Source organism: Pelobates fuscus, chromosome 10 (genome assembly GCF_036172605.1).
Source record: "Pelobates fuscus isolate aPelFus1 chromosome 10, aPelFus1.pri, whole genome shotgun sequence".
NCBI lineage: Eukaryota > Metazoa > Chordata > Amphibia > Anura > Pelobatidae > Pelobates > Pelobates fuscus.
The window spans coordinates 102,166,190-102,310,368 of NC_086326.1; the positions used below are offsets into that span (position 1 = coordinate 102,166,190).

At 43.2% G+C, this 144,179-nt stretch overlaps 1 protein-coding gene and 1 long non-coding RNA gene across 3 annotated transcripts; one reads left to right on the forward strand and one right to left on the reverse strand.

The window, feature by feature from the left end:
* Positions 1-21,673: 21,673 nt before the first annotated feature.
* On the reverse strand, positions 21,674-109,750 carry C10H10orf71 (chromosome 10 C10orf71 homolog). 2 transcript variants are annotated; one of them, XM_063434656.1, is made up of 3 exons: positions 109,325-109,750; positions 40,801-40,879; positions 21,674-28,146 (listed from the first exon to the last, which is right to left on the reverse strand). In XM_063434656.1, exon 3 carries the CDS (start codon positions 28,054-28,056, stop codon positions 23,557-23,559), a length of 4,500 nt encoding a protein of 1,499 aa, XP_063290726.1. In that variant the 5' UTR covers positions 28,057-28,146; positions 40,801-40,879; positions 109,325-109,750; the 3' UTR covers positions 21,674-23,556. The 2 variants fall into 2 exon arrangements, with proteins under 2 accessions (XP_063290726.1, XP_063290725.1); XM_063434655.1 differs by lacking the exon at positions 40,801-40,879.
* Positions 109,751-109,929: 179 nt separating this feature from the next.
* Positions 109,930-113,334, forward strand: LOC134574958 (uncharacterized). The gene is made up of 3 exons (XR_010085540.1): positions 109,930-110,026; positions 112,149-112,511; positions 113,101-113,334. It is a non-coding gene; the product is annotated as an uncharacterized LOC134574958 (long non-coding RNA).
* Positions 113,335-144,179: the final 30,845 nt, after the last annotated feature.

Sequence of the window (144,179 nt, forward strand, 5' to 3'; positions counted from 1 at the left end):
CAGTAGGGGTCACTGTCTGTGGAGAGAGGCAGGGATAGGAAGTTACACAGCATATCCCTGCCTCTCTTTTTACTACTCACTGATCCGTGGGGGAGCAGCAACACAGCACAGAGTCCAGACAACAGCTCAACAGCTCAGGTAAGTGAGGGATGGGGGAAAAGGCAGCAGGGACACTGAGACACATGGGGACACAGACACTGGGGACGCTGTGAGACATTGGGACACGGAGACACTATGTTCCCATGTCCCCCAGCCAGTGTCCCCAAGTCTCCCAGTGTCTGTGTCCCATGTCTCTCAGTATGCCTAGTGTCCCCATATGTCCCAGTGTCACCATGTCTATGTCCACAAGTGTCCGTCCCCTAGTCTCCCAGTGTCTGTGTCCCATGTCGCTGTGTCCCTAGTGTCTTAGTGTCCCCATGTCTCCCGGTGTCTGTGTCCCTAGTGTCTCAGTGTCCCCATTTCTCCCAGTTTCCCCAAATGTCTGTGTCCCCGGGGCTCCCAGTGTTCCCGGGTCTCTCTGTGTCCCCATGTCTCACTGTGTCCCCAGTATCCTAGTGACACACTGGGAGAAATGGGGACACTGAGACAATAGGAGACTAGGGGACTGGGCGACATGGGGACACTGACACTGTGATACATAGGGACACTGAGACACTGGGAGACAGGGAGACACTGGGAGCAATCCATCTATACAGCAGAATCAAACTGTGAGTAGTTTGTTGGTGATTTTACAGAATTTTCTCTGATATCACTCCTTGTGATTTACATCATGTGATGTCACGCATAACTAATTAATTATACAAATGATTAAGACTGGTATTTTTTTCCAAGAAAGGTGGCAACTCTAACTTCTCTTCACATACTCTTGCTTAAAGGAGCACTATAGGGTCAGGAACACAATCATGAATTTCTGACCCTATTATGTTAAAACCACCACCCTGGCCCCTTCTTGCATCCCTAAATATAGTAAAATATTACTTGTATTCAAGTCTGCAGCTGCTGGCTCTGCCTCTGAACTGACTGTCTGCTGACATCATCAGAAGTGGTGGTCTGAGCAAATTACAATACTTCCCCATAGGATTGGCTGAGACTGTCAACTAGGCACATCAGGGGCAGAGCCAGCACAAGTCCAACATAGCCCTGGCCAATCAGCATCTCCTCATAAAGATACATTGAATCAATGCATCTCTATGAGGAAAGTTCAGTGTCTGCATGCAGAGGGTGGAGACACTGAATGGCAGTGCTGCACACTAGGCAGTACTGCCCCCAGGAAGCACCTCTAGCAGCTATCTAAGGAGTGGCTAGTGGAGTTATTTTCTCTGAAAAGACAGTGTTTACTGCAAAAAGCCTGAATGCAATGATTCTACTTACCAGAACAAATACAATAAGCTGTAGTTGTTCTGATGACTATAGTGTCCCTTTAAGTTTGGAAGCTGTGTGGACTGGCTGACAATAAAATTAGTTTAGGTAATGCAGACGTTGGTCTCTCTAACACTGTGGCATGTCCCCTTTCTTCTACACTCACTACATACACCTTTTCTCTGTCTCAGACTATATACCAGGAACTTCTGCCTGCTAGTAAGAAGGTAAGGAGACAAGTGGAACAGCGAGTACTAGGGGACAGTCCTTAGAAAGCATGGAGTGAGCGCATCATTAGACGCATTTATGTCAAGCTCAGGGTGCTGCCTGCATAGTATGCCCTTAGTTGGACAGCCTGCATGATTAGCGGGCAGTCTGACATGCATTCATGCCAGGCTGGCCTTCCAATTCTTTGGACAGACATGCCCCCTTTTTGGGCATGTTCTTCCCTTTTGGCAGGTTACGTGATTCTAACCAGTGGCCCACCCTTTTACCCCCACCCATTGACTTCCTGCTTCACTGGACACTGCTGTTAGGGGTTATGGATTTACTTGACAGATGAAAACATAAATTAGAGAGTAGCATACAGTATGTGTTTTCTTATAACTGCATCCCATGAGTTTCCCTCCAGCACCATCTCCATCAGATACATGACGCTTGGGAGGTATGACTGTTTTAGAGGTTTTGGTCGATAAGATTCCGTAATTAGGCCCATCATAATTGTCAGGACCAGGCCCACTCTTAATCTGGCCCTGTCTCCATCTTGTGAGTGCAATTCAATCTGACGCATTATCATTATACATTTGCTGTATTACACTATTGTATTGTTTTGTTTTTCTGTAGACAGTCAGCTATACCGTCTATATCCTGTTTGGCAGTAACAGGACTGGTTTGGAATTATACCACCTACGCTATACATCTTGAGCGGCTTACCTGCTCCAAAAGTGTAAGTAGTTTTTTATTGTTGTCTTTTTACCCATATACTTACCTACAGGGCCGCCACCAGAATTTTAGGGCCCCTAATTCAGCTCAGGGTCTGGGCCCCCTGGGGCCCGCCTTCAATCCCGCCCACAGGGTCCGCCTCCAAATCCCGCCCAAAGGAATACACACACAGACACAAAAACACACACTGTTACAAAAGGACACAGACACACACACACACACACACACAAAGATACATACTAACAGACACACATACTGAAACATAAATACATGCATATAGGCATACGTACTAACACACACATACTGAGACATACACACATATACAGACACACAGGCATACATAGTGACAGATAGACACATACTAACATACATACAGACACACATGCATGAGAACTTACACATGCATACACATACCGACATTACATACATACACACAAACATACATTCATTCATACTGGCATACAGACATACAGACATACTGACATACACACTGACATACACACAGACATACTGACATACACACAGACATACTGACATACACACAGACATACTGACATACACACAGACATACTGACATACACACAGACATTCTGACATACACACAGACATTCTGACATACACACAGACATACTGACATGCACACAGACATTCTGACATACAGACAGACATACTGACATACAGACAGACATACTGACATACAGACAGACATTCTGACATACACACAGACATACTGACATGCACACAGACATACTGACATACAGACAGACATACTGACATACATACAGACATACTGACATACATACAGACATACTGACATACACACAGACATACTGACATACACACACACAGACATACATACAGACATACTGACATACACACAGACATTCTGACATACATACAGACATTCTGACATACAGACCGACATACTGACAGACATACAGACATACTGACATACACACAGACATTCTGACATATATACAGACATTCTGACATACAGACAGACATACTGACATACATACAGACATACAGACATACTGACATACACACAGACATACTGACATACATACAGACATACTGACATGCACACAGACATTCTGACATACATACAGACATTCTGACATTCATACAGACATACTGACATACACACAGACATACTGACATAAACACAGACATACTGACATACACACAGACATACTGACATACACACAGACATTCTGACATACACACAGACATACTGACATATAGACATACAGACATTCTGACATAGATACATACTAACATACACAAATACAGCAAATTTTTCTTACCTTTTTTTGCAGGTGGAAAGCTGTGGCTGCTGGGAGTCGGCGTGGCTCCAGCGGCGGTTGTCTTTCTTCCCTCCCGCGCGGCGCTGAGGGGAGGGGAGGGGAGGGAGCTGGGAGGAAGTGACGGCCACTTCCTCCCAGCAGTACTTTGCGGCTGAGATTTTTTTAAAGGGGCCCGGTCGCCATATTGCACTGCCGAAGCGCTGACCGAGCCCCTGAAGATAAAGGGCCCATCGGGTGACCCTAAGTGAGTGGGCCACCCGATGGGCCCCATTAGCGTGCGCTACACGTGGGGCCCGGGCGGCCGGGCCCCCCAGGGCCGCCGGGCCCGTGACAACTGTTATGGTTGTCACCCCCTGATGGCGGCCCTGCTTACCTATGGAAAGCACTATTGTAGTTCTTTTCTCTTCTGGATCATCCACATTTTCAGCATCCTGCTGTAAACAGAGATGCCGTATATATGCACATAACCTGCAAGTGGGGTTCCGTACCACTGCAAGCCGTCAATACTAGAGCTGGTCCTATCTCAAAAAAACGTGAGTTGGCAAATTGCTTACTTCTTTGTTGTCTGCTTCATTTAAAATGACATAATTCATTACTGGAGGTTTCCTTTGTCTTTGCTTTCCTCTACATATATATACGGATCCATATCTTGACAATAAGCTTTTTCTGATCCAACTGGTAATAAAAGGACACACTTCTGGACTCATTGTCACCTTTGATATATTTATTATATATTTTATTGTTATTTGTTTGTTGCCTTATTTCCCTGTACAACTTTTTGTGTGGTTATAAAGAGCTACCTTCTACCTATTGTCCAACACAAGCAGTTGTCTACTTGAAAGCCTTTTCAATTTATAAAATTGTCAATTTCTATTGAAATCTGCACTTTTTGTAAAATGAAAAAAAAGAAGACACACTTTTCACACATAAAACTTTTCAGCAAGCTAAAGTAAAGTTCAGCAAGCTAAAGGAGTTCAGAGTGCCCCCTTAAGATGTCCTTGCAAAATAATTAAAAGAATGACAGATATTATTACATGCTAATGCTCCAGCAATGAAGCCACGTAGCATGTTGTCCTGATTGTGGAAGTGTTCCTCCCCCTGTTGCTCACCTCTGTCAGTGATGGTGGTGATGAAGAGGAGATGAGTGGTCAGCACCACTTCCTTAAAGTGGGCTGCCTCTGTGTGATGCAATAGTTGCAATAGCTCTCTCCACTTCCCTTGAGTCAGACTACTGCATGGATGTTAAATTGGAGTGGGGAAAGCTGTCTGTCACATCACACAGGAATAGTCTGCTCTCTGAATAGTACTGCAGACCTCCAATCACCCACACCAGGACACCACCACTGAATGCCTGCAGCATCTGTGGACTTATAAACATAGCATAGTATAGTATCATCTGGGGTTGCTGTATCTCTCGTGCTGAGAGAACTTGATGGCATTTCGGATCTGGACTGCCCATTCGGGTGGTACCAGTCTGATATGTTTCAGATATGTTCTATCTGTAATGGCAGAAGTGAGCAAAAACTATTTTGAGACCTGAGCGGGGATGTACTGAAGAGATTATTGAGTCTGTCTAAGCTTTTGCCCCTTTTTTTCAGAGTTCTCATCCTTTCTTTTTGCTGTAATAATAATTAAACTGCAAAAGTGTATTCTGGGAAAACAAATTAGATCTTTTTATCTCTCCTGACTGAGATTAACTAGTGAGGGAGATAGATATTAACTTTTTAACTAGGCAACAATATGCAATGTCAATCGTCAGTTGCTAAGGCCAGGAAGGTAAGGTCATGTATAAATAGGGGCATTAATTCTCAGGATGAGTTGGGTAATAAAATTGACACACACAAAAACAACTATCCCTTTACGGAGATAGTGAGTGATACTCTAAAGTGCCTGAAATGAAAGCAGCTCAACACGAAAAGTGGAATACCCTCATCCACAATAAAGTGCAAATATTCAAAAAGGAGGTATAGACTATATACCAACAAGTGGAGCGCTATAGTTAATGTGAGTAATGTGGGGGTACACTCACCCCTCCAGTGCAATGACAGTCTTGGAAATATATGTCCAAAAGTACATACAAAACAAAATAACAAATACAGAATATAGTGCAGATGGTTACAAAGAAACAGTAAATATTGGTAAAAAATAGCTTAAACCACTCCCATGGGTTGGAGCCTATATAACATTGGCTCCGTAGATAACTCCTTTTTGCTTTTAAGGCAGCAACACACCCCTTGATCCCAAGCGGTATACCTCCAGGGATATAAAGCAGAAAAAGATAGGCCAAATGGGTAGTATTGTATGGAGGGTAGATGTAGTACAAAAGATAAAGATTGTGCTCACCTTAAACAGAGCCTTAGATTCCCGGCTCTGAGGTTGATTGGCAGTATGCTAGTTTAAATGGGATAGCATTCCCCACATAAAATTCCTGAAGGCTAGAAAGGACTCTTTGGACTGATATGTGTAGGTATAGCAAAAGATTAATTTATTGAAAATGAAAATAAAAGCAATGCTAGAATTTAAAAACACACATAAATAAAATGAAAAAGTCCAAGTGTAAAAGTCCAAAATCCAGCTAAACGCGTTTCACTCTTGTATGAGCTTCCTCAGTAGCTGTAAAGTAGCCTCAGGAGTCTTGCTCCAAACATCATATGGGACCCCCCTTTAAGGTCATTCAGTATGTAATTGTCCAATCAAGAAATTCAAACAGTTCGTTTTACCAAAACATCTGTGTTGAAGGAGTTCCTATTAGCTAAACCTCCTTTCACTCAAAGGAGAGGCTTAATTGAAAAAAATGTCATTGATTATTAAATGGTGTCATTATAAAGACTATCCAATCAGAGTGGTGGTTGGCGGAAGTGGCAGGTACTCAAAATGCCGACCGCCAAATCCACCCTCCACCGCCGGCTGAAAAAACCCCTTTTATAAATAAATAATCTAAATGTGTGTAAACGCCACGCTTAGCATAGCTAAGCGTCATGCAACCTATTTGTAAAAAGCCGGGTCGAAATGATTCCCATACTGTGGTTAGGTGACCGGCCGGGGGAAGTGAACTTCAATGACGTCACATATCGTGCGTCAGATTGAAAGTCCCCCCTCGGCACGTTAGACTCAACGGAACCCTTGTTGGATGTCAATTTATGCATGGGGGGGATAACAACGGTGCACCCATAGTGTGCTCTCTATCCGGTCGGGGAACGGCGGAAGTGGCGTAACGGGCTCACCCGCTCGCCAGGACCGCCCCCCACCGCCGGAATAAAGTGCATGTTTGGATTAGCACAAAATTAAGTGACCATCAGGAACCCACTATCCGGAAAATAATTAAAACATTATGAATAAAATTTTATATGTTTTAAAATAATTAGAAATAATTAAGAAAGGAGGAGTAGTCAAACTGAACTCCTCCTAAGAATATTGTGAAACTCCATTTTAAAAATGGGCAAAGAAAAAAAAAAAAAAACCTTAAATGTAGTACATATCTAAATGGGAAATGTATATATAAAGAAGTAAAAAAAAAAATATCAGAATAAAAATGTTAGAAAATAAAGAGTGGAAATTGTAAAATAATATGGAGATTCTCAGGAGGTACATTTGCAAGTATGATTATTAAAGAAAATGGCAAAGTTCAAAATCTATATTCAAACCATTGGGTTGTAAAGTCCCAAGGTTAAAAATCCATCTCATTTCATTTTGAGCCAAAATTTTATTAAAATCACCTCCTCTCCAATTTCCTAAACCTTGTTGTATACCCATAAACAAGAGACACTGAGGGTCACTATTATGTGCAATCTTAAAGTGATTTGACACACTATGTCCCACATACCCCTTTTTGATGTTCCTAGTGTGTTCCTCTATCCTGGTGTGCACAATTTGTTTTGTGCGACCCACATATTTAAGGCCACATGGGCATTTCAGCAAGTAAACTACATTAGTTGAATAACAGGTGATGAGACTTTTAATATCAAATTCTTCATTCTCATTACTACTCTTACCCAAAGAAACCCTGCCTGCTGTCAATTGGTTTTATATTACATTGTTTCCTAATATGATTTCTCACTAATAATTTTTTCATATTTGGAGCTCCTCTAAAAACCACCTTGGGTTTATCTGGCAGAATAGTAGACAGGACTGGGTCCTCCTTTAGGATTGACCAATATCTATCAATAATTGTTTTTAAATGACGATTTCCATGACTGTAGTTGCAAAAAATTGGTATGGCATTGTTAAAACTTATTTTATTATCATTATTCTTTCTATCCGTTAGTAAAGTCTCTCTCTTAATTGTCATTACTTGATTTAGATCATTAGTCAGATCCTCTTGTTTATATCCCTTTTCCAATAAGTTGACTTCTAATTTGTGACCGACCGTTCAATTAATTTTTTCTCTTCAGTACAGTTTCTTTTAATTCGGATAAATTGAGATTTGGGCATTCCCTTGAGCCAAGGTGCAAAATGACAGCTCGTAGTGTGAATGAAACTATTTTAAAATGGGTACTAGTTTTAATTTGGTTATCTTTAATAAAAACCATGGGAGTGGTTTAAGCTATTTTTTTTTACCAATATTTACTGTTTCTTTGTAACCATCTGCACTATATTCTGTATTTTTTATTTTGTTTTGTATGTACTTTTGGATATATATTTCCAAGACTGTCATTGCACTGGAGGGGTGAGTGTACCCCCACATTACTCACATTAACTATAGCGCTCCACTTGTTGGTATATAGTCTAAACTTCCTTTTTGAATGAGTTGGGTAATAGCTTCATTTTTTTTTTTTTTTTGGCAATTATTATTTTTTATTATTAGAAAGGTGTAAGAAAATGGACAAAAATAGGAGACATTAAAAGAACATATATACAGACAGACAAACATAGAAATATATGGCAAGTGCGTATGTGTAGGCAGTCACAAATGATTGATACGCAGAAGCTGCATGTCACAGTATAGACCATTGTGTCCAAACTGCATGCAAAGTTTCAACCTAAGTTCAGTTTAACAAAAAAGACTAATAGAGGCTTGATAACCTCTGGAGTACAGTAAAATCAGGGGGAAGTAGTTCATACAAGTTTAGATATTACACTTTTCAGTATTACAATCAATTATTTAAAATAGTTTTACAACTACACAACTATAATAAAACCCACCAGTACAAGAGTGTGTGTATAGGCAAATCTGTCATTCTACAAAACCTGTGCATCTAAACTAGGCTGGTCCAACTGTGGCTGTCTGGTGACTGGACAACAATTCCAGCAGCACGGACAGAATTCTGGGAACTGTAGTCTAAAAATGAAGACCTAGCAAATACGTGGTTTTGAGTCATAATCTACCTGCAACTAACAAAAGTAGTTTTTTTTTATTTTTTATAACAAGTTTTATAGCTGCCATATTTCTGGTTCAGATAGACTACATGCAATGTGGGTCACTCGGAAATCTGACATTTTTCGCAAGGGATTCGTACAATTTAAAATTAAATAAATAATACAAAAAAAAAGTTATGACATGTCATCATCTGAGTCTTCTACATATTTGATGGTTTTCTTTGCTCGCCCCGGTCGCACACGTGGAACAATGTCTCCTCCATCTGAATCTGACATAACGGGCACATTAAAGCTTTCGTCATCTGCAGGTTTTCGTTTCTTTAGTGCTGTGGATTTCTTCAAAGCCCCAAAATCAGAGTCTGAATCCTCTGTCTCTGAGGTCTTTCTCTTGCGGGGCTTTGTTGTTTTTGCTGCCTTCTTCACTGCTGGGAAGTCGTCATCTGAACCAGAGGTAATTTTCTTTGTTGCCGTGGATTTGGTTTTCTTTGGTTTCGAAAGTGCGTCCAAAATGGAGGGCTGATTATCTTTCTTAGATGCTGCAGGTCCTGCCTTCTTAACCAGTTTTTTGGGTGGGGGCTTCTCTGCAGCAGCAACCGGGGCGGACGGAACAGAAACAATGGGTTTGGGTGGCTCCTCGTCATCACTATCAATTGTTATCGTTGGAGCAACAGGTTGAGTTTTCTCAACCTGTTTTTTAGCCTTTTCAGCTTTCTTGGGGGCAGCTCTGGGTTTTCGAACAGGTTTGGCAATCACAAAGGAATCTTCTGAATCAGAGTGAGAGCTAACATGTAAAGCCTGCTCAAAATCGCTTTCATCCGACTTGTCACTTACATCCTCGTCAGAGAGACTGTATTTAACATTTGCAGCCGCACGACGTGGCTGGATTGCACGTGGCACTATCTCTTCATCTGTTCACTATCAGACTGTGACATTATTTTAGGTTCCTTCTTCATTGGCTTGAAGGGCAAGGTCGCCTGCTTCTTCCCCTTTGTTGCCATGGTACCTGGCTCCGCTTTGGTTTTCTTGGACAATCTCTCAGCCAGACTTAGACCTTCTGGGCTGTTTTCTGGAGAGTCCATAGTGTAACCTTCCTCATCGCCAAACTCAATTCTCTTTGCAATGTCTTCAGACTTTATTCACTTTTTAGTTTTCTTTGAGGCTTCGGCTTTCATTGCGGTTGTGATCCTTGGAATAACCCTTCTTCCATGAGGAGATGGGAGAACCTCCTCCAACTACATCTTTTTAACTTGGGTTCTTCCACTTTTGCCCTTTACCACTTTACTAGTTTTGGAAACTTGTTCATCTTCCCTTTCCTTGGCTTCAACAATATTCGGGTAATAGCTTCTTAATCCAAGGAGATATCTGACTGCTATTCTAGGGTCAAGAAGTATGTTTTTCCTAGTTTGTTGCACAACTGGAAGTGCTTCACAGTGTGGTTTTTGCCTTTTTTGGATCAACAGCAAATCATATGTGAGAAAGGCTGAAGTTGATGGACACATGTCTTTTTTCAGCTAGTAGCTATGTAACTCTGCCATATCCTATTTATATGTATTAAGGCCGTTTGGCCTGTATTTGTGGGAGGGGCTTAAATTAATTCACTCCCCTATAAAAGGGACACCCCTTACCTGACTCATATCGCTTGAGGTCAGCATCAGAATGATTTCCACTTCCGGGTCATCCAGACGCCATTTTACCTGATTACTCCATGAGGTTTTCTAAGCTGAGCTGTGTCAAGAATCCAGCCACAGGCTTTTCCGGCCTACCACCTTCTTTCTTCAATCCATCGCCGTGGATGGTGTCCAAGTGACTCACAAACCGTAAGTCGACCTACCCGTTACGCCAGGCATCAGTCCCACGGCACCATGCACGGGTCAGGTCCTCACTTTACGGCTGCATTTTGTCTAAGTCTGTTCTAAAACCATTGCATGTTCATGCATATCATTCGTTTAAACCCCCTACCGATCTTTGGGTGTACTACAGGCTTCTTAGACATTATCGCATTTCATGTACAAATCAACGAACCACTGCATTTGCGCCTACACACTGACCCCTACTGGTCATTCGGTGTACTACAGGCTTCTCAGACATTATTGCATTTCATGTACAAACCAACAAACCACTGCATTTTTCACCTACACACTGACCCCTATCAGTTATTTGGTGTACTACAGGTGTAAAAACTGGTTTGGAATCATCACAGTTAAATCTTCTCAATTTCTTCTTGTCTTCAGTTGATTGATATATAAACGTCTTTTGTATATATAGTCTTGGGCCAAATGCTCGCCACAATAATATATGTCTATATTATTGAAAAGTAATAATATGCAATCTGACTTACGGTTTCTTCAGGTTTATTCTTAGTTACGGATACATAATAAAACATCAAAGGATGTTACAGGATAATGGACATTCAACAGCAGATGGTAATTGCTGGACTTCTTTACATCCTTACATCTTTACATCCAGAGAGAACCAGAGAGATCCGAGAGAGAGAGACAAGAGCCAAGAGAGAAGAGAGAGAGACCTCGTGTCCCTCTGTTACTATATAGAAGTGCCCATACTGACGTCAGAGCATAACTCTTGCCATATAAGGACAAGACCCCCATAATCCACATTCCAGAGCTCTCAGACAAAGAAACCCTTGTGACTTATACCATCTGTTACTTATGTCAATCCACACATCCATATATATAATCAATAGAAACATAGAATATGCAATATTCTACAACAGGCTTCTTAGACATTTTTGCTTTTCATGTACAAAACAATAAACCACTGCATTTTCACCTACACACTGACCCCTACCGGTCATTCAGTGTACTACAGGCTTCTCAGACATTATTGCATTTCATGTACAAACCAACAAACCACTGCATTTGCGCCTACACACTGACCCCTACCGGTCATTCGGTGTACTACAGGCTTCTCAGACATTATTGCATTTCATGTACAAACCAACGAACCACGGCATTTTCGCCTACATGCTGACCCTACCGGTCAATCGGTATACTACAGGCTTCTCAGACTTTATTTCACTTCATAAGCAAACAAACTAACTACAGCATGTTCGCTTTTATACTGACTCCTATCTGTCAAACGGTAGGATTAAAGGGTATTTTTACCATACAATCAGCATTTCTGACCCCTACTGGTCAACAGCAAAACTGTCTTCACATGTCATATACAATTTACCAGCCAATATAAATTACACATAAGATTGTTTTAAACATAACCATAAACCATAAATTAAACTCCAGCACGGGCTCAAGTTCAGGTTTAATTCACAATAATTTACATTTCACATCAAGACAAACAGTGGTTCTATCAACACTGCCACTTACAGGGAGGGCCGGCTGCCTAGGTCGCCTTACAGGTGGCGCCGGATCCCTGTCCCCGCTGCGCCTCCTCATGCTGCGCCGCCTGAGCGCTTTTACAAGCCTCAGGCGGCGCAGCACTGCTGCATGGAGGGCGGCTGGGTTTGAGTGACCGGCAGGAGGGAAGCGCAGAGCGCTAACTCCTGCCGGTCTCTCCATGTAGCGTGGCCGAGCGGCGCGGGACAGGAACCTCTGTTTCCTGTACCCGGCCTCCGGCGGAATGACAGGAAGTGCTCTCTCAGTGAGCACTTCCTGTCATTCCGCCGGCGGCCGGGTACAGGAAACAGAGGTTCCTCTCCCGCGTTCCGCGCCGCCCGGCCACGCTACATGGGCAGGAGGGGAGGGTAAGGACCACTAGGGGAGGGGGGGGTATAAGGACCACGAGGGGGGGGTATAAGGACCACGAGGGGGGGGGGTATAAGGACCATGAGGGGGGGGTATAAGGACCACTATCAGCCTCTTGTCCTCATCTGGTGGTAAGTAGGCAATCCAATATATTATTAGTATCACTAATCTCTAATTTACGTCACATTAAATGGATACTATAGTCACCAGAAGCACTACAGCATAATGTAGTGGTTCTGGTGTCTATAGCCTGTGCCTGTAGGCTTTTTAATGTAAACACACTGTCTTTTCAGATAAAAGACACTTTGTGAAGACTGGTGTTGGCCGATATGGCAGAGCATATGGGCGGGGCATTGTGATGTCACATGGTGGGCAGGACATATGGGGGGGGGGGGCGGCAAAAATCCTTACACCGGCCCTGCCTACAGGTCTGTCAAGTACATTGACAATTTTCATGGGGTTTTACAAACAACAAAACACTGACACCTATAGGTCAATAGACAAACAACATTTCACATACCAATCAGTATCCAACTACACTGCCACCTATAGGGCACTCGGCAGATCTCCAGTGCACTTGCATTTTGCAACACCATATTCACTGACCCCTACCATTCAATAAGACATACAAAAATTCACATAGCAAGTACTATATCAAACATCTGGTATAAATACATATATTATTACACAGTAGCAGACACATCTGTAGATACGTAACTGGTAATATAGTTCACATACATTTTTCACAGCGCGCTGCTCACACAACAGACTTTCCCCTAGCAAGGGGACATACAGCATACAAGGTGGGGACAGACCACTTTTTCACTTTTACATACGGCACCTAATGGGTTAAGATTGATACATATTTAACCAGTATGGCTACGATGTTTAATATTTACACATCACGGCACTTAACTTTTTACATATACTGTACGTATTAAGATAAGCTTGGTCTATGCCATATTTCCTTATGCCATACGGTTTTATCCATTCAGGTTACAGTTACTACTAAAAAACCTATACGGATTGTCAGGTTCAATACCATACTACCAGGTACATACACCTGCTCACGTAGTTATCCATTTCTTACCTTCCTTGGAATAGTAATAGTGTACTGGCAATTAGGGTTCTAGGGCCCAATAGGTATTACCCCCCTTTCTCTCTGCATTATGCTTCGGTTAGTGGTCCCGCAAGGCCAACAACCCGCCTCACAGTTGGAGGCATACACCCCTCGGGCCACTCGTGAGCTAGCCGCCTCGCATTGTATCATAGAGAGGGCCTCATCTGTCACTCCCCTTCCTATTTTCTTGTTACTGTCACCGAGAGGCCAACATCCTGCCACAATGTTCGGTGGCCACACAAAATCCCCTCGCGCCAAGCATAGAGCCTCTCAAGCCACTTGGCAACTAGCGGGGCCTCACCAGTCACCAAAAAACACCAAGCCTAATCGTTTCACCTTACGGCTTAGTTAGCAAGCCAGTACCCCTGGGTACAAATAATAATTGCAATCTTTATTGTTATTTAAGTATTTCTCAAAAAGATGGTGAAGAATTACCTCTTCCTAGCACCCCGACTTATGACAGACTGGCAATCTCGAGTTGGTCACCACAGCCCTCACAAGGCTGGGCCTCACGCTACTGTACAACCAGCACCAACTGAAACTCGGTTACCTGGTACAATCAATTCTTATGACACACAAGACGTTAACCCTGCACGTATGATCCCAGCACATTGGGGAAGCAAGGCATACATATGTATGATGATCTATCTGTGATGGTCAGATCCAGGGATTCCAGGTAAATCGGGAACTGACCATCCCTTGGTTGGGTTGGCATTTGGAATATGTAGAGATGTTTATTTGTGCAGGTACCCATACAGAAGGGATTTTGTCCCAAACAAATGGACGAGCACTCTCAGGCTCTAGGTACCAGCACCTCTGAACTACCAGAGACAATTAATATGAGTAGTTGCATTGCATATAGACTGTTGCATATATGTTCAAATGGTTCAGGGCACATGACAAACCATGTGTCCCAATACAACTTACAAATAACGTACTCACCATCTGTACACACCAATGCATTTTCAACACTCCTGACTCATCATCCTTCCAGACTTGTAGTAGATTTACTAAAGCTCTGGAGCTTCAAAGGGCTCCCTTACAGGTATCATAAATACACCTTCAAGGAATATAGCATGCCCTCACTTACAGTCAGCACAACAGAACCATTGGCTGTAAACACACTCATAGCCAAGATTTGCAGAGGGGTCTTTCAATCTCCACCATTTACAGAATGGCACCAAACACAAACACATTGGTATTGTCACAAGGAAATCTTTCCTTAAACAAAGACTAACCATAGACTTATTGGCACCACACACCTCCGCTACCCCAAGTCTCAACTCCCTCATACCCTCCGAGGAGTTTCCTTACTATACAACACCATTGATCTACCTTTACAGCTATCACTCAAGCATGGGTTGAAGCTTGGTTAAGTAAGACCAATATCATCAACGCAGTAAACGGCTACCATCTACCCTACACACTGGCACTTACATGGCATAAAATGGGCAATCCTTTCCCCGCTCAACTTTAGGGCTACAGATTAGCCTACTATCGATATTCACAGATACTCTGTGCTGGTTTGATAACATATCCAGCGGCCTTACAGTCATACACTATCTAGAAGACTTCTTGTTGATCAAAGATAACATTTTTCGGGGGGCGGAGCCTGACCTTCAAGCGAGCCAGACGTGGAATGCCGGAGCTCCCGACTTTATCGCTGAATTAAGCACTCTAACCCAGCAGACACAGCTAACAAACGAAACCATACGGGTGACTAAGGTCAGGGGGACCCAGGGAAGCTCATAGACACCGCACCTGAGCGTCTCCACTACCGAGAACCTGGGATCCTTGTTGCGGCCTGCCTGAAACGGGGCTGAGGGGAAGCGGCCAATCCCCTTGTGCCTTGAGAAGGAGTTTGGATCCGTAACACTCCTTCCCTCCCCCCCCTCTGGACCGGCGGGGGTCATCCCGGTCCCCCCAGAGACTATCCTATGTACCCGCATTCACCAGTAATGGCGGACGTCAGTCACTCACGACCACGCGGTGAGGGTCCAATGCCAGGACAATCGCATGACTCCACAGCAGGCCCCCGGCTGGGGCTTGACAAAATCTTTCAGCGCTTCTGGCGGAAGCTGCAGCGACTATTCTCAGTGACCACAGCCAGTCCACAGCCGGGAGGCGGGAGAACCCAACCTCGACCGGGGAAAGAGCCTACTCAAAGCTATGCACAAGCCGGGAAACCTGCTCGCATTACGGTGTACCCAGCCTCAGAGCCGTTGCAAATTATGGGCCCCAGCAAGCGCCGCCAACCCACGACGAAAGCCATCAAACCCATCAGAACGACGACCTACGAAGCGCAAAGCGCAAAACCAGACCTACGCGACGGACCTACAGGACCCATCAGCCTCTCCCACTGGGCCCAAATCGGAGCCTCATCGGATCAAGAGTCCCCGTCGGGTGGGTACAGACTCTCTTAGAGGTGCACTGGCGGCCGAACACTGCCTTCCCCCGCAGGGGCATCGGATGACTTTGCAAAGGTCCCCCATTGGAATCCACGTTGCCCTACATGGGAGGCCTCCTGGGGACTATCTATTTTACGCAAGTTTGCCTTAATCAAAGCAATTTTTATAATTTCTCTTAGGCTACGCTAATCACAGGGCAATACTTATTATAGTATTTCACTTATAAGTTAATGACAAGACCTGTCTACTGTTTTGCCCTATTTTGCAGACAACCTACCATATATTGCCTAAACAAACACTATGTATGTCACCAAATCTAGTGGGAAATGTTAACATGATGTTCATATATGTGTTTAGCCCCCTCTACTACCGCTCCAACATAGCTGGCAACATCCAGGTGACACTCAGAGGTGATGCACCTTTAATTAAAAGACCAGTGCATTCTGAGAATCTAGCTACCCCATCTCCAGCTACCTTTAGCACTGTGTCGCACCCTGATTCATAGGAATTATATGCTATGCTTCTCCAGTTATAATTTAATTTAAAAATGTGCAATGACCTAGCCTGCCATACTACTGACTCATGTTACATGACACTGTATTGCTTGATGATGCTGTTGTGGCACTGTAAGATCAGATGTAATTCCCTGCACGCAAAAATAAAGAATAAAAAAAAAAAAAGGTAACATTTTTCACTAGAAGCCTCACGGCAGCTTAGTCTGGTTGACCACTTGGGCGTCCCAGTAAGTAATAAGAGACAGAAGGCCCAGACACTATCATCACATTACTGGGCACACGACTTGAGTCGGCATCCATACACGCAAGTTACCACAAGACAAATAGGGAACATCCTCAACTACATCAATCACTACCTCCTGCTTAGTACTTACAACTGCAAGGAAGTACAATCCCTTCCAGGTTCCTTAATTTTGCCACGCCAATCATACCACAAGACCACACTTTCACATCCAGAGTACTTTCCCCTTTTTTCCACACTTCCAACATGACAATCAGAGGATGTCCCTAGACACCCCAGCAACAGCAGACCTGCACATGGGGGGGAATTTCTTAACCACTTGGCATGGTAAAAGCATGTTCCTTTCAGGATTGTCTGACACTTGTCCAACCAGATGGTCAGACGCGGCATCTACCATGGGTTTGGCAGCGATCTACTGGGAACCATTACTTTGGAGCTGTTGGCCATGGCATCCAGGTTTGGAAATTTTTCCACCACCTCAGCCCCTTTGGGGAATCTACCCCATTGTAGTAGCTGCTGTGGCATGAGGTAAATCATGGTCAGGGTCATCAATCCGTTGTTACTCAGACAACTAAGCACATGTCATATCATCAACAAATGCCACTACTCATCTATAAGGTCATGATATTTCTGGGGAACTCACTTGGTTGGCAACTTATCACATTTCTTTTACTTTCATGTACCAGGCGGGGGTATACATCCCTGCCGACAATTGTCTCATTATATTCCAGGCATGTTCATCATACGCTTCCTACAGCCGTCCATACAGTCACGGCCACTCTTTCGTTCCAGAGACAAAATCATGGATTAGACATACTCATGCAGCATAGCATGCACTATCCCACCAAGCACTTTCGTCCCATACTTGTAGAACGCATAACACAGCTTTTCACCTGGCTTAAAGAATCTCATTGGAACACGACATAGCTCAACCTGTGTCATAACATTTCTCCTAGGTTTTGCTTCTTTTTGCCACCTTAAACTATCTCACACACCATTAATTATATATTTTACAGGCATTCAACAACACAGGATAACCTATGGCCAAAACTACCATAACTTCATGCTATCATACCAGACAAGAATATACTCAGAGGTTTTCAGGAATCCGTTCCCCCACGTTCCTCTCAGAGATTACCAATAGCCATCCAACTTTTCATCCTTATCGGACCTATTAGATTTACAACCATTCAATTATACTACCAAGTCGGCCATTAGCAGCCATGCACATTGCCTTTTATGCCTTTCTCAGGCCAGAGAATCCACTACCATCACCACCACTCAGACAGATCATTGTCTTTAACGATCCCACGTACGTAAACACATATATCATTACCTATTGGCTCTACCACATTCCGAAACCAGTCAACACGCACCAACAGTAGAGATAACATACTATCCTACCCACAACAAATGGTGTCCACTTTCGGTTCTAGATTCCTACCTTCAAAATCCTTCCAGGAATTAAATACTGTAATGCATTTAAGGAAATGTCTGGTTAATTTGTATATATTTGTTGACTGTATTAAATCTTTGATTATTCATTTTTGCCCTCTTTATTTACAGGCCTACCGTATCGTCGGTCTCGGCATACCACAACCGACTTGCTCCCTTTATACTATCCTACACTTATGCTGGATCCTTACTCCTTATACGGCTATTTGCCCCTTACACAAGTATTAAGGCCGTTTGGCCTGTATTTGTGGGAGGGGCTTAAATTAATTCACTCCCCCATATAAGGGACACCCCTTACCTGACTCATATAGCTTGAGATCAGCATCAGAATGACCCTTCCACCCACTCCTCATTTCAACACTTGCTCTTTTCTTTCCATTTACTTTACTTTCTTACTCCTTGGTGGGCCCTCTTTATTTACAGGCCTACCGTATCGTCGGTCTCGGCACACCACAACCGACTTGCTCACTTTATACTATCCTACACTTATGCTGGATCCTTACTCCATATACGGCTATTTGCCCCTTACACAAATATATATGTATATATATATTTGTAAAAAACTGATAAAATTTGTATCTTGTAATACCTTTTTTATTAGACTAACAACATTTTTTAATGACAAGCTTTCGGGAGAACCTCCCTTTCTCTCTCTCCCCCCTCACTCTGTGATCTTCACACAAGATATTTACGACCCTCTGCTGTAATGATGTCTATTTTCTAACAAACCTGTGTCTTATCTGCACTCATGTCACTTTAACCCCTGTATCGCAACTCAACTTTGAATTCTATGTGTCTTCTTACTCAGAAGTGCTTTAGATTTGAGAAAGGGAGGTTGTCCCGAAAGCTTGTCATTAAAAAATGATGTTAGTCCAATAAAAAAGGTATGACAAGATACACATTTTATCTGTTTTTTACATCTACATCACTGGACTGATATGGCTACAATCTCTACTTGAACACTATATTTATATTTTATATTTATACTTATTTATACACACACACACACACACACACACACACACATATATATATATATACATACATACATACATACATACATACATACATACATATATATAATATTATTAACCAATTCAGCTTATTTTACTTGTAATCAATATGAGGTGACAGTTTTCACTTAATTAAATTAGGTCTACTGTTACTGAATGTACATCAGATACCCAGATCTCTCAAGAGACTGGCACCTGACACATAACTATACTGCTGTACAGTGACAGGTGGATGCCTGATGAATATTTCCCACCCAGAGCTGACATCAGCAGAACCCAATGGATGATTGCCGACTGACCTCAGCTAAGAATGTGGGATCGGGAGCCGTAAAAGATAATTTTACATGAAGTAAGCTCTGCCAGAATCTCAATTTCCTATAGGTGGAATAGTAACCTCTGGTCCATTTAAAGGAAGAATGGAATTTAATTCATGCATTTTGGCAGAGAGCAAACAGAGCTTTTTCAAACTCACAAATACCTTAGTAAAAGGGTTAATTGTAATGCCAATTTAACGTCTTCTGTAAGGTTGTCTTACACTGTAGGCACCATAACTACTTCATCTACAGTTCTATAGCCCATTGGTGTTGTCCTTCCAATCAGCATTAAACCATTTTTAATACTAAAAAAGAGTCCCTAGCAATACATCCTCTTTGTGCTGCTCGGGCTGATGAGGAAGCATTAACCTGAGAAGCAATGGACAGCTGGGATTGGCTGAGAGTTATGAGAAGCTAGAGACCCTCATTCATTGGTAAACAGATAATAAATTACATAACACTGGAGGGACTACAAGCCTTATAACCAATTCAAAGATGATATGGTTATAGTGCCTACAGTGTCTCTTTTTCATATGAACTCTGTGAAATGTTTTGGCCTGGTTATAATGTAAGGTGGATCATGACTTTATTTACCTCTGAAAAAACAGTGGGCACAGGGCCAAAGGGGTAGGCTATCACGTAAGTAAGGGTGGTCTCAGCCAGAAAAGGAGTGAGCCCACAACAAAGTGGGTATGCCAGCTTGATTTGAGTGCACCCCAGGCTAACTGGCAACCTATCTGGCCAGACCCATTCAGCGCTAGCCATTCACAGATCGTTATTCTAGAGCTCAGCCCATGTCTAATGATTGTCATGGCCCGATCGAGCATCGATGCAAGACTCATCCCCAGGTGGCCTCTTACCATGCCCCAGATGCCACTCCGGTCTTCCTCCCATGCAGCCCCATCTCCTTGTACCATTTGGGTAAACGCCAGCTCCTTTCAAGCCCCGCCCCCTCTGATTAAGTTAGTGATGCAAATGTGCATGCACGTTTTAGCATCACAGGGCATTGCTGAACAATCTCTGACCTCCCAGGGCTTTTTAAACCCATTTTTGCTTTTCTTCTGTGCCCTGTCGTGGTTTCCATTTACTGGCTATCAGAGAGCATGATTATCTTGTATAAGTCTTTGGCTTTTCTGACCGTGGCTTGTTATTAACTATTCTTTTTATTATCCTTGACCTTTTGACCTGTCTTATTGTATTTGACTCATTCTGTATCCCCGATCTTGACTTGTCTCAGACTATTCTATTTTGAGTTAAGCCAGACTCTAAAACCTGGTAATAAGTATTTTCACCAGCATTTATTCACCTTCTGTCAATACTTAAGCACTGTGTGTTGGGTCATATCCTGTCAGGGATACACTCACGATACATTTACTGGGAGAATTCCTCGGTGTCCCCTAGTGCAGGACACCAGGAAATTAACCTCTACAGTGAGAAAGGAGTCCTAAACCAGGACTGTTCCAGACGATCTAGGAGACATGCATTATTTTTCACTTCTACCATTCCACTTTAGATATCAAGCATTTGGGCATGGTAGTGTCCTTGCTAATCAAGTCTTTTGTTATCCATTTAGTTAAAGGGACACTATAGTCACGAAAACAACTTTATCTTAATGAAGCAGTTTTGGTGTACAGATCATGTCCTGCAGGCTCAGTTCTCTGCCATTTAGGTGTTAATGGTGAAACAAGTCATTAACACATTATAGTGTCCTTTTAATGTATACTGTGCAGAGGATTTGTTGTCAGCATTTAAATAAATTATAATTATGGTACATTGTTACTTAGCTGACTACAGTACTAGTGAAACCTGCAGAGAGGGTGGATTATGGATCGTGGAGAGAGCACCACTCCAGAATGGTTTGATAGGAAATTGCTGGACAACTCTCCCGGCATCATAACCACTACAATGATCAAGAATTCTGATAAACACAGTCACTCTATAGATAAACACTGCTAGCACTTTAGTTTAAGACCTCTACTGTGCAGGGGAGGTCAATCCGGCCAATTGTAAAGGCACTTTATTAAAATATCATCAGGAAAAAAATCATAATACACAATTACACAATCTCACATTTCATTACATTGCTTAAAAGTCACAAAGGGTCATGAAGCCCCTCAAGGGTGCTTAATTTGGCAGTAGGAACGTGGCTTGTTCTGTCTGTATCATTGTAATACTTTTTCAGAAATGCTCAGAGCCAGTAGGATGAAACTGCCGGGGCTAGACATTGGAAACATCTCAGTGTGAACTTTCAGTCTTAATCACTGCTATAAACACTTTGTATACCATACCCTCACCTCAGGATCACCCAGTCCTGAAATGTAGGCTTTATATTCTTCTATGATTCGAGGCTACTCAATCAAATCAGTTAATGGCTTTCATGTACATTTTTTAGATGAAATCCCTCTTTTCGTTTTTTGGGTGCTTTATATCCAGTTTTGAGCTGATACCTAAAATGTGATAAATGTTTATGAATTTAATTTGTATGAACTTTTGAGAAAGACATCTCTGTCTGTGTCAGTAGGTATCTGTTTTACATTTACTACAATGTTGTATTGCTAGAGATTATGTAGGATATTACAAATGAAAATAATAATAATAATAATAATATTTTTAGAGGTGATGATAGGTTGGACAATTTCTACAAAGTAAAAAGGTGGACCCATCATTTGCCATTAAGGCTTGACTCACTCACTCGTTAAACCATTCACATGCAAGTGCATTTCAATATTTTTTTGTCATCTTTCCTGCCCCTCGTCTCATACACAGCAGTTTATATTAAACCTTTCCTGTCTGTGGCAATAGAAATACCACACGGACTCGCTTCTTACAAACCTGTCTTTAGTACAAGATGTTAATGTATTGCACACATTGTCCAAAAGAAACTGAAGACACTACACTTTTATCGCAAAACATAGCCGTTCAGAGACAATGTAAAAATTCTGTGTAAATCTGTTAAATACTATGTATCAAATGTGTGCTGACTCTATTTATTACGTATTAACATTTTAGTATATCCCTTAGAAATATGTATAGCTGATGCATGTTTCTATGTGAATTCTATTTATTGAACATAATGTTTGATGAGAGCCATAAGCCAATGGCCCATCTAGTCTGCCAATTTCTAATTTAAAAAGCAGCCTTGATTTTCTTTCCTTCTCTTTTCCTCCTCCTCTGAGTAGCAGTGTGTCTAGCTCAAGCTTCCTTGACCTCTCTAACATTGTATAACCTCTTCTGCTGGAAAGCCATTCATTGCATGTACATCCCTATCTGCAAAAGTGACTTGACCTTATATCCAATTTTTCTTTCCTCCACTTTCAGTCTGAAAATGAAAATAAGCTACTTATATTTTGAAAAATGAGCCATTTGGACACACTAGCCATTTAGGGTACTACCAAACACATTTTGATCCCTCAATATTCATAGAGGCTTATTATTAAGTTATAGATCTTTCCTTTCTTTGTGGGTGCCTCTGTCCATACTAGCAAGATATAACCATGTTCAATTCACTATGGAAGTTGCTTGCCTTTACCATAGGATTAACATTACAATATTTACAGGATGGTTTCCCAGCTTCCTTATTTCCATTTTGTTGGTAGTAGTGATTTGTGACCCATCTAAGCAGGTGCTAGGCAAAGTCTCTGGTCTGCAGTTTCATTAATACAAGTTGCAGAGTGTATCTGAGATAATAAAATGTTGTGCCTTTCTTTTAAAACCAATATTTTTTTAAATAGTGCAGCTGTAACATTGTCATTTTAGGCTACACAAAGTCTCTATGTCCTGCGCTCTGTGAGTTTATGTGCGTTTTTGCCTAGAATGATGTGGTTTATTTCCTGCCAAAATCAAAAACTCAGGAAATTGCCTCCATAGCAAAATCATCCAGATCCTTAATTGAAATAATGTCTGGACTTCTGGACCTGCTTCCAAATCTTTCCATACTGTGTGGAGTGCCAGTCATACTCTGGTCACAGGAATCACATATGGACTCAATATACTGTCGCTCTTTTGGGTATTCATCTTCTTCATGTCTTTCCTCCCAAGATTGTGTATGTTCACCTTTTTCTGGATCACCATGATCTAAGTGTTGTGATAAATCTTTCAGAGAAGATATTGATGATATGGGTACTGGAGGCAGTCCTGGGTACAATATAAATTGGTTGTTCAATGCTTCTATTGTTGGTGTTTCTCTTTCTGATGGAGGTAAGGAAACCTGCAAGTACTTTCCAGTTTCTGGATCATAAAATGTTTTAACTCGGAAATGAACAGGAATGTCCACAACAAAGTACTGTCCTGAGTCTGGGTCTTGGAGGAGTTTGCGTTGGGTGACTGGGAAGGATGGGGTTGAAGATGCACTTATAGATCCTTCTGGTTGTAGGACCTTGGGTATGCATGGAGCCAATTTGTGGTGTGATTGCAGTGTCAATGAGTTTGTAGTTAAATTCCCTGGTGATGGAACATCTAGGACAAGATCTGGTTCATACAACTCTCCATCCTGTGTTTTCTGAAGCACATCAGTTTTCCTTCTTTTCTTGGTAAGGCGCTGAGCTCGGCGCAATGCTTTTTCTGTTTTAGGTGGAACAGCTGGTGGTTTTCCAGTATGCATCTTCAAAGGTTCCATAGACTGAATTTGCTCTTTTAAATTAATGGAGTCTTCTGTTTTATCATTCTCTATAATTCCAGGAAGAGCAGGAATAGTTTTTTCAAGGGGTGGAAAAATAAATTTTCCATTCCTGGAACTAATACTTGAAGAAGTTGGGCTTGGATAATCTTCAAAACCAGAAAGTGCTGTTGTAAACCCTGAACTGTTCATTGACATTGGGCTGGCCACCATAGAGCATGTGACGCTCTCTGACATTGGGCTAGTAATGGTGGAACAGGCAATGTCTTCTAAAAGTGTTACTGCATCCTCATTGTGTATTAAGTTGCTGTCAAATGTAGGATAATTTGTGTTAGCATTGAGGAGAAGTGGACTTGCAAGTTCTCCATTCACCAAATCCGTTAACAATTCACTACCATTGTGCATCAATAAGGTGTTGCACTCTGGTGAAGGCCCTGTGACCTCAGAGATACAAGTCTCAACCGGGTGGAAAAAGGGCCCTTCATGCACATTTTCTGTAACCTTTGCTGCCTCAGATTTTTGTGCTTCAGTTTTTCTCCATTCCTCATTTAACAAGGACAGTTCCTTCCACAGATCCAAACTTTCTTGTTCCTTCTGTTTTTTCGTGTGATGATGTAAGCTGATTGCTTTCGGTATTTCCGATGAAGGACGCATGTTTAGCAGCTCATGAATTTTCCCTCTTCTACTCATCTCCATTTCTTCAGCAAAATCATTTATTGCTGTACATGAGTTTATCACTTTGTCTTCCAATAATTTTAGTTTTTCCTCACACACTTCAGCTTTATCCTCTGACTGACTGACCACTTCTTTTCTGTAAGCTAGTGAGTCTTCTGACATGCTTCTCAATAAGGGCAGCCTCACTGACTTGGTTACAGGAGAGGATTTAATTGTGTTGTCCTTAATTCGAAACAGATTTGGTTTGAACATTGTAATAGATGACGGTCTTTCAATTTCTTCAACACACGCAGTTTCCTCTATTTGCTTTTCACTTTCTTTCATCTCTTTAATTTCTGCCTTCTCATTCTTACTTTCTATACCACCACTTTGTCCACTTTCGTCTATTACACAGCTGCTTACTGCATAATACTGCAACTCATTTTTTATGTCATCTTGGCTTTCTACTCTTATTTCACCATCCCCACTTTCACTGATCTGTTGTATTTCCAACTCCTCACAGGGTGAAGACTGCACCTGGCAAGGTGGAATATTTTCACCTATGTCACTCTCTGATATTATGGTTCCATGGATGGCTGGAAGCTCTATATCTTCATTTAGGATCATGCTGAGTTCTGTCTCTTCTGTATTGTCTTCTTCAGGTAGATGTTGTTCATCTTCAATGTTAACCTGAACTAGTGTGTTGGCTCTATTTTCTTTGGCATGAAGTTCTGGAGATTTGTTTTCCTTGGGATAGAGATTTAAAGATGGGTAGTCTGCCCCCTTTCTGATATTGTATTCAGTATGGGGATGTCTAATATTTTCATCAGGTGTATTTGCCTCAGTCTGGATACTTTCGAGAATAGGATCTCTGTTCTCAGTGACTGTACATTCCATGGCCTGTTGTGGTGAACTCAAAGACAAATAATTATCAGCTGTACTCGCTAGGAGGCTACTTTTGCTCTCACTTCCTCCTGTTGCTCTAGGACTGTGGATGACTGGAGAGTGAGTATTGTTTTCCTTGTCCATTACCCATTTACTAATATCCATTAAAGCAATTCTGTGGTTTGACTGCCCTTGTGCTTTGATTTCTCCCATATGGTTATTATCATTCCCAGTTCTCAGTGAAGTTGCTGGACTGTATGTGCTCTTAACTCGTTTACGCATGTCTTTTAAGTTGAACAACAAGCTTGTAGCTTTGGATTTATAATCATCCCTGTTGCTGTTCACATTTATGTCGCGTGAATCCTGTTCCTTTGTTGATATTGTCTCAGCTGGCGGAGGAGTTGTCACCATAGGATGCTCCTCCAATGCATCTTTAATGTTTTTTCTTCTTATAACTGGTGTTAACAGACTGGTGATATTGAAAGAGCCAACAGTCTTTTCTAGGGGGACCTCTTCTTTATTTGAAGGCTTTTTCTCATGGTTTGGAGCCATGTCTCCAGAAATTATTTTTTCCTCAACTTCCATCTTATGACTTATTTTACTTCTTCTCCAGGGTGGGATATGAACACTACTATGAGGTGGGGGGTTTGAAGTTGGAGGTGCTGCAGCTGTTACAGCAGGTTTAGTTACTGCAATGTCCTCTTTTGGTAACTCTTTGATCTTGTTTTCTGATTCTAAAAGCCAAGGTACAACAACATCCTTAATTGTTTCTTTTTCCATTTGCTGTATTAATGTTTTTATTCTCCCCGGCGATGGAAGATGTTCCTTGACCAGATTGTCTTCTGTATATTTGATCTTGACCTCAGGCTTTTTTGCATGTTGCGGGGAAATCATCTTTTCCTCGACTTGATCTTTTACTACTGTGTGAGAGTGAGGTGCACTTAGCACTATTTCTGTCTCTTCAATTGATATTGTTTTCTGACTAGCCCCCTGTGGTGACTTTGATTTCTTAATGCCTTTCGGTATCCTAGTTGAGTCTGAGTTGTCTTTGGATAAAGCAGAGCTCACATCTACATGCATTTCATCTTCTTGCATGCGCACATCAACTGGAATCCTTGGTGCTCCTGGCCTGGGCCTGTGTTCTTTAGGTTGTCTTCCACCTTTTTTGGTAGGTAATGGGGGTACAGACCTTAACATTTGAACAGGGTCATAACTGCTTGACACAGAAGATGCGGGAGAGGCCCAGCCAACCTCCATTCCCGCTTCTCTTGCCCTTATTCCACATTTTGTCCGAGACAATAAAGGTGAACATGGAGTTGCACATCTCAGCACAGGAGATGTTCCAGTAAGAGAGTTTTCACTTTCATCTCCTCCAATTCTTTTGTTAATATCACTCCATGATTTAAATGCACTGTTTTCACTGTGAAGAAAGCTGGTCTTTCTCAAAGATTCTTTCTGTTTTGCAAGCTTTTTGGTAGAGTCACCAAGAGGTGATCCCAGGGAACTTGGTGACCCTGATATTCTCGAACTCCTCTCTGCCTGGGATTCTAAGAACACCTCTCTGGCGGTACGCCTGTGCAACTTGAGAATTTCATTTTGTGCAAGACTTCCTTGATTGGAACACTCAGGCAATTTTATCTCAGTGCTGACTTCTGAGACAGTATTAACAAGAAGTGCTTCTTCTGGGTTCCTTTCTCTCTGAGAGGTGACAGAAAGGGGCAACCCTGAGAGCTCAGATGGACTTCCGGGTATTTCATTTTCAATGTTATCAAATGTTTTTATCAAGGACGACACCTTGGACTGTTGCCTGTACCCTCTTGGCTCAGGAGCATAAATTTTATTGAAATTAGTATTTCCATCAATAATTCCATGTCTTGCACTGTTTAGTAATGGCTGGAATGTAGGTGCCCACTTCCCTCGCTGTCCTGGAAGTGTGGGTAACTGTGCTAAGGGCTGGGTTTTCCGGACTGAAAGATTAAATATTCCCAGGTGGTACTTGGTGGAAAGTGGCATTCCTCTGATGGGGGAGGGAATATGAGGAACATCATTGAATGGCTCCTCTTCTGCAACACACAAGCTACGGAAAGCGCGATCTGTGAAACTGCTTACTTCCCGGTCTGTATCATCCATGACACCAACACCACTTGTTCCCAGTCCATCAGCCAGCCTCTTATGCTTTTTATATCGAAGCATCTTCCCAGGTGACAGTTTTTCAAATAAACTTGAATGTACTCTGAAATGGAAACCTTGGCAACAGTGTCAAGAATACTCTCTGGATCAGTCCTGCAATAAGATAAGATACAAATTAACGTTTGTCACACAATGGAGCATCTAAATGTAAACATATATAGTTAAAAGCAATTAAACAAATTATTCATTTTTGTTATCCCTATATACTTTTGCAAAGAAGTAGATCAACAAATATACCTAGTGAGAGAGCCCAGCTAGATAAAGCTAAAGTGAAATTGTTGAAGATGATTCAGTGGCAAGTCTATGGGGGCACTACATAAATAACTGCCTTTAACTGGTGGTAGATGCTAGTAAGCCCACTTTTTCTCAGGACCTCAATTTCTTTTGTAGTTCTCTTGTATAAGTTAGCAGCACATTATTTATAGTCAATCATACATTTACTGTTTCTTAGGCTGCATTGTACGATGGTTGATGTAGGTAGAGCAGTCTTTATCACAGGACAACAGGGGCTACTGCCTAGTGCCCCATAGTTTACAGGGGCCCAGAGAATTTCTGTGCCCCTGGCAGAGACAGGCACAAAGGGGTACTGTGGCACCTCATTTGGCTAGCTGGCAGCACACCTTACAGAACAATCGCAGGTTTACTTCATGAACGTCCTCACGCTTTACATCAGGACGTCCAGCTTGTTGAAAATTCCCATAGGAAAGCATTGAGTCCAACTTCTACTTGCTCAACATTTGTATACCATACACTTGGGGGCCTGCATTACCGTGTATGAAGTCTGCATTAATAATGTCTGGTATGCCCGTACAGCAAAGCAGGGCGGAAATGTCTAAAAAGACACATCTATAACCATATTCTTTCGCTTTAGTTCCCCTTTATTTTCTCTCTCTTCTAATTCCTTCACCAGATCCCCTTCATACATTCATGCACTTCCCTCATCCTACATAACCTTTCTCCCATCCAATATATCAGTCCCCTTCTCTCCCACCACAAGAGAGATGGGAACAGTGACAGCAAGCAAGGGCTGCTGATCAAGGGGAACATTCGATTACTATTTATCTGTTGTGACATAAGCCTTGCACCTTCCTGAATGCATATAGATACAGGGAGTTATCTTGGTTTTTCAGCTTAATTAGTTCTAACATAGTATGTATCACTAGTAAGGAATAGGTTAACACTCATTGACTGGGAGAAGGTGCTCTTTGGTGGAAGAGTTTGTGTTCACGTGAGTTAATCTCTGTGTGTTTGGGTCAGTGTGTGTGCCAGTGAGTGTTTGTGTGGATGGGTCAGGGTTTAGGTCAGCATTTGTCTATATGAGTCACTGTGTGTCATTGTGTGTTTCTACATATGGGTCAGTCTGTGTGTGCATGGGTCAATATGTGTCTTTATTGGTGTGTGTGTGTGTGTGTTTAAGTGAGCATATGTCATTGTGCATTAGTGAATCTGTGTGTCAAGGAGTGCATCCATTCCTGAAATAGGTCCTTTAACCCCTTAAGGACACATGACATGTGTGACATGTCATGATTCCTTTTTATTCCAGAAGTTTGGTCCTTAAGGGGTTAATGTATTTATAAACGTTAATTAGTTTTACTTACTATATGCGGTTTCCTGAGATATATATGCACATGTATATTACTATATCTGTGTATTTTTAAGGGTAGTGAATGTATAGATTGGGAGAAAAAACAATTTTATTATAAAAATAGATCTTTCTCCCACCTGTATGTCAATTCTTTGGCATAGACTCTATGACGAGCCTGGCATTCTCCCAGGCGAAACGCGCGTCGGGCAAGACGCTGGAGAGATCCTACCTAAACGTTACCGTCTGACACCTGCTTTTGGGTGTCCAGACCTTTCGCCCCACTACTACAAAAGCTGGGCTTGTGTTATTTAAACACCTATCTTGATCGGATAAACCAATACCCGATCCCATACTAGCTAGCACTCACTCACAGTATTCTGTTGCCGACCAAGGCATAACATACAGTACTGTTGAGCACTACATGGGCACGATTGCTAAAGACTTAGGACACACTTTATCTGTGTCCTCCTGTTTCTCCTCTTTACTATACCGGGTACCCAAGAAGGTACCTTTCCTTTTCCTCCACTACTGATTTTTACACTTCACTACATGACGAGGAGGGATTTTGGCCCCTTATCACACCATTCACTACCATACATACGATACCCTAGCCCTTATTCCACATTATTCCGGGCTCATCATATGACTAAAGTAGTATGGTGTCGAGTGGAGGTGTAAAAACGGACACACTCTTCCCCACGGAGTGATCCTCGTCAGGTTGGCAGCAATCGGGAATTAGTTTAAAGACTGATATTTACTGACTAATCCCACTGCACGGAGTGTTACATTCTGTAGGATTGGTACAATGTATCCCCTGTAGTTCACAGACTCATTACTTTGTTATCCGCTCAGCCTACCCTTACATCTATCCCCCCTCTCTCTCTCGGCAAGAAACTTTACTGTTCCGAGGAGAACCGTGGGGACAACCGCAGTTACTGAGCTCACAGGCACCGTGTCAATCGCTCAGCCAACCTGTATAATATTCTTCTCCTTTCTCTCTCGGCAAGAATTTTATTGCTCCGAGGAGAATATTGGGGAAAACCGGAGCTATATCGCTCTAACGTATATTTCAGTTACTACTATTTTTACAAGCAATCCTGTGTAACTACCACTGTCTCACTCCGTTAGAATCACTGAAACCTAGGAGACTCAAAGGGTATCTGCAGCCAGGTTCCACTTATTGATGTATGCATTACTCTGATAGAGGTGATTTACTTTCTCTCTCTTGGCAAGAACCTATTGTACCGAGGAGGTATATTCATTTCATCATAGTGGTCCTGCATATAGCCGCTTACCCTGCCTAGTCACACGGTACTATTACTGTATCACTCGGCAAACCTCTCACGGTATTGAGGAGATCTAGAGGTGTGATTTCAGGTCAGGCACCTTGAGTGCACCACTGGTTTAAACACTCTCGTGTGCTCGGCCATCATAGTTTGCACGCAGCCCTCGTGCATAGTGTGTGGGTACCCCTTACAAGAGTAGCCCTTGCCTCTTTTGGAGTGCCCCAGCTAGCGGTTTCTATCATTTAAGAAACCCTCTGTATATATATATAGTTCTATTTCTATATATATATTTTTAACCACCCAGGTGCTTTCGCACCAGACATATTTCTGTCTCTCCCTTCCCCCTCTCTTTTGTACATAGTTCAGTTTTTGTGTTACTCAATAAAGTTATTATTATTCTTTTTCAACTGTTGCTTTGATATTGGTGTATGTATGCATACACGTGTGGACAGACTGTGTTCTTTTCTTTCAATTTCTTCACCATTTAGGGTTAACCCCTGGTCTGTCCTATAGGACCCACTGCCCTTTGGCCATTTCTCTTCCATACTAATAATGTCTGGTATGCCCGTACAGCAAAGCAGGGCGGAAATGTCTAAAAAGACACATCTATAACCATATTCTTTCGCTTTAGTTCCCCTTTATTTTCTCTCTCTTCTAATTCCTTCACCAGATCCCCTTCATACATTCATGCACTTCCCTCATTCACATAACCTTTCTCCCATCCAATATATCAGTCCCCTTCTCTCCCACCACAAGAGAAATGGGAACAGTGACAGCAAGCAAGGGCTGCTGAGCAAGGGGAACATTCGATTACTATTTATCTGTTGTGACATAAGCCTTGCACCTTCCTGAATGCATATAGATACAGGGAGTTATCTTGGTTTTTCAGCTTAATTAGTTCTAACATAGTATGTATCACTAGTAAGGAATAGGTTAACACTCATTGACTGGGAGAAGGTGCTCTTTGGTGGAAGAGTTTGTGTTCACGTGAGTTAATCTCTGTGTGTTTGGGTCAGTGTGTGTGCCAGTGAGTGTTTGTGTGGATGGGTCAGGGTTTAGGTCAGCATTTGTGTGTCATTGTGTGTTTCTACATATGGGTCAGTCTGTGTGTGCATGGGTCAATATGTGTCTTTATTGGTGTGTGTGTGTGTGTGTGTTTAAGTGAGCATATGTCATTGTGCATTAGTGAATCTGTGTGTCAAGGAGTGCATCCATTCCTGAAATAGGTCCTTTAACCCCTTAAGGACACATGACATGTGTGACATGTCATGATTCCTTTTTATTCCAGAAGTTTGGTCCTTAAGGGGTTAATGTATTTATAAACGTTAATTAGTTTTACTTACTATATGCGGTTTCCTGAGATATATATGCACATGTATATTACTATATCTGTGTATTTTTAAGGGTAGTGAATGTATAGATTGGGAGAAAAAACAATTTTATTATAAAAATAGATCTTTCTCCCACCTGTATGTCAATTCTTTGGCATAGACTCTATGCTGAAGTATTGACTGACAATAGAGAGAAGAGAAGACCTCCCACAGGCTGTCATAGTTACGTACATAGCTAAAAAGAGACTTGTGTCCATCAAGTTCAGCCTTCCTCACATATGTTTTTGCTGTTGATCCAAAAGAAGGCAAAAAACCTAGTTTAAAGCGGCCCAAAATAGCAGTCCGATGTCTCCTTGGATCAAGCAGCTATTACCCCACTAGAAATTACATCCCTGTATGTTTTTGCAAGTATTTATCCAATTGCAGTTTAAACATCTATAATGACTCTGGCAAAACCACCTCTTCAGGCAGAGAATTCCATATCCTTATTGCTCTTATGGTAAAAAAAAACAAAAAACTTTTCTTTGCCTTAGATGAAATCTCCTTTCTTCAAGCCTAAATGTGTGACCTCGTGTCCTATGTATAGCCCTGTTTATGAATAGATTTCCATATAAAGGTTTGTACTGGCCCCGAAGATATTTGTATAATGTTATCATATCCCCTCTCAGGCACCGTTTTTCCAAACTAAATAGATTTAATTTTTTTAACCTTTCTTTATAACTAAAATGCTCCATTGCTTTTAGCAATTTTGTAGCACATCTCTGCACTTTTTCTAGTACCATGATATCTTTCTTTAGAATAGGTGCCATTATGCTCTCTACATTCAAACACACATACCCTACACTCCTGCCTCTACACCGCATATACACACACATATGCCATACAAAGCTCCTATATTCAGTCAATCCCTTGTGTCAGAACAAAATGTCAGAAATGACATTTCGGGTGCAAAAGAATCAACAGATAAAAAAATAAACAGACAGATTTAGTGTCAACGATATTTTAAAACATTTCCCATAAAGTATCCCTGGAAATATTTTCAATATTTTCTAATATTTTCAAATGTTGGAAAGTATGCCAAAGGGAGCCATACTGTATTCACTGTGTGATAAATTACCTGAAAATGCTTTCAAAGCAGGCAGTCTGAACCCCACTCCCTGCCAAACGTTGATTGGTCAAAACACTATGTGGTGGATATCCATCTTTCTCTACTCACAAAGGATGGTGGTGAAGCTGGTGGTGGGCAGAGCCTGTATCCAGGCAGAGGGGATACAGGCTTGAATCAATGCCTCTCTATGCAGAGCATCCCCATGCAGAGCGTGGGGACACTGAACGGCAGAGCTGCTTACTGTGCAGCCCTGAGTCAGGAAGCCCCTCCAGTGGCCACTTGGAGGCAGGGCCGGACTGGGAATTAAAAGTAGCCCTGGAAAAAAATTATTTACCAGCCCCATAATGCGTCGCGCCAGCATAGTGTGCAAATACAGAGTTAGAAAAGATAATTTAAGATTAAAAATTATTACTCCAATGTGGAAAAAAAGCACATATAGGCTTAAAAAAAAACAAGAGTAACAGATTTATTTTAAGCAGACGTGCCTTTGCATATAACCAATGTTTCAGTCCAACTACCTTGGTAATGGGACTGAAATGGTGAATGTATGTAGGGCACAACTGTAAAAAATGACGGTATCTTGTTTATTTTGAAGTCCTGTGGGTGCGCTCTTCACTTTAAATATGTTATTGTGCTGGAGTATGCACCTAGCAACAAGACTGGGCCAATATCTGATCATTACATATGGTACATATCAATTACATTTCTCTGTGTATTACGTATATATATATTTACATAAATATATGTGTAAATATAATAGGCATAATTATATATATATATATATATATATAACTAATACACACATTAATATATATATATATATATACACACACACACACCAGTGGCGGATCCAGAGCCTGATCTCGGGATGGGCACTTATAGATTATTTAAAGAAATAATCCATGCACAATAACCACTACTGCTCTGTGTAGTGGTTATGGTGCCAGAAGTGCCGGGACCCGCTCCCAGAGTAAGTAGTCAAACTGAACAGTTTGACAAATTACCTGGGGTCTGCTGGGGTATTTTATTTATTTATTTATTTATAAAATATTTTACCAGGAAAGATACATTGAGATTTCTCTCGTTTTCAAGTATGTCCTGGGTATGGGGCTGTAGTAGGGTATAGGAGCAGTGGTGCAATGTGTGAGGGGTGCAGTTTGTGTGATAGGTTCAGTGTGTAGGGCAATGTGTGTTTGGGTGGCTGTGTGTGTGGGGCAATGTGTGTATGGGGGGTCTGTGTGTGTGTATGGGGCTAGAGTTCGCAGTGGTGAGAGTGAACTCTAGCCCGTAGCTCCAGCGCTATAGTTCACTCTCGCGAGAGCTGGAGCGTTGCCACTGTAACCGCGGCAACGCTCTGTACTCACGCAAGAAGGACCCAGAGGAGCTGCAGGCTGAGCTCCCCGGTCCTCTCTTCCTCCCTCCCCTGCCGGCTGCATGCATGGTGCCTCCAGATCTCCCCTCCGGTCCGTGAAGGCACATGGTGCTTGGACAGTGCCAGTCTTGCATTGGCCAGCAGGGGAGAGCATCTGGGGGGAAAGGGCAATTGCCCGTTGCCCCCCCTGGATCCACCATTCATATATATATGTTTCTTTCTACCCCTCACTGCTCCTCTGTGTCCATGTCTCCCCTCTCCTTCCCAGTCACTCTCTTCCCCCTCTGCCTCTTTCTCCCCCTCCCCTTGTGTATCTCTCTCTTCCCCTCTGTCTCTCTTTCCCCCTTTTCCCTGTCTCTCTCTCCCTCTTTTCCCTGTCTCTCTCTCCCTCTCTACCATCTCTCTATCCCCCTCTTTCTCCCCTTGTGTCTCACTCTCCCCCCCTCTGTCTCTTTCTCCCTCCTTTCCCTGTGGCACTCTCCCTCCCCCCCTGTCTCTCTCTATTCTCCCACTGTCTTTTTTTTTCCCTATCTCTGTTTTATTTTCCCCCCTCCCCTTGTGTCTCTATATTACCCCCCTCACCCCCATCCCCTCCATTTACCTGAGAGGAGTCAAAGGGGGCCGGCCGCGTTCCACGCTGGTGCTGCCGGGCCGGGTGGCAGCCTCGCCGGTCCGGCGGCACTTCTAATGCTGAGGACGGAGGAGCATGAAGGAGGAGGGAGGAGCATTGTTCTGGTGACTATAGTGTCCCTTTAAGGTTAAAAAAAAGAGGACACACTCTTCACATATTAAGCACTTCAGCAAACTAATCTGAAGTGTCTCTTTAAGCTACCTGATAATCATCATTTGACCTTAATTTGGATTACTTATTAGCTGTCACATTGTTATAGTATGTAATCATACTCATTAAAAAAAAAAAACACACTCAAAGCCCAGTCAAAAATGGGTCATAATTTATCATTTTATTAAGGGACACGGAGGCACCCCCCCCTCACCTCCCCGGGTCGGAACGAGTCTCTTAGCCGCCAGACGGTCGGCTATTACTCTGACCGCCACTCAGACCGCCCGCGCATGCGCAGTGCGCTCTCGCGCATCGCGGCGGCCATCTTGGGGTTGGCAAATTTGCAGCTCTTTTCACCCGCGGCTCGCGCCACTCTGTCAGGGAGGGGCGCGAACTGATTGGCTAGGGGAGTTGTTGGGCAGCTTACCGGTGCCCCCCAGGAGTCATTCCTGAGGGAACACTCGGTAAGCTACCATATTATTTGTGCCGTTTAGTGAATTTATGCCTCAATAGCTTGTGCCTTGCCCTAGCTGCCTGTATACTTGTATACAGTGTTCAGCCAATTATTTTGGGAATACATAAACCACTGCAGTGGTGTCAGTGTGCATCTGTCCACTGGTGACAGTTCTGCTGTTAGTACCTTTATTGTATAAACTTACTGTGACACATTCTGACCAGTATGCAGTCCCCTGCTGATAAACTGACTGTCACCCTCCCCCCCCCCCCCCCCCACACCTCTACTAAACCCAGCAAGCGTGATACAGCAGCCCGGTCTACAGACACTGCTGCCACTGGGGGATTTGGGGATGCATCCCAGGAGCACATAAACTCAGAGGAGTTCCAGGCGCTCCTGGATGCCACGATGAATAAGTCAGTGACACAGGCCATATATAACGCCATGGGGGTGATGTCGGATACCCTGTCCCACTCTATCTCCTCCGCTATCAGGGCATCCAGCCAACACCCGGGCTCTACACCCCCTATAGCCTCTGATAGCAAGCCAGTGGTCCCTAGCGGCCGCAAGGCTACTTGCAAATCGCACCATCTACCAGGTGCTGCCTCCAAAAACAGTAAGACGGACAGGTTGCGCCCTGTTGAGACTGATGACGTGGTGCTCCCACGGAAAAGAGCCCCCCGCCGGGCAAAAACGGTGCGGAGTTGGAAGAGGGCAAAAGCCCTACCTGATTCGTCCGACTCTGATTCGGACTCAGAGGAGGTATCAGATGGGTCCGATAACATCGACCCAGTCTACTCAGATGACTCGTCCCCCGAACGCGGCGAAGCCGCGCCACAAGCGCTAGACGCTGAACAAGAGACGGAGGAATCCGCCGTGTTAGACCCCCAAGGGGAACCCCTCTTTGACCCTGACACCTTGCACAATCCGCGCTCAGCGGACTGGTACCCCACAACTCATGTGGCTATTTACATAGCGACCAGGGTGAGGAAACCCCTCGACAAGGCCACAAGGAACAAACTGAGGGCGGAATGCCCACGCCCCACTGTCCCAGACATGGTGGATCCCAAGATCGCTCAGTTCCTGGGTAAGTCAGGATGGAGGGCCAAAAAGGGATTGGATTACTCCCTTAAGCATTGCCAGGACAAGATCCTGGACATACTCGGGCCTATAACTAAAATCTTTGACATGGTCGAAGCAGCCCTTACTGGGGGGACCCCAATAGATTTAATGGCCATCCGAGGATGGATTCAGAGAGGCATATGCCTGATTGGAAATGCCAACACCACGTTGGCCACAGAACGGCGTAAAGCCATATTAATGAAGATTGAGCCAAAACTAGTTACACCTGGCAATCTCCGAGCCTGGCACACAGGCAAAAGGTCTCTTATTCGGTGACGATTTTGTTAAAACCCTGGGCAATTACGTCAGCACCAGAGAGTATTCGTATAGGTGACAATTCCACAAAGAATTCCAGAGTGTACCTATAAATATAGAAATCTCTGATAGTGTGATAATGTATGTACTTTATGATTTTATGTTACTAAATAGTCAATACACTCACATTCTCCTGAGCTTAACACCTAAGCTCAGGGATAAACGCTAGTAGGTCCGTAGAGGCGACCTTCCCCTTCTTTGGATTATGCAGTCTTCTACCGTCTCTTCTATACCTTGAACAAAATGTATATATGGTGCAATATTGCCGATTACAAAATATTTGTGCACACTTGAATTAATATGTACTCACAAACGTAGAGCCTCTCCGTTCGGCTCTGTCACAGCACTGAGTGTAGTATAGGGACTACACGCCCATAAGCAGGAACCAACAGCCCAAAATAAGTAAAATTGTATAAAATATACACTTTATTAAATTAAAAGTGAAAAACAAATAAAATTAATACTTAAAATGTCTCTATAGGGCATATGGTCTTCACCGTAGTTCCAACGGCTTCCTCAGCTGGGTCCAAAAAATTTTTTTGGACCCAGCTGAGGAAGCCGTTGGAACTACGGTGAAACACGTTCTGGGGAAGCTCCAGTGAAGACCATATGCCCTATAGAGACATTTTAAGTATTAATTTTATTTGTTTTTCACTTTTAATTTAATAAAGTGTATATTTTATACAATTTTACTTATTTTGGGCTGTTGGTCGTGTCACACGACCAATTGCTCCATACTTCTGCGCATGGACAATATCTCAGCCGTTCGCTACATCAACCACCTGGGTGGCACGAGATCCGCAACACTCACAAATCTGGCGAAAGACTTTTGGTATTTCTGCCTGAGTCGCAACATATCAGTACAGGCGGAATACCTCCCAGGTCTCTCAAACACCGTAGCGGATTGGAACTCCAGACACCTAAGAGACAACAGCGCCTGGAGACTGAATCGCACAATATTCCAGAGGCTCCACCAACTCTGGGGACCTATGCACATCGACCTTTTTGCCTCCCGGCTGAATGCTCAACTTCCCTCATTCTTCAGCTGGAGACCGGATCCAGACGCCACGGCAGTGGATGCCTTCCTACAAAATTGGCCGAACAACAGGCTATATGCCTTTCCTCCTTTCTCACTCATAGCGCGAACTCTCCTACACCTACAGCGCTCCCGAACATCGTTGGTATTAATAACGCCATTCTGGACGGCACAGCCATGGTTCCCTTCACTCATGGAAATGTCGATCGACCTTCCCAGATTGATCCCTGGAGGCACGGAACTATTGTCAGACCCCGATGGGAACTCTCACCCACTTCTAGTGCAAGGCCATCTCAGACTCCTAACATGGCTCCTCTCAGGGGACCCTGGTCCATGCCGAACGTTTCACAAGCAACTTTGGACTTATTGGCAGGAGCTTGGGCCCCAGGGACAAGACGAGCCTATACTCATGTCTGGAACACATGGTATAGTTGGTGCGTGGAACACGTGGCTCCCATACGTGCTCCTGTAAATCAGGTGCTGGGTTTCTTGACTACCATATACGAACAAGGTTTGGCATACCGCACCATAAACGTGTACAGGTCGGCGATTTCAGCTGGACACAACGGTTGGGAAGGTTCCCCGGCCGGGAAACATTTATTGATTTGTCGCTTCCTACGAGGCATGAAATTTGCACGTCCACCACAACCCCGCTACACGGCATTATGGGATGTGAATATGGTCCTTCATCTGTTGCAAGACTGGCCTCCAAACTCAGACCTCACACTCAAACAAGTGTCTGCAAAATTAGCGATGCTCCTGTGCTTAATTTCCTGCAAGAGAGTATCAGACGTGCGGGCCCTGGATATCGATGCACGATCCTTCACCCCACATGGTGTTCTGTTTAATATAACCAGACGTACGAAGTCGAAAACCACTTCAGTCTTCTATCCCTCTTTTCCTCACAACGCTAACCTCTGCCCGGTGGCATGCCTGCGGGAATACGAACTGCGGACCCAGTCATTCCGGAACCCAACAACACCAGACCTGTTCTTGGCAGTGAGGAAACCTCATCACCCAGTATCCACAGGAACTCTGGCACGATGGGTGAAAGGGATAATGTCAGCTGCTAACATCGACACATCAGTTTACGGAGCACACTCTACTAGAGGCGCTATGGCCTCAAAAGCATTCTCCATTGGTTGTAGACTGGAAGACCTCCTCCGCACAGCTGATTGGTCCAGAGAATCGACGTTCAAGGAATATTACTTTCGTCCAACAGAACATATCTCGTCTATGGTCATCTCACAGCTTTAAACTAGCCTAATATGAGCCTCCGTGTCCCTTAATAAAATTACCAGATTTTACTAATTACATGACGTAAAGTCATGATTTTATTAAGGACACGGAGGCGAGTATTAGCCCGCCCAATGAAAGGTAAGCAATACATGTAATTTCCCACCCAATTGCTCATAAACAGGTTGGAGTGGTTGGCTGTTCAGATTCAAAGTTATATATAAGAATAATTATAATTTCAAATTGACAATCTAATGGAATGCTTCAGATATGAATGCTGTTTTTAAAAAATTGATATCGCTTATATGCATGACAACGATATTCGAACATATTTTACCATATCTCTCTCTGTCTCCTACAGCTTAACACTGTGATGAAACAACCAGGATCATCCGCTATCTCCTAATTTTATCGGAAGACTCACCGGAACCCTCTACCGGAGATTATCCAAGTTTGAGAAAAGTGTTCCCTGTTGATGTGTTCAGCTTCGGCACCAGTCAGAAAGAGGGAGTAGATTAGGTCACATGAGGGGACATAGTACAAGGACTGATCCTATTGGTTAATAGATATGGAATGTTACATGGTTAACCCTTAGGGGTATTTGTGTTTTTTTTGTTATTGCTATATTAAAAATATCAATATCCTTTCTTTGCTGCTGAGGAATAAAGAAAGAGATAAAGCCTACTACTCGCCTCTGTGTCCTTAATAAAATCATGACTTTACGTCATGTAATTAGTAAAATCTGGTAATTTCATGGGTATAATTTAGCAATGAAGCAAAGCCTCTTGCTGTGATTTTCTATAAATAAGCTACCTATGCATCTATCTGCCATTGGATTCCAGGGACAGCTATGTAACACATGGATGCCTTTATCATGGATGCCTCTGTAAATAACATTCCATTTGGTCTCTTCTAATATGTGTTTCTTTCCAAAATCAACAACATATGTTTTAACCATATAAGTCGCTGACAAGGCTTTGTTGATGGGCCATATACCTCGGAGGTTCTAGATTCAGAACAGAAGTTTGAAATTCTTTCCAGGATTCACCATACCACAACGTCTCCTAATAATCTTTTTGGAGACCGTTTCCGCCCTGCTTTGCTGTACGGGCATTATTTACCTGTTTTAACCTCTTGTCTCAAGATCTGGAGTGGGCAGGGGTCTGGTATGCTCCCATTCATCCTGCTTTTTCTTCCCATCTATAGTGAGGAGTTAATTTTAGTTCAGTAAAGCATTTCTGTGGAGAGAGCTGATTTCATGAGCTGCGACCTTCAGCTATTTCTACCCTGACACATACACGTAGAGGGAGGGGGTGAGCCGCAGCCTCTATTTATATGTTTTTTTTCCCGTGTGTTATTTAGTCTCTTCCTTCTAATGACTTACAAACCACACACCTGTGAACAATTCATTAAAGCTGGATTGTTGGTTTATTTTTACCACTTTATTACATATACTTGGTGTTCAATGTCTACATACATATTGGTGGAACAATATTGAAATCCTCAAACGTAGTATTGAAAATTGGTAAGCATGGCTTTTCTGAGATACCTTGAGTTTGTGCCAAGGTCTCTTGGGCCCGTTGGCTGTCTTTATTCCATTGTATTTTAATATTTTATTTATATTCTTTATCGTTTCTAATGGATAGATAGAGCTTTAATGCCTCTAATACCTTGTACGTATACATAACACAACATGTATGAATAAAATGTAAAAATAAAAATTAGAAAATAATGACCTCCCCCTCCCGGTTTTGCTTACAATAATTTCTACACAACTAGTGAAACTAAATAAAAAATCCTCAATATAGGCTTGACTGTTAAGTGCCCAATATATCTAAGATTTCAATAATTTGTTGGCATTTTTAGGATAAGTATTGCAAGAGTAAATTACAGGTTTAAAGATAGACATTTGCAAAATGTGTTATGCTAATACATCAACTTTAATAGTAGGCATAAGCGGGCACAGAGGCAGGTACACCCTAACGCAGCTGGAGTGCCGGCTTCAGCGCAAGTCAGAAGACCGGTCAAAGGAGCTCTCAGACTGGCCCTGCATTACTTCTTTTTCTATTGAGCATGGTGCCAATCATTTCCACCAGCGCCATGCAAACTATTTACTGTCCACAATGTATTGTTACTGGGAGACCTCCACCTGAGCACATCCCCTGCTAAACCACCAATGGTAGGGAGCAGTGCTTTCAATTGTAATAATGATATGTATAAAAACCCTGGACAGAGTTCCACAGTGATAAATCTTTTTTTATATGTGAAACACTCTGTCTTCATCTCCTCCTCTTGCACCCACCCTGTCACAATTCCCTCCCACAGTTCATCCTCCCATCCTACACCTCATCTCACTCCATCACTACCCATTACTTCCACCCATCTCTCCCTCACTACCCATCACTTCCAAACATCCCCTCATCTCTTCCACCTTTTCCTCGCTGAGTCTCCATCACTCCCTCTCTCCCCCTACTACTAACACTGTGACTAATTCCTCCTTTTCTCGCTATGCTTCTTTCACTCACAAACATCCCTGACTCTCAACATACTAATCATATCACTCCCACCCATCCCTTCCTATATTACCTAAGCCCCCTCACCCTCCTCCCCATAAAACAGAATTTCTCTCTACTGCACTGCATATCACTCTGATATACCCATACAGTCACACTCATATCACTCGCAGCTACCCACACATCACAAACAGCCAAAACATGCTGTAACGGATCACCTGGCACCCCGACTGGGTACCTCCGTTAATGGATGCTCCTAGTGCTTCCTGAGGACTCCAAGCACTCTGGCAGACACCACAATCACCGAATCCGAGAAACCTTTTAAATTCTCCCAAGCATATGAATGCTGTAGACCATTGAATAGGAACCATACGAATAGGCTTGTACTCCTAGCAGTCAACTGGAACAGCATGCAATAAATCCTTCCCCCCAATAATGAGACGACACATCACTTTGAGGGTAAAACAGGAACTCTGGACTGGCTCATCCAGCCTGGCCTTTATTTCCAACTCACACATACAGGCCACACCCAGGGGGAGGCATAAAAGAACCAATGACATAGATGTTACCTCCCACACATCCCCTCCCCTTAGTGTGACACATAATCCCATTATGCATACAGTGTAAAATATACTTTTACACAACTTTCATAACTTTAAAACCATACATCACATTCACATAAAAATACATATCCACAATCAATCCATTCAGGGGAACAACATATTAAAAAATGGCATGAATCCGACCAGGGGTTCAAAAGTTATTAAAAGTATCTTTTGTTCCTTTCTGGCTGGCAGAAAAACATCCCCACAATGCACTCTGGTTTCCTCCCTTCTGCCCTGGAGTTAATTGGAGAAGTAATCCAATTACCCAGGACTAAAGGCAGACTCCATTAACCACATGGTTGCAAAACGACATAAAACACTTTAAAATACATAAAGTCACATTTACACATAACACACAGACATTTCACCTATCCCCAGATAGCTGGGATCTGCACGCACAAAACTACCGAATAGCGCGCAGATCCTACTCACACAGTACAATTGCCATGGAGCTAAAGTCTTTCCCATAGTTTTTCATTATATGGATAGGCTCCATGGTATGGCTATCTGGGGTATCACATTCCCATAAAGTCTGGTCCATAGTCCAAAGGCAAGAGGCGGGCAATCAGCCCCCTCCAAGGACACGTGGCGAGGTCGGTTTCGCCACACATGCACAGCCACATACATCACACACACACACAGCTACAACACTTACAGCCACCCGCACCAACACAAAACATGGTTTCCCCAACCCCACTCACACACAGCCTTTGTTATTTACAATTTTAAAATTACTTAGGGAAATAATTCCAGACATCCCAACCATTAATTTCTATAGAACATTTACTATTTTAGTGCTTGGCCCCAATGTCCTAGATTGATTCCCTGTTGTCCCCCTCTATGGACAAAGTAAACTGTCTCCAGACAGCACAGGGTGAGTGCACAATTAGATACGCTTGCACTGAGGGCTCTACGACCTCACAGTAGGCACTTTAGCAGCACTTCCTGCTTGATTTGTGTGGGCCCAGCCAAGAGGTTGTCAGTCAACCTGGTGTGCATTTATGCCAGACTGACATGCTCCTTTGGTTGACATGCCTGCCACCTTTTTTGGGTAGACCCACCCATTCCAGGTATCACCAGTGATGTATGCCAATGATAGCAGTTACATTCACAATTGCAACACAAAGAAGATATTTGTAGAGAATAGGTCCCACAGGGTATTTGATTGTTAAATGACTTATATTTCTAGAGGCAATGGACATTGCACTTTACCCTGATAATGGCATACCATATGACAACAAACCTTGAATATTCAAAATATTTTTTACTGCTGGAGAAATGGAAACAGTAAACTGCTCATGTCCCTAGCCTCACCCAAGCTTTATAGGCACCATTTAGCCAAAATAATTGATACCCACGATTATTTCCAATATTATTGCCCAGACATTACAAATTTAAAGGGGTGTTCGAGTGGCTATATTGGCAACAATTGTGTCAATGTATTCTATTACATCAAATGATACTTTGCTTCTGAGTCTTGATGCTCACAAGACCTTTGACCAGATTTCCTGGTGTCACATGTTCCAAATCTCGAAATACCGGCTTTTTGGAATTTCATTTTTAAAACTTTTCGGGAATCTGTATAACACAACCTACCTTACCATTAATGACCTTGACTCACTTAACTCATCTTTCTTTAGACATCTTGCTTTATTTATTTAGGTGGCTGACTCGGGCGCCTATTTTAGAGGACTGGACAGAACCGCGAGCAGCAAGAAGGTATCAGAACCCACCGCGAGCAGCGGGCGGCAAAGTGAAGTCGCTGCGAGTGTGGCGCGGGTGCCAGAAGCCACTGCTTGCGGAGAGAGTTCAGGTGAGGATGCTGTGCGCGGTCAGCAGAAACCGCCACTCGCGGAAGCCTGGGCACCTGACAACTTTCATATGGAACCGATTTTGATAATTATGTTACATTGTGTTAAATAGCATTTTATTGAGGATAAGGCATGAAAACTCAGGGAAAAGATCTGAAGGTCACTTATATGTCAATGCAATAGCATGATAAGTCATGACCAGGGTCGGACTGGGGATTCCAAAGCAGCCCTGGAAAAAGAAATCTATGCCAGCCCCATAAGTCATTGCGCCATATATTGTCGCATGTAATATGTAAGGCTATGTCTTGCCACCCTAGATGATCGATAGATATATATCTATATATATTGCTTTTTCCAATATAAAATATTGGTCCTTTCAGAATAAAATTTATTCATTATACAGTAAGCATACTCACATGCAGGCACAGACAATCTCACTGACACAAGCTGATTGATACACAGCCTCATAGACAAACAATCTCACTGATATACATAAGGTCATTGACATAAAAACACAAGCTCACTCAGTAGCAGGCACACACACACATAGACACACACACAAGCAAGCCCACTCACAAGCAGGCGCGCACACACACACAACTTAATGTAGTGGTTCTGGTGTCTATAGCCAGTCCCTGCAGGCTTTTCAATGTAAACATTGCTTCCTAGTGACAGACACTCAGACGGTCACTAGAGGTGCTTCCTGTGTCAGTGCGGATTGGCTGAGATCATCAAGCTTGATGATCTCAGCCATAGAGGCAGGGCCAGTCGAGGGGAGACCAGCACGACGTGGGGGGGAAAAAGGGTGAGTAAAAACACACATACACACACACATACCATGACAGACACACACCATGACACAGACACACACACACACACCGTGACACAGACAGAAACACAGACACACCATGACAGACAGACACACACCATGACAGAGACACACACATACCATGACAGACACACACCTTAAAAAAGACACACACACACACCACGACACAGAGACTGTGACACAGACACACACACACACACCGTGACACAGACAGATACACATTACATGACACAGACAGACACACACACACACCATGACAAACACACACACCATGACACAGACAGGCCGTGACACAGACAGACACACATTACATGACAGACACACACACACAATGACACAGACACACATTGCATGACAGACAGACACACACCATGACAGACAGAGACACACACACACCATGACACAGACAGACACACACAATGACAGACACACACAATGACACAGACACACATTGCATGACACAGACAGACACACACACACACACACACCATGACACAGACAGAGATACACACACACACACACACCACGACACAGACAGACACACCATGATACAGACACACACACCATGACACAGAGACACACACACACACTATGACACAGACAGACACACCATGACAGACAGAGACACACACACAGTGACACAGACAGACACACACAATGACACAGACACACACACACCATGACAGACATAGACACACACACCATGACAGACAGAGACACACACACAATGACACAGAGACACACACAATGACACAGAGACACACACACCATGACACAGACAGACACACACACCATGACAGACAGAGACACACATACACACAATGACACAGAGACACACACACCATGACACAGACAGACACACACACCATGACAGACAGAGACACACACACACAATAACACAGACAGACACACACACACCATGACAGACAGAGACACACACACACACACACACACAATGACACAGAGACACACACAATGACACAGACAGACACACACACCATGACACACACAGACACAAACACATACACTCACACTGACACACATAATTTATATCTGTGTGCTGGCGGCCGTATGGGGAGCTCAGTCTGATGGCGGCCGCATGGGGTAGGTGGCTGTTCTGTCTCTGCTCCCCCGCCCCAGCGCGCAGCTTAACGAGACCGTGGCCGGAATATGACGTCATATTCCGGCCCCAGTCTCTATATAGCGCGCGAGGGCGGGCGAGCAGAGACAGAACAGCCACCTCCCCCATGCGGCCGCCATCAGACTGAGCTCCCCATGCGGCCGCCAAAAGAGCTCCCTCTGCAGCCGCAGGTGAGCCAGCTGCCTGCCCGGCCCCAGGTGCCGACGGCCCACCGGGAAATTTCCCGGTAGCCCAGTGGGCCAGTCCGACCCTGGTCATGACAGAGTAAAGACATGTGAATATAATATATTTGCCAAAAAGAACCCAAAAAATAAGTTTGGCTTACATTGAAGAGAAAAGACAACATAAAAATAACAGTGATGGTAATATATTAAAATAGAGTGGTCAATCAGACCTGCTATTACCAATCTATTAGGCCCTGGTTAAATCCTAGCAATTTACATTATAAAAATCGAGCTTATACTCAAAACATCAGTTCTAAAAATGAAAGCATGAGTCAGGTAAAAGGTTGCAATGAAGGAAAGGAAAGAGCAAGGAACAAACGAGTTTAGAAACAATGAAGGAATTAGGAGTGAAAAATATGGCGAAGAGAAAAGGGTGAAAGAAAAATAAGGGGGTAGGTGCATACAGGAGTAATGCAATAAGAGTTATAAAGAATCACATATAGCCTCTACTCATACCAAAGTGTTACTATATTGTTAGTTATGACCACGGACATCCAGGTCCCTCGCCCTCATGTTGAATGTTTGTTTAATTCTGTTATTGTTTGTTGTGTTTCTTTTAATGACTTTGACCTTGCCAGTGTTTCTTTGGTTGTTTGGTTATGTACTCCCAGTAGTTCCTATGTTCATTTTAATTTGTTTTAAAAAAAAAACTTAAAATGTTTAAAAACAAGAAAAAAAAAACATTAAACTAGGATTAGTTAATAGGCAACACTACAGCATGCCTCATTCCAATACTGTTGGACACCCTACATGACCATGCCCTAGCTTACTAGATATTCTACAGATAACTGGATCTTAGTCATTATTTAGATTTTCCCACTCCAAGTTTTACATTTATTTATCCACAAGAGTACATGGGACTTTAAGCACAATTTTATAACATGACAGTAGGCTTCCTATTTTGCATTAACTCACTTTACTAAACTCCACAGCAGTAAAGAAAAACGTAAAGAGTAACATTAAATCACTGAGCAGCATAGTATACAGGGAGTGCAGAATTATTAGGCAAGTTGTATTTTTGAGGATTAATTTTATTATTGAACAACAACCATGTTCTCAATGAACCCAAAAAACTCATTAATATCAAAGCTGAATATTTTTGGAAGTAGTTTTTAGTTTGTTTTTAGTTATAGCTATTTTAGGGGGATATCTGTGTGTGCAGGTGACTATTACTGTGCATAATTATTAGGCAACTTAACAAAACACAAATATATACCCATTTCAATTATTTATTTTTACCAGTGAAACCAATATAACATCTCAACATTCACAAATATACATTTCTGACATTCAAAAACATAACAAAAACAAATCAGTGACCAATATAGCCACCTTTCTTTGCAAGGACACTCAAAAGCCTGCCATCCATGGATTCTGTCAGTGTTTTGATCTGTTCACCATCAACATTGCGTGCAGCAGCAACCACAGCCTCCCAGACACTGTTCAGAGAGGTGTACTGTTTTCCCTCCTTGTAAATCTCACATTTGATGATGGACCACAGGTTCTCAATGGGGTTCAGATCAGGTGAACAAGGAGGCCATGTCATTAGATTTTCTTCTTTTATACCCTTTCTTGCCAGCCACGCTGTGGAGTACTTGGACGCGTGTGATGGAGCATTGTCCTGCATGAAAATCATGTTTTTCTTGAAGGATTCAGACTTCTTCCTGTACCACTGCTTGAAGAAGGTGTCTTCCAGAAACTGGCAGTAGGACTGGGAGTTGAGCTTGACTCCATCTTCAACCCGAAAAGGCCCCACAAGCTCATCTTTGATGATACCAGCCCAAACCAGTACTCCACCTCCACCTTGCTGGAGTCTGAGTCGGACTGGAGCTCTCTGCCCTTTACCAATCCATCCATCTGGCCCATCAATACTCACTCTCATTTCATCAGTCCATAAAACCTTAGAAAAATCAGTCTTGAGATATTTCTTGGCCCAGTCTTGACGTTTCAGCTTGTGTGTCTTGTTCAGTGGTGGTCGTCTTTCAGCCTTTCTTACCTTGGCCATGTCTCTGAGTATTGCACACCTTGTGCTTTTGGGCACTCCAGTGATGTTGCAGCTCTGAAATATGGCCAAACTGGTGGCAAGTGGCATCTTGGCAGCTGCACGCTTGACTTTTCTCAGTTCATGGGCAGTTATTTTGCGCCTTGGTTTCTCCACACGCTTCTTGCGACCCTGTTGACTATTTTGAATGAAACACTTGATTGTTCGATGATCACGCTTCAGAAGCTTTGCAATTTTAAGAGTGCTGCATCCCTCTGCAAGATATCTCACTATTTTTGACTTTTCTGAGCCTGTCAAGTCCTTCTTTTGACCCATTTTGCCAAAGGAAAGGAAGTTGCCTAATAATTATGCACACCTGCTATAGGGTGTTGATGTCATTAGACCACACCCCTTCTCATTACAGAGATGCACATCACCTAATATGCTTAATTGGTAGTAGGCTTTCGAGCCTATACAGCTTGGAGTAAGACAACATGCATAAAGAGGATGATGTGGTCAGAATACTCATTTGCCTAATAATTCTGCACTCCCTGTATATAAGGGTCATGCTGCCTGTACACTTCCTCTTTCTTTACTGCTCCATCGCAGACAGGTCAGACTATTTGGCTCCTCCAGAGCCTTATTCATTTATTATTATTAGTCTGTTTAGTTTAATTTCTCTATTATATATTTGTATTCTTGTAAATGTTCCTTGTTTATCTTTCTACCTTATTACTCTGGGCAGTGGGATTGGGTTAGCCCTTTAGGGTTCTCTCCTCTCCTCCTCTTTGCCCCTCTACCGGCCCTGGGACTCCCTGGGCTCCCCCCTTGAGCTTCCCTCAGGTCCCCTCCCTGGTCCTACTACCTTGGAGTGCCCTCCTGGGCTCCCTCCTCGCGGCCGGAAATGATCGCGGCCTTTTTCGCGCCGGCCTGCTTCCGCCCGCGGCCGGCCTCAAATTTAGTCCCCGGCTTACGGCCTACACTCGCGGCCGCCATTTTGGATCGCGAATACCGCGAGATTCACGCAGCCATCTTGTTTTACCGCGTGGATCTCATTGGAGACTCAGTGCTTGCAGTCTTAACTGTCTACCACCTGCATTCTGCTGGTTTTAATCCCTAGTGGGATTTTCATCCCTGTGAGTGCCAAGGATTATCTACTCAGCCTTTCACAAGACCTCCTACTGTACTCTACACTGCATCTCTGTACCTCTGTCTACTCCAACCAAACTACAGACTCCTATATTCTGTGGCTGGGTCAGTTAGGTCAGTGCTGCTGCCTGTTTAATATTGTGACCTGCACTTAAGGGTACCAACCCTGTGCAACCGGGGTGAGCCCCCACTTTAGTACTTTAGTACCACGCTGCTTATTGGGAGGCTAGCTGTTGCAGTTCTCTCTAACTGGGTGAGCCCCAGTTTTATAAGGTCACCAACTATACCCTGCTGGGGTTTATAACTGGGTGGTGTTGTTACCCACCACAACTACCACGTCAACTGACCCTACGCCTATACTTAAGACCTGGGTTCCCCCCATTTAATACTGTGCCTGTTAGTGACGTGTATCACAGCCTACCCTTGTCATGGAAGACTCCCAGAACGTCCGTGTGGACTTCCAAGCCATGATCAATGCAGCCGTCGCTGCCTCTGTGGAGAAGGCACTCTCCAAGGTACGGGCTACAGCTTCAGATGTACCCAAGCCTACCCGCAGGCGACCACGCCACGAGTCGGATTCTGATATGTCCGACCATCAGACCAGGGATGATTCCCGCCCTAAAAAACGCCACAAGAAAGGCAAAGACTATGCACCCAAACCACTCAAGGGTAAGGCATCTGCCAAATGCAAATCTGTCAAAGCGAGTACCCCGGCCCCACGTCAGGATTACTCTTTGGAGGAAGAGCAAGGTCCTTCCCATTCCATGTCAGTGCTAGACGAATGGCAAGCCGACGTTTCTGACTCAGACTACGACGCTTGGGGTTCGGATGAGAAATCTGTCTCCGCTTTCATGCAGAAGACCCTCCTGGGTGCGGCCCAGACAGGGGGTACTGAGGACACTGCGGACGCAGAGCCTCCTCTTGACTCGGACACCGTTTTAGACCCTTCGGGGCAGGCGATGTTCGATCCCCGCAACATACGGCACCCCAGGGAGACTGGTCACCCCCAGAACACCTCTCCAGGTTCATGCACCTCTGGCTCCGCAAGCCCCTAGAGAAAGAGGTCCGCAGCCGGCTTAGATCAGAATGCCCACGCCCTTCCCTGCCAGATAAAGTGGCTCAGACTCCTGAGTTTGACAAGGTTATGACAACCTTCATGATGCGCAGTGGAAGAGACCCTCGACGAGGGGTAGAGAAAGGCCTATTTGGCGCTCTGGATAACCTGCTGGATTCCGTTGGCCCCCTGGCCCGCATCATGTACCTGGCAGATGACGCCTATGCCAAAGCCGATTCCTTCTCTGCCGAAGACATCAGGGAATGGGCACACGATGTTCACGAGTGGGCACAACAGTGTTTTTGTTTCATTGGAAACACAAATGTTAAGCTCTCTTCGGAGAGACGGAAAGCAGCGTTATACCGTATTAACGGTAAATTGGCAGAGCTTGGCACAAAGGAGATTGGGCCCCAGGCACAAGGGAAACTGTTTGGTGAACCGTTCCTCAAGGAACTTAACAAACACGTGAACGTGTTCACTTCACTTAATAAAGCGCAGTCCTCAATGCGCAGAGTCTTTCGAAGCAACCCCACCAGAGGGATTTTTGGAAGGGCTGGCTGGCAACGGGTCCGTGCCGCCAGCCGATTCTGGCCTTCAGGCCCCCGCACCCAACCGACACCGTTTTACCCAACGAGAGATTACAGGCAGCAACCTTTCTCCAGAGGCTCGGACAGACGCCGTTGACCCCGCGGACGCGGACGTTCCCGCTTTGCTACAGGTAAGCGCCCATATTCCTCTGTTGTTACCATGCATCCGCTCTGCCAGCCGTATTTCCCTTTCTTTCCAGAATTGGGCCGCCCTGTCTTTAGACACGTGGATCCTACAAACAGTAAAGGGATATCATAGACCTAGTGCGGACCCCCATTCAGACACAACTTCCTCGCCCCATCCACATGTCGTCTTCCGACCACTACCTCGTCAACGCGGAACTACGCGAGCTTTGGGACAAAGGGGCTATCCAGCTGGCCCACGACTGGGGAGGTTACTTCAGCAATATCTTCCTGGTTCCGAAAACGATGGGAGAATACCGCCCCGTAAGCAATCTACGCGACCTCAACGCGTATGTGGTGTACCGCCACTTCAAGATGGAGGGCATCCACCTTCTGCGAGACCTCCTGCGAAGCAACGACTGGTTCACCAGGCTCGATCTAAAAGATGCATACCTGTCGGTCCCAGTGCATCCGGACTGTCGAACCCTCCTACGTTTCCTCTGGCACGACCGTCCTTGGCAATTCACCTGCCTCCCTTTCGGGCTCAGCTCGGCCCCATGGTGTTTCACCAAACTCCTGAAACCAGTAGTGGCCCACCTGAGATCCAAGGGCATCCGATGCATCATCTACCTGGACGACCTTCTCCTCTTTTGCTCCGACGAACGCAGACTGCGTCAACACACTTATCTCGCAGTGACACTACTGGAATCTCTGGGCTTTGTGGTAAACCAACAGAAATCGGAATTGACCCCTTCCCAGACGATACAATTCCTGGGCTTCGAGATCGACTCGACAACATGCACTCTGAGGCTACCAGCCTCGAAGATCTCGTCTATTCGCAAGGAGATTCGCAGAGTTCTCCGTCGCGACTCCATCCCACTACGCAACTTGGCCAGGATCGTAGGACTCCTCTCCACCTCCATTCAAGCCATATTTCCGGGTCCCTCCACTACAGAGCCATGCAACGCCTCAAGGCAAGATACCTACGCCGCAGGCCCACGTACGATCAACCCGTCCCGGTGACGGCGGAGGTTCGCGAAGAACTATCATGGTGGCTGGACAGCAGGGCCATATTCGGAGATACCCCAGACTTCATACTGGAGTCAGACGCCAGCTTGTGGGGCTGGGGTGCCACCAACGGAACCATCTCCACGGGGGGAACATGATCGGCACAGGAGCTCTCCATGCACATAAATTGCCTAGAACTCCTGGAGGGGTCTTTTGCGTTCCGCAGCCTGGCCTGGGAAAGATCCAACTGCTGCATCCTCCTACGCATAGACAACGTCCCCGCAGTCTGGTATATCAATCGCCTGGGGGCGCACACTCACGCCTGCTGTCGGACATCACGAGAGACATTTTAGACTATTGCCTACCCCGCAACATCGCACTTCAGGCCGAATACCTACCCGGAGAGGTCAACCTCACGGCCGACTGGTTCTCTCACCACCGGAGGGACGTCAGAGACTGGAGGCTGAACACAAGAGTCTTCAGGGCCCTGGCGACCCGGAGGGGTCCCTTTCACCTGGATCTGTTCGCTTCCCACAACAATCACCAGACCCCGGAGTTCTTCAGCTGGCTCCCGGACCCGGAGAGCAAGGCGACGGACGCATTTCTCCAACAATGGCCGACGACCGGGGCCTACGCTTTTCCCCCATTCGCCATGATTGCAAGAACATTACACCAGATACGGACGCAACAGGTCACACTGGTTCTCATAACACCCTTGTGGCAGAGCCAACCATGGTTCCCGGATCTCCTGGCCGCCTCTTGCAAGAACCCTCTACTCCTACCATCCTTTTCGGACCTGCTCACAGATCCCAAAGGGAATCTTCACCCACTTCTCTTGGAAGACCGCCTACCCCTGGTGGCTTGGACTCTTTCCGGGGTTCCTGGCAAGTCAGCGGACTATCACAGGCTACTAGGGACCTCTTATGGGATTCCTGGGCCCCCGGAACTAGATGCTGTTACTTTTCGGCTTGGGCCTCCTGGTCTACTTGGTGCGTGGAACGGGACTCAGATCCATTTGCAGCACCTATTCCCATGATTCTCAATTTTCTTTCATCCTTGTTTTTGTCGGGTCGCTCCTACCGTTCAGTTAACGTCGTTCGCTCCTAGATTTCGGCGGCCCACACCCCCGTCGGGGACCTTCCGGTCGGCAAAGACCCTCTCGTCTGCCGCCTGCTCCGTGGTATGCGGCTCCGCCGCCCTCCGGCCCCCAGGTACCCTCACCTATGGGATGTTGGACTGGTTCTCTGTTTTTTCAGGGATTGGCTTCCTAACGACCGTCTCTCCCTACGCCAATTATCAGCTAAGTGCGCCTTTCTTCTTTGTCTCGTGTCCTTTCGACGGGTATCGGATGTTCGAGCCTTCGACGTTGACGCCTTCGAGGTTGCCCCTGAAGGGGTCACATTCCACATTTCCCGTCGCACTAAGTCGGGTTCGACTTCGGTTTTCTACCCCTTTTTCCCCGACGACCCGCAGCTCTGTGTCGTGTCCACCCTTCGCAAATACGTTTCGGTTACCTCCTTACTCCGTAGCTCGGCGTCGGGTCAACTCCTAGTCTCCTATGTTCGCCCCCATACTCCGGTCTCGGCCACCACGCTGGCCCGATGGATTCGCTGGATCCTCTCTCTCGCCGGGATAGACCTCGCTTTCGGCGCCCACTCCGTTCGCGGAGTGGCGCTTCCTCAGCCTTCATAGCGGGGGTGTCCCTGCCAGACATTCTCCGAGCAGCGGATTGGTCTAAGGAATCTACTTTCCGTACCTTTAATTTCGCACTCCCTCTTCTGCTGGGACATCTCTACTTCAGCGTTAAAATTGCAAAATAGGAAGCCTCCTGTCATGTTATAAAATTAAAGATTATGCTAGCTTTAGTGTACTAATAATCTTAATTTTAATAAGGACAGGAGGCGAGTATTTTCCCTTTTTTCTGTTCCCTGCCCTGACTCCTCGGGGGAGTGGATCTCCAGGTAACGGATGTTTTGTTTTGACTAGTTAGTGGTTTCTCCTTTTCTTTGAGGTGTATGCTGTTTCTATCCCGACTCTCATTCTGGAAACACTGTCTTATGCAACCTGGTTTACGTTGTATCACATGCTTGCATTTAAGCATGTATTTAACTTTAACATTACGCACGCTAATCATGTATCTAATCATTTATGTTAACACACTCTGATGAGGCTCACCTGCGTGACCAGTTACGGTTCAGTACCTAACCTATTTCATACTCTCCTTTCAGTGTAATCCTCTTCAGGACCTCTACGGGATGTTGGTTCGGTTACCCTCACGACTCCGCTTGATGGGATAAAGACTTCGTTTCGTCTTGCCCCCAATCTCGTTTGCCAGGAGTCCCCTCAAAGTTCTGCTCACCAGAGACCGTTGTTTGCAGTTTCGTTGGCTTTTCTGGTCGTTTCGAGCTCAGTCTGGACTTGGATGTCGCTTCAAGAAAGAGGAAGTGTACAGGCAGCATGACCCTTATATATACTATGCTGCTCAGTGATTTAATGTTACTCTTTACGTTTTTCTTTACTGCTGTGGAGTTTAGTAAAGAGAGTTAATGCAAAATACTCGCCTCCTGTCCTTATTAAAATTAAGATTATTAGTACACTAAAGCTAGCATAATCTTCAATTCTAAGCAATGATCTAAAAAAATCTACAAACAATACTAAAACACAAATTATTTATATTGAGAATTGCACACATGAATCCGCCTGTACAAAATCTCAATACCTGTCTTCTAATAGCACAAAGTACTTTATGAGGTCTTGCCAGCCCATCTTTTTACAGAACAAAATGGAAAGAAAACAAATTACCATTTACAGTATCCCCTGGAAAATTCTGAAGCCTGTAAAACTGCTAAATATGCAAACATATTGCATATTTCTCAATCTGGGAACCCTTACGTCACACAATCCAGATCTGTGTTTTGTCAGACGTGTGCCATAACTGAATATAAAATATTAAGCTTTAAGAATAGGCAAACAAAATGTCACAGAAAAAAACAGTAAACCAAGTAAAGATCCTAGCAAGACACACCAAACACAATTCTGCTGTTCCACAATCCCATGCTGCAGATATGAAAGCAACTCCTGAGAATTGCTGAAAAAAAAATAATTATGAAGCAAATCTGTTCCTTCCCGTTACTCTGGTTAATTGACCGCACATCACATCCCCTTAAAATACACTCCAACACAATTTAAAGGGACACTCCAAGCACCCTCACAATTAAAGCTTTTAGTAGCAGTTAGTGTGCAAGGAGTTTATAGGTGAAGTCATCTAGTTCTTGTCAAACTGGTTTTCAATGGTTTGATTGGAGTTTTCTCTGGCACCCAAATCCCACCCCTTATGTTTGCATGTAATAAAGTCTAATGAATGCTAATTTATGGCAAGGTTTGGCAGACTCAAATTACTATTGACTCTTTTGGGATCATGCAATTAAAACAAGAAATGGTGACTGTGCCATGCTTTTGAGCCTGCAGTTGCGTTAGTTTACACCAATGTTTAGAGTCTAAGATTGTATGGTGCAAGAACACAGTACAAATATTTTTGTGAGCAAACAAGGAAGCAAGTTTCTTAATTTTGATGTCCCCTAGCAAAGGTAGTTGACTTTGCTGAGATCTGACCTCCCAGTTTGACAAAAACCAGATGGATTGTTCCCATCGACTTTTTATACCATTAGCTTTGCGATAAGCTCTGGTGGTCATAGCGACTGTAGAGTCACTTTTATTTACCAAGGCAATATTTTAATCCGGAGGACTCCCAGCACCCATTCTTTGGGAAACTGTTGATACAGTTTTACAAATAATTCTCAAAAGATGCTCCAATAGACTAAAATTAGGAAAGTACTTAACAATTATCTCCGGAAAATTTCTTAAGCTGCATAATAAAAACAAGATTTTTATGTGGAACTGAGGAGTGGATTCAGACCTTGGGGAAACAGCATAAGACTAATATTTACAGTAGAAATGTAAATTTCACATTCCCTCAACCAAGCAAGTGCTTAGAGCTTGCTAGGTTGAGTCATACTGCAGAGGTAATCATGGGCATCTGCATTAATTTTTCCGGGGGACGGGAGTGGGGGCATAATTGTAATGACATCCATGCTTGGCCCTTTTTTAGTGTCATGAAGGGGAGGGGCATAGCTATTATCACATAAAGCCAGGGTGACAAGATTTTGGAAATATAAAACCAGGACACCTATTAGGCAAGGTGATGGCGAGATCGTTGTGACGCTGAAAATAAGGTAAATATTATAAAGGGGGAGGCAGAATACATAAATAGTGTTTTCACAACATGTTTGTATTCCTGACACTATAGTGTTCCTTTAAGCAAATTAATCAAACATTCTGGTCACCATAACAACTTTTATATATATTAATGAAAATGCTATGATGCCAGGAGGCCCTGGGCGCTATCTTTCCTTTAAGGGGTTAAACAGCTCTCAAATGGTTCAACCCCAAAAGCTTCCACCAGCTCCAGATCTCCAGGTTGCTCAGTGGTATTCAGCTTCTGAAACTGAGTGTCAGGAAGTGCAGATTAACGTCAGGCATTGGTGCCGCTGATTGGCCAGAGTGGTCAGCTGACGCTCTAAGCCAATCGCTAGTTCCCCATTAATAAAAATTTTATTTTAGAGTGCCAGCTGACCGCTCTGGCCAATCACTGGCACCCCTACACAGCAGCACTCTATGCTTCCTGACACTCAGTAAATAAAAGTGAACACATTAACACTGATATTTATTTTACCTGGGAGATTAGAAGGTCCAACATTTCCCTGCCAGGCCCATGTACCAAAGCCTTATGATGTGGAGTCCAGAATAAAATGGAGGGAACACTTAATTTGTCCTTCCTGCTCCAATCTCCTTTTCTTATCCTTCATTTGACACAGTCTTCTTTTTCTTCTGACACTTACTTCTCTCCTACTTGGTTCCTTCTGCTCATTTACCTTTCTGCTTCTTTTGCGCCCTTCTGCTCCTTTCTCTTTCTGATCCCATTCTGCTATTTTTGCTCCCTTCTGCTCCTTCTGACCCTTTCTGCTCCTTGCAGACCCTTTCTGCACCTTGTTGACACTTTCTGCACCTTGTTGACCCTTCCTGCTCCTTGTTGACCCTTCGTGCTCCTTGCTGACCCTTCCTGCTCCTTTTCCTACTTAATCTTTCTGCTCCTTCTCCTACTTTACCTTTGTGCTCCTTCTGATTAATTCTGCTCCTTTACCTTTGTGCTCCTTCTGTCCCTTCCTACTCTTGCTGCCCCCTCCTGTAGGCCCCCCATCCCTCACATACCTGATCTGTAGGCAGTCTCTGCAGTCTGGGAGTTGCTGGCTGCACTCTGTGCTGCTCCCCTGCAGACTCAGTCAGGAGAGAGAAGCAGGGATAAGCTGTAGCTTCCTATCCATGCCTCTCTCCACCTACTGGCCAGCGCCGTTATTGCAGTTTATTCTCAATCACACCGGCACAAGTTGAAAAATCAAGGGGGGGGGGGGGGGGGGAGGAAAAAACCAATGGAGGTAAGTATTTTCCAAAGCAACACTTCTGTGCCCAGAGTGACTTCAAGACCCCATGATGCTCTGGGAACAATCCACACTCATGAGCACTCCATCTGAACAGAAATGTTGTCTGAGAGATCAGGCTGTGGTGTACACGTGCATACAGCACTGAGCTGTGTTAAATTAACATGCATGATATTTTTTGACTGTGCCAGGATTAATACTGTGTAAATTTAAAACAGCAAATAATAATAAGAATAAAATAAAAAATAACACAAACCATAGCTTACTTTATCCCTGCTGACATCCTGTAAACATAAAAAGTGAGAAATTTCAGTTTTGCATACTCTTTGGATTGCACTTTTTTCTGCATACAACTGATATCTTGTAGTCAATACCTCGAGTAGATTTCTCACGATTTACATCCAATAGGAAACTCCTTTAAAATAACTTATGTTGTTGGATTAGTTACTGCTCGAAAATTATTGTGCGTGTCAGCAGCCATTTTATTAAATCTCTGTTAGAGATTCACTCCAGCATAAAAAGCATTGAGGACTGAAGTTGCAATAGTGGAAGCAGTAGTAAAAGGAAGGAACATTTCAATAAAGCTGAGATGAAGGGTAATTTTTTGACAGACTTTTTGAAAGATATATTGCATAGCTGGGGCTAATGTGTGTTGAAAGTTACTTGGGAGTAGGGATGTGCATGGGCAAAATATTCAGTTCGGTTCGGCATTCCGAAATTCGGGACTTCGGCAATTCAGTCCGGCACTTCCGAAATTCGGGATTTCGGCCTTTCGGTTCAGTTCGGGACTTTGGAACTTCAACACTTCAGAAATTCGGATATGTTCTCTTGCAGCCGCTTAGTTGATAACTCCCTAATTCCCACAGTATTAGGGGGCTCACACCAAAAGGCTGAAAGACCTAAATTGGTCTTTCAGTCAAATTTACTAATGCTAAGTAAAGATTACTTAGTATTAGTAAATTCTGCTCCTACTTGCTATACCGCGAGTAGGGTCAGCCTGTGTCAAAAAGTGGGCAGCCTGTGGCAAAAAAACAACCAAAAAAAGTGTCCCCCCCTCCCGAGCCCCCACCCATGCCCTGAGCGTCGGGTGGCGGGCCTAAATTCAAATAAGGGGGGGACCTATTGTCCTCCCCCTGGCCCTCAACCCTGGGCGGTGGGTTGGGCCCCTAAATTAGAGTAAGGGTGGGACCTATTGTCTTCGCCCTGGCCCCCACCCCTAGAATAAGTTAATCTGAGTGCAGGTATAAATTAATTTAGAATAAATTAATCTGAGTGCAGGTATGTCGAAGACTACTGGGTGTAGATGGCTTGGGATAATGGATGTAGATGGATGGCTGCATAAACAAAGTGATTTAACTCCTAAATGGCAAATAATTGAGCAGTGATACTTTAGTGGTATGATCTAGCAACCAAAACCATTTAATTAAGCGGAAATTGTTTTAGTGCGAAGAGTTTCCCTTTATGCCTTTCACAACAGATAATCGGCCAGTACTGTATACGTAAAATGGTATTTGCATAACTAGCTGACATGAAAGAGTTAAAGGGGCACTCTAAGCACCAAAACCAATTAATATAATTGGCATTTATACAGCGCCAGTAAATGCTTTACAATATTAATAGGGGACTTTAACAATGAATGAGAGAAACTATTACATATTTCGACAGAAACAATAGGTGGACTCTGCTCGAAAGAACTTAAAATCTAGAGGTGGTGAGGTATAAACCCACAATAGGAAGGGCAGCATGAGAGATTTTGTAAGGCATGAATTGGAAGATGAAAGTAAAGTGGTGAGTGGACCCACTGATAAAGTTGAGAGGTAATGGCAGTTACCATTAGAGTCCAAAGGTTTTTAGGGACTTCTTAAAGGATTCTTAGGGGATAGCCTGATGTGGGGAGGGCAGACTGTTCATGGGAATGGAGCCACCCAGGAGAAGTCCTGCAATCACGAGTTAGAAGTTCGGTAAGATCAGCAGACAGGAGAATGTAGAGGTAGGGTAGAGTTGTTGATAGCTTTGTAGTTAATATTTTAAATTGAATCCTATAGGGCACAGGAAGCCAATGTAATGATTGACAGAGGTGTTATGTGTGAGAGGAGCGGGAGGAGAGAAAAATAGGCAGTATGGTGTCTGGAGAGACCAATTAGGAGAGAATTATACCAGTCAATGCAAGAAATTCAAAGAGCATGTGCTGACTCCTTGCTTAAGAAAGAGGCAGATGTGGGCAATGTTTTTAAGGAAGAATTGGCAGGATTTGGCAACAGACTGGATATGAGGCGCAAAGATGATGCCAGACTTAAAGGAACACTATAGGGTCAGGAACACATCCATGTATTAATAGTGTTAAACCTACCATTAAGGTGGCTTGCCCCCCCTCAGCCCCCTTAAAATGAATTAAAACTCACCTTATTTCCAGCGCTGCACAGGTCCAAAGAATTGGATTGGCTAAAATCAGCAAGGAGGCGATGCCAAACACCATTTTAGCCAATCAGCACTTCTTTATAGAGATGCATTGAATCAATGTATCTCTGTGAGGAAAATTTAGCATCCCCATGCAGAGTGGGGAGACGCTGAATGGCAGTGCTGCCTACTGTGCAGTGCTGCCCCAGGAAGTACCTCCAGTGGCCACTTGGATGTGTCCCTAAGGACAATGTAAACACTGCCTTTACTTTGAAAAGGCAGTGTTTGCATGAAAATGCCTGCATATAATGATTATACTCACCAGAACAACTACATTAAGCTGTAGTTGTTGTGGTGACTATAGTGTCCTTTTAACGATAACATCAAGGAAGCTAACTTGCAAGGGTGGGCTGATGTATGTACCATCAACATGCAGGGAGAGAGACAGAGGAGGATTATTATTAAAACATAAGAAGCTAAGTTTTACAAAACAGGAGGACATCCAGTCGAAGATGGAAGAAATGTAATAAAGTGATTTCAGTGCAATATAAAACATTGCCTATTCAGAGAAATAGCATGGCAATGTTTACATCTATCGTTACATTAACCCCTTAACGCTGCCGGGCATGCTATGTACACTAACTTTGGCTAGCAACAATCAATCTGGCAAAATTTAATGTGCAAAAACTGAACAGGGGAAAGCCTTATATTTGAACCTGTAACTTTCCAAAACACCATATGAGGGTTACTGTTGTACATGTGAGACATTACTAAACACAAATATGAGTGTGTTAGAGCAATAAAACATATAATGCTGATGATATCATCGGTGAAAGGGCACTTTATTTGTGAAAACTGCAACAACAAAAAAACAAATATGAACGCTAACTTTGGCCAGTGGCTATACCCCATTTTGAATATCCTGGGTGGTTTACTTTTTCAAACGGTAAGCCATGATATGGGTCATTTTCATTTCTGGGCAGTCTGTTGTAATCGTGAGACATTGCTGAACACAAATTATTGCAGTAAAAGCTAACAGTATTTTGACATTCACAGTTAAAATGCCATGCAGAACTAAGAAAATAATTTCTTAATTTCTCACACTTTTTTTTAGATTTTATTCATATTAAATTATGTTTCATATCTTAATATTTGATGTGTAATAAAAGCCCTGTTTCTCCTAAACAAAACAATATATAATAAGTGTGTGCGCATTTACTATGAAAGGTGAATTACGGTTGAAGAGACATATTGCGGATATTTAACCCCTTAAGGACACATGACGGAAATATTCCTTCATGATTCCCTTTTATTTCTGAAGTTGTGTCCTTAAGGGGTTAAGGTTTTGTTTATGTTTTATATTGATCAGACCTTGTACAATTGCCTCTGTCCTTAAGGGGTTAAAAATATACATATTTATTTTTATGTGACAGTCTTCATTTAATACTTGCTAATAGGTTCATCTATTGAAAAGACATAGATGAAACTTTTATGGAAGCTAATAAAATCCATAGTGTACCTTCTATTAATTTAAAAAATATATATTTTTTACACAAAATACAGATTGTATTTATAATACATTTAAAGTTTATTTTTCTTGCTTTGCATAAAACATGCTTTGCTTTGCATAAAGCTGTAAATTTGCAGTCAAGACTATTTTGGTTTTAGTACTCCATTTTGTTTGTTTTGCAGTTACTAGAAAGCATCTTCAACCCTAGGATTAAACCCTCTTGAAATTTACATTTGTGTGCATTTGCTCCACAGATTATTTTCAGTATATGACTTTTGTGTTTAACTTCAGATCATTTATTGATTGTAAGGTTTATTTTTTCATTTTTTTTTAATCAAACGTGAGATTTGGTGTTATAACCATCAACATATAAGCTTGGGCGTCAACATTTCTGAATAGACAGAAGATTTTAGAAAAAAGAAGACGTCAAATGGTAAGCTGAATTTTTCTTTACAGGTTAGTTATTTTATTCCCCCTTCACTATTTTTTAGGGTGAGGGGGGTAGGTAGGGGGTAACTTTTTTTGGGGTGGGGGCGTGGGTGACTAGGGGCTTGGGGACCCCTAGTCACCTTTGATTGGGAGGGGGGGATTTTTATTAAGGGCCCCCACCCACCACTCAGGGGTGGGGGCTGGGGGGGACTGTAGATCCCTCCCTTATTGTTTTTTTTAGGGCCCCCACCCACCGCGCAGTGGTGGGGGCGGGGGGAGGACAGTAGGTCCCCACCCCTCATTATTTTTATGGCCCCCACCCACCACACAGGGGTGGGGGCGGGGGGAGGACAGTAGGTCCCCCCACAGTGTGTATCAGGGTCCCTGAGGACAGGTGTCAATCCATATCTGCCAAGTGACCCTATGTATTCTGCTCTGTGTCAGTGTGTATCAGGGATCCTCAGGATAGGTGTCAATCCATATCTGCCAAGTGACCCTATGTAGGGGGAACAGTCCCTATTCTGCTCTGTGTCAGTGTGTATCAGGGATCCTTAGGATAGGTGTCAATCCATATCTGCCAAGTGACCCTATGTAGGAGGAACAGTCCCTAGTCTGCTCTGTGTCAGTGTGTATCAGGGATCCTTAGGATAGGTGTCAATCCATATATGCCAAGTGACCCTATGTAGGGGGAACAGTCCCTATTCTGCTCTGTGTCAGTGTGTATCAGGGTCTCTGAGGACAGGTGTCAATCCATATGTCAAGGTGTCAATATGTCATATGTCAGGTGTCAATCCATATCCATTGTGATTTAGGAATGTTAGGTGATTTATGCCCTTTATGGATTAAAACCAGACTCTGCATCAACTGTGTAATTTTCCATGGGAGTTTTGCCATGGATCCCCCTCCGGCATGCAACAGTCCAGGTGTTAGTCCCCTTGAAACAACTTTTCCATCACTTTTGTGGCCAGAAAGAGTCCCTGTGGGTTTTAAAATTTGCCTGCTCATTGAAGTCAATGGCAGTTCGCCCGGTTCGCCGGTTCGCGAACGTTTGCAGAAGTTCCCACTCGTCTCATTACTGCCCTTCTTTTTATTTAAATATTGTCTATGAGTGAATGTATTTAGATAATGCTGTGCCTCCACTAAAAAATATATATTTCTGTGGACACCCCTGCATACAATAAGTTAATCTTTATTATTATTATTATTATTATTATTATTATTATTATTATTATTTATGTATTTATTTAAATATTCCTATTGCTTTGGGGATTATTCAGTTAAAGGGAAGTTGTGGTTGAAGGGAAGTTGTGGTGAAGTAACATAATTAGCTGAGATATTTTGGTCTAAGCTTTGTGAGGGTTGTCACGTTACCACAGTAGATTTAGCCCAATGTGTCAAGTCTCAAGTTTATCAAATTTTCTGATGTTTTTATCTCATAAATATGTACAACATTTGTGAAGACATTTTCAAGACCTAATTACTAATGACAAACTTGTTTAATTGGCAAATGCATGTGTATGTGTGTATCCATCTACCTATATACACAGATATATACAGTGGCGGAACTACTGGAGGTGCAAAACTACCACTGGTGCAGCTGCATCAGGCCTACACAGTCAGGGGGCCTATCGGGTGGCCAATCGGTCGGCTGGGAGGAAGTGACAGGCAATCACTTCCCCTTAGCTTGAACTACAGCGCATTGCGTGGGAGGGAGGATGCAGCGGCAGCACAGACAAAATGGAGGCAGAGAAAGCATCATGCAGGGAGAGCAGCAAGATGTGGCTCGAGACCCCACACTCCCATTAACCTCAGCCAGGAAGATCGGGACCCCAAGAAAGCGACCATTCTGGACGTAAAAAGTATGCACAGGAGAGTGGCTGCAAACATTAGAATTATTACATTTATGTCTCTATGTGAGAGTGTGTGTGTGTGTGTGTGCATGTATCAGTGTGTGTACCAGTGTCAAGGTGTGTGTATTTATTTATTTATTTATTATTGCCATTTATATAGCGCCAACAGATTCCGTAGCGCTTTACAATATTATGAGAGGGGGATTTAACTATAAATAGGACAATTACAAATAAACTTACAGGAACAATAGGTTGAAGAGGACCCTGCTCAAACGAGCTTACATTCTATAGGAGGTGGGGTGTAAAACACATTAGGACAGGAATTTACAATCAAATAAGGTGGGCTGCCCTTTAGGAGAGGGCAAGAGACAGGTATGTGAGGTAAGGGTTAGTCTTGGAGGCCATAAGCTTTCCTAAAGAGATGGGTTTTAAGGCACTTCTTAAAAGATGCAAGACTAGGGGAGAGTCTGATGGCGGTAGGCAGGCTATTCCATAGGAAGGGAGCCGCCCGTGAGAAGTCCTGCAAGCGCGAGTTGGCCGTACGAGTGCGGACAACGGACAGGAGGTGGTCACTTCCCCTTAGCTTGAACTACAGCGCATTGCGTGGGAGGGAGGATGCAGCGGCAGCACAGACAAAATGGAGGCAGAGAAAGCATCATGCAGGGAGAGCAGCAAGATGTGGCTCGAGACCCCACACTCCCATTAAGCTCAGCCAATGTTTCAGTGTGTGTACCTGTGTCAAGGTGTGTGTGTATGTATGTCAGAGTGTGTGTCTATTTGTGTGTGTGCATCTGTGTGTCAGGGTGTACATGTGCCAGTAAGTGTATCTGTGTGTCAGTGTGTGCATATGTCAGTAAGTGTATCTGTGTGTCAGGGTGTGAACATGGTCCAACTTTCTAATCATCATCTTGAAGCTCTGGCCCAACTTTCTAATCATCATCTTGAAGCACTGGCCAACTTTCTAATCAGACCCACAACAGAAAACTATTGGCTGATCTAACAGAATGTCCAGGGTAAAATTCATAGGATCACACTACATGCTTTGGAACAGGACCTGATTAACAGATTTTAGATTTTTTGAATGTCTCCACACCTCGTGTACCTTTTTTGTACTTACTTCCCAAGATTTACAAGAATCTTTTGACCCCCCCGGGAAGACCGATAGTATCGGGATGTGGATATAGAAAAGAGGAAGGCTGACAGAAAGGGATTACAAAACAGGTCCTCCCAATCGTCAGTCTCAATACCCCTGAATAGAATAGTCCATAGTAGTGGCTAGGAGTTGCCGGTATGGGACATACATGCAAAATATGAAAAATAATAAATATTTATTAGTCCCTTCTAGGGAAGAAAAACACGATAAGGTATAAAGTGAAGGAAAATAAATTAAATTAAATTAAAAGTGTATATACAGTGTAAAAAGTGTATATACAGTTAGCAAGAAATGGCAGAGTAGGGATCCTCTATCGAGAGGTGACCTCACAGCAAACCTTGTTATCAAGAAATAAATGTGTAGATTGCAACAGTGTTTCAGACGCTATAAGTAGCTATTAATCTGTATCTAGGGAAAGACAGCGGTGTCACCCTAATGAAGTTGCAAAATAGCAGAGTCGCTAGAGAGGAATGACAACACAAACCTCCCCTTACAAGGTGTGCAAAGCAATAGGGTGTAGTACTTAGAGAAAATGTATGATTTAGACCAGCGTCCTAAAAACTGGCCCCAAATAATAGAGCTGATTAGCATAAAAAACCCTCAATTTCCTGGACCTGACTGTCTCGATTGAAAATCAATTTCTCCAAACTACACTTTTTAAAAAACCGACTGCCTCAAACAGTCTTCTATATTGGGACAGCTTTCACCCAAAACCCCTTAAACAAGGTATCCCCATAGGACAGTACCTGAGGGCACGCAGAAATTGCAGTACCTTGCAGGATTTTAAGACTCAGGCTGATGTCCTGAGATCACAGTTCAAGGAAAAAGGCTACCCCAATCGGTGCTTAAAGAGAGCCTATAGACGAGCTTTGGAGTCTGAGAGAGAGACTCTCTTGAGAGCTAGCCAACCTACACCACCCACTATCTCCAGCCCTCGCTTGATTGCAACCTACGATGCTGGGTGGGACAAAGTGAAATCCGGAATACAAAAATTCTGGCCACTTCTAACTGGGGATGTGCACCTTAAAAAGATTTTGGGTCCAAAAGTAGACATCACGGCACGTAGAGGCAAAAATTTAAGAGATCTCCTGGTCCCCAGCCACTTTCAACCAGTACGCTCGGGGATCAAAACATGGCTCCATAGACCCATCACTGGCACTTTCCAATGCGGGCGATGTGTCGCCTGCAAATATATTAAACGTGATTCTAAGAAAGTGACTGACAGTGACAACAAACAGACCTTTAACGTTGCATCTTTTTTTAATTGCAACACTTCAGGCCTAGTTTACCTACTCACTTGCGAATGCAATTGTAAATATGTAGGTAAAACCTTTCGCCCATTCAAAGAAAGGATAAAGGAACACGTTAGATCACCCAAATTAACTATTGAAACGCCAATTGCTCGTCACCTAAGGGAACAACATTCAGGCAAATCACATGGTCTGCGTTTCTGTGGCCTTGAATTGGTGAAACGAGATAAGAGGAAGGGTGACTACGATAGATTCCTTAGACAGCGTGAAAGCTTCTGGATATACAAGCTCAAGACTTTACAACCTAGGGGTCTAAATGAAGGTTTCTCTTTCGCACCATTTATATAAATATATCACGATAGCTTACGAGGGTCCCTCACATTAGAGAGGCTATAAAAAAAAAAAAAAAAAAAGGGGGGAAAAAAGAGGGAAAAAAGAATAATAATAAGTTATCCCTCCTTATCCCTATACCTATGATAGGGTGGTCAAACTGATTAAAATTACTCACCACTACATCAGTTAATGACCCCCCCATATAAGGTTCAATAAGGGAAAATTAAGGTCCTATTTTTACCTAATATGTACATGTATCACCGGCCCTTTGGAGATGCAGCAACCCTGAGGGTGCTGACACTCTTTGGGATATGTCTCCAATACATGTACTACACCCTCTATAACTCCCTGTCGTAATATCTTCTATTTATCCAGACAATCTATTAATTTCTTCTCTGCTTGCATGTACATATGTATACATATATATATATTTTTTTATTTTTTTTTATTTTTTTATATATTTATGTCTTCTCTGTACATTATTTATTATTATTTTTTTCCAATACATTTCATTCTATTTTCTGTTCAATTGTTCATTCTATTTAACATTAAGAGACTCTGCATCTCAAACTCTCAACAATACTTATTCATACGTTTGCCTGCAGTAATAGGCTCTAACTCTCTTCTGCAAAATGATAATTTTCACTATAGTCCCTACTGGGACTTCCTTTGGCATCTATCCAGCACTCTGGCAAACACAGGGTTAACTTCTCTGTTACCCCCCTGCCGGACGGCTGCACATGCCACTCAAACATTCACTCCCCGCCCACCGACCAATGCCGCTCGAATGTGATGATGACGTCGGCAGTCTGATGGGCGGGCTCATGCCCTTTAAAAATACGGCGGGCTTACTCATACCGGTAAGCTCTTGACAAAGGCGCAAGGTTAAGCGCCGAAACGCGCGTTGAGCGGATACCGGGACCACTTGGTCCGAGATTCTATTAGGGATCTATCTATTTACTACTAGCACTTGGAAGCTTTGTACCTCTCAATAATAATAGGAATCGATGTTTAGCTAGCATTAGCCAGTCCGGGGACCGTTGGGGTCCGAGCTTTGTTCAAACAGACGTGTGCAGTAGCTATAAGGGAATGTATGCCGCTTAAATATAGACTTTAGGGCTCAGCCAGCACTTGCTAACATAGCACCCAGACGGCCTACTGTAGCCCTTATCATATTTATTGTAGGCAGGGAGCTCCTTTATAGCTTTACTTGTTAATAGACCAGTCCTCTTAAGTATTTGCTTGGTTCCCTGATGGGCTGTTATCCATCGTTCTGTCCTTTAGACTTAGACTCTGTATTAGGATTTTTGTCTTTGTTCTGTGCGTTCTGAGCAACATACCTCTAGTGACGGGATACTAGGAGCCAACAATTTTTCTACAGGCTCTCGTCACTGCAGTATTACTGCATGGGATGCTAAGCTCTACCCTCTATTTACAGCTAGTGGACTATCCATATTAGGGGTCCACTGTCCGCTATTCTACATAGGAGGGACGTATGCTAATCAGCTCTATTATTTGGGGCCAGTTTTTAGGACGCTGGTCTAAATCATACATTTTCTCTAAGTACTACACCCTATTGCTTTGCACACCTTGTAAGGGGAGGTTTGTGTTGTCATTCCTCTCTAGCGACTCTGCTATTTTGCAACTTCATTAGGGTGACACCGCTGTCTTTCCCTAGATACAGATTAATAGCTACTTATAGCGTCTGAAACACTGTTGCAATCTACACATTTATTTCTTGATAACAAGGTTTGCTGTGAGGTCACCTCTCGATAGAGGATCCCTACTCTGCCATTTCTTGCTAACTGTATATACACTTTTTACACTGTATATACACTTTTAATTTAATTTAATTTATTTTCCTTCACTTTATACCTTATCGTGTTTTTCTTCCCTAGAAGGGACTAATAAATATTTATTATTTTTCATATTTTGCATGTATGTCCCATACCGGCAACTCCTAGCCACTACTATGGACTATTCTATTCAGGGGTATTGAGACTGACGATTGGGAGGACCTGTTTTGTAATCCCTTTCTGTCAGCCTTCCTCTTTTCTATATTTAAATCCCATGGGTTATGCCCTTATACCCTGCAACCCCTACCAACCCCAATGTAGGATTGTATCTATTTATTTATTTATTTTCTTCCATTGGCGGCTGTGTCTTTTCTCTAGTATCGGGATGTGGGTCGGTGTTACAACCATTGGCACAATATATTGATGCTTTCTTACAGATTTTTGTAGTACAAATGAAATCTTATATACATGACACTACAGATTTTTTGGGGAAATTAAAAGGATTGCAATTCTCTTATTTCAATACTGTGTTATGTACGATGGATATATGCAGTTTATATACATCCATTCCCCACATGGGTGGTATTGAGGTTGCAGTATTTTCACTAGCGACACTGGGAATTGATTCCAATTTATGTGAATTTGTCCTATCGTTGCTTGAACTAGTGTTGACATGCAATTTCTTCACATTTGGTAATGATTTCTTTTTACAAACACAGGGCACGGCAATGGGAGCCAATATGGATCCTTCTTATGTCAATCTATCCATGGCCAAGTTTGAGGAGGATTTTGTCTATTCACATTCTATGTTCAAACACGTTATCATCAGGCTTTATTATATTGACGACGTGTTCTTCCTTTGGAATGGCACAGAGGGGAATTTGCTTCAATTCAAATCGAAATTAGATCATTGTATCCCAAGTATCAAATTCACCTTGGATCACGATAGATCGAGTGTACACTTTTTGGATGTTTTGGTAAATAATACTGAAGACAGATTTTTCCTTTGCTTTGTTTAGGAAACCAACTGATAAGGTTGCATTTTTACAGGCCAATTCTTTCCATCCGGTCAACATGATTCAAAGCCTACCCTTTAGCCAGTTGCTACGTGTCCTTCGGATTGTATCCCAGGAGGAGAACTTCGATACCCAGGCACACAGGATGATAGATCATTTTCGATCCAGAGGGTATAATGAAATTTCCTTACACCAAGCATTTGAAAAAGTCAAGGACATCGAGAGGACAACCTTATTGCAACCACGGGGTAAGAAAAAAGCAACCAACTGAATTCCTTGTGTTACCACATATTCAAACAAATATGGCTTTGTTAGACATGTTATTCATAAGAACTGGCACATTGTACAGAGTGATCCATCCATATGTGATCTCTTTAGTGATAGTCCGATTATGGCATATTAAAAAGATCTAGAAATATCAAAGCATTGATATCTCCTTCTAAATCTACCACTCCTTCCATAGTATCCTCTTGGCTGGCACCGATCAGTGGAATGCACCGATGTGGCCATTGTAACAATGTGATATCAGGCCCTGCATTCTCACATCCCAGAACAGTCAAAAAATTTCCTATTCAGAATTTCTTGAATTGCCAGTCGGATCATGTTATTTACTTGGTTAAGTGCACATGTGGGCTTGGATATGTGGGTCAAACATCCAGAGCACTAAGCATACGTATTGGTGAACACAAAAGCACCATACGGACGAAGAAATTACACATATCTTTGGCCAAACACTTTATCGATTATGGGCATTCAGTGGCCCAACTTAGATTTCAGGTGCTCTCTTTCACATTCACTTAAACGGGAATGACTCCGCTGGTTCTATCGACTAGACACATTGTTTCCTCATGGATTGTATGAGGAATGTGATTTCAATCCCTTTAGGTAAATGGCTGTTTCTGGATTTACTCAGGATCAGCATTATTATCTGTACTATTGCTGTCATCAAGTGGTGAATTTCCAACTGATGACCTCTGCCTGTGAATTTTTATTCTTCATTTTGTCATTTATGTCTTTATTTTTCTTTTCACAGTTTTGTGGGATTCCTTCATGGATGTGGCCCTTCAATGTTTGGACTCCTCCATAATTATGGATATGGACATGGTTACAAACTGGTCTTTACATTATTGGAAGTTATGGTACTTTGTGACGAGTCCTGGATACCTTCAAGATCTTCTCCTTATTATGCTTCTAGTTTTTGTGTTCTTTATGCATTAGAGAGATGTCAAGATTGTATTGATTTGATATGGATTCAATATTGAGCACACTTGCTATGGCTTTTTATCATGGTGACCATTGGCCTATACTGGCATGCTCACACGATTTGGTAGAATTATGGCTAAGTTCAATCACAGTGGCTAGTTCCATGATTTTCATACTTTTATTCTCAATTTATTTTATTTAATGAATATTCATCATTTTTAAATTTTCTAATTATCTCTCATCATTTTTTGATTGTTGTTGTGGTGTTCCAACATGAGGACTAGATTGTTTATCATGTATATGCTCATTGATTAGAATAAGCATGACCATTAGAAGACGTAGCTCTACGTAATTTAGATTTGTCTGTTAGTTATTATTTATTATTTTTTCATCATTATTCTTTTCTCTTTTTGATCTCTTTTTCTCTTGCTTTTTTTTTTATTACTTTCATAATATTGTTGCGGCTCCCTGCCCGCCGCATGGCGCATCCGTGCCCGACCGGCACGACCTCGCTGATATAGCGAGCTTACCTGCTCGTCGGCGAGCCGGGAACCGCTCCTCCGCGTCTTCTCGGTAAATCAAAGATGGCGCTGACCACGTGGTCGCGCACATCACAAGCTCCGTCCCTCAAAATTATACATCAAGACATCAACACACGCGCATGTTCTGGGGTCAGAGGTCACCCTCTGACCAATCAGAGCCCAGAGAGGGATATTTAAATCCCTAATTCACTCCAGTTCCTTGCCCTGTCGTGGTTTCCTGTTCCTGGTTCCCGAGAGTGCGTTTATCCTTGTGATTTCGATTTCCTGGTATTCTGATCTTGTTTTTTCCTGGTTATTCCGATTTCTGGTTCCCCTGACTTTGGCTTGTTTAAACGGTATTTGAGTATTTCTGGCTTCCCTGACCTCGGCTTTCCCTTTAACCATTCACTATCTCTAGCGTATTAGTCCGCCCATTCTAAGGACCGGTTTACGCTCTGTCCTTTTATTTTTCCATTCTTTTTCTATGTATATGTTGGACCACACTAGCAATCGTGACAAATATTCACATTACTTCTATGAAGAATAGGGAGTGTGATTTTATCATACTCCCTATCCTTATTTCTTAATTAGGTTTGTTTCATATTTTTTCCCCCCCATATTTGATATTATGGCCCTCCATTCCTAGGGGGGGACTCCTATTATTTCATTATTTTCTTTATTTTTATTTTTTGCTTACTTTTTTTTATTTTGGACATATGACATTCGTTGGATTTATATTAACTACTTCACTGATATATTTATTATAATACATCCATCAGGAGTAATTTTTATTTCCTATGGTTTCATTTGCATAGCTGACCTCATTTGGCCTCATTTGGAACGCTTTGTGAGTTCCAGATACTGACTATATGGCTATTTTGCGGATGCATGTGCGTCTCACGTTCCTATCCCACTTCTGTCGGATGTACGTCAAGATGGGACCTGTTCTGGTTTACAATGTAAGGTTCCACTTACTAATCTTTTTTGGGCAATCTTATAGTGCGGACGCACGTGCGTCTCGCAATTATATTATATTTTATTTCTGCTGGATACTTGGGACATTAGGATACTTCCCCTGACCTTTAGCGGAACGCATATGCGTTCCACATGATATATGGATCATCTCTTGGACCTTAATCCATTTCTGACATCATTCTATATATTTCAGGTGACATAACTTCGTTATGGTATAAGCTCATATTATGTTTACATTTAATTACTTGTGAATAAGTTTGGACTTTTATATATATATATATATATATATAGTGTATATATGTGTTCATTTCCTGTTTATTGGTTACCTTGTCAACCATAGTCATGTGATTATGTTTGGGAGTACTCCAATCATTGTGGGTGGCCACCCATTTCACTCAGGTGTGATAAATGTTTTATTTATGTGTTGGTATATAAAGGGGTTGATCTTCTTTTCACAATATGCCCCCATGATAAAGGCTACACGCCGAAACGTTGGGGGGCTATTCTTTGACTTTAGCACCATCCTCTCATTCATTGTTATATTTTTATTTGTTTCTGGTATCTATTATTTGGTGGACATTCTTATTCTTATCCATTCTGTTTTGTATCTGGATTGGTACTATTTATTCTGCATATCCAGGATTAATTATGCTTATATTCTGATTTGGATATAGGTTTCATATTGATTGTATATGTATGGTCGTATCTATACTGAGATTTGCTGTTAGATATTGTGTGATACCTGGGATTTTTGTACCTGTATAATAAAGTGAATTTTATTTTAGTTGATTGTGCTACTCAGTCATTATTATAGGGTGTGAACATGTGTCAGTGTGTGCATCTATGTGTGTGTTTATGTCAATGTGTGTATCTGTGTGTCATTGTGTGTTCTGTGTCAGTGCGTGTATGTGTCGGTGTGTTTATCTATGTGTCAGTGTCAGTGGCGTACACACAACCCATGGGGCCCCGGTGCGAAAACTGATCCGTGGGCCCCCCCCCCGCGCTTACTCTGCGCGGGCTGGGGCCGCAACACATGGCGGCGGGCACCTGGTCGCAGGGCTGCGACCCGTGCGACCGCGGTATGTACGCTAGTGCATGCATAAACACATACACTTAAAGGACCACTAGAGGCACCCAGATCACATCAGCTCAATGAAGTGGTCTGGGTGCCAGGTCTCTCTAGTTTTAACCCTGCAGCTGAAAACATAGCAGATTCAGAGAAACTGCTATGTTTCACTGAGGGTGATCCAGCCTCTAGTGGCTGTCTCATTGACAGCCGCTAGAGGATTTTCTGCGATTCTCACTGTGAAAATCACAGTGAGAAGACGCTGAACGTCCATAGGAAAGCATTGAGTAATGCTTTCCTATATGGGCGGTTTGAATGCGCGCGTGGCTCTTGCCACGCATGTGCATTCGGAGCTGAGAGGCGGATCGGGACAGAGAGATCCCCAGCGCCAAGGGAGTCCGGCGCTGGAGAAAGGCAAGTGCTTAAGAGACACACACACACACTCTCATGAACAGACGCACACATTTACTAACAGACACACACTCAGTGACAGACGCACACAAACATACTCAGTAACAGACACACACACTAACACACACACACACTCTAACACACACACACTCTAACACACACACACTCTAACACACACACACACACACTCACACTAACACACTCACTAACACACACTCACTAACACACACACACTACCACACACACTAACACACACACACTAACACACACACTAACACTAACACACACACACTAACACACACACTAACACACACACACACTAACACACACACACACTAACACACACACACACACTAACACACTCTAAAACTAACACACACTAACACACACACTAACACTAACACACTGACACTAACACACTAACACACACACTAACACACTCACTAACAAACACACTAACACACTGACACTAACACACTAACACTAACACACTCACTAACAAACACACTAACACACTGACACTAACACACTAACACACACACTAACACACTCACTAACAAACACACTAACACACTGACACTAACACACTGACACTAACACACTCACTAACAAACACACTAACACACTGACACTAACACACTAACACACTGACACTAACACACTCACTAAGAAACACACTAACACACTAACACTAACACACTCACTAACAAACACACTAACACACTGACACTAACACACTAACACACACACTAACACACTAACACTAACACTCTCACTAACAAACACACTAACACACTTTTGTTTGTTTTAAATTTAATCCCCCCAGCCTCCTTACCTGTGGGAGAGCTGGGGGGATTCCCTGGGGTCCAGTGGTGTTGCTGGCCAGGCTGTCACCCGGCTGGCTGGCGGGCGCGCGAGGGAGCACTGTCCCCTGAGTGCTCCCTCTTCAGCTCCCTCGCGCGCCGCGTACTGATGCCGGAGCCGGAAGATGACGGGCCCCCCAGCAGAAGAGGCTGGCCATGTGGGTACATACCTGGGTCGCAGGGCAGCCGCGACCCTGGTATGTACGCCACTGGTCAGTGTGTATATGAATATTTGTGTATATGTCAGTGTTTATATGTGTATGTGCATACATCCAAGCAACCCCCCCCCCCCCAAATACACACTGTACCCTTCACGCACAAACTGCCCCACATACACACACACACTGCACCCCTCATACAACCTGCCCCCTCATACACACTGCCCCCCACAAATACACTGTACCCCTCATGCACAAACTGCCCCACATAAACACACACTGTACTCCTGCAATCTATTCTAATATTACATACAAGCACACCCCTGTATTAAAACACTAAAAATAATGTTATACCAACCTTGATATGAAAAAGTCGGTTGAGGTGTGTCAAAACCAACTTATGCTGTAGGCCAGCAAATGAAGTGGGTCTACACTAGAAGTGTATATTAAATAAAGGGAGTGGAGGGTGGGGCAGCAGATGGTCGGACCAATTACGGTAAGGTAGGGAAGGGGGGAGTCCCTTCTAAAGGTAAATAAGCCCCTCCCACAACTTCAGGCCCTTCAAATATATATACATATCCTCTGATAGAGAGTGTTTGTGTGTGTGTATTGTGATTCTGTACTGACATAGGGTATCAGATCCTTGCAAATAGCACAGCCATCCAGATGTTGTTGACTACATCTCCCATGACTACATTACAGCCATAATGCTGGCAAAGCATCAGGGAATATGTAGTACCCGACATCTAGAGTACCATAGTGTGCCTACCCCTGGTCTAGGGTATTGATGAGTCACTGCTATGGGAAGTCAGAAAGCACCTAGTTTATTGTCTACAGTTTGCAATGTGCTGGAATAGACAACTTAAATATACGTTTCCCAATAAAGAAAATCTTATCTCGCAAACAAATAAAACACCCCTTTCTAATTCAGGTTAAACTAACAAAATACAGGCTTCACCATCTGCTAGAGCAGCGGTTCCCAAACTGACAGGGACACAAGGGCGCAACAAAATATTTATCTGGTGCTATGATCATAGCACTGGGAACTGAGCTTCCCTTTCCCCTGCCGGCTCTGCAGGACCGGAGGGGAAATCAGAGATCTCCCTCACCGGCCCACTTGCAGTTTAATGATGCACCTGGCAGGGGAGGGAGAGAGGACCCGGGGAGCTCTAACCTGCAGCTCTACCGGGTTCTCCTCTTGCGAGCTTGGACCATTTCCGTGGTTACCATGACAATACTCCGAATCTCACAAGAATGAACTCTATCCTGAGCTGCAGGCTAGAGTTCACTCTCACCACTGGGACCACCAAGGCTTCTCCACCGGCCCACCAGGGGTTAGTACTGTCCCCCCTCCCAGGCAAAGGTAAGCAGGGAGGGGGGAATATGGAAACAATTATTTTAAATTTAAAAAAATAAATATATATATATATATATATATATATATATATATATATATATTTATGAATTTGCCCTCCTACCCCCACAGAGACACAATAACTCCCCCCATGTACACACACACACTGCTCCCCCATACACACACACACACTGCTCCCCCATACACACACAATGATCCCCCCATACACACACACACTACCCCCCCACACACACACACACTGCTCCCCCATACACACACATTACCCCCCATAAACACACATTGCACCTCCATACACACAAACTGTACCCCTCACACACTGCCCCACACACACACTGTACCTCTCACACAAACTGACCTCCCACACACATTGTACCCCTCATACAACCTGCCCCCTCACAAACACTGCCCCCCCAAACACACACTGTACCCTTCAAGCACAAACTGCTCCACACACTGCACCCCTCATACAAACTGCCCCCTCACACACACTGCCCCCAACACACACACTGTACCCCTCACGCACAAACTGCCCCACGTACACACACACTGCTCCCCTCACACACAGATTACATCCTTCACACACACACTACAAAACACAATGCACCCCCGTACACTCACTGCACCCTTCACACAAACACACTGCAACCATCACACAAACAGGCACACTGCACCCCTCACGCTCACTGCACCCCTCACACTCCACCACTCACATACACACATATTGCACCCCTTACATACACTACTGCCCCTACCCACTACTACAGCCCCATGCCGGCAGATCCCAGGTAAGTTGTCAAACTGTTCTTAAACAGTTTGACTAATTACTCTGGGAGGGCACTACTGGCACCATAACCACTACAAAGTTCTGTAGTGGTTATTGTGCCTGGATTATTTCTTTAAATAATTTATCAGTGCCTCTCCCAAGATTAGGTTCTGGAACTGTGCTTGAACTGCAATAATTTCTGCCAAACAGGGGCCCAGTATATGCCACTTCTGATATATGTAAAATCTAGAAAAAAAATTGACTTGGGACGCCTTGGAAAAATATTGAAATATTAAGTCTATAAAAACTTTTAAAGTAAGTTACATCTGCTTGAAAATGACACCATTTTGTTTTCATGCAGACTGTGTCAGTCACAGCCAGGGAAGTTGTGGCTAGGGCTGCATAAATATAACCAAAAGGGATTTAAATTGTAAATAGCAGTGAATTGAGTAGTGCAGCTTCAGAGGCATGATCTATAGACAAAAAACGCTTCATTAAGCTAAAGTTTGGTGACTATAGTGTGCCTTTATTGTTGTTGCTAATACTCAGTTGTAGCTGAGGAAAGTTTGGAGTCTGTTTGAATTCCTGGCCTGGATTTTTCCTCCTTGTCTTGCAGTTGTTTATAAACTGTGGGATAGATATCATACCCCCAAATGACACACACCTCTTCTCTGCCCCATGCAAGGCAAACATCCTTCTAGATTTTAACACACTGGCTTCATTGCCAGCATACCGATGTCTGACCCTATACTGCCTAGCAGTGTCAGCTGGGGAGTACCATTGCAACCACAGTTTATACGTTGTGCAAAACACGTTGACATCAGTATAACCCTCCCCAACATGGTTATACTAAAAACATGAAAAAGAGAATGAGCATTTGAAATAGGCAACATGACATCATCAGTGTGAATGAAAAAAATAAACACCATTTTATATAGGAAATCCTTGAACGGATAGAAACAGTGTAAAGTAAGATAAATATTAAACAAGCAAAATGAATATAACAGAAAAAGGGAACAGAACACACATGAACCCTGTTTCATTTTACAATCAAATAAAGAAACTGATTAGTAATAAAATATGACTGTAATTTTACAAAATAAATCTAATACCTAAGTGTAAACAATGGTAACAAAGTTGTCCCGAAACAACCAAGCCCAGAGAACAGAGGATAGTGCAGCTGAGGAAGTAGAAACAAATAGAGAAACTATTTAAAGCGGCACTGTCATGCCAAACTTACCTTTCCCCAATGGCTTCCCCTTCTCTCAGGATCTGTACTTATTTTCTTCCTATCTAATCTAGTTTTCTTTAAAACATATACCAAAATAGGGACTACTTTGTCTTATGTATTTTTCCTACGCTTGACCAGCTTTGAACCAAGGGGCATGTTAATCCAGATCCATTTCCTGTGGTCAAAGACATTTTCCCACAATACTCACCTTCCTCCTTAACCTTTTGAGGCCTCCTTTCACTATTCCCGAACGTCCTGTCAAATAGACAGGGCGCCGGTGAAACTGACGAATTTCATTCTAACAGAATGAATATTCTTTGTCCATTTGTGTTAGGACGACATTGGGTACTTTTTGTTCAGATCGGAATTTCATTTGAATGAATGAAATTCCGATCCTATTCGTGCTGTGGCTGCATCTTGCAGCCACTTAGTAGATAGCTCCTAAATTGCCATGGTATTATGGAGCTATCTACTAAAAGGCTGAGAGACCAAAATCTAGAAGGCATTGCTTGAAGGAAGTGTCCTGCTTGAAAACGGTTTAACGCTGAATGAAGGGGCAATGCCAGGAGACTCCAAGCACTATAACCAATTCAATGAGATGAAATTATTAGTATTATTATTACTGGTATTTATATAGTGCCAGCATATTCCGTACCGCTTTACAATATTATCAATAAATGAGACAATAAATGAGACAATTAAAACAACCTTACAGGAACAATAGGTTGAAGCCCTGCTCAAACGAGCTTACAGTCTATAAGAGGTGGGGCGTAAAACCCAACAGGACAGGAGGTAGCAATCAAACAAGGTGGAGTGAAGCAGAGCTGGAGAAGATAATAGAGTGCTGCCCTTTAGGAGAGAGCAAGTGACACGTATGTGAGGTAGAGGTTACTCTGGGAGGTCATAAGCTTTCCTAAAGAGATGGGTTTTGAGGCACTTTTAAATTATTGAAGACTAGGGGAGTGCTTGATGGTCGTAGGCAGGCTATTCCAAATGAAAAGAGATGTCCTGCAAACGTGTCTTGGCTGTAAGGAATGTATGGAATGATTATAGTGCCTACAGTGTAAGCGAGGATGCCTCAGACTGGCGCAACAACCAAGTGTTGCATGCCCCAAAGAAACATAGTGATGTTTGGGGAATTCCCTCAAACATAGAGCAGCTCACTAGCACGGGGAATCCCTCGAATCTATGTTCAGTGAAAATTCCCTCAAACATACATGTAGAATATTGCTTATTCTGTGTTTCTATTGATTATGTATGGATGTCTAGATTGACATAAGTAACAGATGGTATCAGTAAGTCACAAGGTTTTCTTGTATGAGAACTCTGGAATGTGGATTGGGGGTCTTGTCAGACAGAGCCGCGCAGGAGGAAGGAGGAGGGAGTCAGAGTGGGAAATCTGACTCCCATCAGGCTGAGCCCATACTGGACACAGGGAAGTCACCCTCCTGCAAAAGGTAGGAAACAGGAGGGTGTCTTGAACATTTTGTGTGTGTATGTCTGTCTGTATGTATGTGTATGTCTGTGTGTCTGTCTGTATATATGTATGTGTGTGTCTGTATGTATGTGTCTGTGTGTGTGTATCTGTATGTATGTGTCTGTGTCACACAGACACATATATACAGAGACACACACAGACACATACAGACAGACACACACACACATACAGACACATACATACAGACAGACACACAGACAGACATGCATAGAGACGCACACATACATACAGACACACACATACAGACTGTATGTGTGTGTGTCTCTGTATGTATCTGTGTGTATGTCTGTCGCGTGTGTGTGTATGTGTGTGTCTGTCTGTATGTGTCTGTCAGGGGGGGAGTGTGTATGTGTGTCTATGCATGTATCTGTGTGTATGTTTGTGTGTGTGGGGGGAGCCCACGGATCAGTTTCGCACCGGGGCCCCATGTATTGTGTTTACGCCACTGTCTGTCAGCATACAGAAAGCATACAGAGAAGGGAAAAAAATTAAACAATGTTTTCATTGTACCTGCTCATTTGTGCTTGGACTGAACTGGATTGTGATTTATTTAGTTAAATCTTTTGATATGAATTTATTCCAGAAGACAGACAGACATGCATAGAGACGCACACATACATACAGACACACACATACAGACTGTATGTGTGTGTGTCTCTGTATGTATCTGTGTGTATGTCTGTCGCGTGTGTGTGTATGTGTGTGTCTGTCTGTATGTGTCTGTCAGGGGGGAGTGTGTATGTGTGTCTATGTATGTATCTGTGTGTATGTTTGTGTGTGTGGGGGGAGCCCACGGATCAGTTTCGCACCGGGGCCCCATGTATTGTGTTTACGCCACTGTCTGTCAGCATACAGAAAGCATACAGAGAAGGGAAAAAAATTAAACAATGTTTTCATTGTACCTGCTCATTTGTGCTTGGACTGAACTGGATTGTGATTTATTTAGTTAAATCTTTTGATATGAATTTATTCCAAAACAGTACATCTTATAAAACGTCAACTCTAGTAATAAGTGATTCTTCAATGGTGAAAGTTCCATAGAAGTTTCCCATTAAAAAATAATGTATAATGTATTAATATAAATTCCAGACATATATTAAGGTGGTTATCCCAGCAATCATAGCAACCACAGTTTCATAGATAGATGAAATCAGACTAAAATCAGCCTAAATCAGACAGTGTTTAAATTTGACCATCAGTCAGATGCAGGAAGTGATAGTAGAAAGACCATAGAGTCTACCTGTCCGTTTTCAAACACTATCTGACCCTAGGTGTATGTATATGGCTGAATGATCCTGTCATATGCTAAAGGCAGGGATGAGTGTTCATGCGTCTGTAATCTTCCAATTATCATAAACTTCAAGCCAAACTAGTGATCCCTAAAGTGAGAATGGAATAGTTTAGGCTAGTGAGCTTCGAAGAGAAATTTTGCTGACAGCACAGATACATAACCTGTTAATCTTATGGCACCACCAACACAAAACACTGAAACCTATTCCCAGCTCAATGTGCCATCATCTGTCGGTGACAGCTGAGTACTGACGGCTTGGTTTATAAATAGAACTTATAAATGATTATATCAGAGGTGAGTCATTCAACTGCAATTTATAGAGCTCAACTTCTTAGTGACCTAAACAACAGAATTAACTGAATATTGACTCTCTTCAGAATGTAGGTGTTGGAGCATTACAGTCCATCGTTGCCTGTTTGTTAAGGCCATGCATATAATCCAAAGTAAATATAACTTAAAAGGAACACTCCCCCACGGCAACTTTATCTCTATGAAGTTGTTATGGTGGTAGAAGTGCCCGGATGCTCTCTTACCCTCAGGTAACCCTCGTTTTTAGATGGTTTAAACCCGAAGTTGGACTCTCAGTGCCCAACAGCTCTGATTGTCCTTCCTAAGCCTATCATTGCTCGCCCAATGCAAGTAATAGTATGTACCGTCACTTGTGATGGGCTGGAGGAGGAGAGAGTAAGGCACCTAGGGGAGCCAGTTTCGTGGTTAAACCATTAAAAAAACAGCTTTACTCCTGAAGGTAAGATGTGCCTTGTGACTCCAGCCCCAATAACAACTTAATTAAAATGAAGCTGCTAGGGAGCTGCAGTCAGGTGGGAGTGCTCCTTTCGAGGGAACTGTCACTTCTCTGGAATTTTCAGCATTTAATAAAACAATTATAACTTATATTAACTTTTTTTTCTGTAAGATTCTGCTTTTCTTCTAAATTGAAATAGTAAGAAATTAGCAAAGCGCATAATCCGATTTAGACCAGGCAAAGCCATCAAACAAAGAGTGGAAATACAAACATTGTTACGTATGTCCACTTCTCAGTACGCGCTCTCTATGCTAACTGCTGGGGCAAAGGGCAGAGTTTATTAAATTCGGCGTCAGTGAGCTAAGATAAAGGCAACCAGTTGCAGGATAAAGAGGCGGGGATTTCTAAATTTAATTTTACTTTTTCAGACCTCAGTATGAAATATAGGGATATGTAAACATAAAACTAAAATTCCTGGGACGTGATAATTCCTCTTAATTTTTTTCTGCAGGTTAACAGTATGAGTATCCAATTAAATCACACCATGTCTGTATTTTATATTTTTATCAAACTCATAATCACATAGGGATGTTGATTCAAAGGTTGGGAATCTATGAGTAATGAGTAGTAACTTTTTATCCTGCCGCCTCAAATGGTATCTGAATAAAACAATTATTCCATTTGTCCTAAGGTTACTAATCCATTTTAGGACATCATTAGGGAAGTAGGTTACTGGAAGAGCCTCATAAGTCCCATATCATAAACCCACTTATTTAAAATATGGTCATTCCATTAGCAATTATGTATCTAAGATATGTTTCTGTACCTTGTAGCTTAAAATTATGAATGTTATGTAGATTGAAATAAATTAAAATAAAACTGATTTGTCTGCTAAACTGCTGGTATGACAAATTTAAAGTAATCTAAAATAGAGAGAAGGATTACAGGAACACCCCCCCAAACCATAACCAGTGCCGCACACTATGGTGCCAGGGGTGCCATGACCCCCACCCTGTCCTTGGTAGGTAATCAAACAATTTTAGAACTTTTGACTTTTTATCTGGAGGTCTGCCTGGCCACTCCTCACCTTAGCAGACAAAAGAGCTGCTTAGGAGCTTCCACTAGGTCTCTTGTACTAAGCCCTGAAGTGAGAGCTGGAACTCACTGGGTGAGAGCATTAGCTGATCACCCTTCACCGCCAGACTTTGCTTAGGCAGAATGCTTCTGGCTCTCATTGAGGCACATAACAGACTCCAGTTAACCCCTTAAGGACCAAACTTCTGGAATAAAAGGGAATCATGACATGTCACACATGTCATGTGTCCTTAAGGGGTTAAAGGAACACTATAGTCACCTAAATGACTTTAGCTAAATAAAGCAGTTTTAGTGTATAGATCATTCCCCTGCAATTTCACTGCTCAATTCACTGTCATTTAGGAGTTAAATCACTTTGTTTCGGTTTATGCAGCCCTAGCCACACCTCCCCTGGCTATGATTGACAGAGCCTGCATGAAAAAAAAACTGGTTTCACTTTCAAACAGATGTAATTTACCTTAAATAATTGTATCTCAATCTCTAAATTGAACTTTAATCACATACAGGAGGCTCTTGCAGGGTCTAGCAAGCTATTAGCATAGCAGGGGATAAGAAAATCTTAATTAAACAGAACTTGCAATAAAGAAAGCCTAAATGGGGCTCTCTTTACAGGAAGTGTTTATGGAAGGCTGTGCAAGTCACATGCAGGGAGGTGTGACTAAGGTTCATAAACAAAGGGATTTAACTCCTAAATGGCATAGGATTAAGCAGTGAGGCTGCAGGGGCATGTTATATACACCAAAACTGCTTCATTAAGCTAAAGTTGTTCAGGTGACTATAGTGTCCCTTTAAGTAATCAAACCATTCAAAAATGGTTTGACTACAACAATTGGTGGAACCAGGGCACTCCTAGCTCCATAATGGTTATGGTGCTTGGAGTAATGTTACATAGTTACATAGGCTGAAAAGAGACGTGTCCATCAAGTTCAACCTTCCTCACATTTGTTTTTTGCTGTTGATCCAAAAGAAGGCAAAAAAAAAAAAAAAACCTTCAAATTTTGCAACAAACTAGGAAAATAATTCCCTCTTGACCCCAGAATGGCAGTTAGATTATTCCTTGGATCGAGAAGCATTTACCCTACATTGAAAAATCATATCCTTAAATACTCTTTTTGCAAGTATGCATCTAGTTGCTGTTTATCTCTACGGACTCTGATAAAAAACACTTCCTTAGGCATAGAATTCCAAATCATTATTGTTCTTACAGTAAAAAAAAAACAAAAAACTTTCATTTGCCTTAGACTAAATCTTCTTTTTTTCAGTCTAAACGCATGACCTTGTGTCCTATGTAAAGTCCTGTTTGTGAATAGATTTCCACACAATGGTTTGTATTGGCCCCGGATATATTTGTATAATGTTATCATATCCCCTCTGAGGCAACGTTTTTCTAAACTAAACAGGTTTAAATTTGGTAGGCCTTCTTAATAGCTAAAATTTTCAATTCATTTTATTCATTTTGTAGCCCACCTCTGCACTCTTTCTAGTGCCATAATATCCTTCTTTAACAGGTGCCCAAAATTTAACAGCATATTCTCACCAGCAATTTATAAAGAGGTAAAATTATATTCTCATCTCAAGAATTTTCATGCATGACAATACCTTACTGGCCTTAGCCACTGCTGATTGACATTGCACATTGTTGCATAGTTTGTTGTCTATAACAATGTTTTCTCAATCTCACAGAGCCCTAGGTAGATTGTCAGTTTGCCCCTCCCCTGTATTCTTCACATTGTGGGCAAATTCAGTACAAGGAAGAAGGTCGTACCAATTATTCTGATTATGCAAAGTAACACATCTCAAGAAACCTTGAGTGACTGGTTAGCCTTCTCTGCAGCCCCATTAGTCTGTGGGTGATATGAGAAGGAAAATGACAACGAGACTCCCAGTTCAGAACAAAACTTTCTACAGAATCTGCATGCAAACTGTGTTCCTTTGAGTTATCTCTTAACTCAATGTAGCCGGACTATTTCCTTCATGAATATTTGTGCTAGCTCAGCTGATGTACGTAGTTTACGGAGTGGAATCAATTGGACCATTTTAGATAAACAATCTACCACATTTAAGATGGTGGTATGCCCCATAGATGGTGATAGGTCTACAAAGAAGTCCATAGCATGGTGAGACCAGGGTATTTCTGGGACAGGAAGTGGTTGTAAGAGGCCACAAGGTAATTGATGCAGGGTTTTAGTCATGGCACAAAAGTTACAAGCCTAAACATAATCAGTAACATTTGAACTTAAGGAAGGCCACCTGGATACAGAGGACACAGTTTTATGAATCATAGGATGACCAGCAGATTTAGTATCATGACTCAAATAGAATACTTCAGTTCTTTCTGTATGTGGAACATACAATTTATCGTGGGGTTTACTATCAGGGCTGCATATATCTTCTCCATCAAGGAGGAGGACATGGTAGTCGCCACTATACGTTCAGGTTGTATAATGGGAGTAATGTCTATATCATGGTCAGTTTCAAATTGTCTGGATAAGGTGTCCACCTTAGTATTACGAGAACCAGGCCTATACGTGATGAAATTAAAATGAGAAAGATATAAAGACCATCTAGCTTGTCTTGATGAAAGATGTTTTACCTCGCTTCTGTAAACCAAGTTCTTATGATCAGCGCTGATTATAAGGGGTTCTTTAGAACCTGCTAGTAGATTTACCCACTCTTTTAATGCTAGAATTATACTCAACAACTTCCTGTTCCCTATATCATAATTGACTTCTGCAGGGCATAATATCTTGGAGAAGTATGGAGTGAAGTATCTTGTGACTCCCTTTAGGAGAGGACAGCCCCTATTACTGTTTCACAGGCATAAACTTCTCATACAAAGGGTTATAGAAGTATTGGGATGAATGAGAATAGGGTAATAGAAAAGAAGGTTTTAAGCTGATCAAATGCAGACAAGGCTTCAGGGTGCCAAGCCTGTGTATCGGCTTATTTCCGTGTGAGATTAGTAATAGGAGAAATGACAATGGAAAATACTTTTATGAACATGCAGTCGTAATTAGCGAATCCAATGAATCTTTGGATCACTTTCAGGCTCTTAGGTCTGGGCAGTTGTAAGACTGCCTCTAGCTTATGAAGATCTATTTTAAAACTACTTGCTGATATCATATAGCACACGAATTGTTCCTCTGTTTGATGGAATAAACATTTCTCCAAATTGCAGGATAAGCTAAAGTGTAAAGGTGTCTTGAGTACCTTACAGACATGATCATAGTGGGAATAAATTAGCATATTGTCCAGATATACTAGAACATACTAATGGAAATACTCTCGTAAGACATCGTTAATGAGGTCATGGAAAACCGCAGGAGCATTATACAACCCCAATGGCAGTAAGTAAAAATAAAGAAACCCTAAGGGGTATTTCCGGACTTTAGAATGGCCGGATTTAACATATAAATAGAAAAGTACAGGACAGGCCGAAGCCAGAAATACAGAGTGTACGTAAACGGTAGGCAAGCCAAAGGTCAAATAACAAGCCAAAGGAAAAGGGATACAGTAGTCAAAATAACCAAATAACAAGCCAAAGTCAAAATACAAAAGAAACAATACCATAAAGGCGCTCTTGGATAACCGCAATGGAAACCGCGACAGGGCAATGAGAAATGTTCAAAAAAGGCTAAAATAGCCCAAGATTCTCTGTAATTGGCTGCTCAAGGAACATGTGACATTGGAACGTGTATGTGACATCACACGCACTTTCCTAAGAGTCAGGGACTGAAAGGTTCATTTGGAGCCTTAAAAGGTTCTGACTTGCGGCATCTCTAATGAATGCAGAACCAGCCGATGCATGAAGGGACCATGCTCGTTGCGCCATACTGAGTCCGTGACTGTTCTCTGACAGGAGTGGATTCTGTGGGTGCCGCGACAATGTGTGGATGTATATAGAAGCTGGAGTGTGTGCACATGTGAGATAATAGGGTGTGGAAGCTGTAGTATGGGTGGCATAGATGCTGTAGTTTTGTTGGGGGATAAAAACTCCAGTAATGCGCTTGAGGGCTGCATAGTGGCTGTTGTCTGTGTACATATGAGTTGACAGGGAGTTTGTCTGGGGGGCTAGAGGCTGTAGTGTGTGAGGGTGATAAGTGCTGTAATATGTGTAAATGTTGTAGTGAAAACACGCAACAAACAGTGGAGAGCTTAATAATCATGCATAAAATATTCACTCACTCTTCAAACAAGCGGGAGGTGTAAAATACACATATACACCCCAAAAAAGAAGAAAACAAAAAACAAATCTCGAACACTATTGTAAGTCCAAATAAGGTGTAAATACTTGGTAATTCAACTGATGTTAGGTAGAGCCATAAATATTGGCTCAGATTGAGATGGTGTGTGTACCTTTAAGGTGGTACACTAGCGTCCATAGCTCATTCCTCATGGTGTTCCTCAAAAGGTTAATGGAGACGAAAACCATAAATGGTGCAGCAATTCCAAACAGACTTAATAAATATGTGAATGTGAGGATAGAATTCTCACATTCTTTGAAGTCTGAGAAAACCGTTTCCAGTTAAAACAGCATATGATGCTAGTTAAGGTGGACCATACCCCTTTTAAAACATTGTAGATCAGCAGATCAATAATAAAGATTCCACTTTATATTGCTATTCAAATTTAAAGGGACTCTCCAGTGCCAGGAAAAGAAACCGTTTTCCTGGCACTGCAGGTCCCCTCTCCTTCCCACCCCCCATCCCATGTTGCTGAAGGGTTTAAAACCCCTTCAGTGACTTACCTGTATCCAGTGCTGACGTCCCTCAGGGTCCGTCCACGCTCCTCCCCGGTCGACGTCATCCGGCGGGGGAGACCTAATGCGCATGCGCTTTCAATGCTTTCCAATGGGGATTTCAGCGACGCTGGAGGTCCTCACATAGCGTGAGGATGTCCAGCATCGTTATAGCACACTTTTCGTGTTCTATGAACACAGAAGTGTCCTCTAGTGGCTGTGTAGTAGACAGCCACGAGTACTTCACCCTTCAAGGTAAATATTGAGGTTTATGAAAACTGCAATAATTACTCTTGCAGGGTTAAGGGTAGCGGGAGTTGGCACCCAGACCACTCCAATGGGCGGAAGTGGTCTGGGTGCCTGGAGTGTCCCTGTAAACATTTATTAAATGTAAATAAAATCAAATGCCATAAAAAATAGCAGTATTACACAAAAAAAATATGTGTAGTTGCCCAGTCTGAGGCATGTTTCGCAAAAGTGTAGCTTTCTCAAATAATTTACTTGCTATTCAAATCCTCTGAAATAGCCCTCCTAATTCAAGCCCACGGGGCACCTCCCATTCAGTTTTCCAATCCATGGTGAATGAGGACATAGTCCCGGAACAGAACTTTGGGCTGCCAAAGTCACGTGTACCTGGACTGTAACAAAAGTGCAAATATTTCTCAATGTGCAGTTTTTTAAGCAGAGACACTGTACAACCAGACTCCTTCCACCTTGACTTCTTCAGATCACTGAAGTTGTGATGATGGGTGAAGTAACTGAACTGTGTACTTTCATTGGCTGCACTTTGGGCTCTTCTTGCTGCTGTGTTCTCAGGCTAGTGTTAGCTACTCCAAGTACACTCCAAGTACATCTCTGTATGAGCAGCAAATGAAATAACAAAGTTCAATGAATGACATATGCTTTCACAAATAAGAGGCCAAAGGAATAACAGTCAGTAACAGGTAACATCTACATACAAATCTGAAGAGAAAACAGGAAGTGCTAGGTGGAAGCCTCCAGCTCTGCTTCAGTTATCTCACTTAGAAACCAAAAGGTTTCCCTGCCTACTGTTTAGATTGATTCTATTTTTATGTAACTCTAACAGAAAAAAATAACTACAGATTTATTTTAGCTGCTCAAATCTGCTTGACAACATTGCTGTAAATATGAATTTTAGAAACGTATTTGTGTTCAGCTAAATGAACTGATGTGAAAAGGTCATTATATGGTACCTTTGACCTATGACCTACCAGAAAATGACTTTGTAAGCTACACCATGAAACAGCGATAAATATAGCACTACCTGAGCTAGATGACAAGTTGATAACTTGTCATCAACTGTTCAGAAGCTTGGTAATTAAGGAACAGGCTACTGGCGTCTGTCTCAGAATAATCATATTATTCATGCAGATGAAAGCAGTGATATAAGCAGGATATATGCAATATTTCTGCCCCTAAATAAACCTTAAAGGGTTATTTTAACCTGTTGGACAGCGGGGACCTTTCCATTGTAATATGCCTTATTGGGCCCTGTGGAGAAGGTCCCCACTTCCCTCAGTGTAGTAAAACCTTTGCCTTACACACCTGGATTTCAGCGCTGGGCAAACCTCCTGGCGCTGTTCTTCCACGCCCCCTCCTGACATCACTGGGGCCGTGTGCAGTCCAATCACAGGCTTCTCATAGAAAAGTCTGAGATTGAACTATTTTGCCAGCTCGGAGCAAATGTGTGTGATCTGGGCCAGTGAGGTGAGGGTATGGGTTGGAGCAAGCATGTCAAACTCGCGAGCCGTGAGTGCATGCTCAGTGTTATAGCAGAGTAGGCACCTGCTTTCCCCACATTGCAAGGTGCCTACTCTGCTTACATTTACCCAGCCGGGGAGGAGGGCCGCGAGGGAGCTCAGTGTTCCAGCTTCTCACTGCTTCCTCGCACGCTCCGACTGAAGTGAAGCCGGGCGCCAGAATATGATGTCATATTCCGGCACCCAGCATCACTAAACCGCGCGTGGGAGCAGTGAGGAGCTGGAAAGACCACAGGGAGATGCCCCCCATAGGCTCCATAAGGTAAAGAGCAATAATGAAAAGTATGTGTGTATAAGTGTGTGTGTATGTGTGTCAGCAAGTATGTGTGTGTGTATCTGTCAGTGAGTATATGTGTGTGTCTGTCAGTGAGTATGTGTGTCTGTCAGCAAGTATGTGTGTGTCTGTTAGTGACTGTGTGTGTGTGTGTGTGTGTGTGATGTCTGTCAGTGAGTGTGTGTGTGTGTGTGTCTGTCAGTGAGTGTGTGTGTGTGTCTGTCTGTGTGTGAGTATGTGTGCGTCTGTCTGTGTGTGTGTCTGTGAGTGTGTGTCTGTGTGTGTGTGTGTGTGTGTCTGCCAGTGAGTATGTGTGTGTGTGTCTGTATGTGTCTGTCTGTCTGTGAGTATGTGTGTGTGTCTGTCAGTGAGTATGTGTGTGTGCGTGTCTGTCAGTGTGTGTGTCTGTCACTGAGTATGTGTGTGTGTGTCTGTCAGTGAGTATGTGTGTGTGTCTGTCAGTGAGTATGTGTGTGTGTGCGGCTCACAGAAACTTAAACCTTGTTTATGTGGCCCGTGCCACACTTTGAGTTTGACATGCTTGGGTTGGAGGGACTTGTGCTTGCTTTTATTTAAACACCACTGTGGCACAGAGAGAGGCAGGAAGTAGTGCCCACAGGGAGGGCAGGTGGGGGAAAAAAAAGCTAGACTCTCCTTGTAGGTGAGAAGTGATTGAGAAACACTGCATATACAGACTCATACCACCATGACCACTTCAAATCAATGAAATTGATCACCTTCCTCTTCTGGTATCAGTAATAAAGACATTCCTACTTCTATCAATTCCACCTTTCTCTAGTTGAAATTTATTTACTGAGGGTATCAGCTGATACCCCAAGTCCATAAATTCTGTCCACCTAGAGCCCAAATTTATATATCAGAGAAGAGAGTCAGACTAGAGACGCTTGATGTAAGTGTCAAACTGTTCAAAAAATTTTGACTTTTACTCCAGGTGAAGGAGACATCTGACACCATTACCACTACAGCAAACAGCTGTTTACTGTTCATATAGAGACACACAATTACATTTCAGCACAGGTAAATTTTGAGAACTTTATACTCCAACACTGCTCTAGTCTAGCAGGATTATTTACTAAAGTGATAATTCAAAGTGATTCTGAAATGTAAGGCTAAACTGAAAGCATAGCTAACTTTTCCAGTGTAGCTATATTTTCATTTTATAGAAATTCTTTTTGAATACACCTTGAATTCTCAGTTTAGTGAATGACCTTGGGAATATTGCAATATTTAATTTGTTCAAGTGTGCATTCTAAATAGCTTGAGAACTGTATATTGTCTTCAATAACATATGCATCTGTAATAATCTAGTTCTAGAACATGGACAGAAGCTGAAAAAGAGCCCTTGTAACTTATTTCAATTTTTAGATGTGCGTTCATAACTAAATAATGCTGGTTCAGTGCGTTTTTAGGCATGGGTTCATATCTAAACAATGAGTTCATATCTAAACAATGTTAATCCATGCCAGACCTGTGATCAGACTTCCTATTTTAATTTTGGAGGAGTCTATAGAGAGATCCTGTCAGCTTGTATGTTTGTTTACGTGCTGTTCGTGTAGCGTCCTTGTTAGTATGACTTGATTTAGTCTTGGCCAATCTAAAAACAGTTTAACCAATTCTGGGAACATTATGTGCCTTAAATATGCATTGAATGATTTAGTAATCACAACTAACCTTACAACTGATAGCTTTGCATGTTACTTTACTGACAAGATTGAACAGCTAAGGAAACAATTTTCCCCTCCTTGCCATTCTCTTTCTCAACCACACGTAAATCATGCTTTCCCTACCCTCCAGACTTTCTCCCCGGCTACTGAACAAGAGGTGGCTGCGTTTCTCCGTTCCTCTCGCCCCACCACTTGCCCGCTCAATCCTGTCCCATCTCACCTCATCAGATCTCTCTCCCCTTGTCTTGTGCCTACCCTAACACACATCTTTAACTGCTCTCTCTCTTCTGGCACTGTTTCTGCTGACCTTAAACATGCCACTGTATTACCTATCCTGAAAAAACATCTCTTGACCCATCCTCCCCCTCTAACTATCGTCCCATATCCCTGCTCCCTTTCTCATCAAAGCTTTTGGAAAGACTTGTCTTTACCCGAATTTCTTACTTGCTTAATTCCAACTCTCTCCTTGACCCTCTTCAGTCCACTCTACTGAGACCGCTCTTCAAAGTGACGAATGACCTAATCTCCGCTAAATCCAAAGGTCACTACTCCATATTAATTCTCCTTGACCTCTCTGCTGCCTTTGACACCGTTGATCATGCTCTCCTCCTTCAAACTCTTCAATCGCTCGGTCTCTGTGACTCTGTCCTCTCTTGGTTTTCCTCCTATCTCTCCCATTCAGTGTCTCCTTTTCCAAGGATACCTCCTCCCCTCGTTCTGTCTCGGTTGGAGTTCCCCAAGGCTCTGTCCTTGGTCCCCTTCTATATTTTCTCTTTATACTGCCTCTCTTGGAAAACGTATTGCCTCTTTTGGATTCCACTACCACCTGTACGCTGATGACACTCAGATATACCTCTCCTCCCCAGACCTCTCCCCTGCCGTCCTGCAACGTGTCACTGCTTGCCTTTCTTCCATCTCTGACTGGATGGCGTCACGCTTTCTCAAACTTAACCTCTCTAAAACTGAACTCCTTGTCTTTCCTCCTCCTAATACTGATCCTCCTCTCTCGCTCTCCCTTCAAGTCAGTGATATCCATCCCTGCAAGCGCTCTGTCTTGGCGTCATACTTGACTCTGGTCTCACCTTTGAGTCTCACATCCAGTTTGTTGCCAAGTCCTGTAGGTTCCAACTCAAAAACATAGCCCGCATCCGCCCCTTTCTTACGCAAGATGCTACCAAGGAGCTTGTCCATGCTCTAGTAATTTCCTGCATGGACTACTGTAACCCTCTCCTGATTGGTCTCCCCAAAAGCCGTATTGCCCCGCTACAGTCTGTAATGAATGCTGCAGCTAGACTGATTTTCCTCTCTAGTCGGTCCTCTCACACCTCGCCCCTCTGCCAGTCCTTACATTGGCTTCCTGTATCCTACAGGAGTCAATTCAAAGTGCTAACCCATACATTTAAAGCACTGAACAATTCCAGCCCCTCTTATATCTCTTCACTGATCCAGAGGTATGCCCCTCCTCGTACCCTCCGCTCTGCCCGTGACCACCTCATGACCGCTGCGTGCACCCGTACAGCCAACTCGCGCTTGCAGGACCTTTCGCGGGCGGCTCCACTCCTATGGAATAGCTTGCCTACTGCCATCAGACTCTCCCCTAGTCTTCAATCATTTAAGAAGGGCCTTAAAACCCATCTCTTCAGGAAAGCGTATGGCCTCCCATAGTAATCTCTCCCTTACATACCTGTCTCTTGCTCTCTCCTATGGGCCAGTGCTTTGCTCTCTCCTCCAGCTCTGCTTCACTCTTACTTGATATTTCCTGTCCTAATGTTTCTAATACCCCACCTCCTATAGACTGTAAGCTCGTTTGAGCAGGGTCCTCTTCAACCTATTGTACCTGTAAGTTTTCTTGTAATTGTCCTATTTATTGTTACATCCCCCCCTCAAAATATTGTAAAGCGCTACGGAATCTGTTGGCGCTATATAAATGGCAATAATAATAATAATAATAATGTGGACAATGTGTGTTCAAAGTGTTAATTGAGAAGTGATTGAGAAATATGAATCAACCTCTTTCCAAGACCAGATTTCAATTAAAGGACCACTCCCCACTAAATATAAAAAAATGAAAAAAAAAAAAACATAAACTCCCTGTTTTGTAGATATGCCCCCAATAAATACATGTATGCATTTTTATTCATTATTTTTTTTATTATTTACCTATTATATATTTAAAAACAAAAAAAAAGCAAAAGCTTCAGCCTTTGCAAGCCCCCTGTTTTTTCCCGAGCACAGAGTTTCAGTCTGTGCTGGGGAAATGGCTAATCAAATGAAGCACTTGGCGAATGGTACTTTAACCTTTTCTACTGTCCACAGAGACATGTAAATGTTATGAAACTTAACTACACTGAATTCTCCACCAAATCTCTTATCCAACATCTGTTTTCTTTTTTATTTATAGAGTAGGATTTGCCACCAATGTACCCTTAAAGGTACATGATAGTCACCAGAACAACTACAGCTTAATGTAGTTGTCCTGGTGTCTACTTCCTGTCCCTATAGGCTTTTTAATGTAAACATGCATCAGACATATAAGGCATTCAAAATTAAGCATATAGCCTTTATAGCAAGGTTCTCAAAGTCAGGAGCGGTACTGGGCAAGTCATTTTCTCCTATGCTGCCTGCAGACTTCTGCTTCCAGAAGCATGCACATACAAAGAAAGATATGCACTCCCAGACAAACATCTAAACTTGCACACACCAATATATAATACACATGCACTCCCTACACACATGTGATATACGATTTTTGGGTGCTGTCCTGCTTCAGTACCCTGGTGTCCTGCATATGGAGACATCAGGGAACTGTCCCAGGCAGCACAGTGCTAGTCCATCATTAGATGTGCTTGAGCTGTGCAGCAGGCACTAGGACTATGCATGGAGCACTCCAGAAGTGTTCCATGCATGGTCCTGATAGCTGGGCTGGTTAGCCTGCTTGTCAAGTAGTGGACCTGCCACTTTTCAGGATGCCCCTCCCCTTTTAGACTATACTGCCCTCTCCCAAGCAGACCCACTTATTGTGGTAACAACACTTCCTCCCAACTCCACCTGTCCCGCTTTATAAACGGACCATGTTGAGTTATGCATTTCAGTGGCGGCTCTAGACTTTGTGAGGCCTTAGGCGAAACTCAAACTTGAAGCCCCCACTAACACCTAAAGTTAAAAATAGGGGTTGCATTTTGTGTATAAGGTGCTGTTGTTGTATTTAAGGACGAGCTTGCAGCGCTGGATACAGAGAGCTAGTCTCTGTATTCATCGTTCAGAGGCTTGCAGTGTAGCGGCTCCCTGTGCCGCCGCATTATGATCTCTCTGACTGTAGTTATGGCATAATATGCAAACTAACTTAATTTGCAATAAACAAATTTAATTAGCAATTATGCCAATCGTTTATACATGACTGAGGGGTATGGTTACATAGCCTTGCAGTCGTGTATACATAAGTGCCGGAATATGTATATATGAGTGTATCTGGCATTGTCTACCTATGTGTGACAGGGTTTGGGGTGAGTGTTGCACAGTTGGAGTACAGGATTGTAAGGGTTTATGTAATAGGGTGAGTGTGGCAGGGTGAAGGGGGTGAGTGGGACAGACTGATAGAGGATGAGTGACAGGGTCGGGGGGTGAGTGTGACAGTGCAAGAGAAGGGGAGTCTGACAGGGTTGATGGGGGGTTAATGCAATAGGGTAGGTGTGGCAAAGCAAGGAGTATTGCAGTGGGTGAGAGTGACAGGATTAGGAGGGGTTATGTAAGTTTGGCTGGGTGTAGGGGGCGGCAGTGTGTGGGGTCTGAACTGTTTGGGAATGGTGATAGTGTATGTGAAGGGGATGTCAGTGTGTGTGGTAATGATAGGGTCCGGTTGGGGAATGACAAGGTGTGCGGTGGAAAGTTGTGACAGTGCGTGTGTGTGGGAAGGCTGTGATTGGGTGGGTGTGGGGTGACAGGGTAGAGGAGCTGTGAGAGGGTAGGAGACTTTGACAGGACAAGGGGTAGTGGGGGGGCTGGAGCAGGGGGTGGTGGGGCAGGTGGTGGTAGGGGGGCTGTGACAAGGTAGTGAGGTGGTAGGAGGACAGTAGGAGGGCAGAGGGTGGCTGGGGCAGAGGGTGGTAGGGTTCCCCTGGGGCAGGGGGGTTATGACAAAGTACGGGGTGGTAGGACGGCAGTGACAGGGTACGGGGTGGTAGGGTGGCTGTGACAGGGGGTTGCAGGAGGGCAGTGACAGGGTACGGGGTGGTAGGGAGCAGAAGGTGGTAGGGTGGCTGTGACAGGGCAGGGGATGGTAGGGGGCATAGGATGGTAGGAGGGCAGAGGGTGGTAGGAGTACAGTGACAGGGTAGTGGGGTGGTAGGAGGGCAGAGGGTGGCTGGGGCAGAGGGTGGTAGGAGGACAGTGACAGGGTAGTGGGGAGGTAGGAGGGCAGAGGGTGGCTTGGGCAGGGGGTGGTAGGAGGGCAGTGACAGGGTACAGGTAGTAGGGAGCAGAGGTTGGTATGGTGGCTGTGACAGGGCAGGGGATGGTAGGGGGCATAGGATAGTAGGACGGCAGAGGGTGGTAGGGTGGCTGGGCCAGGGGTTGGTAAGAGGGCAGAGGGTGGCTGGGCCAGGGGTTGGTAGGAGGACAGAGGGTGGCTGGGATGGTAGGGGGGGCTATGACAGGGCAGGGGGTGCTAGGAGGACAGTGACAGGGTAGTAGGAGGGCAGAGGGTGGCTGGGGCAGTGGTGGTAGGGTGGCTGGGGCAGTGGTGGTAGGGTGGCTGGGGCAGTGGTGGTGGGGTGGCTGGGGCAGTGGGTGGCTGGGGCAGAGGGTGGCTGGGGCAGAGGGTGGCTGGGGCAGAGGGTGGTGGGGGGGCTGGGGTGGTAAGAGGACAGAGGGTGGCTGGGGCGGTAGGTGGGACTATGACAGGGCAGGGGGTGGTAGGAGGACAGTGACAGGGTAGTGGTGGGGTGGCTGGGGCAGTGGTGTGAGGGTGGCTGAGGGTGGCTGGGGCAGAGGGTGGTAGGGTGGCTGAGGGTGGCTGGGGCAGAGGGTGGTGGGGTGGCTGGGGCAGAGGGTGGTGGGGTGGCTGGGGCAGAGGGTGGCGGAGTGGCTGGGGCAGTGGTGGTGGGGTGGCTGGAGCAGAGGGTGGCTGGGGCAGAGGGTGGCTGGGACAGTGGTGGTGGGGTGGCAGTGGTGGTGGGCTGGCCGGGGCAGAGGGTGGCTGGGGCAGTGGTGATGGGGTGGCTGGGTCATTGGTGGTGGGGTGGCTAGGGCAGAGGGTGGCTGGGGCAGTGGTGGTGGGGTGGCTGGGGCAGTGGGTGGCTGGGGCAGTGGTGGTGGGGTGGCAGTGGTGGTGGGCTTGCTGGGGCAATGGTGGTGGGGTGGCTGGGGCAGTGGTGGTGGGGTGGCTGGGGCAATGGTGGTGGGGTGGCTGGGGTGGTGGCTGGGACAGAGGGTGGTAGGAGGGCAGGGTGGGGAGCGGAGGCATACCTTAGGATCCCTGGTGGTCCAGTGGGCGGCCAGGCTGTTTCCCTGGTGGTCCGGTGGGCTCCCTTTACGGTCTGCAGCTCCGCCGGGTGCAGAGCTGCAGACCACGTGGTAAGTTTAGTCTCGCGATCTCAGCCAGTCAGAGCGTTGCCGTGGTAACCCGCGGCAACGCTCTGATTGGCTGAGATCGCGAGAGCCACTCAGTCTGCAGCTCTGCGCTCGGCGGAGCTGCAGACAGGCTGGCTCTCCCGGGCAGGCATAGGAGGGGCCTCGCACCCGGCGGTATTAAGGGCAAGCCGCCGGGCACCCTCCTGTGTCGGGTCCTCGGTCTCTGACCGAGGACCCGACCTGTCACACTGCCCTAAGGCCAGGGGCGGACTGAGAGCCTTTGGGGCCCCCGGGCAAAATTAGATCGCAGGCCCTTTGAATGTACAAATATATGTGCATTAAATAAATGTTAAAGGATCACTATAGTGTCAGGAAAACTGCTGTTTTCCTGACACTATAGTGCCCTAAGGGTGCTCCCACCCTCAGGGTCCCCCTCCCGTTGCGCTGAAGGGGTTAAAACCCCTTCAGCAGCTTACCTTTATCCAGCACCGGGCCCCCTCGGCGCTGGTGACCTGTCCTCCCCCGCCGACGTCAGCTCACAAGTGGAGCGAAATGCGCATGCGCGGCAAGCGCGCTTTCAAACAGTCCATAGGAAAGCATTTCTCAATGCTTTCCTATAGACGTTCTGCACGTCAGGATGACACCCACTAGAGGTTTGATTAACCCTGCTAAGTAAACATAGCAGTTTCTCTGAAACTGCTATGTTTACATCTGAAGGGTTAAAACCTGAGGGACCTGGCACCCAGACCACTTCATTGAGCTGAAGTGGTCTGGGTGACTATAGTGTCCCTTTAAATACAACTCTCATATAATACAGCATTCCTTTGGATGTGTATATTGTGAAGACCTGTGTATTAATGCATGTTTGTATTTGAGTCCGTGTGAATGCACTTGTGCATGTCTGGATGACTACATGTGCTTTTTTGTATATAGTGTCAGTGTGAATGCATATGTGACAGGTGACAGAGTGTGTGAGGGATGGGGTGACTAGTGACAGAGGGAGGGATGGGGTGACTAGTGACAGAGGGAGGGGGTGACTAAGGACAGAGGGAGGGGGTGACTAAGGACAGAGGGAGGGGGTGACTAAGGACAGAGGGAGGGGGTGACTAAGGACAGAGGGAGGGGGTGACTAAGGACAGAGGGAGGGGGTGACTAAGGACAGAGGGAGGGGGTGACTAAGGACAGAGGGAGGGGGTGACTAAGGACAGAGGGAGGGGGTGACTAAGGACAGAGGGAGGGGGTGACTAAGGACAGAGGGAGGGGGTGACTAAGGACAGAGGGAGGGGGTGACTAAGGACAGAGGGAGGGGGTGACTAAGGACAGAGGGAGGGGGTGACTAAGGACAGAGGGAGGGGGTGACTAAGGACAGAGGGAGGGGGTGACTAAGGACAGAGGGAGGGGGTGACTAAGGACAGAGGGAGGGGGTGACTAAGGACAGAGGGAGGGGGTGACTAAGGACAGAGGGAGGGGGTGACTAAGGACAGAGGGAGGGGGTGACTAAGGACAGAGGGAGGGGGTGACTAAGGACAGAGGGAGGGGGTGACTAAGGACAGAGGGAGGGGGTGACTAAGGACAGAGGGAGGGGGTGACTAAGGACAGAGGGAGGGGGTGACTAAGGACAGAGGGAGGGAAGGAAGGGGTGACTAATGACAGAGGGAGGGGGTGACACAATGACAGAGGGAGGGGTGACTAGTGACACAGTGACAGAGGGAGGGTGGGGGTGACACAGTGACACAGGGAGGGAGTGATTAGTGACACAGTGACGGAGGGAGGGAGTGAGCGATTAGTGACACAGTGACGGAGGGAGGGAGTGAGCGATTAGTGACACAGTGACGGAGGGAGGGAGTGAGCGATTAGTGACACAGTGACGGAGGGAGTGGTGACTTGTGGCAGTGAGGGAGGGGGTGACACGGTGACAGAGAGAGGGGGTGACACGGTGACAGAGGGAGGGGGTGACACGGTGACAGAGGGAGGGGGTGACACGGTGACAGAGGGAGGGGGTGACACGGTGACAGAGGGAGGGGGTGACACGGTGACAGAGGGAGGGGGTGACACGGTGACAGAGGGAGGGGGTGACACGGTGACAGAGGGAGGGGGTGACTGGTGACAGAGGGAGGGGGTGACTGGTGACAGAGGGAGGGGGTGACTAGTGACAGAGGGAGGGGGTGACTAGTGACAGAGGGAGGGGATGACTAGTGACAGAGGGAGGGGATGACTAGTGACAGAGGGGGGGGGTGACTAGTGACAGAGGGGGGGTGACCAGTGAGAGGGGGGGTGACAAGTGACAGAGGGGGGGTGACAAGTGACAGGGGGGGTGACAAGTGACAGAGGGGGGGTGACAAGTGACAGAGGGGGGGTGACAAGTGACAGAGGGGGGGTGACAAGTGACAGGGATGGGTGACAGTGACAGGGATGGGTGACAGTGACAGGGATGGGTGACAGTGACAGGGATGGGTGACAGTGAGGGGGGGTGACAGTGAGGGGGGGTGACAGTGAGGGGGGGTGACAGTGACAGAGGGATGGGTGACAGTGACAGAGGGATGGGTGACAGTGACAGAGGGATGGGTGACAGTGACAGAGGGGGTGACAGTGACAGAGGGGGTGACAGTGACAGAGGGGGTGACAGTGACAGAGGGGGTGACAGTGACAGAGGGGGTGACTAGTGACAGAGGGGGGGTGACTAGTGACAGAGGGGGGTGACTAGTGACAGAGGGGGGTGACTAGTGACAGAGGGGGGGGTGACTAGTGACAGAGGGGGGTGACTAGTGACAGAGGGGGGTGACTAGTGACAGAGGGGGGTGACTAGTGACAGAGGGGGGGTGACTAGTGACAGAGGGGGGGTGACTAGTGACAGAGGGGGGGTGACCAGTGACAGAGGGGGGGGGGTGACCTGTGACAGGGGGGGTGACTAGTGACAGAGGGGGGTGACTAGTGACAGAGGGGGGGGTGACTAGTGACAGAGGGGGGTGACTAGTGACAGAGGGGGGTGACTAGTGACAGAGGGGGGTGACTAGTGACAGAGGGGGGGTGACTAGTGACAGAGGGGGGGTGACTAGTGACAGAGGGGGGGTGACTAGTGACAGAGGGGGGGTGACTAGTGACAGAGGGGGGGTGACCAGTGACAGGGGGGGGGGTGACCTGTGACAGGGGGGGTGACTAGTGACAGAGGGGGGTGACTAGTGACAGTGACAGGGGGGGTGACAGTGACAGAGGGGGGGTGACTAGTGACAGAGGGGGGTGACAGTGACAGGGGGGGGGGGGTGATTAGTGCCTACCTGTCTCTCTCCTCCTGTCTCTCTCCTCCCTCTTCTCTCCCAGGCTGCTGCTCCTTCCCCTGCTGGCTGTGATCTCTGTGTGAGAGGAGAATACAGGAAGTGATGTCACTTCCTGGCTCCGCCTCTCCTCATCACACAGAGCGCGCGGGACAGGAAAGAGGAGACCTAGCAGAGAGCTGGTGAAGCTGCCAGGTCTCGGGTGAGGGGGGGTGATTTACAAAGCGGTAGGTTGCTGGGGCCCTGCGCTGCATCAGGGGCCCCAGCAACCTAATAAAGGAAATTATATTTGTTATTTTTTACCGTTCCAGTTGGAGAGATCTCTGATCTCTCCAGCTGGAGCATGGCTGTGCTGCCGGGCCCCTGGCTGCCTCGGGCCCTCGGTCCATGACCGATATGCCCGAGTGGTCAGTCCGCCCCTGCCTAAGGCGATTTAGGCGGCCGCGAGGCCCCCATAAGCGCGAGGCCTTAGGCGGCCGCCTAAATCGCCTAATTAGAGAGCCGCCTCTGATGCATTTCCTCCACCCTTCCTTCTCCTCCCTGCACTGTGTGCACCAGCCAGCCTTATCACTGCAGTTCTTTCTTATTTCAGGATTGTGTCTAGTAAAACTAAATGGTTGCGAATTACAATAAAATAATAGATATTGCCGGAGAGATAGTACTTTAAAATCCCTACTTTCAAAGGCGAGTGTGTATAAGGATATGGTCAAGTGTGTGGGTAAAGAAAATTTTGCCTGGTTTGTAAATTTTATGGAAGTTTGTCAATCCCTGACTGTGTTTCTTAATTTATATGATAGGATAATGATGTTGAAGCAATGCTAAGCACATATAATAATAGAGAAGTAAGCTTTGCAGGATTCTACTTAATCCCGTAGATATTAACTGCTCTTGCTCTTTAGCAATTCATATGACGCATGCTTTCTACAGCAGAGGTTCCCATTTTGGTCCTGGGTTTTCTCAAGTTACAACCAGGGGGTTAGTCGAGCTACAACTGGGTCATAAATGCAAAGGTTTGTAATGGCAATTGTAATTTGAACGCAGCCAGCAATATGTTAGGAACCCCTAATGTACAAAACGGGTGGTCATATAAATTAGAAGGCAGTGTTCGTGCATTAGAAACCAAAGAAACAGAGATTAACAAGGCTCAGCTCTTAGCATTAAAGATGAACTATGACTTTCCAGGGCTTTTAAAATTATGTTTACTTATCCTTATATTTAAGAAATATGTACTTGTGAAGAAGTAAATTAAATGTAGGAATTCACACCTCTCTGCCCTGTAAATGGGTACCGCAATATTAGTTCCATATCAATCACTGTTACTAACTTGCCCTTTGCAGCTGTCCGCATGGAAAAAGCAAGAGACAAGATACAATGTTTCTGAGCTGGATGATGTCATTGGCTAAATCTTTCATATAAATAAAAAAATAAAAAAAATAATTAAGGAAATGCTAACTCAACTTAAATAAAGGGACATTATAGTCACCAGAACAAGTTTAGCTTAATGAAGCGGTTTTGGTGTATAGATCATGTCCCTGCAGTCTTGCTACTCAGCTCTGCCATTTAGGAGTTAATTCACTTTGTTTATGCAACCCTAGTCATACCTCCCTGCATGTGATTTACACAGCCTTCCTAAACACTTCCTGGAAAGCTTTATCTGATGTTTACATTTCCTTTATTGTAAATCTTATCTCCTGCTCTGTTAATCGCTTGCTAGACTCCACAGAAGCCTCCTGCATGTAATTAACATTCAATTTACAGAGCAGGAGACAAAAACATTTTAAGGAAGTTACATCTGAGTGAAAATGAAAAAAATATTCATGCATGCTGTGTCAGTCAAAGCCAGGTGGGGGTGGCTAGGGCTGCATAAACAGAAATAAAAGGGCTTTAAATCCTAAATGGCAGAAAATTGAGCAGTGAGACTGTAGGGGCATGATCAATACACAAAAACTGCTTCATTACTCTAAAGTTGTTTTGATGACTATAAAGGTGATTTTCAATGTTCTATTGAATGGTGAAAATTCCAGAAAACTAACAATTCTCCTTTATTGTATATTTAAAAGGTTACCCCAGGGGGCCGGGCCTGAAAATCATGGAGGATGGATGTGAGGTGCATCTCGAGTGAGCTCCTCCATTACCTGGCTTAAAGACACGTCTGACAAGCTTAATCAGCCTGATTAGAAGCAAATCCTGCAACACTGGGATGGAGTAGGAGTGATAGGAGTAGGAGTGGATAAAGAGCCGCAGGGAGCTTTCGTACCTGCGTGTGGTGGATGCGGCCTCGTGCTCGCCAGGCAGGAGAGGCGGCCGATCTCCCAGACCGGAGGGGCCCAGAGGACGCTATTTGCCAGCAACAGCCCCGTTCTCCCCCCCTTTGGACCGGTGGGGGTGATCCCGGTCCACCCCTGGGAGATAAACCAGCACAGGAAGACTCGCAGGGTGAAGTAATCCAAGCTGACAGACACCACTACGACCAACGCAAAACAGAGCTTCGGAATCCAGACTCTTACATCTGGATTCCGAAGCTCCTTGCTTCTGGCTATTACACTTCCGGCTTCTATAGGGCTCCTGAAGCTGTGGCGGTTGACATTCATTGGCTGACAATGTCAGCTGACCGCTCTCAGCCAATGACTGACATGCTGTGCAATGAAAGTCGCACAGAATGGACATTAGTCGTCTCGGAATCCTAGTTCCAGGCTGGCCGATGTCTCCCCTGTGATGCTTCCGGAAGTCGCATTACACCTCTGAGAGCTAAGGAGTTAATCTCTGTGTGTGCAGCCTTTCAAAGCAAAACACTTTGCATACAGACTCCATACACCAGTGTTCCCCAACCCAGTCCTCAGGGACCACCAACAGTCCAGTATTTATGTATTTCCCTGTTTTATTTCAATGGAGATACTGACAATACCTGGACTGTTGGTGGTCCATGAGGACTGGGTTGGGGAACACTGCCATACACCAAATCACTAAAGTGCTTATGGTGCTTGGACCCCCTTAAAGGACCACTAATGTCACCTAGTCCACTTTATCTCAATGAAGTGGACTGGGTGCAGTGGCTCTGCCAATTTAACTATTTAATGTAAAACATTGCCATTTTGCACTGATTTAATTAATGCTTCCCTATGGGAAGCTTGGATGCATGTGTGGCACCACAAATTGTACCACACCGGAGGAGGACATGCCTCCACCATGACACCTCTGAAAGGCAGAGATGTATGCACTGCCAAGAAAGCACTGGAAAAAAACTAAGAAAAAAACGTATTTTATTTTTTATATTTAGGGGAAAAGGGGGGTTGGAACACCTATGTTACTAGGGACAGGAACACTTACCGTAAGTGTTAGGAATACAGGTTTGTGTTCATTTATCTACAACATATATAATTCCTGAACTATTAAAACTACATTAATTTGTATATGTTATGTCCATATTGCCATAATAAAGTCTAGGAGCACGTTGGATGTTTGATAAACACTATGTTATATGGTCTGTTTGTGTGTTTGTGTTAGTCCACTGCACTTCACAGGGATAAAGAGTATATTCACTTAAAGGAACGCTGGTGTCCTGCATATGATGTCTCCATATGCAGGACAACGGGGTACTAAAGTGGGACAGCACCCAAAAAGCATGTCACGTGTGTAGGGAGTGCATGTGTATATCTCTTGGTGTGTGCAAGTCTATATGTTTTTCTGTGAGTGCATATCTTTGTTTGCATGTGCTTGCTTATGGAAGCAGAAGTCTGCAGGCAGCACAGAATTTTGGGCTCCGGCACCCAACATTGCTCCCCCTGGCTTTCTTCCTCTCTGTGCTGTAGTAAGAGGATGGTTTAATCAGACACTCTGTGATAAAGTGACACTCTCATGCTAGCACTGGCCACCTATTGAGAGAAACAGTATGTACTATTTCTTTTGGTGAGTGGCCAGTAATACGTTGATGCTCTCAGTCACCAGCCACTGGCTAAATACTCATCATACTGCAGCGCAGATGAAGAAACCTGGGGCTACAGGGAAGTCAGGGTGCCTGAACCTAAAACTTCATGGTTAAACAATTCAAAAATTAGTTAAACCCTGAAGGTAAAAATACACCAGACACTCCTTCCCTTGTAACAACTTAAGTGAGTTTCCTTTAACTGAGAATTGTGGAAAATTTACAAAATTATTACAGTTTTCCCTGTTCCCTATTTCAGTAGCTTCTCAAGTATATCCATAAAATCCAAATGACAATTAAGACCTTAGTAAACAAGGCTATTTTGCACTGTTAAGACCACTCTAATTTTTGGAATATTTACTGTTAATTTTAACCACAATTGCCCACCTTTCTCAATAAAGGAACACTGAATTAAGTATATTAAAGTATACAGGTATTAAAGTAACCTGTATTCCTTACTCTTTAGTGTCCCTGTCCCTAGTTACCAAAACTCCCCTCCCCCCCATGTCCGATAAAATACATATAACATTTTTTAGATTTTTTTTTAAACCTTTTTTTTGCTCTGCCTCCCCAAGGAAGAGGCATAGCTTCCTCTGGTGTGGTTCAATCGAATGCTCCTCATAGACGAGTATTGAAGACATGATGCGCATGCTCGACAAATGTCTCGCGCATCCAAACCTTCCCATAGGAAAGCTTTGAATCAGTGATTTTGGGGCTTTCACATCACGTGACCAAGTTTAACTTGGTCAATGCAGCGGAACCGCCTCCACTGACTGTCAGTATAATAGCCACTGGAAGGTAAACATTGCAGTTTCTGCATAGCTGTTATATTGCCTGGACCACTGCACCCAGGTCACTTCATTGAGATGATGGCCTTGGTGAAGTTAGTGGTTCTTTAACTGTGCCCATACATATTATATACCTGTATGACATTTTTGATTTGATATATAACTCATAATTATGTATGAATAAAATATTTAACATTTTAGCCAGCTTTTCTCCTGCTAGCAATAGAATTTAGAGAGCGTGGGATTTAGAATAAAGTGTTCAATGGACTAAATTAATTTTTAAATCTGAGTAGTGCTTAAAGGACATCATCGGACTTGATGAGATCAGCCAAGGAGGCAGGCTGCACTGACCCAGGAAGCCCCTATAGTGGCCGTCTGAGTGACTACCACTGGAGGTGTGCCTAGGGAGCAATATAAATATTATATTTACATGAAAACATAACTGCCACTAGAGGTGTCCCTAGGGAGCAATGTAAACATTATGTTTACATAAAAATGCCTGCAGGGACATGCTATACTCACCAGAACAACTATATTAAGCTGTAGTTTTTCTGGTGACTATAGTGTCCCTTTAAGAACATTATGAGGAGATTGGCCTGGCAATAAACTACTCTCACTTTCAAGACTTTCTTTCTCTTGATCTTTGTGAGCGGGAAGGATACAGAAAGTGGAGACACATCATTAATAATGCAGCCTGCGTGTAGAGTCTTTCCCCTGCATGGGCTTTGCACTGAAAGCAATTGCATGCTCTGAAATGCCAAATGAGGGACCGATCCTTATAGATCAAGTCCGGGTGCATTCAGGTGATTTGCTTTTTCAGTTTGCTAAAATGTCATTTGTGCTTAAAGGGACACTTCACGGCTCAAATGGACAAAACATTACAATTCTGTGTGTCGAAGATATATCCCCAATAAATACATGTATGTATGTATTTTCAATTATTGTATTAATTGGGGGTATATCTCAAAATACCTTACGAACTTTAGCCTTTGCAAGCCCTTTATTCCCCAGAAAAGACTAACAGTCTCTGCACGGAAAAAATAGTATATCAAATGCTCTGAAGCTCTCCCTCTATGCATGCCAATGTAGAGGAGTAGAGCTGTCTAACAGGTGGTTTCATTAATTAAAGTGGCACTGTCACACGCCCCCCTCAAAAATGAGTATTTAATAAAGATAGAAGGTTTTTTTATACTCAGATTCTGTGACTTTCACAAAAAAATCAACTCTGTAAAAATATATACGCAGACAAAGTAGAGGCCATCAAGCCATGTCATTTCTCCCAGCCATCACCCGTGGAGGCTGTAGGTCAATTAAGCTCTTTCTGTGGAGGATTACGCAGTCTTGAGGGATCCTCCATAAATCTCAATGCTGTACTCAATGCCAGCCACCCAGTGCAAATTATGTAATATCTGCGTTGGTGACAGATGCTCTTTAATTTTACAAATGTAAATTTCTCATAGAAATCGCTACTTTTATAAAGTTCCTTTGAAGTGGGAAACTCCTTACACATAAAGCACTTCGCAAACTGAAGTACTTTATGTGGGTAGAGTGGTCCTTTGATGTTCTAAGGATTTTTTCCCCCACATTTTTTTTATTAGTGGTTAATTGACAGTTAAATTTTAATACTAAAGGAAAGGCCTGGGCACCATAACCACTACATACAACATGCTGTTTGATGGAATTGTAAATGTGAAAGGTGACCCACAAAGTCAATAAATGTGAATGAAGTTGATATTACTGATGTGAAAGTGAAACTTTCACTTTAGCAATTCTGGTGAGTAAGGGGTCTCCTCTTTTTGTCAGCCCTTTCAGATATAGTTTGACCAAGAACCAGGGGAGCATAATGGCGCCCACATTGAGTGAATGCAGGTAAACATTAGCTTGTGATACTGCTGTAACTAAACAAGTACCCAAAATGCATTGTTTGCTTGTAGTGAAAAAAAAAAAAAGAAACTGCAAATTATCCATTTAAAACACTGCTATAATATTAGAGCAAAGTAATATTTGTATGACTCCTTACCATATACCAACATCTACCCCTAACATTCTCAGTTTGATCTTTTAGTAGAGTTGCCATCTTAGCCCAATTTTGTGGACAGGAGTTTAACATGCTGTGAGGAGAGGAGACGTGTACATGAATAGTGCTGCCTGGAAAGAGTTCAGGTACTTCCAGAGGAAAAAACATGAATAAATTATGGTTGTGATCCCATAGTAACCACTCTGAATACTAGATTTTATCAGGCAGCAACTAAACTCTCTATGTTGCCTTAAAAGCATGTGAAGCTCTAAGTTGGCTGACGAAAACATAGCTGGTATGTCATTTCCACAAGGTAGCAGCATTGGGACGGGAGCTTCGTAATGCTTGCATGGACTGTTGTTACATCCCCACAGCCATTAGGAAACTCACAATAAATGTTCCCACAGCTCTGAAATATATGGCCCCATTTCCTAAAAGGCAATCGTTTCTGGAAGTATTCAGCACAGGCCAGAATAAACAGGAGTTTTTCCAAAAAAATAATGGTTCAAGCAGTGGGTTGCTTTTGAAGGTCCCTAAGAGTCACAATGATACCTGCTAGTACTGTTTTCTATATAATTGCAATTTGATCTATGTAGTGTTATTGCATTGTATCTTATGAGCTAGCGTGGCATGTGACTGTTAGTTTCGTAATATATTTGTCCTTTTCATGTCTGAAGATTGACCCTGGGCTTGCTCGTGCAATGACTGAACAATATTGAAAGATTTAACCCCTTAAGGACCAAACTTCTGGAATAAAAGGGAATCATGACATGTCACACATGTCATGTGTCCTTAAGGGGTTAAAGGGATGCTATAGTCATCGCAACAACCAAAATCACCTTTTAAATTGCTTACAGGAATAAACAATGTTTTTTTTTACAGCTACAGTGACAGGAATACAACAAATGTATGTGTTCCTGTCACTATAGTGTTCCTTTAAAGTCACGACAACTGTGCTGCCCCAAAACATTAAAACACAGGTCTTAATTTAATAAAATGCCTTGATTGGCAGGTTGGGATTCGTTTAGCAACATGACATATTGATTTTACCTATCCTAAAACTCACTGGAATGAGCCAGGAAAACCACATACCTTTCCTTTCATTTTTTTTGCCTGAATTAATACATTAAAGTAGCCTCATTATATTATTAGATTTTTTTTAATTTCTCACATTTTTTTGCCACAAAAATTTTTTTCTAGAAGGGTAATCGAGGTATTTATTATTCCAGGAATATATTATTACCCTCAATCTTCTGTCATGTAACCTAAAATGACTACCCCCTGCAATATGCCAGCTTCTTTTCTAAACATAAGCATTTCATTTGGAGTGTTATTATAATTTATCATAAGTAGTGGTATTGTGTTTTTACACTTGCTTTCCTTTACTTTCAAGGTATAAATATTGCGATAAAAACACATATATTAGCACTCTGCATTCACACTCATAAATATTACGATCCAAAATTGATTCACCCATTTAACGTGTTTTATTTATTACTGTTATCATATAAATTGCCTTATAAAGAGGACATTTGGTTAGCTCTATTTTAACTTATTAACATATACATATCATCCATGATACCACATGCCAGCTTTGGAGATGGACTTCTCAGCTCACAAACACGGCTATTCACTAAAATGTGAATTATCATGAATTTAAAATTTTACGCCAAAATAACCTTTTTTTTTTTTACAAATTGACTATTTTGTGTAACATTGTGAAATTCACTTTTATTCCTCGCAAGTTCTGACAATGCACACTTCACTGAATATCCATGGCAGTCACAGCTTGATGGAGGGCCGTTATTAGCTGAGTTTAAGCATTGCAATACGTCATTACAGAATGCATATGTTCCGGAGTGCAAGAAGCACCACGACCGTAAGAGGTATTTAACCCCCTCTCACACTTTTAAGAGGGGGCATCAATACCTCACATATGTTTTGTTCATATTTAAAATTTAAGATTAAGCATGTCAGACTAGTTTCAGAAATTAAAAAAAAAAAAAGAGTTGTTAAAATACATATTTCTGTACTTCTATTATCCACACACAACTATAGCCCATATGTATTTAAACACTAAAATGTTCTTGCACATTTACAATGCTCGAAATATGTGTACCCTTATCAATATACCTTATGAATGGAACTTACCTGTTTCCCAAAACTTTGGAAACAATCCAGGGTCAAACTGCCATTACTATTATTCCTTATCTTGCTATTTACAGGTGCAGTCAGTTCCAGGTTGTGCTCCCCCAAATAAGGAGACACTCCCCAAGATCCAGTGCTCGGTTTGAGTTAGGGGAGCAGGACACTGATATGGACTCCCCTATCCCAGGCACCGTACAAATCCAGGCATAGGGTAGTGTCGAGTGTCTAGCAGATGGTAGCTGCCTCTCTTTCTATTTTTATACCTGGCTGTGTCTGAGACAGCTTCTCGCTCTCGTTGCTAGAATGGTGACACTATAGAGCTTTACTGTGTGAGTCCCTTGAAATCTAACGGAGAGGAGTCTGTTTTTATTACTACAAATATCAAGAGAGGTGAAGCCTATTGCTTGAAGTCCTTGCGAGCATTGTGGGAGGTGTATGGTTGTGATGAGGAGTGTAGGGGGGTCATAGGCAGAAATAACATATGGCCTCATGACCTAAGAATTTGTGCCATGAATTCCAAAGGCAAAGTCTCATCTGCCTTCCTCCCCACAAAAAGGGAAAGTCCATGGATTGGAAGGTGGGGCGTTGAGGTTTTGATAAGGGTGGGATGCAAGGCATTAGAAAATGCTATTATCAGAAAGGCATTCTAGGGCATGGCAGTAAAAATACCATTTCATTACAACTAACGCTTCAAATCCATCTAAGGTGAGCTATCCAGCATGCAAACAGTTAAGATGACTCTGAAAAATGCATATTTGTATGTTATTTTTTTTATCCAAAACAGTGCCTAAAAAGACAAACATACGCATTTTTATATTTCTGTATTTTACACACATATGTGTATAATAAAGAATATATATAGAGAGGTATACAATATCCCTGTAGTCTTGCACTCAATAATTGATAATTGCTTAATCCGGCAGTAGACTGTAAAAAAAAATCCAAAAAGGATAGCACTCATAGGACTTCTTTTACAATTTAAAAAAACTTTAATTGACAATTTGAAAAAGAGGTCACAGGAGTGCTATCCTTTTTTGGAACTTTTATATGTACAGTAAATGTGTGTATGTATATGTGCATATAAAATCAAGCACACTCGCTGACTCCCTAAACACCAGCTTCATAGCTCATATAAGTTTAAAAAATACTATAAAGAAATCATTTAGACGCAAATAAAAGGGATTTTGTTACAGTATACGATTATACATTGTATAACCCTGCCACGATAAAAAAAAAAAAAGTTTTCATTTTGTGAGCTTTGAAGCTGGTGTTTAGTGAATGAGTGATTGCACTGTCTTCCCCATCAGCACCCAGCACCCTTATAATGTATGCATGTCACTTTCTGTGGTCTTGCTGAATTTGCAAAGACCCCCAACGTAACATTGCCGCTTTTCCTCTTAAGCTCCCGTGCTTCTGCACCAGGAACCTATGTCACTGCTGCACGAGAGTGAGGTCTATAGAGGATTCCATGAGACCGCGTGATCCTACAAAGACAGAGCCAATTCTTCAAGTTTTGTTGATTTCACAATATTTTGGCCTAAATTGTACAAACTGTTTACAAAACCCAAAACAAATGTTCATATTAGCAGTTTTTTATTAAACACTTACTTGATTATGTTCCACTTACTGTATATGTTGGTTTACAATAAAAGGTCTCTTTTACCCCTGTTTCATGTTGGAATGGGATAATTTTAATGCTGTCCTCAGTTAAACGTGGCCATGATCTAGAAATGAGTTTCACAAAGCACTGATCAGGATTAAAGCATCATAGTACATTGGTACTTAATTATTATTATTATTTTATAGGTACAATATACACAGCTCCAATGTTGTGTATGGAATGAGGATCTTGTCAATGTTAATACATTTTCTTCTTCATATTGCGGCTTCTGTTTTTTTTTTTTTTTTTAAATCTTCTCTTAAATTTTATTTATTTATTTTCATTACGATGCTATGTCTGTCATTACCATGGACTTAATCTTTATTATGTATACATTTTTGTCACTACAGCAGCACCATTCCTGCAAGATGCATGTTTGGGGTGTGCCCCAATTTCTTTTTGTAATTACCCTGCAAGTTTGGAATCCAGACAAGATTCCCTTTGGGGTTAAACACCCTGTCCAGGCCACCAGCTTCAGAGGCCTCTTTGGAGGTGACCACAAGTATATATTTGAGGAGGTTTTGGATAGTAATGCCATGAGTATATACATCAAAGCACTATCACTTTAATTATTTTGTTTTGACACTGCATCTTTTAAAATTGTGTTTATCACATTCATTTTGTCCTATATTTATTCATAGCGCTCTTACAACAGATATTTAAATACACTTTACAGTTAGCACTAGTACTGTTTGATTTGTCTCCCACCTTGGAATTAGTGTGGGACCCACCAATATTGGGATACTGTTAAATAGTTTTAGGCTTAACACAATATGGCCATGTGGTGGAACTAAATCTCCATATTTGTTTTCTGAGATAGGCGATTTTAAGTAGACTTACCAAATTCAGAAATGTATTTTTATGTGTGGGCTGTTCCTTAATATGTGTTACCATTACTATAACATGAAGACTCGACTGTTAATTTCACTTTTTGCTTCTCAGTGATGTTTTTTACAGTATATTTTGTATACTTGCAAAACCTGTAACGCTGAAACAAAGTTCTGTAATTGTATTTACTCCCTACATTCCTCTTCAAGACTTCCCCACCCCATGCAAACAGTAAATGTATACATTATTATATATATGTATACATATATTGTATACATCTTATATATTTTACGGTCTCACTTTCAAATTCGTTTGCAATCTCATTATCTGTTACATTAGGTACTAGAGAATGAAGAAAGAAAGAAGCTAATAATCTATGACTTACAGTTCTAAAGAAAGCAGGCCTGGACATGGATGTTAAAATACACTGACAGTAGCTGCCAGACTCATCAGCAGCAGTTGGTTGTTGAGTCTGTGTGTTTGAAACATCATTACTTAAACATTATCTGGCTCAGTAAATTGTGCTTCCTGCGAATTTGAGATTATGCACTATCTCCCTCTCTTTCTTCCTAAGAATATGTGAGTATGGAGAGGCTTATTTATAACTGGGCCTGCAAAGCAGCACATGGAGAGATTAAAGAGCAGGCTGATGTCACCATGGGACAGAGAGGTTGCTAAATCTGGAAGCGATTCGATGAGAGAGTGAGTGATGCAACACGTGGTGTGAGATGTCTTTGTTTACACAAGCTGGAAAGACATGCCTAGATCCTTTGGTAAGGGAGGGAGCTTTACATTTAACTGAGCTGTGCCCTTTTACACTTCACTGTGATATGTTGTAGTCTTCAAAGCCAAAAGACAATGATTTGTGCCTTGAGTTTTACCACATCTTTTTTTTCAAAACTATGCTAGATCACAGCCAATTCTTATCCACTTCAATTTTTTACATTTTTAAAAAAATGTCTACATATCATGGAGTCATACCAAAGGTTTACTGTCTCAGAAGCAGTATTTGTGCTAGATTTTACAGAGCTGCCGTTTGGCATACCGTGCCTTTGCAAAACTTTATGTCCAATATGTGCAATGTGGTCCCTTGCTACACTATCTGTACCTACAACTGTATTTAGTCAATGCAGCAACGTATGATTTTATATAAATTGTCCGTGGGAGTTATGTTCTGTGACTGTATACATGTCATGTTTTTGTGAAAGACAATATAATTTCGAATATACACTGCAAACTTTTTTTTGTAAATATATGTTTATTGATTTTAAAATGTATTTCATTAATATAGGCATGGAAGGTACACCTTTCAAATCGCAGGGACATGATTTGAAAAAGATGATGGTATCGCAGGACCTAAAATTCATTAGCCACAGCTTCATGACATGGGACTCACAGGTCCCCTAAAGTGGAAAGTAAAAGCAGTATTTTCAGTCATGTATATCAACGTTTCCATTTGCTATGCATATCCAACTTTCCTGCAATACAAAACATCTAAAATGGATGGAATGACCTAAAATGTGACTCTGCGATGGATATGATTGTGAAATTTTTTTCAATAAAATATAAATTTGAAAAAAAAAATGGATGGAATGAATGAGACCAAAATTCCATATATTTTAGTGTTCTATCAGAGGTTTTGACTATGAGCTCCTCTATGGAGCGGAGTTCTTTCATCTTAGTGAACCACAGCTAAAAAGGGTGGCTAGTTTGTTGTCTCCAAAAAGGGGGGATCAGCTGTTTAGCTAGGTTCAGGATACGGATATTCGCTTTAAGTGTACACCAGTTAGTCTATTTCAGAGCATGCAACCACTTAACAGAACGGTAAGCTCTTCATTTCCAACATGGTCAATGCTCTTCTTGTAAACTGTTCTTAAAAGAACCACTATAGTGCCAGGAAAACAAACTCGTTTTCCGGGCACTATAGGGTCATTAGGTCCGCCCCACCCTTCAGCCACTTACCTTTCTCCAGCGCCGGGCTCCCTCTGTGATGGGGAACTCTCCAGCCCCTGCTGACGTCAGATCCAAATTCAAACAGCCCATATGAAAGCATTACTCAATGCTTTCCTATGGATGTCCAGCGTCTTCTGTCAGTGAGACAGCTACTAGAGGCTGGATTAACCCTTAGTTTAACTCTCAGTGAAACATAGCAGTTTCTCATTTCCAACTCTCCTTGATCTCTTCAGTCTGGCTTCTGCCCCTTCCACTCTACTTAGACTGCTCTTATCAAAGTTACTAACGACCTAATCACAGCTAAATCCAAAGGGCACTACTCCATACTAATTCTTCTTGACCTCTCTGCTGCCTTTGAAACTTTTGATCATGTTTTTCTTCTTCAAACTCTTCAATCATTTGGTCTCTGTGACACTATCTGTAGCGGGCCCTGAGTAATCCGGCTAGTTACCCCTGCTATAAATGAATTAACAGACCCATCTTCTCCAGTAACTGGACGACACACAGTTCCAGGGGTACAACAACAACTTTATTGGCCACACTCGGCTTTATACTCTCTCCATGCAAGGGGTGGAACACAGGTAAAAGACAATGTCCCCTCCCAGCGTCCTCCCCCTCCCAGGAGTCTTAGGATGGAACCGTAACCCTTTTCCCTTTGTCCCTGGTTCCCATCACTCAGTGTCTCCTCCCAGGATCCTCCCTCTCCCAGGGGCCTGTGCGTGTGACAGGAACTTCAGTCCCTTTGTCAACAGTTCCCACCAAATACAGAGTTTCCAACTTCTTGTGGCAGGGGGTCTTCTTCCCAGGACCCTCTGTACCTGGGAGTCCCAGCGCGGGAAAGCTTCCTGCCTTCTGGAATTACAGTCACAGAAATCCTGCAAAACCGCCATTGTCCCCAAGAGAGTGTCCCCACCAATCTCAGGCATCTCCTGAACGGTAACTGCCTCCGTTCATGGGGTTCCTGAGTGAAACCAGGCAAGGGATGTGTCTCCGTTCCACCCAGGGTCGGCACGGGCCGAGGCTTCCTTTGCGGTTTGTGGTTTTAACACCTCGTTATGAGGTGTGAACGTTCTAAGACAACATTCTAAATGAGGTCTCTTGGTGATCCCCGTTCGGGAGGTGAACGGAGCAGGGGAGCAGGTAAAACACACAAATACAACATAATATAGTGGAAAACACAGGGAACAGCTCCTAGCAGTTCACAGATAGGCAGTGGTCCCGCCACACCGTCCTCTCACAGTTTTCCTTCTATTTCTCCCAACGCTCATTCAGTATCTCCTTTTCTAATAATAACTCCTCCTTTTGTCCTGTCTCGGTTGGAGTCCCCCAAGGCTCTGTTCTTGGTCACCTTCTATTTTCTCTTTATACTGCCTCTCTTGGCAAACTTATTTCCTCATTTGGATTCCACTACCACCTGTACGCTGATGTCACCCAGGTATATCTCTCCTCCCCGGACCTCTCCCCTGCCATCCTGCGAAGTGTCACTGCTTGCCTTTCTTGCATCTCTGACTGGATGTCCTCCCACTTCCTGAAACTCAATCTCTCTAAAACTGAGCTCCTTGTTTTTCCTCCTCCTAATACTGATCCTCCTCTTTAACTCTCTCTTCAAGTTAGTGATACCCACATCAGTCCATCCTTGCAAGCGCCATGTCTTGGTGTTATACTTGATTCTGGCTTCACCTTTGAGTCTCACATCCGGTCTGTTACCAAATCCTGTAGATTGCACCTTAAAAACATAGCCCTCATCTGCCCCTTTCTTACGCGAAATGCTACTAAGAAACTTGTCCATGCTCTAGTAATCTTTCGCATGGATTATTGTAAACCTCTCCTTATTGGTCTTCCCAAAGGCCGTATTGCCTCGCTACAGTCTGTAGTGAATGCTGCCATCAGACTGTTTTTCCTCTCCAGTTGGCCCTCTCACACCTCACCCCTGTGTCTCTTATTATTATTATGGTATTTATATTGCGCCGTCAAATTCCGCAGCGCTTTACAATGGGTGGACGAACAGACATGTAGTTGTAACCAGACAAATTGGACACACAGGAACAGAGGGGTTGAGGGCCCTGCTTAATGAGCTTACATGCTAGAGGGAGTGGGGTAAAATGACACAAAAAGGTAAGGATAGTATTGGACGAGTGACAGTTGCAGAAGAGGAATCAGTCAGGAGCTATTAACAGTTTAATTGATACGCTTTTATGAAGAAGTGGGTTTTTAAAGATTTTTTGAAGGAGTGGAGACTGGGTGAGCATCTAACGGAGGAGGGAAGCGAGTTCCACAGGAACGGTGCAGCCCTCGAGAAATCTTGGTGGGAGGTGGGAGGTGGGAGTACGGACAGAAGATAGACGTAAGTCTTCAGCAGATCGTAAGGGCCTAGACGGGACATACTTGTGTATAAGGGAGGATAGATAGGTGGGAGCAGCATTATGTAGAGATTTGAAAGCAAGAACCAGAATTTTAAATTGAGCTCTATATTTTATAGGAAGCCAATGTAGGGACTGACAGAAGGGTGAAGCATGGGAGGTGCGGACGGACAGGAAGATGAGCCTCGCTGCCGCATTCATTATGGACTGTAATGGCGCAAGTTGGGAGCACGTAAGACCACTGAGAAGCGGATTATAGTAGTCAAGGCGAGAAAGGACAATGGAATGGACCAACACCTTAGTCGCATCTGGCGTTAAGTAGGGGCGGATGCGCGCAATGTTTTTGAGATTGAAATTACAGGATTTGGCAATAGATTGAACATGAGGCTTGAAGGAGAGGTCGGAGTCAAAGAGAACACCTAAGCAGCGAGCCTGCGTGGTGGAGCTGATGGTAGGCTTGTTGACTTGTTGACTTGGAGGGAGACAGACACAGGAGTAACAACACTTGAGGGAGGAAAGACTAGAATTTCAAGTTTAGTTTCAGGAAGTGGGCAGCCATCCAGTTAGAAATAGCAGAGAGGCAGTCAGAGACACTAATCAAGAGGGACGGGGAGAGATCAGGAGAGGTCAGGTAGATTTGCGTGTCATCTGCGTAGAAATGATATTGAGAGCCAAAGGAGCTAATGAGTTTACCAAGGGAGGCAGTATAGATGGAGAATAGTAGGGTACCAAGGACTGAACCTTGGGGGACACCAACAGAGAGGAGTTGGGGAGAAGAAGCAGAGCCAGAGAAAGAAACACCGAAAGAGCGCTGGGTGAGGTAGGAGGAGCACCAGGGGAGAGCAATATCTTGCAGACCAATATTGCGGAGGATGAGAAGAAGCTGTGGATGATCAACAGTGTCAAAAGCCGCATACAGGTCAAGGAGAATTAGGATAGAGTAGTGACCACGAGATTTTGCAGCGAGTAGATCATTGGATACTTTGGCCAGTGCCGTTTCCACAGAGTGCTTAGCACGGAAACCAGACTGAAGCGGGTCTAGCAGAGAGTTGGACTTGAGGAAGTCTGTCAATTTCACATACACAATTCTTTCAAGGATCTTGGATGCAAAAGGCAGTAGTGAGATAGGATGATAGTTGGATGGAGAGTTAGGGTCAAGATTGGGCTTCTTTAGAATTGGGGTTACAGTTGCATATTTAACGGGCGATGGAAATATACCAGAGGAGAGAGAGAAGGTGGATAAAGAGAGGAAGACAGAGTATGGATGAGATGCGAGGGAATTGGATCTGGGGAGCAGGTGGTGGGGCGGGAGGACTGGAGCAGAGCAGAAACCTCTTCCAATGTAGCGGGTGCGAATAAACATAGAACAGCAGAGGGAGTGAAGTTAGGGGAAGTATTGTAAGGGGAAGAACAAAGATGAGAGATCTCTTCTCTGATTGTAGGGATCTTGTCAGTGAAGTGAGTTGCAAAGTCTGAGGCGGTCAAGTTGGTAGGTGGAGGAGGAACAGCAGGGTGAAGAAGAGAGTTAAATATGTGAAATAGTCGTTTGGGTTCGCGGGAGAGTGTGGTTATGAGGGTATTGAAGTAATTAACTTTTCCAGAGGTCCACTGATCCATAAGTATCAGTTGTGTGTTGCAGTGATGTTTCCACATGTTTCTCTCATCTCCACTCATGATCTATGGAGCTTAGCTGTTCCTCAGATGCTTCTCTTTATTCCATGACTCCGCTTCTGCCTCCTACATAGATGCTTGAGCACTTGAAGCTCTGAAGATATTTCTCTTCAGTCAATTGATGTTTGTTGTAAATATTGGTTACTCAACACTAATTTTCTGGGCCCAGATACCCAGCTGAGTATTCTTTTACTTGCTATTTTGTAGGTTTAGTGTGGGTTTTTGCATGCATGTGCATATGCATATGTTATTTTTAATTGCCAATTGCGTTTTTATTTATTTTTTGCTGATGTTGTTATGATTAACCCCTTAAGGATGGAGGCAATTGTACAAGTTCTGACCAAAACAAAACCTAGAGTTTTAGCTACATGTTTGTTCAACCATAATTTACCACTTTCATATTAAGTGTACCCAGGACCCAGGACCTCTCAGTGGCTGTTTATTCTTCACAGTTGTCTTAAAAACGCTTGAATATGACTTCTGGGCGTAATTTTATGTCCCACCTATATACTGCAGCCCTAGATGTCCACCTCTTAACACAGTGCACCCTAAATGTGCATGTATCCACAAAGTACTTTACTGCAAGATGGACACTTAACAGTATGTAACATTTCATTTTTTTTTCTCACAGTTCTCATATGAGAACCTGTGTCTTTAATAACCCTTTAGCATCCTTTGAGTTGATGAACTAGTTTTTGAATTCTTACTCTTGAGTTCTTGGTAGAAGTAAGCTGTTTAAAAGCTGATTAGTAATATGTTCTTCTTAGTTGGGACATCATGCACATAGGCACTTGAAGTATGGACATTGCTATGATAGAGAGAAAACAGTTGATGTCACAGGCTGGCAACATACAGGTCAGGTCTCATTACGATAAATGCAGTATCATCTAAGCACTGCTACATAATTGTTGTCCCTCAGCAACTCGCCAATGTTGCCCTCTGTTCAGGCTAGAGAAAAACTAGATTTTTGTAAAGCTGAAAGAACCACTGTAGACACTGTAACTGCTTCATTTTTTGGAGACCCATTCTGTTCAGTGTTAAACATTTTAATATTTTAATGCTAAGCAAGAGTTTCCAGCACACCACCCACTCTATGATGCTTGGGCTAATGAGTGAGCAACATTGTTTGGCTAAGAGTGCCAGCTGGCTGCTTTTAGCAGCCCCCATTGTGGTATGATGTGGTATTGCTAGAAGGAAGTGTTTAGTCTCTGCACTAGCCATAACCTAGAGAGGGCGTAATTGTGGGTGGCCACGGATCCTCGTTTAGTGTTTAATTGCTTGAAAATGGTATTAAATGGAAGGACAGCACCAGGGGACTCCAAGTACTATAACCAACTTAAAATGGCCCTGCTATTTTGTTTCTGTGGGTCTTACGTTCCCACATCTTAATGATTATACTTCCTCCCTTGTCACTTGCCTGTAATTATATTGATAATCTTTTCTTTTGCCAGATCTCAATACCCGGGAGCAGCCATTTTGTTCTCCTCTGACCGTGATTACTGCTGTTTGCCCTTGTAAATTTGACTTGTAACTGGTAATTGACATTGTCAATTTTTGTCAACTTGACTGCTCCACGTAAAGAAAAGTAGACTTAGTTCTAGGTTTCTAGACCACAACCACTACAAAAGGTTGAACATGTGCACCATGTAAGTCTCTATTCTGTCCATTTTTTTTATAAGAACAATAACACAAACAGAGCATCATTTCAAGCAGGTTTTCAGGGACTTGATAGTGACTCGAGTCAAGTAGCCTGCAAAAAAATAAATATTGAATTCCATTTAAAACAAAAGAAAACCAAGGAAAAATAAATAGTGGACAGCTGACATATTAAACCCTTTAGAGTTAGTGCAGCAGCATACTTCCTTGTATTTATATTAGTGAGCTATATGCTTATTGTACTATATTCAAAATAATTTTAGAATCTAATTGCTTGATGTCATGTGCCAGTTGAAACCTGGGAGCTTAATTCACTTGGGTGTGTTTTCCTACTTTACCACTAGGGAGCACTTTACTAAAGGGTTCAGAATTATTACTCATTAATTTACCTTCATCACCTGTGTTTGCACCGGCATTAAACATCATATCTGGCTTTGCATTCCACCCCCTGCTGCAGTCATCGTAGGAGCTTTTATCCTGTATGTTTTTCCTACCTAGTTTCTGTGTCCTGTCACATATAACAGCTTTAAAAAAGCCTAAATGTCTGGTTTGTAAGTTGTCCCAGTTCCAGTTTTACTAAGCATTGAGGCTATCTATCATGTGAAAGGTACTTCAAAAATATCTGCCGTGCCAATCTTCACTATATCTTACTGCATTTTCCACAGTGTCAAATGACCTTGTACAATTTATACTTAACCGCTTTCAAAACTGTTTAACTATCCAGGGTAGGTTAAACTTGAGTTTTATAACATGACAGGAATGTTCATATTTGCTACACTTTCTGCCCACAGCCGTCGTGGCTTGACTGGGGTCCTGGAACAGAACCGCTCTCTCCTGGAGCCGAATGGGGAATGACACTCAGTCCTGGGAGCTCTAGTCCTTAGAAGGACTTTCCACGCTGAATCCTCCACGCTGGAACAAGCTGGGACAGTGATTAGCCCTTTCCTCTCCCAGTAACCAGATGACACATAGGTCTTGGAGTACAAGCTGGAATACCTTTATTGGCAGCCAGAGCTGGTCTTATATCCTTTTCCCTTCCCCCCCTGGACCTGAGAGATAATTGAGTCAAACACTGTATTAAACTCCACTTAAACTTAAATTATCTCCAGGCACAAAAAACACACACCCTAAAAGTACCTGAAATATACATAAAACCCCCTAAAAAAAACGGAACCAGATCAATTCAGGGGTTCAGGATTTTCCTGGAAGTCGTAATTTGACCGACCGCACGCATGGTCCCATGTCCAAAACTGTTCCAGAGAATCAGGACTTGCGTTCGGTCTAGTCCTGTAGTTTAAAAAACGAACAAACTACCGAGCATAGTCAATGTTCTTAGCCTGGAGCTTGTTTCCCTTGTTCGTGGGAAAGTTTCCACCGAACAGTGTCTTTCTAAGTGTTGTAGAAACGAACACAGGCGATCATGGAAGTCCAGCGGTGTTCGGGAGTTTCAGTGTCCAAAAATAGTTCCATGAACTTGACGACCAAATACCGCTGCTTGTGTTCATGCGAACAAGATGGCCGCCACCTTGTGGTCATTCATAGGAAATGCGGCCACCCAGTCGAACACTTAGAACACTGTGGTGTTAATTAGGCTTAACAAGCTCCAGGGTGGTCTCTGGTTAATGCAGCTGTTCGGTTCCCGAACCATATAGTCCTATTATACGAACAGAGACTTTTACATTACATTTTACAGGGTCCATAGTCTGTGGGCAGGAGGCTGGCAAGCAGGCTCCTCCAGGAGCTTGTGGCAAACTCACTTGGAAAGGGAGTTTATCACAGGGGGCATTAAGGGACTGGAGAGGGAAGGGAAAAAAATACTAAGGGACAGGGGGAGGGGGAGGGGCACTAAAAGAGAGGAAAGGGAGGGGAAAGGAACACTAAGGGAAATCGGGGGCACTATGAGACAGGTAGTGGGGGTGGAGAGACACTAAGGGACGGGGGGGAAGGGAAAAGGAACACTGAGGGGGGACCACTAAAAGAGATGGAAGGGAGGGGATAAGAACACTAAGGGGGAGGAACACTAAGGTGGACGGGGGGGGGGCACTAAGAGATAGGTAAGGGGGGAGAGGAACATTAAGGGACAGATGGGGGAACTAAGAGACAGGGGAGAGGAGCACTAAGGTATAGGGAAGGGGGGGAGAGGAACACTAAGGGACACGGAGGGGAGAGGAACAATAAGGGACAGGGAAGAGGACCACTAATGGACAGGAAGGGAAGGGACGGGGAGGGGAGAGGACCACTAAGGGACGGGAAGAGAACACTAAGGGACAGGGAAGGGACCACTAAGGGACAGGAAGGGGAGAGAACCACTAAGGGACATGGAGGGGAGGGGAGAGGAACACTAAGGGACAGGGAGGGGACCACTAAGGGACAGGAAGGGCAGAGGACCACTAAGGGACATGGAGGGGAGGGGAGAGGAACACTAAGGGACATGGAGGGGAGAGTGGCACACAGGGGTGCATGAGTGGGGAGAAAGACACAGAGAGAGACACGAGGGGGGGAGAAAGACACACAGATGGTCCTAGGGGTGAAAAAGATGCACAGAGGGGCTGGGGATGAAATACACTTACAGAAGTGACTTGGGTGGAAAAACAAAGGGGATGGGGTGAAAGAGACACAGAGGGTCTGGAGAAGAGGAAAAAGAGACACAGATGGGCTGGGGGGAGTCAGACACACAATGGGGGGTTGTAAGAAAAACACAAGGGAGGTGTAAGACACACAGTGGGGAAAACTAGGTGATAAGATACACAAATGGGGGTAAGACATTTTATAAAAGGGGATAAGAAACAAAAGGCGGATTAAGAGTCACACAGGTGAAGTTGTTTTTTTGGGGGAGGGTTGGGGCGCCAAAATCATCTTCGCCTGTGTATCCAAAAATCCTTTTACCGGCCCTGCTGGCACATACACATATCCTGCTCATGCAAGCAGCCAGCACACCTACCAAAGACCACAAGTCTCTCTCTTTCTCTGAAACTTTGCTTAAAAACAATAAATAAAAAAAGGGTTTAACATGACTTGTCATTCACACGTTTTCTTTTCTGTTTCCGTGTGATTTCTCAGAAACACTGCTAATTCTACGACACTGTTCGTTGTTGTTTATTGCTGGTATTTATTCTTTTTTTATGGTAATCCATTGTATTGTATTTCTGTTCCATGTTCCCATCAGAGAAAAGAGGAGGTTTCTTAAGGTAGCTTGTATGGCCTGCTACTACTAATGTTCTGATCTGTTTTCTTTGCTGCTGTGGAGTTCATAAAAGAACATTTAGCAAAATATTGCCTCCTGTCTAAAAAAATTAACATTTAAGGTACTCTACAGCTAGCATAATCTACAATTTGTCTAATTCACATTATACATTTTGGAATTCTAATACATAAGAGGTTTAATGTAACTTGCCGTTATCCTATGAACAGATTGACATAAGATTGTTTCTCGGGTACTGAGCCTGGTTTTACAGGGCGTACTGTAACATCTCATCTTTAGTTTGATTGTTTCTGTGGAAAGTGGGAATGTTTAACAGTATTGTGATTAAATCAAGTTAATTAATATAGCTTTACTTCGCTACATATACATAAACCTTTGGAATTCCATATGTTGATTCAGCATTTGCGATTATTTTTCCTATATTGGAAAATTATATCACTTGGGTTTTCTTGCAGGTTTTTATTTGCCAGTGAATTTCTTATCCTAGTAATGTTCATTTCCCCTATTGTTAAAGGATGCCCTGTTTCCAGGCCCAGACTGGCCATCAGGCAAACCGGGCAAATGCCCAGTGGTCCGCGATGGCCATGGACCGAGACCAGCAGCACCAGCCCTAAGAGGGACCACTGTTCCTTCACGGGCCAGAGGAAAGATTTGTGTGCCGGGCAACCTACTTGACTTCCTTTCGCGAGCTCTGATATTATCAGAGCGTTGCCATGGTAACCCATGTCATACCGGCACTCGCGCGCGAGAGAAGCATCGTCTGTACCCTGCGGAGGTACAGACCGAATAACCTGCTGGCTGGACCACCAGGGATCGTCATCAGCAGCATGCTCCCCTCTACACAAGCAAGGTAGTAAGATAAGAGGGAGGGGGAGTGGAATATATATATTTCATATTATTATCCATATATTAATGATTATATTAATTAAGCAGCCATCCTGCTCCCTATTAACCCACTACACCCCCTGCCATCCTGCTTCCAATTATCCCACTACAGCCCCTGCCATCTTACTCCCTATTAACCCACTATACCCCCTGCCATCCTGCTTCCTATTATCCCCCTACACGCCCTGCCACCCTGCTTCCTATTATCCCACTACACCCCCTGCCATTTTACCCCCTTTTAACCCACTACACCCCCTGCCATCTTACCCCCTATTAACCCACTACACCCCCTGCCATCCTGCTAACTAGTATCCCACTACACCCCCTGCCATCCTGCCAGGGCCGGACTGGCCCGCCTGGATACCGGGACATTTCCTGGTGGGACGCAGCACCTGGGGTCGGGGTAACAGCCCAAAACATCATGCTACTGTCATTGAAATGATTTTCCCCTCAGACTGTGCCAGGCTATGTCAGTCCAAGAGGAGTAAAGAAGGAAGAGCTGGGGGCTGGTTTGGCCACAATTAGGCTGCTGTCTGCCAGAGGGAGACATTTCAGTCTCCCTTTAAAATTTCGACCGCATGCCTCGCCTCTGCACACAAGCCCCGCCTCCTGAATAGAAGCTCCACCTTCTGCACGCAAGCTCCGCACCCCGTGCATGTTGCTGACCTTGCTGGAAGGAAGAGGCCACAACATGGCAACTTCACCTACCAGTGCCAGGTAAGCTTGTGTGTTCCTGCTAGTGAGTGGACTTGTGTGTGTGTGTTGAGCTAGTGAGTGAACTTGTGCGTGTGTGTGTTTCTGCTAGTGAGTGAGCTTGTGTGTGTATGTCTGTGTGTGCCTGCTAGTGAGTGAACGTGTGTGTGTTTGTGGCTGCTAGTGAGTGGCTGAGTGCATGGCCAACTTGTCTCCCCATCCCCTTGCTGGGTGTCCAGGGGCACTGCTTTGGAAAGTACGAGTGGTGTTGTGGAGAGAGGAACTGAGGCTAGTGTTGTTGTGGAGAGAGGCACTGAGGCTAGTGGTGTTGTGCAGAGAGGCACTGAGGTCAGTGGTGTTGTGGAGAGAGGAACTGAGGCTAGTGGTGTTGTGGAGCGAGGAACTGAGGCTAGTGGTGTGGAGAGAGGCACTGAGGCTAGTGGTGTTGTGGAGAGAGGCACTGAGGCTAGTGGTGTTGTGGAGAGAGGCACTGAGGCTAGTGATGTTGTGGAGAGAGGCTTGGAGACTATGGTGAGGCCCAATAGAAAGCACTTGTTGTTGGGGGATTCCATCATAAGAGGTGTGGAGATGGACAATGGTGGTCTTGTGAGGTGTCTTCCCGGAGCTACTGCTCACAGAGACAGGAGACGTATCTGTAATATTGTTAAGCGAGCAAAGCAGGAAGGGGAATTGGATGTACTTGTCCATCTAGGGACAAGTGACTTGGCTTGCAATGAGGTTTCAGAGGTTAAGGAAGTTTTTAGTGTTTTTGCCAATGATATACGGTAGGTTGCTTCCACACTCTCATTCTCTGAAGTTCTGCCTGTGCATAACACTCATAACGACAGGCGGATGCGCATTAGGGATTTTAACTTGTCGCTTGGTGAATGATGTCGGGAGCAAGGATTTGGCTTTATTTCTCATGGTAGCTCTGTTTGGAATGGAAATAAACTGTACAAAAAAGATGGTTTGCATCTTTCTCAAAAGGGAACAAATGTTCTCAGTGAGCAGTTCAGAGGTTTTGCTAGGATGTATTTAAACTAGGAGGGGGGGGGGCAAAAGGGTGATAAAACACCAATCAAATTGTCCCCCAAAACAAGGACAGAAGGTGCCTGTAGCAAGTGTGTTAAAAAATGATAAGCTTAGAGTCATGTCTACAAATGCTCGCAGTTTAGGGAATAAGATCCATGAACTTGTGGCAATAATGGCAACTGATAGTGTAGATTTAGTCGCTGTTACTGAGACATGGTATAATGAGAAAAATGACTGGGACATAGCAATACCAGGGTACTCTTTATATAGAAAAGACAGGGAAGGCAGGATAGGGGAGGGGTGGCCCTGTATGTGAAGGATAGCATAAAATCTAGCCTAATAAAAGTTAGTGAGGTGAACATAGAGTCCGTTTGGGTTACGTTAGAATTTGGTAATCACACAGTAATTCGTGTAGGTGTGATTTATAGGCCCCCAGGACAAATTGAAGAGTTAGATAATCTACTAGTTGAGGAAATAGCTAAAATGACAATGAAGGGGGAAGTTATCATCATGGGTGACTTTAATCTTCCTGATGTGAATTGGAAAACAAAAATAGCTGCTTGTGCCAGGAGCACACATATTCTAAACTCTCTACTGGGATTGTCTCTAAAACAAGTCGTTGAGGAGCCAACTCGTAAAGAGGCCATACTAGATTTGGTATCCGATATTACTGTAGGTGAAAGTTTAGGATCCAGTGATCATCAATCAGTGTGGTTTAATATAAGAACAGTGACTGAGTCACACCACACAAAAACAAAAGTTTTAGACTTTAGAAAAACAGACTTTTCTAAAATTAGAATATGTGTAAAGGAGTCATTATCAGACTGGAGCAATTTAAATGGCGTCCAAGAGAAATGGGATTATTTAAAAGTTGCACTACTGAAGGCAACAGAAAATTGCATTAGGCTTGTCAGTAAAAGCAAAAAAATCAAGAAACCACTGTGGTACTCCGCAGATGTGGCCAAAATAGTAAAAAACAAAAAGTTAGCATTTAGTAATTATAAAAAAAACCAGAGTGAGGAAGACAGAATGATCTATAAGATTAGGCAGAAAGAGGCTAAGCAAGTTATAAGAGCTTCCAAATCCGACACAGAAGAGAAAATAGCACAGTCAGTAAAAAAGGGGGACAAAACTTTTTTTAGATACATAAATGAAAAAAGAAAAGTAAAACAAGGATTAGTTAAATTAAAAACAAAAGAAGGAAGGTATGTAGAAGAGGATAACGGTCTAGCTGACTGCCTCAATGAATACTTTTGTTCGGTATTTACAGATGAAAATGAAGGAGAGGAACCTCAGTTAAGAAAAAGGATAAATGAGTTATTTATTACACGTGAGTTTACAGAGGAAGAGGTTCTATTTCAGCTGTCAAAAGTAAAGACAAATAAGTCAATGGGACCTCATGGAATACACCCAAAGCTATTAAAAGAGCTTAGTGGTGTACTAGCAAAACCATTAACATATTTATTTAACCAATCATTGATAACAGGAGTAGTCCCAGAAGATTGGAAGTTGGTGAATGTTGTGCCCATTCACAAGAAAGGTAATAGGGAGGAGTCTGGCAACTATAGGCTAGTAAGCCTTACTTCAGTAGTGGGGGAAGTGATGGAAACCATGTTAAAGGATAGGATTGTTGAACATCTAAAAACACATGGATTTCAAGATCAGAGACAACATGGGTTTACTTCAGGGAGATCATGCCAAACTAATCTTATTGATCTTTTTGATTGGGTAACTAAAATTATAGATCAGGGTGGTGCAGTAGACATTGCTTACCTAGATTTCAGTAAGGCTTTTGACACTGTTGCACATAGAAGGCTTATCAATAAACTGCAATCTTTAAGTTTGGATTCCAATATTGTTGAATGGGTGAGGCGGTGGCTGAGTGACAGGCAACAGAGGGCCTTACGTTGTTGGTGGCTTCTTAGATTGTGGCTGGCTTAGGTTAATGCTGGCTTAAATTGGTCCTGGCTTAGATTGATGCTGGCTTAGGTTGATGAACGTGTGTGTGTGGCTGCTAGTGAGTGAACGTGTGTGTGTGTGGCTGCTAGTGAGTGAACTTGTGTGTGTTTGTGTGTGTGTGTGTGCCTGCTAGTGAGTGAGCTTGTGTGTGCCTGTTTGTGTGTGTGTGCTTGCTAGTGAATGAGCTTGTGTGTATGTGTCGCTGCTAGTGAGTGAGCTTGTGTGTGTATGGCTGCTCCTGAGTGAGCTTGTGTATGTGTGACTGCTCCTGAGTGAGCTTGTGTGTGTGTGGCAGTGAGCTTGTCTGTAGTGAGCATGTGTGTGTCAGTGGGCTTGTCTGTTGGAAGCATGTGTGTGTGTCAGTGAGCTTGAAAAGGGAAAAAGTGGTGGTAATATGGCGCTACAGTGTGCTGCTAAAACCACAGTGAAATCAACCACACAATTTCACAAAAAAAAACATAGAGCAGAAAATAGAATATAAAGTGGATAGCGCACTAGAAAACCAAAGGTGTGTACTAGAATATTTATACACAAATGGAAATAAATAAATTCATATACCATAGAACATGCTATAAAGGAGATCTTTATCCAGATGCCTCTGAAAAGAATAAAACTCATATAGGATAGGGCAAATATCCCAATGTCCCAATGTGTATATACAAGTGGTTAAATATCCTACTCACATTTTAATGAGCCTGCATTCAAACTGGCTCAAGTATATATGAGTAGGATATATAGATTAAATTCTTCAATTGATGTATTCCTCCCCGATATATTTGGGTATTGAAGAGCAAAAAAATAGATATTAGGAAAAAGATCCAAACATTTATTACAAAAATAAATAGTAAAATCTTACATTCAAGAAGTGTTTCGGCTGGACGCCTTCATCAGGTGTATACAAAACATATTTCACTTGCCCCCTCTTTTAAACCCCACATTCGCATCAAAAATTCATTAAACCCCGCCCACATTCATTGCGTCGCGTCACTTCCGGTAGAGGGTATGCACATACTTTTACAAAATATATATATATATATATATATATATATTTATAAATACCATTAATATTGTGATCTATGTTTATATTCTATTTATAATACTGATATTTTATATGTATTTCTTTCTTTTTATGTTTCACTTGCCCACCTATATATCACATATTTACCACTTCGAAAATGGCCGCCGGAATACTTCCGGTATTATGACTAAAGAACATTGATTAAAAGAATAATGTGAAGAAGAGACCACCCTAATCAAGTGAGACACTTCCTGGTGTAACAAGAAGACGGAAGAGAAATAAAGACGGAACAACCGAAACCGGAAGTTCCGGTCACCGGAAGTGACGCGATGCAATGAATGTGGGCGGGGTTTAATCAGTCTGCGCGGAGCCCTCCATGGGTGAAGATGGATAATTTAGGTCCCCCCCCTTATTCCAGTTTAGGGCCCCCACCCGCCGCTCCGGGGTGGAGGCCAGGAGGGAGGACACTAGGTCCCCCCCTTATTCTTGTTTAGGGCCCCCACCCACCGCTAAGGGGTGGGGTCCAGGGGGGAGGACATTAGCCCCCCTTATTCTTGTTTAGGGCCCCCACCCACCACTCAGGGGTGGGGGCCCGGAGGGAGGACATTAGGTCCCCCCCTTATTAGTATTTAGGGCCCCCACACGCAGCTCAGGGGTGGAGGCCAGGGGGGAGGACATTAGGTCCCCCCCTTATTAGTATTTAGGGCCCCCACCCACCGCTCAGGGGTGGGGGCACTATTTTTTTTTTTAAACAGTGATCACTCACAGACATGCCCCTACTCACGGCATAGCGAGTAGGGGCAAAATTTACTAATACTAAGTAATTTTTACTTAGTATTAGTAAATTTGGCTGAAAGACCAATTTAGGTCTTTCAGCCTTTTGGTAGATAACTCCCTAATACCGTGGGAATTAGGGAGTTATCTACCAAGCGGCTGCAAGAGAAGTCCCAAGGTGCCGAAGTCCCGAAATTCCGAAGTGCCGAAGTTGCCGAATTTCCAAAGTGCCGAAGTTCTGAAGTGCTGAAGTTGCCGAAGTTCCGAAGTCTTGAAGTCCCGAATTGCGAAAATCCCGAATTTCGGAATGCCGAACCGAACCAAATTTTTTTCCCATGCACATGCCTAGTCTGTAAATTTGTTTGTGTACCAATAAGCTTGTTTGTGTGTGTCAGTGAGATTGTCTGTCAGTAAGCCTATTTGTGTGCATCAGTGTTGTTTTTATGTCAATGAGTGTATGTTTATCAATGAGATTGTCTCTCTGTGAGCCTGTGCATCAATGAGCTTGTGTCAGTGAGTTTGTCTGTGTCTGCATTTGGGTATACTTACTGTATAATTAAATGTTTTTCTCTGAAAGGACCAATATTTTGAATTAGAAAAATAAATATACCAATAATATGTAAGTCTATGTTTTGCCACCCCAGATGATTGAGTAATATATAAGTGCACTATATATGTGTGTGTGTGTGTTTATATTACTCAGTCATCTGGGGTGGCAAGACAGCCTTACATATTATTGGTATAATTCTTTTTCTTATTCAAAATATTGGTCCCAGAGTGTGTGTAATCAGTGGTGTATCTTGGTTTTGTGCTGCCCTAGGCAGGACAAAACTCAGACACCCGCCCCCTGCGCGCGCCACCCAACCCTTCTCCCCTGCCCGCCTTCTAAATACACACACATTCACTGACACATAAGCATACACTAGCTAACAGAAACACACACTCGCTAACAGACACACACACACTAACAGACACACACACTAACAGACACACACAGTCAGTCAGACACACACACACACTAACAGACACACACAGTCGGACACACAGTCAGACACACACACTAACAGACACACACAGTCGGACACACAGTCAGACACACACACACTAACAGACACACAGTCAGACACACACACTAACAGACACACACAGTCGGACACACAGTCAGACACACACACACTAACAGACACACACAGTCAGACACACACACTAACAGACACACACATTCGGACACACAGTCAGACACACACTAACAGACATACACAGTCAGACACACACTAACAGACACACACACTAACAGACACACACACGCACACAGTCAGACACACAGTGTCAGACACACACACACTAACAGACACACACACAGTCAGACACACACACTAACAGACACACACAGTAAGCCACACACACACAGACAGACACACACAGTCAGACACACACACTAACAGACACACACAGTCGGACACACAGTCAGACACCCACACACTAACAGACACACACAGTCGAACACACACACAGACAGACACACACAGTCAGACACACACACTAACAGACACACACACACTAACAGACACACACAGTCGGACACACAGTCAGATACCCACACACTAACAGACACACACAGTCAGACACACACACAGTCAGACACACACACACAGTCAGACACACACACTAACAGACACACACACACAGTCAGACACACACACACACACACACTAACAGACACACACACACACACACTAACAGACACACACAGTCGGACACACAGTCAGACACCCACACACTAACAGACACACACAGTCGGACACACAGTCGGACACACACACTAACACACACACTAACAGACACCCACACACGCTAACAGACACACACACTAACAGACACACAGAGTCAGACACACACACAGTCAGACACACACACACACACAGTCAGACACACACACTAACAGACACACACACACACAGTCAGACACACACACACACACACACACACACACACTAACAGACACACACACACTAACAGACACACACAGTCAGACACACACACTAACACACACACACTCACTCACATTAATACTCCTCTTTTTTTTTTATTTACCCCCCCAGCCTCCTTACCTTTGGGAATGCTGGGGGCGGTTCTCCCATTCCCTGGTGGTCCAGTGGCTGCAGGGCGGGCGGCTGGCGAGGGAGCACTTTCCCCTGAGCTCTCTGCTCAGCACCCTCGTGCGCCGCCCGCAGAGTGAGGCTGGGAGGAGGAGCCGGAATATGACATCATATTCCGGCTCCCAGCCTCACTCTGCGGGTGGCGCGCAAGGGAGCTGAGCAGAGAGCTCAGGGGAAAGTGCTCCCTCGCCAGCCGCCCGCCGGGCCGCCAGTGTCGCCCGCCCAGCAGCCCGACCGGCATGTCGATTAGCCGCAAGGCTAACAAGGCATTTGCCCTGGGCGTTTGGGGGCGGCCCCTGGAAAATGCCGCCCAAGGCAAATGCCTTGTTTGCCTCGCGACTAAAACGTCCCTGTGTGTAATATATATATAATACACACAATACATGACACAATGACTTATGGGGCTGGCATAGATTTTTTTCCAGGGCTGCTTTGTATCCTCAGTCCAGCCCAGCATCATGCTTCCTATTAACCCACTATACCCTTGCCATCCTACCCCCTATTAACACACTACACCCCCTGTCATCCTGCTTCCTATCAACCCACTACATCCCCTGCCATATTAGATCTCAGATGTCTCGCCTGGAAATAATCTGGTGAAGCAGCTCTTCCAACTTGGAGCCCTGAGTATCACAGCTGGAACTACTACTACCTTCACTTTCCACATGTTTTCTAGCTCCTCTTTTAGGCCATGGTATGTGTCCACATTCTCATGTTCTTTCTTCTCAATATTATGGTAACCTTGTTTTGCCACATCCACCACCACTTCAGTATTTAATTCCTTGTCTAGCACCATGATGTTTGGTTGGTTAGCCAGTACTTGCTTTTCTGTCTGCATCTGGAAGTCCCACAGCATCTCACTCTTTTTGGTATCTCCCATATTCTGTGCAGATGTTTCAGTACACAATCCCACAACTTGATTGTGCTTCTCAGTGTATGTTGTACCTGCTAACATCTTGCATCTGACTACTATGTGCTGGATTGCTTCGGAGAACACTTTGCACAGTCAAGAGGAAGCTATTGTCCCAACTAGCTATATATGTGTGGGTGCTGATAGCTTTTTTTTTTTTTTCTCCAAATACTCATCATAGACCGGCAGCCTGCTTTGCTTAAGATACTGCAGACTACCAGAAAATGTACTAGCTTGATCGCCAATAAATAAACCATTCCATATATTTGACAGTCAAGTGATAGGCATAGCAATATTATTTTCAGACTAAAAACTACAATAATTAACAGTACCCAAACAAAATTCCACGTCCTATCGCTCCAACTAGCATCAGCTGCTGTAATCCGAGTTTATATATGTCAAGGCTAATATACCCCCAACATGCAAACCTAAGACAAATAGTTTAGAATACATTATACCTGTCCTTATAATTTCCAGGCTTAACATTAAGGAGAGTGAGACAGTCTTAAGACAAAGATGGTCTAAGGAACAAGTCAAGGTCAATGAGCACAGAAATACACAAACTCGTAAAACTAGCCAAGGTCTAGGATAACAAAATTCTGGGAAAACTAAAAAGAATCACCCAAAATATTAGACACACTCACAGGTATCAGAGACCATTATAGTGTAATGGGCAAATAGAGGAGTTGTCTTAAATACCCGATAGTAGGTTTTCATTGGTCTGCATTTCTGCATTAAATTTTGAGGCCAAAACGTGTACAGCCTGTATTGCGGAATTGACACATACAGCTGCGGTTCCCAAAAAATGATTGTCATAAATGGATGCAGGAATTATGTGGCCTGTGTTAAAATCAATAGCAGAATGATGCACGCTGTCAATCTGTGTTCGTTGATGTCTTAGAGAGGCAGAGGCCACGACACTGTGACCTAATATAATACATTCGTATTTTCTAGAAGTTATTTTCCAACAGGATTTTGAACTCTAAACTATACAAAATTCATATGGCAAAACTGAAGATAAAAGAGCCAAGCTGTGACTAAAACAGACTTGAGATGTTTGTTCTTTTCCAGATCAGCTATGCTAGCCTGAATTTTTCCTTTTGGATTTTTATTTGGTACATTTGGTAGTACAGAGAGTTTAGTGAATCATATGTGGCCTTTTTAAAATAAGATTATTTGCAATTGCAGATGACATCATAATATGCATCATTACAACACAGATCTAGACTGAGATTGCAAGTCCTTGCTGCTTAATGCTGACCCCACCAGAACTAAAGCAACTGCAGCAAAATTCTCAGGATGCTTTTCTGGGCTGTCCTGTTTAACTGTCTTGCCTTTTGCCTCTCTTTACAGAATATGTTTATAATGGTTAAAGAGTTTCTAGTTGTAATTTTCATCAAATATGTTCCAAATGCCACACACCTGGTTTCTAAATTGTTTTATTTTAATACATCCATGGAGACTCCTGCTTCTGGGAGCCATTCATCTGAATATAACCAGCATACTTACCAAGTGCAGACGTGCTTCTCACACATAACCTAAAATATTGTATATTGAATTTTTCTTTGTCTACCAAAAAGCATTCCCTTTATCCACTGTTGATTTAAAGGGTTTATAGTGTATTACTATCCTCCATTGCTATATCTTGACTGCTGAACCTCCACCTTCACCACTCCAGATGTTGTAATCAACATCTCCCATAATACTCTTGCAACCATAATCCTGGCAAAGCATCAGGGAAAATGTAGTCCACAAAATCTGGAGTGCAGAAGTTTCCCTACACCTGCTATAGGGTTTGCAAAGAAAGGTTTCAAATGCAATATAACATTGTATCCCCTTCAACTCTCCTCATGGTGTGTTAATAGAAACAGAAAGACTATTGCTTCAGATGTCACTAGTACCTACCCCATTGCTGGTTTGGATTAGGAACTGCTGAAAGCACTAGCATATTAGAGGGACACTATAGTCACCTGAACAACTGTAGCTTAATGAAGCAGTTTTGGTGTATAGAACATGCCCCTGCAGCCTCACTGCTCAATCCTCTGCCATTTAGGAGTTAAATCCCTTTGTTTATGAACCCTAGTCACACCTCCCTGCATGTGACTTGCACAGCCTTCCATAAACACTTCCTGTGAAGAGAGCCCTATTTAGGCTTTCCTTATTGCAAGTTCTGTTTAATTAAGATTTTCTTATCCCCCTGCTAGACCCTGCAAGAATCTCCTGTATGTGATTAAAGTTCAATTTAGAGATTGAGATACAAGTATTTAAGGTAAATTACATCTGTTTGAAGGTGAAACCAGTTTTTTTTTCATGCAGGCTCTGTCAATCATAGCCAGGGGAGGTGTGGCTAGAGCTGCATAAACAGAAACAAAGTGATTTAACTCCTAAATGACAGTGAATTGAGCAGTGAAATTGCAGGGGAATGATCTATACACTAAAACTGCTTTATTTAGCTAAAGTAATTTAGGTGACTATAGTGTTCCTTTAATATAACTAATGATTTCCTCACTTGGCATAATAACCCTTCACTGTCAGTAATGGATCATTTTTAGCCCCATGAGTGTAAATTAGATGGATGTATAAGGAAGAAAATAATACTCTAACAGTTTGGGACCCAAATAATGTAATGTTGGACAGCACAACCCTGCTTTATGGCCCAACATTTTAAAGGAGTATAAATAGCTTAAATCTGATTAATATGGTAAACAGGATCAGCATGTAATGGTCGTATTATTGGGTTGCTTACCTAGTAGCCAGAGGGCACGGTACTCAAAGATTGCTGGTGGGTATGTGGCTGCCATACTGACACAGAGGGCCTACTTCGAGAAGCAGGGCTACTACCATATCATAGCTCCCATGTGTGCCAATTTAAAAGACCCACTTTTTGGGCTTAAATCCCTCTGTTCCTCCTTTCGATACTGATTTCTCTCTTTATTAGGAGTTCCATAATTTTGGTTTGTTTGCCAGAGCTCAAGAGCAATAAAATCAGTGACTAAGCCTGTGTGATTAAAATACATTTTTCTTGTTCTAATTGCATTGTAGTTGTTGCATAAATTGTTATGAGTAAGTCACCACACCCTTCACCCCTAAAATTAGTGTCCCTCTTTGGTCATTTAGAATGTTGGGAGGTATGCTATATGCATGCAATGATGTACACACACCCAGAAGGTCAGAACAACGAGAGGGTATCTTTGGACATATTTATTCCTGTACATCACTGATCTAAATAGGTCAACAAAAATTCTCAAGGTGAGCCTCAGTCAACATGTACAGAGGTAATCCTTAGCCAATAACCAGGCTCTTCTATATTTAGAAAGGCAAATACATCTGTGATATGACTACTAGAAATTTAAGAACCTTTAGATATGAACCCGTTAATATATATATATTCAGGGGGTTTAGTGTTTCCTGTCTATCAGGAAATTTATAAAATGTTTAATTGACGTTGTGGATTTTATTTTTTTTACTAAAATGTTTAATTAAACATATCATTTTTAAACATAATTTTTAATTAAAGCAAGGATGACTAAAATCTGTATTAATGCAGTTTAAATAAAGTATGTGGCATAGCCATGAAAGTTGAGGACAAATGAGGACAGCGCTAAGTCCCTGAATAATGAGTTGGTGATGACAGTAATCAAAGAGGACATGTCAAAAAAGGTTCTAGAAATAACAATAAATGAGACAAAAATCTGTTTGTTTACCTATCTTGTGGGCATTAGGTCTACTAGGTGTTTTAACTCAAAGGGCTATCTTCCCATGGTGCCCATATTTTCTGGAAACGTTTTTGAGTTCCCCTAAGTCTTGCTGTCAGGTCGTCCATCATGTGTACTTCCCTAATTCTATTGATGACTCCTGCAATAGGTGGAGTGGTCTGTTTAAGCCAATCCGCTGCCACTGCTCTCCTGGCTGCTAGAGTTTCTTTATGGATGAGTTTTTGTTCGTGTCTAGTCCACCCACCTATTGTTCTGCTAAGTAAGTATTCCCCACGGGTCTAGGGGGGGGGGCCCTGGTCAGCACCTGGGCTAGTATATCCCTAATTTGTTGCCAGAATCTTTCCATCAGGGGGCATTCCCACCACATGTGGATATATGTCCCTTTCATTCCGCACCCTCTCCAACATACGTTGGTAGGGCACTTTTTCATTTGATACAGTTTTACAGGAGTTGTATACCAGCGAACCATCGTCTTAATTGCTTGTTCCTGTATCGTTACGCAAACTGAGGATTTGTGGTTGGCTTCCCAGATCTCCTGTCACTCTATTCCTTCTAGTTGTACATAATTTTTTAAATGTGTTTTTATGTATTCATTGTTTTTTCTTAATCTATTCTTCCTTCTTGTATTATATTAGCCATTCCCTTCTTTGTTAATTTATAATGCTGTTTTCTGACTATTTATTAACTTCCTTCTTTTTCCTTTTACTCTCCTGACACATGATCGTATTGTTATTTTTAGAAGTTTGCAACCAGAACAGAGAGAGGATTGTCTTGTATTTCTGTTCCAGGGGATCTAACGGTAAGTATAACATTACTGCAAAGGCTAAGATGTTAATTAAAGCATGATAACAATCAGCTAGTATTCGAAAATATATATCAAATCAAAATCAGGGCTGTTAGACAATTTCAAAACTGGGGCACTTTTTTTCCTGGCACATGCAGAGTTAACATCACAGAGTAGAAAAAAAGAAAAGGGTTTGTAGCAGGGAGTTTCAGATACATCGAGCAGAACGTTGATACGAAGCAATGAGACCTAATTATTTGCTGCTACCTACAAGATGTTTTTAGAAAGTCTGAACAATACGGAAGCATGGGGTATTTTGAGGAAGTGCTGTCGTTTCACAATGTTACAGGGTGTCACAGCTTTTCACAGCACCCACTGTCACCAATTTTGCTCTGTACTAAGTGTAATCCTCTGCAGCAAGCTTTAGCAATTTCCATGTTCCTTCTGAGACGCAGCCCTGAAACATGAGCTCAACGTTATACAGGAGCCTCTTGTCACTTACCGTCAGTTTGATGTCTCTAGGTAAGTTCTAACTGGGATGTTCTCTTCAGCCTTCCAGCTGTCAATTATGTTAATCTCTCTCCTTTTCTAAAAATTATGATCGAAATACACAGCCCTAACAACTTATCCTACTCACTCACTTTATGGGATATCTCGTCTCACAAATGTCTGCTTTTGAGTGATTTCCTCTGCTTTATGTCTGCAATTGATGATTACTTAACAGAAACCTTAAAATAAAAATTAGGTATGTGATTTTATTATGATATTCATAATTGAGATTTTCTTTCTGCACGTACCCTTATTATAGTATATCAGACGTCAGTTTTGCAGTGTTCAAGGATGTGGGTATTCACAGAGCACCATTTACTGTATGTTGATCATTTGTTTTCCGGGCTCAGTGTTCTAATTGAGGAAAATATTAATGAACAATAGTTCATCCTAACAGTCTCATCCTTAAATGGGCAGAGTGCCTTAATAGTGCTCGGTCTTTTGTATTGTGTGGCATTAAAAGAAAATGTTTGTATTGTGTCATCACAGAAATTATCTACTTGTTGATTTATTTTACTTAGTGTTGTCGTTTATATATGATGTCACAAAACGGTTACAAAAGTAATAATATGCAGATTATGTGTGTTTTTTTCTCATGTTTGTCAGCTGTTATATTGTAACAAAATAACAGCATTTGGGAATTCTCCATTTTTTTCTTTATTCAAATGTCGACATAGATACATTGAGTAATTTTTAGTAATTAAAATATAATATGTTGGGGGCGGAGCCTGACCGCCGTCGGATCAGACGTGTTTCGTCTGAGCTCCTGCTTCTGAGCTGAAATATCGGAGCCAACTGCGGGCCACAAGCAGACACCGACTTCCATCACTGCATGCCGAAACACCTCCACCCCGGTCCAGCCGAGCATTGCGGTCCGGTCAGCGTGCCCCAAGATGGCCGACTGTGTCTGCGGCCATCTGGAGGAAGCTGGCGGAATGGCAAACGGGGACACGAGCCCCGAGAGAGCACCCACCAGGAACACACTCCTAGCCATGAGGTACTGCTCACAGGGGAAAGCGAACGCAAAGAAAACTTACCCACACGCTCTCCACCTAAACACGCATCCCCGGCTGCGCGATTCCCATCATGGCGGCGGAGAAGGAGAAGATCGGGGCCGAGCCTCAAAATGGCGTTGAAGACACCTAAAAGGTTGAACAGAGCGACACATAAGCTATGAGCCCCAACCTACCGGAGCATGTTGTGGCTAGATGACAGGCAGTGGGCCCCTGAACTCAGAGACGGTGTTGTGTCCCCTGCTGGCATGGGCTGAGTCTGTCCCTCAGACTGATCCGCGAGGGGTAACTCCTGAGTAGCACACCGCAGCAGACCACCCACGAGACTGTAATGTTACATGCAAATATTTAATAGCCTGTGTGGTTAATGATCCGTATTTAATAGTCTCTCTGCCCACTGGCCCTCATGGCGTCATTTTACTTATTATTTTGTTTGCATTTTTACAAAGCGTTATTCTACTTATTACTTTGTGATACGTTACTCCAGAGGCAGACTCAGAGCTGTAACACAGCACATGCCTCAAAGATTTGATCAGCGAACACACATAGGTTGCCATATGTTTTTGCTTTACCGGTTTTCAGGCTACATACTGATTCTCTTGCAAATACTATGTGAAGATGTTAAAGCAATAGTTATAAGCAAATGTTAAGAGCGGCAGTTATATGCAAATGTACGATTTTTATCTACTTAAGTGTATATAGCGATGACCCAGCTAGCATGTACCTAGCCATGTGGATCTAACTACCTACCATAACCCATCTAGCAACGACAAGCATAAATTGTTATTATTTACTACGTGCCTCAGATATAATACATTACTCAGATTGCTTATAGCAAGGTTATAGCATCGTTCTAACTTTTCTTATAATTACTTATATATGTCTAAAGCTAAGTGTTTAAGCCTGATTTACAAAAAAAAAAAAAAAAAAATTGTGCCTGTCATTCATATGCCCCGCATGTTAAGTGTGGGAAAAGATGGAGGATTGCTTTTGGGGCACCTCTCGCCACTCTGTACAATATGCGTGCACAGCAAAAATAAAGAATTCAAAAAATAAATAAATATATATATATGTTTGAGACTGGTGTCCCAATATTCAACCATATTAATGTACATACTGCTAAGAATGAGGTACAGTGATGCCCATCAGAACTCAGCACTATTCAAGCTATTACCTAATAAATGTCAATAGCCTGGGATTAATGGCCATTGGCTATGGTTTTTGAGAATGGTTTCAGAATCACACTCTTAATGAAACAGAGTTCACATTTCTTTAGGTTAGGATAACTAGACAGGGACCTAGGTGGGCATTCTGGTCTAACTATTTCATTATACACGGCTTAAGGTGGACCCCAGGCAGCAAAGGTTTGAATGCTAGATTTGTACCCACCAACAAGTGCAGCAGCGAGGTTACATTTCAGTATCCAGTCATAAGTCACAATCCATCTGAAATTGTTTCTTCTGGTTAAGTCCTAAACAAGATGGCGAGTTCATAGAACTCCCATCTGGCCATCAGAAGGTTGCTAAATTCCAATTCTCCTCATCTATTATTAGGCCTTTCGGCGCACGGCACTAGAAAAAAATCATCTTCACAGCGCCTATGGAAGCAGTAAGGGTGTACTTAGTTTTCCACACATGATCTATTGTACCTATTGTTGATATAGGTATTCAAGTTGAGGCTGGCACTCACAAAACTTTAAAATTCCAAAATCTTTATTCAAGTATTGTTAAAAAACAAGACCATTGTTTCAGATATATATATATATATATATATATATATATATATATATATATATCTGTCTGTCTGTCTGTCTATCTAAACGAAAAAGAGCTGGACCTATTCTTCTTTACTTGTAACCATATTTGTGGTGGTGTTTTTTGGCAAAGGGACATTTTTTCTGGTGTATAGTGATTTTCATTAGTGTTTTTTTTTCCCATGATGTATTTATTGCATTATTTTCTTTTCTTTTTGCACAAGTACTTCTGTATTTGTGTGAGTTTGTTGTAAGGATCAAATACCTTTTTGGGCTACATAATGTTTCCTCTGACCTGTTCTCTTTTGACCCTGAGAAGTTATCAAATGTAGCAGACTGACCACCTCTCCCCCAAGGCCTTAGAGATATACAGTTTATTAGGTTCACTAACTACCACCAAAGGTTCATCAAGGTCTTTTCTTTATCTCACCCATTACAACATTAACCAAGAGAAGTGCTGACCTAATTATTTGACATAAATCAGTGCCGCAAACATTTCAAACCCTGAAAGACCCATTCATGTCAACTTCCATTCTGGTCCATCCCAAAACCATTAAACCATTCATCTTGGAACTAGATACATCAGAGATTGGAGTTTGAGCTGTCCTGTCACAAATAACCTCCCTTTTTCCTATTGCAAGAAAGAGAACTTTAGTCATAATTCTGGCTCTGAAGGAGTGGAGTGGGTTCAGTCATCCCTATACTTATCCTAACCATCCACAAAAATCCACAAAAAAAAAAGCTACATCAGTGAGGCTGAGATTTAATTACATAATCATCTACAGGTCTTGCACAAGGAATGGAATGGCAGACACTTAATTTAGACAAGGAGGAAAGGGAAAATACTCCACCCATTGTCCCGTCTAGTTGTAATCTGGCTGCCATATCATACTCTCTTTCTAACTCATTTAAAGTATCCAGCTGTGCAAAGAGACAGACCCCATGAATCTCTGCTCAATAAACTTAATGTACTTGAAACTAAGGAAGAAACTTCTGGAAATGTCTCAGTCTTCCAGATTTGCTGGACATATGGGTGCATGCAAAATCATTTTATTTTATGCAAAGAGTAAATATATCAGCGACATTGAGCCACTTGTTCCATGTATGCACAGAATAAGATTCTTGTGGCCTACTCTCTCCTTTACCCATTCCTGAGCGTCCGTGGTTCCACCTTTTCATGGATTTTATTGTAGACCTGCTTTTGTCTCATGGTTTCACCATTACCCTATGATTTTTGATAGATTCTCTAAAACGGCTTGTTTTGTCTCCCACTTGAAGACAGCCACAAAAGAGAAACCCTTAGATTATATAAAGATGCACCCACGTCATTCTCTAATGTTTAGCAGCTTCATTTTAAATGCATATTGCTCTCGCAACATTCTGAAAATAACAAAACCAAAATAACCTGAGCAGCATTGGTGTTCATTTATAACTTAATTCGTTTAGATCCTGTCCGACACTCTGTAGATGTGCTCCAATCCATATGGAATCTTCACACTTCCAAGAAAGAAAGTTTGTGAGAGAATCATCTAATGGACTGAAAACCACACACATTTATAGCATAGAAAAAGAACATATCAGATCAAGAGAAACAAAGAAATACAATAATCAATAACCATACATGTAAATGAAGACCAATGCAAGTGAAAAGAAAAATCATCAATAAATAAACAAATATAGAGGGATGTAAAAGAAAAAGAATAAGAGAATAAAAATATTCACATTCTGTCTTTAAAAAAAATCTTGATTATTTGGTCAGAAAGCTTAAAGGAACACTATAGGGTCAGGAACACAAACATTTATTCCTGACCCTGTAGTGTTAAAATCACCCACCATCTAACCCCCTGATCCCCTCATGCCTCCCTAAATATAGTAACATCTTACTTGTATTCAAGCCTGAAGCTGTAGATCTGCATGCTGTTTGCCTCAGAAAAACAAGCTGTCTGCTGACATCATCAGAAGTGGTGGCCTGATCCAATCACAATGATTCTCCATAGGATTGGCTGAGACTGACAAGGAGGCAGATCAGGGGCAGAGCCACCACAATTCGAACACAGCCCTGGCCAATCAGCATCTCCTCATAGAGATGGATTAAATCTCTAAATTGAATACTAAATGTTTTGATGCATTTTAGGCAGCAATGACCCAGGAAGGATCTCTAGCAGCCATCTGAGGAGTGGCCAGTGAAGTTATCACTAGGCTGTAATGTAAACACTGCATTTTCTCTGAAAAGACAGTGTTTACAGCAAAAAGCCTGAAGGTAATGATTCTACTCACCAGAACAAATACAATAAGTTGTAGTAGTTCTGCTGACTATAGTGTCCCTTTAAAAATCCCCAGTTTTATGGTAAGACGGGAGGCTTCATATTTGCTGTTTTAACGCTCAGAAAAGAGAGAAAAGGATGCATAAGAAGATGGACGAAAGTAAAAGGCACAAAATCTAGTTTCCCTTAACCAGCTGGCTGATAATAACATTTCAACCAGAATAAGCTCCAAAGAACACATCAACACCCACGAGAGAGAAAGTAGCCAGTGGATCCGGCATGCAATAGTAGGACATGAGACAGGTTTGTTAGGATGCATATAAGAGATGAAAAAAGACTCAAAGATGGAAGAAAGGAACAGGGCCATCACAAAAATGAAGTGATGAAAATAACGATTCACACAAAGTTTGGGTTTGTCAGGGAAATGGGGTAGAATGACCATATTTCATGTATGTTTAAAATGTCCTTATACATATATATATATATATGTGTTAAGGCCGTTTGGCCTGTATTTGTGGGAGGGGCTTACATTAATTCACTCCCCTATATAAGGGACACCCCTTACCTGACTCATATCGCTTGAGGTCAGCATCAGAATGATTTCCACTTCCGGGTCATCCAGACGCCATTTTACCTGATTACTCCATGAGGTTTTCTAAGCTGAGCTGTGTCAGGAATCCAGCCACAGGCTTTTCCGGCCTACCACCTTCTTTCTTCAATCCATTGCCGTGGATGATGTCCAAGTGACTCACAAACCGTAAGTCGACCTACCCATTACGCAAGGCATCAGTCCCACGGCACCATGCACGGGTCAGGTCCTCACTTTACGGCTACATTTTGTCTAAGTCTGTTCTAAAACCATTGCATGTTCATGCATATCATTCGTATAAACCCCCTACTGGTCTTTGGGTGTACTACAGGCTTCTTAAACATTATTGCATTTTCATGTACAAACCAACGAACCACCGCATTTTTCACCTACACACTGACCCCTACTGGTCTTTTGGTGTACTATAGGCTTCTTAGACATTATCGCATTTCATGTACAAACCAACAAACCACTGCATTTTTCACCTTCACACTGACCCCTATCAGTCATTCGGTGTACTACAGGCTTCTTAGACATTATTGCTTTTCATGTACAAAACAATAAACCACTGTATTTTCACCTACACACTGACCCCTACCGGTCATTCAGTGTACTACAGGCTTCTCAGACATTATTGCATTTCATGTACAAACCAACTAACCACGGCATTTTCGCCTACATGCTGACCCCTACCGGTCAATCAGTATACTACAGGCTTCTCAGACTTTATTTCACTTCATTAGCAAACAAACTAACTACAGCATTTTCGCTTTTATACTGACTCCTATCTGTCAAACGGTAGGATTAACTCCTCAAGGACACATGACATATGTAACATGTCATGATTCCCTTTTATTCCAGAAGTTTGATCCTTAAGGGGTTAAATGGTATTTTTACCATACAATTAGCATTTCTGACCCCTACTGGTCAACAGCAAAACTGTCTTCACATGTCAAATACAATTTACCAGCCAATATAAATTACACATAAGATTGTTTTAAACATAACCATAAACCATAATTTAAACTCCAGCACGGGCTCAACTTCAGGTTTAATTCACAATAATTTACACTTCACATCAAGACGAACAGTAGTTCTATAAACACTGCCACCTACAGGTATGTCAAGTACATTGACAATTTTCATGGGGTTTTACCAACACCAAAACACTGACACCTATAGGTCAATAGACAAACAACATTTCACATACCAATCAGTATCCAACTACACTGCCATCTATAGGGCACGCGGCAGATCTCCAGTGCACTTGCATTTTGCAACACCATGTTCACTGACCCCTACCATTCAATAAGACATACAACAATTCACATAGCAAGTACTATATCAAACATCTGGTATAAATACATATATTATTACACATTAGCAGACGCATCTGTATATACGTAACTGGTAATATAGTTCACATACAT

What these genes read in the sequence shown, in the direction of transcription:
- C10H10orf71 (XM_063434655.1), bottom strand. Translation starts at nt 28,056, where the DNA reads ATGCTTCGATATAAAAAGCATAAGAGGCTGGCTGATGGACTGGGAACA.